At 40.4% G+C, this 144,179-nt stretch overlaps 1 protein-coding gene across 1 annotated transcript; it reads left to right on the top strand.

Annotated features, from left to right (window-relative positions):
- Nucleotides 1-57,080: 57,080 nt before the first annotated feature.
- LOC142149887 (pyroglutamylated RF-amide peptide receptor-like) lies at nucleotides 57,081-138,919 on the top strand. The gene is made up of 6 exons (XM_075205190.1): nucleotides 57,081-57,750; nucleotides 119,755-119,913; nucleotides 120,714-120,775; nucleotides 121,012-121,247; nucleotides 134,803-134,900; nucleotides 137,005-138,919. The coding sequence occupies exons 1-6, from the start codon at nucleotides 57,408-57,410 to the stop codon at nucleotides 137,391-137,393; spliced, it is 1,287 nt and encodes a 428-aa protein (XP_075061291.1). The 5' UTR covers nucleotides 57,081-57,407; the 3' UTR covers nucleotides 137,394-138,919.
- The last annotated feature ends 5,260 nt before the right edge of the window (nucleotides 138,920-144,179 follow it).

Here is a 144,179-nt window from a genome sequence, read left to right as displayed (position 1 = left end):
CAAGAAAAACCATATTGCCAGAATCGAGCCTTTACCCTTTTACCTTCTAGAGTAATTTCACACGTTAGTTTGTCTGGCTCAGCCTGTCAGCCTACAGTACAGGCTAGCGGGGCATATAAAGATACTCCGACAAACATAAGCATTATCATTCTGCATAGATTTAAAGGTACGTGGACAATTAGCAGCAATATGGCCTAAGCCACCGCATCTAAAACAGGTAATCACATTTCTATCACAGCTCATACAAGGCCGGAACCTTCTTGGCATAACTGGCCAATCCCCAGGTTCTGAGCCTACAGTCTCTATATATTTTGCCCTGGTACAGTCTTACCAGAATTCACTGGAGATTGCCGTTGCGGAACTAGGGCTGGTGGGGTGTACTCATCAGTTCCTCTGCCGTCACACATTTTGTCGGCACCACTGTTAGCGGAGCGATAGATGAGGACAAGGGCTCAGCTTCCTGATGCAGCTGAATTTTCAGCCCCTTCAACTGCTCCAGAGATAGGTTGGTAACATTCACAGTCTGCGCCCCCTTTTGGAGAATATTACTAACTGGCTCTGCTACCTGTGGTCTGCAGCACACTACAGGCGAGGTGTGAGAAACTGTCTGTGCTCTTGCACTGCCAAGAGGTTCGGCAACCTTAGTAGCTCCACGAACATGTTTCTGACTGCAGATCCTTCCTCTCCAGCTGCATAACATCCAGTTCTACCTTTGGGCTGCTTCCCGCTATTGGCAGATCTCTCCACACAGCAGGTTGCAATAGGGTCCATGTACTGAGCAATTCCACCATGCTCTTACTTGAGATTAGTTTTTCCTGGTCTTTTGCAGATACCTCTTTCTTTAACAAGTTAAGGATAGGATTAATGGCTTCCTTCGGAGCGGAGTTACATTTTCTCAGTCTCAGATCTGTTGTGCTTCACTTTATGAGCAGGGAAAGAGCTCCACAACTCTGACTGAACTTATGAGGTTTGTTCCTGTGAGATTTAACTTCATTTTCTTTTTCATCTACAGACTTTGTTGGCTTTTCAGTGCTGATATCTTTGCTTTAGCCTGGGGCCAAGAATCTCTTATCTCTTGTACTTCTTTTAGAGAAGCTCGCTCTTCTGACTGTGCCGCCTGGGCTGAGGAGGTCCCAGCACCCAGCTTATCGTGTATCTTTTTACCCTTGCAAAATCAGTTTTCCACTTTCCAATCTCTTCAGTGAGCTACTGTATTTGGGCACTCCAACTTTTTATATCTTCCTCAAGAAACTTCTTTTCCGCCTGCAGCATCTTACTTTTCTCACTGAGTTCAGAGTTTGATTCTTGCAACAGTAATATGTTTGCTTCAAGTTTCTGTATCTTAGCTTGAAGTTGCTTTAGGTCCTGATCCAGTTTCTCTTTATGTTGGTCCATTGTATTTTTGAACTTTTTCACGCTCTGTTTTCAAATGATCTTGTAGCTCATTTATTTCTCTCCCCATGTTCTCTATACGCTATTGGTATCTTAAAAATTCCACTTGTGTAGTTTCAAATCTTGTTTCAGCACTTTCTTTTTCTAGCCTGAGCATTTCTATGACTTGCTCCTGAGACTTTCCTTCTTACTGACATTGAGTTCTCCCTTTTGGACAGAGCTCACCATTGTACCGATTACTTTTTTTTTCAGGATTACTTCTTCTTATGAGCACTGCCTATGGAGCCCACGGGCACTTGCCCAGCATGCCCAGTGGGAAAGACAGCCCTGACCTTATGTCCCAGACACATAACAAACATAAAGATTTTTACTCACAGTTAGCAGAGAGTCTCTTTCAGGAGGCATCCAACCTCCTCCCCAGGTCTGAGAGAATGAGCAGAGCTGCCGCCTTTTACAGGCACCACTCAGGTGCAACTCCTGACTGCCAGCAGGTTCATAGGTAACCTGGAAGACCCAGTCTATAGGCCACCACTAATCCCGTGACTTTGTCACAATTCACACACACAGACGCACACGGGAATAATAATACATGTAGGTTTGTCTTGGAGTGCTGTCCGGGTCCCTGGGCCGCAATGTTTAATCCTATACCAGCCATGCAGAAACCAAGTCCAATGTCTTTCTGCTTTTTCAGATTCACAAAGCACCAAGGTCCTTGGAGACTTCCACGAGCAGAGCAGCAGACATGATCCTCAACAAATCCAACAGGAGCCGTGACCAGTACCCTAGTTAGCACTGTCCTACAGTGAATAGGAGAGAGAGCGCAGCCAAATATGCTCATTATTTAGCTCCACAGTCTGTCCCACCCATATCATAAATTCAAATAAGTACTTGAAATCTCCACCAACCCTGATGGGTGACTGCCCAAGACTGGCCAATCAGCCAGGGGAATTTGTTTGCTATAGCTAACGGGATATGACTGGGCCAATGTACACACCGTTGATGAACATGCGCAGCTCATTCCTTAGCTGGGGCTTAGAGGGGAAACATTTCCCTTTTGTTAAAAGCGCATAAACGTATATAATAAAGAGCTATTACCTAATATTTATCAGTAGGCAGTAGCTCTGACCTTAGGGGCAATGCCTTATATCATATTAAGACTCAATCAATATACAACATACAATATTCAGGAAAATAGTTCTTTCAGCAGTCCCCTACTATAATGGGGAATTCGATAGGAGGTTTGTATTGCACACAAGGGCAGGCTCAGAGAGGAGCCCCCACCCTTGGAATGCGATGAATCCAGATAGTATCCATTCCCCATGGCTGGCTCAGACAACAGACTGATTACCATGTTCAATTGCTGTTCTGTATTCATACTCTCCCTTAAAATATCAATATATGTTTTTACACAGCACTTCATATCTACATGTAAAACAATCCAATAAAAGCAATGGTAACTGCATTTTGGACAAGAAGGGGTATCCTGCAGGCTAAACCCCTATTTTAATTGTCCTGACATCCCCATATCATCATAGGGGCCTGTAATAACAGCAAGGTTTTGAAAACAAGTGAGCTTTATAGAAAGAGAGAGCTTGGAAAGAAAAGAGAAAACTAGGCTGAGAAAAGTGATTTTGATGACTTTTAAAGCGCACTGTGGCAGAGCAGACTGAAGCCAGAAATAAATAGGGGAAAATGTACTATTATTAAATTATTATTATTACTTATTATTATATATACTGAACCTGATGCAGAAACAAATGTCGATTTTGTGTGTGTAATCTGCACAGTTATTCTGTGCATGCCCAGAAACTGACCATTCGCCACAACACAGCAAAGTCCAATTCATCTTCAAGCGCAAAAGACACTTACTACAGCCTATGATTTCAGGGAATGGGGTGGGGAAGGGACGTTTACCAGTAGTCAATGTACAGTAAGGACGTGCCTCGACTTCACGCAGCAGCTTTCAATTCAAGCTCTGGGCATCTCAAAGGTCTTTGTATTTTAGGCGTTTCAGGGCTCCGTTACTGCTCTCCTGTCTTATGCTATTCCATCCTCCTGATCGCTCTCCAGTTTACACAGGCAGGGACTTTTCACGAAATCCCGCGATCAGCAGGAATAGGCTCCATTCGCTATTTGTCATTTGTTGTTATTAGCGACCTCCCACTGTGGGATCATTACCATTTAGTGATTATTCTCAGTCGCTATTTGCATGTCTGTTTTACATTATTTAGATCAGCATGCCTCATTTTACATGATTAGCGAGATGTCTATTGAGGCATTATAGACCTCTATTATATTGCAATACAGGAATTGCACCTTACTAATTTAATGGGCATTTATCAGTATGTTTACCCATTCAGACAGCCATAGCTTATTATAGCTCATTGTCGTCTATACGAGTGCTAATAGTTCAGTTTCGGAGTCCTTGCAACATAGATTGCATTTTATATTTTGTCTCATTGTGTGTTATATGTTTGATTTTATATTTCGCTTGCAAGTTCTACCTCTTTTTTAATGCATACCAATAAAATGTATTAATTTTTATCCTCTCATTGGAGTGCCCCATCCACACAGCTTTTTTCTCCTTGTTCATCGTCTTTGTATTTTAGCCATATCTCTTGCTCTATCTACAGGTCTAGTCTAACAGCAAATTACTAATGATGACGGCTGTGTATGCTATTGCATGTGTTTGCAATCAGGAGCAACTGTAAAAATGTATTTAAGTACAGTAGACTTTAAATATATAATATATTTCATGTAAAAAGCCACATTTTTAAATATTTTGTCATTAATGACTATCTTATTAACATGGAACATTCATTGCATAGTTTTTAAATTCTCTATGTGTTCTTTTGTGAGTTTATATTCCACATATATATTGGACGTATCCTGCAGCGTCCTGTCTAGTAGATCTACACCCGTATTCATCACTACACGTGTCTTCACATCCGCTCCTTGTCATATTTAGACCTGCGTATACCCGATCCTTGTGTGTGTGTTTTAAAAACTGATTGCTGCAAGTTTTTTCTGAAATCATGCACTTGCTACGCCTCTTTAAACCCCCCACCCCAGTTGAAATCCCTGTGAAGTAACCACCACTAGCACAAGAAAAACTTACAACCATTGAACAGAAATTGTCATAGTTAATTGTTATAGAAAACATCCATCATACTGTGGAGCAGACAGCGGGGATCTGCCCTGTGCTGTTATATGGAAGTCATTACTGAAATGTACACTGGTAATAGAATCAGAATGTGATGCAGCCGAGTGATTCAAATAATCGGCATGACATAGAGGTACATCAGTGTTCAAACACATGAAAGGATGCATCAGTTTTCTGAGGAACAAACATCAAAGAGTAAGGACTGTCAGGAAAAATAAAAGTGGTACAAAACCCAAAAGACAGTCAGGGACACATTGATGGCCACTCACCATTTGAAACGCAATTCATGAATGATACGGTTTCAGTGAGGTCTCTATGCTTTGATGCCATTAACCCAAGAACTAAATCGATGCCTATGCAACACGAAGGTGAAAACTTACTCAAGAACCAAAACAAGAAGGTGCTTCTGTTAATATAAGTAGCCAAGGACATTTATGGTTGCCAACAGCTGACTGTTAAGATTTCTAGAAAGACTAGTTCATCTTTCATGTCTCCACCTTCCACTGTCTCTCATTATTCCAACCATACAACACCCCTGTCAGCTGCACACATGTTCCAGTTGCAAAGGGCTGCTTTAATATTGGTAGCTAATAATGCTTCTGCCGTGCATTAGCCACACACAAGTTCCCCACCACCACACCTCTAAGGGGCATATTTAACAAATCACGGTAGTGCACTATTGTGCACTTAGCGTGGAATTAAAGTCCCGATGTGCCCTCCGCAAATTTATTAAAGGTGCATCGCAGCAGATATCATGGATATCTGCTGCTTTGCACTCCTGATCGTTTTTGCGAGCAGTCACCATTCAACAGAATGATGACTGCTCTGGCCGCAATCTAACAAGTCCCGAAAAAAGCTGGCGTACATTATCAGAATTGAAGAAATCCACTGCTTTCAGCTCTGCTCCGAAGAGCAGAGCTGGACAGCGCATGTGTGGAGGGATCACATGATCCCTCCCTGTCACTTAGCGCGCTCTCTCTGCAACGATAGTTGCAGAGACAGAGTGGGGACTTTGTGCGCATGTGCACTGCACATGCGCAATTGAAGGAAGAAGAGGAACGAAGAGGAGATCCCGAGACAGCGCATCCGAAGAGACGGGTAAGTGTGATTTTTTTCTATCACAGAAACAGCAGTTTTTCGGAACTGCTGTTTCTGTGTTCCCTTTTTAATAAATTTGAGAAATAGTTCAATCCTTATCCTTGCGATAAGGATTGATAACTATTTCTCACTTTTGGCGATTAATGATAAATGTGCCCCTAAGCCTGTAAGCTCTTTTGGACAGGGCAATCTTTATCTTCTGCTTCATGCCATTACATGTAATGTGTTTGTATCATGAGCCGTAAAAATGTTGCATAATATTTTCATTCTTTATAAATAAATGATAACAATAATAAAAATAATACACAACTAAACCAGTCATTTTAAACCTTCTGATCATACTCAATATGAGGCCTATATGTCCACTCTGTTATGCAATTCTGAAAGATCTTCTTAGGTTCTAGATCCACCTCTTCATCATTTCTCAAAGCTTTGTAAACCATCAGAAATTCACAGACACATTCTCCACACCACTGCTATTTACATCAATGTTTGCCATATTTGACTATAGAGCAAAGGCATATTCCAGGTCATACGCTGCCCCGATTTGTTGTAAAGGTTCTGTTTGTATCAGGTAAAGTTTTAGCCACCCAATGGACCCTTCACCACTGACAGTCTGTGAATAAAGTGGCTGGAAATAAGTACGATAGTAGGTAGAGATCAATCCTTGACTCATTAACAAAGGTAACACATATCACTTTAAATCAATACCCTGCCCATCAAGGGACTTCCTCATCTAGTTTGTTCCCACTAGGTTTGGGCTTTACTGTAAGTTGTGCCGATGGCAGGTACTCAGCTCTGGGCTTTGGCTAAAGCCCATCTCATTTCCTTTAGTACCATTGATCAAAAAAGCATTACTGGTGGATGTCATTCTTTTGGTCTGTTAGGGTCAGTTGTAGGAAATCGGACATAACTTATGCCTCTTCTGTCTCTAAACGTTGCTTAGCAGATAGGTCCTGTGGCTTGTTGAATGGAAAGCCATCTCTCAACCACACTGCAATTTTCTCCTCCAGTCCACTAGGTGACTCAAGTTTATCATTCGTACCAGATAAATAGTTCTCAAGCTGCAGGACTTGATTTGAACAATTGTAAAACCTCCAAGTCACAGTTAGGGACTAGGGGCCTGATTCATTAAGGATCTTAACTTGAGAAACTTCTTATTTCAGTCTCCTGGACAAAACCATGTTACAATGCAAGGGGTGCAAATTAGTATTCTGTTTTGCACATAAGTTAAATTCTTCTCTGAATCAAACAAATGGATAATATAGTTCTAATATTAGCAGCTTTTTAATGCAATGTGAAAAGGGAGACCAGTAGAGTTTTCCTTAAAACCACATTATGATAAAATGCTTTGCCACCACCTAGCGCATCATAGATTCCCTCTGTTCTAAGTTAACACAACACCCTTGAGGTTTAATGAGCCTAGTGCCTCCAGGAGAGTTAAATGACCTAGATTCTTCCTATACAGGAGTCAACCTTGCTAAAGAATTTATTACTTGCTGATACAGGGATGTTATCATAATATGCTTCAGTTCTGCACTGGTGACCTATTTGAGAGCTCCAAATGGAACGTCTACCAATATGAGCAGCAGATAGTGTTCACCATTTCATGTCATATTCTGAGAGCTGCTAGTATATCAGTGCTTCAAATACATACATATTTTTTTGTTCTGTATATATTATGCTGTACATGTATTATTTACCTCACCTGTTCAAGGAGGCTATGTCCCAGGAGTATAGAGACAGAGGAGAAGCCTCTGGATGGGAGCAGTCTAAAGCTTCCTCACGCACTGAAAACTACACATCCCAGCATGGTATTGCAACAGGGAAACAGGTAGTGAGGAGTTTGGCGTGTGTGAGAGAGAAATGCGGGAGTGCGGCCAGAGAAGGAGGAGGAATGGCACATTGCTGGCTGCGCCACATGTCTGAGAGGAGCCACTTGAGACTCATCCAGACCTTTGATTCATACTTCAAGACTTCACCAGGACTCCAGAACTGATCAGTGTCCACAGCAAGTGTGAGTATTCTGCCTAATACTGTGTACACTATACACGGAGCACCTGTACAGCAGCCCACCTGAGCGAGAGGTCAGGCCTTCAACTGCTTAGCACTGCTCTTCCTCTCCTCTTTTAAACATATTTGTGGCCTTAATTATTGGTGGGACTTTTTGTTGTTGTCTTTGTATTACAACTACCGTAGTGGTATTCAGCTCTACATGCTGCTACTGCATCTTTTCATACCAGTGGTTTAATTCCTTTGAACCCAATGTATTTTCAGTTCATGTTGACTTCTTCACATTCAATTACATACTGTTAGCTAGGTTAGGGTGTGTGACTGTAGATCAAGATGTGAATATTGGCCACATTAGGCTCACTCCAGGTTTGCAACTTTAATTATTATTATTATTATTATTATTATTATTATTATTATTATTAATAATAATAACCTTTATTTATAGGGCTTCACATGAGATCCACAGCACCATACAGAGGGCAAACAACAAGACAGTACATGATATAACGGTACAATACAGTAAACAAATAACACTACAACTCTCAACATAGTTACTGGGGTTATATTCAGTGCGGGCTGAAACCTGTGCCCATTAGCGTTGGTGTAACTAACAGGTTTAGAGTCACTGAAAGAGGTGGAAAGACGATGGAAGAGTGGAGTCAATGGGCAGAGAGCAAAAGGAGGAGGTGCGCAGTGTAGCTGGTGAGCAAAAGATATAGGTAATGAGAACAGGAGTGAAGAGGGCCCTGCTCACTGGAGCTTACATATGGGGGTGAGCCAATGAAAGGGGATCTGAGGACAAGAAGCAAGAGTGGGAGAGATGGAGTATGAAAGAGGGTAAGGTATACCACATGGTGAAGGCGATAAGTGGAGGACTGGTATGCTTTTCTAAACAACTTGGTTTTCAATGACTGTTTGAAGCTATACATGGTAGGGGATAGGCAACAATGGAGATTGTTCCAGTAGTGGGGGACAGCACAGCAGAAATCTTGGATAAGGGTGTGATATGTGGTTATCAGAGAGGAGGAAAGGTGACGATCAGTGGCCAACCGGAGAGGGCGGGAGGGAGTCTGTATGGAGATGAGGTTGAAAATGTAGGGAGCAGTGGAGTTGGAGAAGGCCTTGTACGTGAAGGTGAGGAATTTGAAGAGGATTCTGTAGGAAAAGGACAGTCAGTGTAAGTTTGACAGAGAGGGGAGGAAGATGTGGAGCGATGAGAGAGGAAGATAAATCTAGCTGCAGCATTAAGTATAGATCGAAGAGGAGCATTATGGGAGCAGTGGAGACCAGTAAGGAGAAGTTTGCAGTAGTCGAGACGAGAAATGATCAGTGAGTAGATAATGGTTTTCCTGGCTTCCTGGGAGAGAAAGAGAAAGAGCACAAAAGGTGGTGGCTGGAGGGAGAGGAGAGTGGAGTGGAGTGGAGAGGTAGGGGTGGCAGATGAGAAATAGGAGGAAGAGATTTTGTGCCTGATAGCCTCAATTTTGGAAGTGAAAAAGAAAAGGGGGCAAAGTCAGTGACAGTAAGGGAGGATAGAAGGGGAAGAGGGGGGAGCAAAGGATTATGTTGAAAGTGGCAAAAATGCGGCAGGTATTGGAGGACTGTGAAAAGAATAGAGACTTGAAGTGGGGTTGTTTATCAAGGGAGAGGGCGGAACTGTATGATGAGAGGATGAACTATAAATGAAGGAAGTCTGCCAATTAATGAGATTTCCTCTAGTGGCGTTTGGTGGTATGTCTGCATTTTTGAAAAAAACAGGTAAATGTCACGGGCACTAGGAGGCTTTACCCAGTATCACCCGCTGATGGTCTTATCAGAGCAGTAGAGTTGGTATATGATACTCTGATGGCAGGGTGATAATGGAACTGGAAACAGCAGATGGTTAGAGAATGCTCAGAAAGTCTATGACTAGCAGCACTGGTAAACAATAGGTAACTGAACACGAGGATCTGGATGGACAAGGGCACGTGAGGGTAGTCAGTGGTCTGCGCACGGCAAGTTGTACCACTGCTATAGTGAGAAGAATGTCCAGGAGAAATAAGGAGGTGGAAGTCAGCGGTCTGCATATAGCAAGTTGTACCGCTGTGTGTAGTGAAGGAATGGAATCCAGGTGAAGGTCACGGGGAAGTCAGTGGTCTGCGAGTAGCAAGTTGTACCACTGCTTATGTGAGAGGATATGTGCAACTGGTGACACAGGGAAACAGGAATCAGTGGTCTGCCTCTAGCAAGTTGTACCACTGAATATATATGTGAGGAAGGACACGAGGAGATAAATGCTATGCAGAGTCTACACGGGTACACTGAACTTGATCCCACGTTGAACTGCATACAATGATAATAATGAATGAACAGCACTGCACAGATAAACAAAGTCACTCAAATAGTCCAGCAAAAGGAAACACAGTCAATAATAGCAATAGTCTCAAAGGATGGAAACTCCGGAGGAGAACAACTCAGTCCAGATGGATATGCAATACACCAGCACAGTCAATGAGAAGTATGCATACCGTGGTTCAGATGAGCAGGCTGTTAGGGATAGCTGCAGGGATACCTGAGCGGCCGGGAACAGCCGAGATGCGAAGTCCTTGCAGAATGGAAGCGGCAGGTAGGTGCAGTGCACTGTAGGTAGGACAGCAAAGATGACAAATACTCAGGAAGCAGTAGAATATTGAATAGAACAGCAGGAGACCACGGGAGAGTTGAAGCGATGTAGCAAAGCTGGAAGCCGAGGAGCGTAGACTCGATGCAACAGGCGAGTTGACACTAATGGACACACTGTAGAAGCAGTAGGCAGCGGGTCAGCTGACGGCAGGTAGAATGCAGACTGGAGCGCTGAGACGAGCAGACTCTGTAGACACGCTGAAGTAGCGAACAGGAATCAGCTGGAGCAGTAGCGATGTAACTCAGGAGAGTTTGCAGTAATCTGTAGCTGTAGATACACGGAGGCAGCGGATAGGAATCAGCTGCTGGTGTCACGAAGAAACACAGGAGAGTTTGCAGAAATCTGTAGCTGAAGATACACGGAGGCAGCAGATAGGAATCAGCTGCTGAAGTCACTAGGAACATGAGGAATAGAAGTGGTCTGGAAACCACAAACGGCAAACAGGAATCAGCATTAGCTGAACACACGAGGAGGCACTGGAACACCTTTAGAGACTCATGAGGAATGAGACTCCATGAGACTCCAAGATCAGGCAACGTGGTATTGACCACAGGTGCTTAATATAGGGAGTGTTGCCTGATCAGCCATTTAAGTTAAAGGAACAGAACTGAAGGTTAAAAGGGACTGCACATGCGCAGTACCTCATAATAATGGACGGACACGGTTCCTAGCTACTTTAGAAGTAGCACTCACCGTCCGGTGAGTGACAGTAAACTTGGAGTGCCAAGGTTGGAGTTTAGAACGGCGAAGATGGACTTCTGTCTACTAGGGGAAGCAGAGTCAAGAGTGGTGTTGAGGGTGTGGTTGTAGAAGTAGACTGCTTGGTTGGGCCAATCCAGGGAGGATAGAGGTGGGAAGTGTTGCAAGTGAAGAGGCAAAAATAGCAGGATCAAGAGTATCAAGATTACATCTAGAAAGTGTAGATATGGGCATGGGGAGGGGGTGCAGGAGATGATCAAAGAGTGATTAGAGATTAGATGGTGGTCAGAGAGTGGGAAGGGAGAGTTGGAGAAGTCAGAAACAGCACATTAATGGAAGAAGACAAGGTAAAGGGAGTGACCGAGACTATGGGTGGTGAGAAGTCAAAGGAGGAAGAAATGCAAGAAGTTTGATAGACGCTGGTTCTGTGAGGCTGTCAATGGGGACCAGGGGGGTGATAGACGACTGAAACACAGAGATGAATAGAAAAAGACGGATGGAGTGGACATCAAAGGAGGAGAATGAAAAGGAGGACTCAGAGGAGGTGACATGAAAGGCACAAATGGGGAAAAGAAGGATGCCCATCCCACAGTCTGGCAGTCATCAAGTCTGAAGTAGTTAGGAGAAGAAAGGGCCCCAGGGGAGAGAGCAAGTTTCAGTGGAAGAAAGTCAGATTTCTGTGACTAAGTGAGCAGGAGATGAAGAGGTCATGAATAGAGGGCAGTTTGTTGCAGATGGATCTGGAATTCCAGAGAGCACAGGAGAAATGAAGAGAGGGAAGTTTGGAGACATGGATGACATTGGCGGGGTTGCCAGTGCTTGGGAGTGGGTTGGATTTGGGACAGATATGAGGGCAGGGGATGAGGATGGGTATGGGATAGGAGCAAGGATATATGGTGAAAGACTAAGGGAGTAGAGATGAAGGATAGAAAGAGAGAGGATAGACTAGCATCTTTATTATTTAATATTGTTATTATAATAATTATTATAAATATTATTATGCATTCCGTACATAAAATTAGTATTTCTACCAGTCACAAGGTTACATGCTAAACCCTTGCTATCATTGTGAACTGATACCATTGTCATCAATGCTTATGCTGGTACTTGCACTATGTCATTAATGAATGTCATGCATCTGTGTTCATGTTTATGCTAATCTTTGGCACTAAATTTATACTATTGTATGTTTAATATGCAACCTGTATTTCAAGGTTATAGTCATTTAAGCAACTTAGCTTATTCAAGATTCTCTTTCTTTTTTATCTAGCTCGCTAACTTTGTTAATTATCAGATGTCTGACGATTCTTCTGTCCCCTCTACTTCTTCCACTACTCCCCCGCCCCTCACTCCCCTCACTATGCCTCCCTGTTCACTTGCCATACCCATACTCTCACCTCACCCAACTTCACGCTCTTGTCCCCGCACTCCCCCGCACACAGCTAACCTTCCCAACCTTATCCCCATCTCCCCTATCCCCTCCCTCCCTTTCTCCTGTGCCCTCTGGAATGCTAGATCCGTCCGCAACAAACTCCCCTCTATCCATGACCTCTTCTTATCTAACTCTCTTAACCTTCTTGCCATTACCGAAACCTGGCTCACCGATTCCGACACTGCCTCCCCTGCCGCTCTCTCCTATGGCGGTCTCTCCTTCACCCACTCCGCCAGACCTGGAGACTGCCCAGGCGGTGGAGTGGGCATTCTCCTATCCTCCACCTGTACTTTCAGACTCATTCCTCCTGAACCCTCCCTCTCCTTCTCCTCTTTTGAAGTCCACTCTATCCGTCTCTTCTACCCCATCCATCTCCGCGTCTCTGTCATATACCGTCCCCCTGGGCCCTCCTCACTTTTTCTTGACAACTTTGCTGCCTGGCTCCCACACCACCTCTCCTCTGACATCCCCTCCATTATCCTTGGCGACTTCAATATCCCTATTGACAACCCACCGACCCTGCTTCCGTCAAACTCCTTACCCTTTCTTCCTCCCTTGGACCTCCTCTTCTACCCACTGCCTTTTTCACTCCCTTGACCTTGTCTTCTCCCACTGTTGCAGTCTGTCCGACTTTTCTATCTCCCCCTTTCCACTCTCGGACCACCATCTCCTCTTATTCTCTCTCTCCTCTACTCCTGCACCCCTCCCCCCACTCAAATCTACCTGGTCCAGGCGCGATCTCGACACCCTTGATCCTGCTATTCTATCCTCTTCTCTCAAAACTCTCCTCTCTCCCCTTTCCACCCTGTCCTGCCCTAATCAGGCGGCCTCCCTCTATAATCAAACCCTCTCCTTCGCCCTTGATGCGGTCGCCCCTGCCCAGTCCATCCACCTTTGCTGCTCCAATCCCCAACCCTGGCACTCCAAACTTACCCGCTTCCTCCAAAAATGCTCTCGTACTGCCGAACGCCACTGGAGATAATCTCGCTCCCCGGCTGATTTCCTCCACTTCAAGTTTATCCTCTCCTCCTACAGCTCTGCCCTCTCGCTCACTAAGCAATCCTTCTTTAAATCCCTCATCTCCTCCCAGTCCTCCAACCCCCGCCGCCTCTTCGCTACCTTTAACACTCTCCTGTCCCCCCCTCCCCCCTCCCTTCCTCCTTATCTGCCACTGACTTCACCTCCTTTTTCTCCTCTAAAATCGCGGCCATCAGACTTTAAATCTCCTCCTCCACCCACTCTTCCACAACTCCCCCTCTCGACCCTTCCTCCCCCCTCCACTCTCACCCCTCTCCCCCAGCCACCAATTCCTTCTCTCCTTCCGCCCCACCTCGGGTGAGGAAGTCCACTCTCTCATTTCCTCTTCCCCCCCTTCTACCTGCCCCCAGGACCCCATCCCTTCTCACCTTCTTCGCTCCCTTTTCCGCCTCCACCTGCTCCCACCTCGCTCACCTCTTTAATCTGTCCCTCTCCACCGGCATCTTCCCCTCTGCCTTTAAACATGCTCTCGTCTCACCCATTCTCAAGAAACCCAACCTTGACCCCTCCTCACTCTCTAATTATCGCCCCATTTCCCATCTCCCATTTGCCTCCAAAATACTGGAGAGACTTGTCTGCAACCGTCTCTCCACCTACCTCTCTGAACACTCCCTCCTTGACCATCTCCAATCAGGCTTCCGCCCCCTCCATTCCACTGAAACTGCCCTGGCTCAAGTTACGAACGATCTCCTCTCGGCTAAAGCCATGGGCCACTACTCCCTCCTGATTCTCCTCGACCTCTCAGCGGCCTTTGACACCGTTGACCACCCCCTCCTGCTTCACACCCTTCAGTCCATAGGCGTCTCTGGTACCGTCCTCTCCTGGTTCACCTCTTACCTTGCTGACCGTTCCTTCTCTGTTTCCACCTCTGATTCTCTCTCCCCCTCTTCCTCCCTTCCAGTCGGGGTCCCTCAGGGCTCTGTCCTTGGACCCTTACTATTCTCACTATACACCTCTTCTCTGGGTGCACTCATCAGCTCTTTCAGCCTCAAGTACCACCTTTATGCTGATGACACTCAACTCTACCTTTCCTCTCCTGATCTCTCTCTCTCCCTTCTCTCCAGGGTATCCGCATGCCTCTCTGCCATCTCCTCCTGGATGTCCTCTAGAATTCTTAAACTCAATCTTGCTAAAACTGAACTCATTGTCTTTCCTCCCTCTCGTACCTCCTTCCCCTCTGACCTCTCTATCACTGTTGACAGCTCATCTATCTCCCCTGTTCCCCAACTCCGCTGCCTAGGTGTCATCCTCGTCTCCTCTCTCTCCTTTGCCCCTCACATTCACTCTCTCACCAAATCCTGCCGTTTCCAGCTTTGCAACATTGCCCGCATTCGGCCCTTCCTATCCCAGGATGCCACCAAATCTCTCGTCCACTCTCTGATTATCTCCCGCTTGGTCTACTGCAACCTTCTCCTTATCGGCCTCCCCCTCTCTCATTTTGCTCCCCTTAGATCTGTACGTAATGCCGCTGCTAGGCTTATTTTCCTCTCTCGCCGTTCCACCTCTGTCTCCTCACTCTACCAAGCCCTTCACTGGCTCCCCTTCCCCTACAGAATCCTTTTCAAGCTCCTCACTCCGACTTACAAGGCCCTCGCCAACTCCACTGCTCCCTACATCTCTAACCTTATCTCTATTCACACTCCCTCCCGCCCTCTGCGATTGTCCAACGATCGTCGCCTCTCTTCCCCTCTGATTACCTCCTCTCACGCACGTATCCAAGACTTCTCCCGCGCCGCTCCCCTCCATTGGAACAAGCTCCCCCGCTCCATCAGAACTTCCCCTAATCTGTCCTCTTTCAAACGAACATTAAAAACCCACCTTTTCCTTAAAGCCTTCCAGTCTCATGCCTAAACTCCCACCAGTTGGCTACCTCTCTTTCTCATCCCTTCTTCCCTTCTCCCCCTTCCTCGACTCCATCTCCGTTTCTCCTGTCTCTCTGTCTCATCCATGTGTCTGTCTGTCTTCCCCTCCCTTTAGATTGTTCGCTCCTTTGAGCAGGGCTCTCCTACCTCCTGTTTCCATCACTTTTAACTGTGCTCTCCAGCTACTCAGCTCACCTCCTCTCGGTCCCTCTGCCCTCTGTCTCCTCTCGCTTCTCTCCGCTCCCCTCAGTGACTCTCAACCTGTCATCCGTGCCCACCCTCTTGGGCCATAGTTACCTGCTTATACTCACTTTTCCCCTCCCTCCCTCTCTTTCATGCTGTGCCTGAGCCCCCAGAGTTATAGTGCTTACTGTTACTTGTACTGTGCTGTTTCACCTTGTACTGTGCCATTGTTTGTCCTTGTACGGCGCTACGGATACTTTGTGGCGCCCTATAAATAAAAATTAATAATAATAATAATAATAAAATTTCTTGTCTTTGTATTATTTAGTTGTTTTTATGCATTTTGCAATCTGTTATAGGTCATTGCTTTCTGTGTATTTTATACTACTGTAAATTTCATGTACAGCAAAGCGGAGAAAATAATAATAATAATAATAATAATAATAATAATAATAATAATAAATAAGAAGAAGAAGACCAGATGTGCTGAGTATTTGTTGGGCTGCTTTGGATAGATTTTTTATTGTAAATTTTTGCAATAAAAAAATCATCCCTATTACTGTTTTTTCATAAATAAGCCCCAAAGTTTAAATTTAATCATAGAACTATTAGTACATGTTGTAACACACAGAATAGACAAATGATAGTTCAATGATCATTATTACCATGATTGAAACACATTTATAAAATGTTTTATATATGCTGACATATGATACTGAATTTGCTGCCAGTGCAACAAGTTTGCTGCAAAGTCACCTACATTAAGTGGAAGAAGCCGTTTTGTGAAATGAACCAATTTTCAGTCTTTCAACTTGCTAATAACTAGTCACATAACAAAGTCATAAGATATGAGTAAAATCCATGTCACGAGTTTCAGGTGAATTGACAGGTAGCATTCTCTTTCAATTGGCTGTTTGGCATCACAAGACCATCTAATTAATTTAATTGAACAAAGTACAAAACTTCAGCACCAACCCTCTACACTGCAGTAGCAGCAATGGAAAAAATAACCTGTTCCGATGAATCAACATTGTGTAATCTAATATTAAAAGCAACGACTATATACAGTATGTCATGCATAACATTGGTGCCAGAATTGCTATTATTTTAATCTGTCTCCCAATTGCACGACATATTAATACTTTGTCCTTATAAGACAGAAATTTCTTGAAATGCACTTTAAATGCATTTGCTTTTAAACACCCATTGCATTATGTTTTTACACAAGCAATAAAATAAAAATGAATTAAAAGGAGCACATCTTGGCCATTACAACACTTGTGTGCCGGAAAATTGTGATTCCTTTAATCTATATCTTTATCTCTTTTCTGCTCCTTGATGGAATTCTGTAATTGTACCTCCGCTGACAGCAGAGAAAAATATATGTTCTGATTCTGAGAACTCACTGATCTCTCCGATGTGATCTCTCCAGATAATGAGCGAGGACAGTGAAGAGATGATAATCTCTCTGGAAGTAGAAGGGGCTACAATTTGCAGTATTGTGCTAAGTGAGGACATGGGGAGAGTCCAGAATGAGAATTCAGCTCCTGAGCATTATCTTGGTCAGATCTCTGCTTAGTTAAAGTAAAGCCCTAAATACAAGTCATTAAACATTTTGTGGATTGGGAAGTCTCATGGGTTTATCTGTTCTACACAGCGAATGTCTGTTTTATAATGCCTGGGGTCGTCTATATAATTAGTGATGAACATATAAACTTGTCATTCACAGATCTGACCTCTGGTTGTCTCTTGGATAGGCGGCTCTATGGAGAGTGATGCCATACATGCATTCATTACATACATACATATCATATGCGGAAAAAGCTGGCTCGGGTATTGAAGAACATAAAAAATATAAAGTGGTACCGATATTACAAATGCCTTATTACTTTTGTTCAGATATAATAGGACCTGATTCATTACTGAAAATTAGGCAAAAAAATTGTAAAATTTCACCTGGTCAAAACCATTGTACAATGCAAGGGGTGCAAATTAGTTCATTATTTTGCACATAAGTTAAATACTGGCTGTTTTTTCATGTAGCCCACAAATACTTAATTTATTTTTACACTGAAATTTAAAGTTCATCTAGGACATGTCCTACCCCAACTATAAATCTGTCCCCACATTTTAAATTTACCCCCCCCTCCAATGCAACATGGTTTTGCCAAGGTGCAAAGTTATTCATTTTGGGGACTAATAAATTCTTAGTGAAATCCCTGAAAACAGAGGTTCTCGGGGATTCATCGCAAAATTCAGATTTATGATCACTGCATCGCAACAGATACCGTAGATATCTGCTGCTTTGCATCTCTCTTCATTTTACTGAGCAGTCCCCATAACAGTGTATGGGGAGTGCTCAGTAACGCTATTTACCAATGTACGAAATTGAATGTTTTCCGTTTTTACCAGTTGTTGTTTTACGCCAGCTGAAGCTGACGCACATTAACATAATTGAAACCTTTCACTGAAGACAGCTCTAGTCCGATAAGCAGAGCTGGACAGCGAATGTGTGTAGGGATCATGTGATCCCTCCCTGTCACATGACTCACCTTCTTGCAGTCCAGGTTCTCTGTGCGCATGTCCAAGGTGTTCGGTCAGCGCATGCGCACGGGGATTGAAAGGAGGAAACATCATTGCAGTCGGCATCGCATGGGAGGAGAAGAGAGAAGACACAAGTGAAAGGTGAGTTTTGCACTTAACCTTGAAGGTTTTTTTTAATGAATATGAAAGTTGGTTCAATCCTTATCTATGCAATGAGGATTGAAATCTATCTTTCATATTATGTGGTTCGTCTTAAATATGCCTCAATTACTGAACAGAAATTACAGAACGTAATAGGCCCCTTAGTTTGCTTCCCTTTCCTTAATGAATCAGGCTCTTAGTTACCAGAATTATAGAACACTGTTTGTAGGATTTGAAAAACCTCCTGATCACAGGTGAATTCTGTAATATGACTCATGTAATACATGTAACATGATACATGTGAGCTCTTGTACAGTATATGATTTTATTACATGGCAGCAGATTTGCACTTTCAGGTTGGTGTCAGATGCTAGCGCTTATCCAGCGGAAAAAGTGGCAGCATCCATCGTGCTCTATAGCTCCTGGAGTGACATATTGAAGTGAAGGGGGAACATGATAGTTATTATGCTCAGATAATTTTCACAGCTAAATAGTTTTCCCTGTGACAGGGGAGTAGCGTTCCCCCTTTGCATTAAAGTGTCTACAGAAATGATTGAGAGTTATGAAAGCTACCAATTTTCTTGCTGGAAAAGCGGCTCTCTGACACCACACTACAGAAGAATTCCATCCAAAACTGAAGATTTAGGTCCTGATGTAGGATATAAGATTCCAAGTTGCACAGATCTTCAGAATACTATGCAAATTGCACAAACACACCATTATCTGCCTTATAGGCCAGTGTGCATGATAAACATATAAATTAATAAATAAATTAACGTAAAAAAAATATCGTGCTTCTCCCCCCAAAACATCACTAGGGTTGGTTAAGCTGGTTGGGAGGGTGTGCACGCCTTATATTTTAATACAGACAAGGTCTGTTGTACCACGAGAAAACACCAGCAAAATATAAGTCTCCTAGAGATAGAGACCTATCTGCGGCTGCATTCAACTCAGCGTAGCATGTAAAGTGTGTGAACACGCTATTACATTGCTAGGCTCGCCCACTGCATCCCCTGTTCCACCTCTCTAAGCGTAGAGAGGTGCAAGGGGGAGATCCATCTCAGATGGATCCTTGGCCAAAAGTTTGTCCAACTCTTCATGAGGCTCTTAGGTGGTTGGAGTTCAAAAACCAATGTTACATCATAAATGCACATACTTGGGTCCAGTGTTTAGAACACTGCAGGGTGTATAATAGCAGCCAACCTGCGTAAGAGAGAAGTGTACTGTTAGATTATTTAAGCCCTTGAAGAACCCATCATGGGGAAGGTGATACCCCAGGAGCCTGATTCATCAAGGCTCACATACTGAGCTCATAGTGCGTTTGGGATAAAGCGTGCATAAATCGGATCTGAAGATACGCACGCTGATGAATTTGGGTGCAGTGTCATAGTACACTGCAGAACTAGTCCAATACCCATGTGGAATATAAGTTTGCAAAAGAACGCAGATACAAAAAAATAATAATATCACCAGTTAATAATATAGGCATTTACGATAAGACAGTTACAAAAAAGTGTTGTTTTTTTTAAATCATTTTTTTTTTAAAATATTTTCCACATGAAATACATTTGTTAAACATAAAATACATTTTTCAGTTGCTACTGATTGCAAACACATGTTACAGCATGCATGTGAGACTGTCATCACTAGTACTCAGTACTTAGACTAGCCATGTAGCTGGAGCAAGAGACACGGCAGACAAACAAGTAACTTTGAGACGCTCAGAGCTTGATTGGGACGTGGCTGCGTGCTCTTGAGTTTGGCACGCCCCTACTGTACATTGACAATGGTCAGATGCCCCTTCACTGCCCCTTTCTCTCCCTGAAATTGTAGGCTGTAGTAAGTGTCCTTACTACAGAGAGGACATGACTGCGTGTACTGGCGTATGTACCAGTTCTGGGTATGCACAGAGTGATTCTGCGTCCGATACGGTCAAAATTGGCAGTGCATAAAGTTCTGCATTATAACATAAATTGGTCACACTCATACAGTAAATATGATGGACATACTATGCCTTGTTATGTTAGCTTTCAGTCGCATATGAGCTGCCTTTTAAAACTGAGATTTGATTTCTGTTTTATATAATCATACATTTAGGATACATTATATGATATGTTTGTGTGATAACTTTGTGATTCGTATCTCCAAAATTCTGCTCAGGGTTAAGAAGCCCTATGACATATACAGTCGGTCTTCTGTGGCTTGTCACCCTGACTTCTTTTCACAGTAAGACAAAACTCTTTTTCTGTTTTTCACACTCATTTTCTTATTGTAGTATTCTGGGATGACTCTGTGAACTGATGTTTTGGTAGATTCTTAAATATTAGTCACCACTAGAACTCTGTGAGGGTGAAATAAGAAATTGTCATACAATCTTACAAGTCACACAACATTCTAACTGCATAAAATAATGTTCCTTTACAGGTAAAAACCCACGTAGACTTTTGTACCCTGTTAACATAAAGCTGAAGCTGATGTGTCATTTTTCCAGGATGTCCTCCTATTACTCAATGTTTCCATTGCAAAATTATTTTGGGGAATTTTATATGGCTGCCACTGCTTTCTGCTTTTTCCCACCAGTGTAACCTGATCTCTTAGTCAGTTTCAGTCAGTCATAAGGCTATTTGGGGGTCATGAGATGGCAGAGAAATAAGGTGGAGTTGTGTGTTATGCTATGAACATTTAAAAGCCTGTCTGCTCACTACATCATATGTCATGTGACTGTGGTTGCTACGGTAATCGTATGCCGCTTAGCAAACTGTATATCATTAATAGCAGCTTTAATCAAAACCTTAAGGAAAACCAGAGCAATTTATGTTAAAGATACACACCTCATTTTTCTAGGGGATTGCATCTTTTTAAGTTAGTACATTATAATTACAAAATGAGCTGGTCAGCAGAATGTCCGGTAATCTATAGATTAGCACAAATGTAAGTGCATGACGCATTTTATTTCAGAGCATATAAATACTTCAAATAAAAGAGACTTAACCACTGATTGATTACCCTACCAGATATTTCTCTAGACTAAAACATATTAAATACAGACTACAGGTCACTTTGCAGATGGAGAAGTCATTTTGTGCCTACATTATCACAACAGCATGGCAATAATCCATTTTATCTGAACAAATATGAATTAGTGGTAAGGCGTCATATTTTTATTTTACCACATAACATTTCCGTTTAATTTCATACATTACATCCATCATTTTATTTAGGTCATTTATATTTTATACACTAAAATCGTTACTATAACCACAAGATAGTTACTTAGATAGGCAAGCTTACATGAGAACATGCTGACAGCCTACTTTACTTACCAGTGTTAATGCGGGCCTGAACATTACTCATAACTAGTCTCTAGGGGCCTGATTCGTTAAGGCACACATAATTAATGGAATGTGCGCTTTTCTTTAAATGCAAGTAATTCGGCCATAAGCGCGTCTGTGTTCATCTGCAAGCGAATTGGAAGAAATGTCTGTTGTTGAATAAAGGTCTAGGGACGCTCTGCTCATAAAAGAAATCAATTATTGTCACCTGTTAATAATATAGGGCCTAATTAATTAAGGAAATTTAAGCAAAAGTAAGCAAGTAAGGCAAAACCATGTTGCATTGGAGGGGGAGGTAAATTTAAAATGTGATGGCAGATTTAGATTTGGGGTAGGGCATGTTCTAGCAGTATGTTGTTGCATTTTGTTAATAGCTTTGAATGTTAGTAGACATATTTTATATTTGATACTGTAAAGTACATGCAGCAAATATAGGGACTGGCGGAGCAGAGCTGCAATAGAAGAATAATTTGCCAATACAATTAGTTAAACAATAGACTGCAGGGGTGAAAGTCTGGTTAGGGTAAGACCCGTAAGGAGGGAATTGCGATAGTAAATATGGGAGATCATGAGTGTATGAATTAAAGTTGCTGCAGTGTATTGTGTGATATATGTGTTCTAAAGATGTTTCTTAATAATGTAACAATGTTTGGATAGAGATTGAATTTGGGGAACAAAGCACAGAACTGAATCAAGGATGACAGTTAGGCAGCAAGCTTGAGGGGTACAGTGTATTATTGTGTGGCTTACAGATGTTAGGTAGGAAGCTTCTGTTGACTGATAGATTAATAGCTCTGTATTTGAAAGACTGAGATAAGATGAAACTGCAGAAAGGCATTCAGTGACATGTGCCAACACAGTAGGTGAAACATCCACAGAGGACATTTAAATTAATATGCTACCAAACATCCCATCTCTTTGGGGGAAAAAAAACAATGTAAATATTGCTACGGAAACGGAAAAAAGTTATTTCTGGTGAAGCCAACACAGCACTAAAGTGTGGAGGTGTCTCCGGTGAAGACCCCCGCCAGCGCTGTGTCCCTGGAGGGACAGAAGATGCTGGAGCCGGTGCCGTGAAGAGGGCGAAGATGTCCGCCAGCGCTGTGCCCCTGGAGGGGCTGAAGAGGTCCCCGATGGTGCCCAGCAGGAAGAAAGAAGAGGAGAAGTACTCACCCGTCCAGCGATCCAGCGGTGAGTATCGTGGCTTCTTTCCTGCAGGTCCTGTGCGCGGGGGAAGGATGAGCCAATCAGGGCTCATCTTTCCCCGCTGGCCAATCAGCGGCCGGATGCGCAAGCCAATCGCGGCTCGCGCCCAGCCATTTAAAAGATTGGCGCCGACGCGAGCCAATCAGCGCCGGCTAATGACGTCACGCCGGCGACTATATAAGTCGCCGGGTGGCGCCATTTTGTCAGAAAGAGTCCGGCGGCGGAGCGAGAAGGACGTCGTGGGACGTCCAGAGAGGAAGAAGACTGGAAGAGGCGGAGATCGTCGGCGGGGAGCCCTTGTAAGGGCTGAGAGCGCCCCCGCCCCAGCAGCAACAGGAGATCCAGCGCCGAAGAGGAGAAGAGGCGCCGCCGGCTGGAGGGTCTAGAAGACCCGGAAAAGGAAGAAGACGGCGTGGCAAGCTGAGATTCCTGCGCAGAGCAGGTAAGTTGATTCAGCATTAAATTCGGGCACTAGGCCCGGGGCCACGGTTGGGCACAAGGCCCGTGGGACAGAGTAAATTAGGGGCACAAGGCCCAGGGACTTGGGCACTAGGCCCCTATGAGTTAGTGGGCCAGTAGGCCACAGCGTTGTTAAAAGGGCACAAGGCCCTGTTTGTTAGTGAGACAGGGGGCGTGAGAGCCCCAGGTACAAGGGCACAAGGCCCTTAGGCAGTTAGTGGCCATAGGAAGGCCATAGGGGCTGGTAACCTGTAAGCTATAAAGGGCACAAGGCCCTAGTAGGTATCTAGGGAGGCCACAGGCCTCGGTAGGCAGGGGCTAGGACCCCTAGGTAGCAGGGCACAAGGCCCTAGTTAGTGGGCTCAGAGCCCTGAGATAAAGAGGGGGCTGAGTCCTATTAACCAGAGCACAAGGCTCTGTGTGCAACTGGGCAAGAGGCCCATTGTGTGAAGGGCAGAAGGCCTTGGAGGTGGTGAGATAGAGGCGTGGGAGCCTCGTGAGTGTAGGCGCGGTCCTGTGTGAGGTGAGCACACGTAGTTAGGAGGTACAGTAGAGCGGAGGCTCCTGTGGTGCTGTAGCAACCTGCTGGTTGGCTAACAGCGGTGTGCTCTGGTAAGTAGCTTACAAAGTACTGTATATTGTATTCTGTCTGTGAGGCGGGTATTGTTGAATTACAGTATTTTGGGTGTGCTGTGTAATTGTGTCCAGGGGCAAGAAGTCAGGCCCCCATTAAAGGTAGGCTCTTGTTCCTGTGGTTTCCTGTGCTAACCCGTGCTGTGGGGGGACAAGTGTAGGTACCAGCATACACATAGTCAGGGGAGAACACACGTAGTTTTCCTGTCCCTTAGGTCCCCGGGGTCACACTGGTACCCAGAGGGGGTGGCTGAGTGAGTTGGTGGCAGTGCAGCACACCTTGAGGCAGTTCCAGGGGCGGCCGTGGTTCTGATTGAGGGTCCTCAAGGCCGGTTCCGTGCAGGTGGACCTGTGGTTCCGGACGTAGGGACACGTGTGAGATACCCGAGTACAGGCAGTCGGGCGGCTCAGTTCGATCGGCTGTTCCGTGCGGCAGTCGGCCCGCGGGTTAGTGTGCTGTTCCACTGAGCCTCAGCCGGGCTTAAAGAACCGGTCCTTAGGGTCTGTGGGTGACCCGATAGCAAGAAGGCAGCTTCTTGGTACGACCTGGGTGAGGGGGTTAGGAACCGCCCTCCGGTTAAGTCCGTGAACACCGGCTGGTGTTCCCCGTAGTGTGTAAGTGAGCAGTTCCGTTAGTGCACCACACCTAGTTAGTCATAGTGGTTTGACTTAGTTGCGTTGCCGACCATTAGAGTGTTGTTAGGGTCGGGTCGCTGTTGTAGTCAGTCCAGTTCTGTGGGTGCCATCTTAGTCTCACTGACAGTGCAGAGGGAGGCTGTGTGTCCTTGTCATCCGCAGGTGTCGGGAAGGTGCAGGAGAACCGGATCGGAAGTGGGAGTGTCCCGGTGAGTATTAAGCTCGATTCCCCCTTTCGGTTAGGCCCTCACCGGCAGGTGTGTGAGGTACTTGAGGCGGGATTAGTCCTCAGACTAGTCTTGGTCTTAAGTGCCTGTAGTCCCCCGCGTCTTGGCAAGAACAAAGTGAGGAGGCGGCAAGTGAGCTTGGACTGACCATGTCCTCGTTCTTTGCCGTAGTCTCGGACAGCCCTTACCTGGTAGGCACGGCCGTAATCTCTGTCTCTATCTTAGAGGGACGTGATTGGAGGTGACAGGGGTTGCGGCTGCGGATCTGCTGGGATTGGATCGCAGCTGGGATATCGGAGGCGGACTGGAGGTGACCATCGTTTTTAAGGTAAGTTCTTTTGTGTTGCGTCTGTCCCTGTCTTTCCCCGCAGGGGGCGTTACAAAAGCACAAAAATTGTTCAGGTTGTTAAGGTGAAAACTATCCTTGGCCAGAAAAGGGTTAAACTACAAATACATGAGACCCTTTTGCCACTTAACCTGTCAGAGATGAGTGAAATCGTGGGCAATTGAATTTCACAGTAGAACGGGCCGTTCCATACAGGTGTGCAGGTCTGTGGAATGCCATTTAACACTGTGTTGCTTCATTCACATTTCACTGCATTTGTTGAAGTGTTATTATAATCATGACAAATTAATTCTGCTGTGTGAGTGGTTGGGATAGGACTGTGAACACTTAAGGACAAATTTCATGGCTGAATGCAGAGTGAGGTTAACAGTTTGAACTTTAAATTGTTTTGATGTGATCTCTTTTAAATAAATATGTCCAGTACTCAGGGGCAAATGTATTGTTTCTAGAGGGGGGTTTCCATGTGATGCTGTCAAAGTGGATATGACACACAGAAGATTCCCCCACCACACTGCTATGGCCAGCAAGAGACCTCTCTCTAAACAATGACAGTCCCATATATTTGGGCCATACATATGTGTTTTTAAATTGAGAGTTAACTTATCAAAGAGGTACCCCAGAAGCCTCCAAAGAGCAATTCAGCGCCAGTACCCCCCTCTCAGCTACTGACACCAACATGCCTCTCAGACAAATTCAGAAGTGGAGGTTGCTCAATCAATTTATAGGCTCAGAGGTGCTTGAAAGGGTGGGGTTATCCTAAAAGGAACAAACACACAGAAGATTCCCCAAACACACTGCTATATCCAGCAAGAGACCTGCCATTTCTACTGTAGATAAAAATGCAAAAGTCTTAGTTGCACACATTTGCAAATGTATGTTAAAGCCACCCGCCACACCAAGGTGCTTTTGCTAATAGGGTGGTCCTAACTCTAAACAATGAGAGTCCCATATATTTGGGCCATACATATGTGTTTTTAAATTGAGAGCTAACTTACCAAAGAGGTACTGGTGGTAATTGATAGCTTATTTGTACACTGAAATTCAAAGTTGATATTTGTGTGCTACATGAAAAAAGAGTCAGTATTTAACTTATGTGCAAAACAGAATACTAATTTGCACCCTTTGCATTGTAACATGGTTTTGTCTAGGAGACTGAAATAAGAAGTTTCTCAAGTTAAGATCCTTAATGAATCATTCCGCAGATCTTTTTCCCACTAACCAGCCCAACATTAAATTATTAGTGTTCACATTTCATAAATAAACGTATTTTCTTTCAAAGAGCCAAGACATTAAATAATCAGCATTCACATTTAATAACATGACATGCTGGCAGCAGGGCAGAGAGTGGCGGGCGATGAGGGATAAAGGGTAGGAATGGATCAGGATGATCTGTGGCCATATGATGACCAGCCACCAGGAAACATACTGTGTTCCGGCCTGGATACTCAAACACCCCATTGGGAGTTGGTTTCCAGGCAACTGATTACTACAGAATTCTAATGCATGTAATATAAATATATTTTCTATGTGTACTGTACTTGCTATTTTTGAATTTAAGGATTAGCAGATAATATAGAGTCCATAGGGCTTTTGTGTATGGACAGACTCATTTTGTTATTCTGTTTGGGATATGTGATTTTGGATTCAATTGGTACTTACAAATAAAATTATAATTCTTTATTAATAATTCCAAATGTTAAAATCAATTTTCTGTGAAATTAGGAAAAAAGTGTAAATGTCAGTGTGGTGTATTAAAATAGACCCTGAGAACCAGATAAAAAGGATTGTTTATATGAAAAAAAAAAGTGTACAATTTAATAAGTCCTCATACAAATAATGTTCTTGTCAGATGTAATATTCATTTATTATCTTGTGCTTGTTTGTTAATATACTTCTAATGCACAGTTAGTATGGTCAGAGCTAATTTGTGATCTAGTATTATAGCTGGAAGTGATGGTTTCTTCATTATGTTCTCATGATTATAACACGGTCAATGGCTGTGCTATTGTGCTCATTTGTATATGGCTGAGGGTGCTTAGTGTAGAGAAGACTAGCGTTTGATATTTGCTTGGCACATTGATGATTAAGTCACTGCTATATTGTTATACCTCAATACAACAATATACAAATGAGCACTATAGCACAGCCATTGACAGTGGTATAATCCCAAGAGTATAATGTATAAACCTTACACTAAGCCCCACATAATTCGTAAGTGAACAATTAATATACAATAAAGACGTGCTCATTCTAAACATTATTTAGAAGTACACCCTTTTATTTTAAAAACTCTACAGGAATTGGGCCGATTGGCCGATTTCAAGATGGCGCCCATGTTTGGTACATACCGTAAAAGATAGACCACGTCACCCATACCTTACTGGAATATTCAGGTTTCCCAATTTCCTGTAGAGTTTTTGAAATAAAAGGGTGTACTGCGACTTTTGAATCACCCTGTACATTAACAAACAAGCACAAAGTAATAAATGAAAAATGTTACATCTGACAAGAATATTATTTAAATAAGAGGACTTATTATATCGCATACCTTTTTTTCCATATAAACAATCCTTTTATCCAGCTCCCAGAGCTGAAAATTGTTTTAAACATTTGGAAATATTAATAAAGATTTATAATTTTATTTTTAAATACCTTGAATCCAAAATCAAAGTGTCAGATATCCTAAACATAATAATATTTAGACATTTGCCAGACAAGGGCACCATTCTAGAACATATTCTTTATTTTCGTTTTTCCTTCATGTATCCTCAATGTTTTATGGTAACACCTCCCAGCAGCAAATATTGAACAGACAATGATTTCACTGGTTCAAAGGAGAGAAGTTATGGAACAACCAATACAAACCAAGTTTAATCTAGTGCGACAACATCTCCTATTTCCCTATTATTCAGACTGTTTTTATGTACTTTACATTAGTACTTTTTATACTGGAATTGTGTACAACTGGTGCTTGTTTTGTGTTGATTGTTTAGTGGCGATTTCTCGTGGTGCTACAGACTGCACCATAGGATCTAGGTATTTGTATTTACTTTCTACTTACTCTATACTTATACAAATATATATATTTTTGGTATAGACAACATACAGAATACACTTTAACCATAATTCCACTTTCAGACAACAGGGCTCCATTAAATATAATAGGCCCTAAACATACATTTGCTAATACATTATGGTACCATTACACATAAAGAAGCAGAAGTTTGTTAAGAAGGTGCACTAGATATCCCTTTGAATTTCAGTTATAGATATCAAGGAGCGTCCATTTAATAAAACTTAACTTTTATCCATTAGTTATAAATCTGAAATAAGATTGACCTGTGAAATATTAAAATTATATTGCATGTGAAAAACAGAATAATGTGACTTAAAAGAGCTGGGTGCACTAAATCCGGTCTCCTGGATTGATTGGGGTTTAAAGGATATAGTAGGCCCAATATTTTCAGTAATAAACTTCCCTTAAATATATTCCAGTTAAGTCTCTAGTCAGTATTCACTTGTTTTATGTTGGATCATTGCTAGGCTAGTTGACATTTATGATTCCAAAACAAGTTAGAGCACTGACAAATACAGGACATGAATAAATTTGCTGGAGTACTGTTTCTGGCTCATCCCCAAATGCATAAACGGTATTGAGGCATCTATATCAGTATGCAGACATACATAGTCTATGGGGAGTGAATTGCTGCCTGCATCCTAAGTGTTCCGTGCTCACTCTCGGTTTAATGGAGCTGTCCTGCATAAATAACCCCCTCCGTATTAAAGAGAACCAAGTGCACCCAAGGAATACACCGATGCGCGTTTCTCTAGGTAGTGCTTATTCAAAGACAAAATGCAATATGGTACCAGTTAGCTTTAGTTTAGAAGATGCAGCAATACCTGGCCTCCTCTGGAGTAATGTTGTTTATTTTGGTTGTTCACTGTTTGGTAGACACTGTTGTTTATTTTGGTTGTTCACTGTTTGGTAGACACTGTTGTTTAGTTTGGTTGTTCACTGTTTGGTAGACACTGTTGTTTAGTTTGGTTGTTCACTGTTTGGTAGACACTGTTGTTTAATTTGGTTGTTCACTGTTTGGTAGACACTGTTGTTTAGTTTGGTTGTTCACTGTTTGGTAGACACTGTTGTTTAGTTTGGTTGTTCACTGTTGGTAGACACTGTTGTTTAGTTTGGTTGTTCACTGTTGGTAGACACTGTTGTTTAGTTTGGTTGTTCACTGTTGGTAGACACTGTTTTACAGCTTTTAGCCTGTCTGGGCCTTTCCTTCCCAATTCAAACTCAATGTTGTGTTTCCTTCTATAGAAATGTTTGTTCTCAGACTAAAGACACTAACTGATGCATCCATGTTGCAGACAGCTAGGTGATGATTTCACAGTTGAGAGATAGTGTTCAGTATAGATTATCAGATTATTCTAACTTGTTTGATATTCAATCAAATTTGGCTGGATTGAGGGCTTTACCAATTCAGCCAAATGTCATGGTAAATTGGGATCCTTGGGCCAGTTTCATTTGGGTTCAACAGATAGAGTTCAAAGTTCTATCCACAAATAAAACAAGAAACTTTAATGCAAACTATAAAATGTGGCATATTCAAGCTTAAATAGCTACATTTTATAGTATTTTTGATGGCTTTCTTTTTTACTTCAAACAGCAACCTTTACTATGTTAGAGCTGGCAGTTCATCTGGGATATTGATAAAAAAGGCTATGCAATATATCCATGTAAGCTTGAATATGACTGAACCTGTTTGCCTTGTTCAAACTTAAATTACATTTTTTAGTCTATCTAAAATGTTCAAACTTTTACGGCCTATTTTATGAGCCAGTTTGAAAACCACTTTAAAACAAATTTCTGGATCTCTCTTATTCAGTTCTGCTATTGAATGCATTTTTTGCAATAAATTCTGTTGTAGTTAGGATTGGTAGCTGGCCAATAAAATGGGACATAGAGCCAATGCTATTAATAGGGCAGGAGCACAGGAGAGATATAAAGGACGGTCATTTTTTCCAGAAATAGTTGTAGTTTACTCCTACAATCATTACAGGATTATTTGCCTCTCATGTAATCTCCCATAAACCACTGCAACCAATTTAATAGCTATTGACTTAGTGTACACTTATTTAATCCTATTTTCTGACTCTCCCATGTATTTGACATGCTGTATTTATTGCTCTCCGCATGTTTTGAATTGAATCACATCACTATTTGATCAGGAGAGTAGAAAAGTTCACATGAATCTGCTCTAATTTTCCCATCGAACTCCCCGGAGACAATTGTGCTTTTATTGATTCTACTACTGGTTCTTTTATGTCCATGTCTGTAGCTGTGTCATGAGTCTGCTGTAACAGTGTGTTCGGTTCTATAGGGCATTTATTATACTGTCAGATTCCAAAGCTGTACCTAGCCGAAATTTGCAGAAAATTATATTCTTGCAACCGGTCTGTAATAGTAGTAGCAGCCACCCGCCTTGGAGTGGTGGGTGGCTTTAACATACATTTGCAAATGTGTGCAACTAAGACTTTTGCATTTTTATCTACAGTAGAAATGTCAGGTCTTTTGCTGGCTATAGCAGTGTGCTGGGGGGAAAAAAGTGTGTGTTTGTTCCTTTTAGATTAACCCCACCCATTCAAGCACCTGCTATGGCCTATAAATTGATTGAGCAGCTTCCACTTCTGTAAAGATTTACTTGTAGCCTGATAAAGAAAGACATTTGAATTTAGTGCATGTTTATGTATAGTATAGTGCTCGTTATACCTCCAGTTTAAAATAAAATAAAGTACATCTGAGAGGACATGGACTTTATATGAATTTATAGGCAAATTATAAATTCTACTAGCAATTATTTTTTTTTTAGAAAAAAATCACCTCAACCTAGTGTTTGTCTGGAGAGGGCATCTGGTAGGAAGCTCTCACCATATGATAATGTACTAGCAGGACATGTACTTTGACCCACCTCTCTTCTGTGATTTAAATCACCGTACTATCTAGGCAGGCCTCTGTCTGACACACCCCTGTCTGCTCCCCACTAATTAAGTAGTGGGAGAGGAGGGATGATACCTTAGGGGCAGTGCCTGATTAATGGTTCAGACCGCCATAAGCTAATGCGTTCAGTGCACCATCATATTTGTGGTAGGTAAATCTAGTTTCTTTCACATGTAGTGGTAAAGAGACAGGGGGTAAATGTATGAACCTCCGGATTCTTCAACTCTGGCGAGTTCAGCGTTTTCAGCGCTTAAATTTAAAGCGGCGCTGCCTTGTAAAGGGAAGTTTCCCTTTACAAGGCAGCGCCACTTTAAATTTAAGCGCTGAAGACGCTGAACTCGCCAGAGTTGAAGATTCCGGAGGTTCATACATTTACCCCCAGGAGTGGATCTGCTGCTGTAGGGAATAGGCTCTACTAATAACAACTGCACAAGTCATGTTGGGCTGAGCGTGGTTGACGAGTGCTAGCTCCGCTAATCTATATTCGTGCTAATAGAGTTCTCACTGGTCTAGTGTTTTGGAAGCGCTGATGTGGAGGGCGGTGCTGGACATAGCACTAACAGGTTCAGGTATTATCATACAGGGTGCACTATTTACTGAACTTTGACCTTAGCAGGAGATTTGTCTCTCCCCAGCATTTCTCTCAACTTCTACTTTCTCATAAATTAATAAAACCCCATTTTCTCTTTAATGACAGGTCCTCTCTATGTCATTTCGTATAAGTGTAAATATATTCTACCCATGACCCTTGGAACATTAATAACATATAATTGTAAACCAGTTAAACATGCTGAGAGCTGATTGGCTGTAGTTAGTAATATATTGATCAGAATTGCTGGCTAGCCAACCTGAAATGATGACCTCTCTTACAAGACTGTTCAATCCTGTGCCATTGTTGTGTGATCTGTCTATTGATTCATGATTAGTCCTGCTTCGCCAATGGTATGTAGGGCTCGTGCCAGGATTGTCAATTGTTCCTCCTAAGTCTGATTAAGGATAGAGTGGACCTTATTTACAAAGTGCACTGGTTGGGCATGTGTCTATGTAATTCTCCCAGCATACTGCCTTTCCGATTTTGGGAGAGGTTTCCGCAAATACTTAATTCAAAAATATGTCCATAAAATCATATATAATATATGCAAGATCAATGACGAAAGACCTATCAGCTTCAGAGATGTATTCACAATCAGCCAATCAGAAGGGGCTAGCTAGTGCTATGGACCGTCATTAACATCATCATGATCATCAGTGTGTATTAGCACCAGCACACAGGGACTCGCTAGTGATACAGCTACTGACAGGCGAGTGGGTGTGCCTCAGTTGGCAATTACGTGAACACACCCCTACTATACTCATTGGTATGCCCCTTCCCTCGACTTTTCTGCTTCTCCAATCGCAAGAAGGTGCAGGTACCAAATCTGCATAGAGATAGGCGTAAGCTTTGTCTTGTGGGCATGGCGAGCACAAATTTGCATATTTAAGGCTAAGTAAACAGGCATAAGTTCCCCAATGTCTGTATTATTGTCTCCAGAATTGTATATGATCAGACTGGTTTGAAGTGTCACTTTTACTAAAATTTTACTCTGCAAAATCATAAATTGTAACTTAGAAGTGTTAATCTATTTTCAGTGTTCTATTCCAGCATGTGCAAGACAAGGTCATCACATCCCAGACAGATAATTAATGCCATATACAATGCTGTGTGTCTATCTTATGAAGTAGATTACAAGGTCATCTCTGTGCAAGGAATTCATAAAGTGAAGTCGAGCTGCCCCTTTGCTGCACAAGACAAATCTACTTTAGTGTAGAGATTTGTTGAAATGGAGTAAGGGTAATACTGCATCTATGAAACTAATGCATGTATAATGCAATTTACACTCATGTGAAGCACGACGGATGTTCCATTGTTGAAAACTGTCCCTGGGATTTTTACTGTTTTCTAAAAATTTAACTGTTGAAGGTTTCAGACATATATCTGTTCTTACAGCCGACCAACGGCCATGTCAAAATGTGGAACGGGTGAAAAGTAAATTGAGAATAGGTCAATAAGAGTCAACAGTGCCATTTACACAATTGCGTTCTAAAATCTAAAAATGCCACATTTAAAATTTTGCATAACCTATTTCTGATGCATTAGCAATGCACTTCCAGTACAGTAGATGTCATGAGAAGCGCAGGCAAAACATATAAAAAAAGTCTCACCAAAAAGTGTTCATTTTCCATCAGATCACAATCAAAGTTTGGGATGCTCAAGGAATTCCTCAAGACGGTAACATACAAATACGATGAACAAGACTCTCCATTCTAACATTGAATTCAGGGTCTGCAATAATTATTTATGATGGAGCAACACTTATTATTTCATGATGCAGGTACCATGTATATGCACATGTGGTATTACAAGTACCATATAATAAATGTTGCCCCATCATAAATAATTATTGCACCGGTTAGCAATTAAATATTATTGCCCCTTAATATAATTATATATTCATATTGCCCCCTTAATGTAATAAACAGTAAAAATTGCCCCATAAGTTAATTATTAATAACTGTGGGCCCCATAATAATTAAATAACGGTTTCCACAATAATTTACAAGTCAATGGTGCCTCCTCTCATGTTATAAATGGCAAGATAGCTCAAGCAGCATCAATTTGGTAATCAATGCAGTCTCTTCTAGAGAATACCAAAGTACATGTAAAAAAAAAAGAAGTTAAGAACCAATTAAATTCATCATGGCATAATCAGAGTCTATAATCAAGAGGATTTGGTCACTTTCAGGATATAGAAGAGAAAGAAGTTGCTTAAAAGTGCACTGCCAGCTTTAGTTAATTATATTGAAATGATCTGATTAAAATATAACTATTATTTAGAAATTAAAATAAGCGAAATATAAAAAAAATTAAAATAAAGTGCTATCTGCACAAGAGAATCTTTTCTATTAATGGATGGACTTATGCTGTAGGCAGAGATATGAGTCTATTTCAATATAGCCTCCTTAACACATATATGTCTGAATATAGAGTATATTTGCAGCATTAGAATCAATATTGCTTCACTAAAGTAAACGAATAACCTCTGATATTAACTATACTTTCTCAATAATGAGCATAGTTGGGTTTGTTACAATGTGAAAAGGAGGACCCGTTTAGATCCAAAACACTCTCTATTTCATTCCAATATCTTATTATAGTAAAGCAATTAATCGCATACAATATGGGGAGTATTTTGCTATCTACCTCAATAATAACTCCAAACTACATGTGGGTCTATCGGAGTATTACTGTCATAATTGAATTAGCTGCCAAGTAAATAAGATTAGAGTGCAGATTGCGAGGACACCGACGCGCGTTTCGCTTAGGTCTACTTTTTCCTTGTCTAGGAAAAAGCAGACCTAAGTGAAACGAATTTCGGATTTCGATATTTGCTACCTTATTATTGTGATTAGTTTAGTTTGTACATATATATATATATAAATATATATATTAACAAAAATACAAACAAACAGATACAACGCGTGTAACCTAATACTGAACAAATGAGGATAGATTTCCCAAAAGTAGTCTTCAAAACACTGGCCTAATTACAGACGGCTGCCGATTCCCACAAACAGGAGGTGAAGCTGGAATCAATGTAGGAACAAGAGCACATGAGACAAGGCGCCTTAATAGTGTAGTATTGCTATGTAAAATGATAACAAGAGACAGAGTAGTGCAAAGGAATCACAAATGTATTGGAATTGGATTTCTGGGGATTGCATGAAGCCTCCACTCACGATTTGCTGCTGTATATTCACAATGTGCACATTATTAATGTGGGTCTTTCACGTTTATTATAATACATTTGTGATTCCTTTGCACTACTCTGTCTCTTGTTATCATTTTGCATAGCAATACTACACTATTATAACACCTTGTCCCATGTGCTCTTGTTCCTATATATATATATATATATATATAGTGACCAGTTCCTTTTGATTATAAAGTCTGCCATGATGAATTTAATTGCTTCTTAACGTCTTCTTTTTTCTTTCTTTGGTATTTACTAGAAGAGATTACCAAAGTAATTTATTATCATTAGCTATTCCGCAGCCCTGTTTGTGTATATAGTTTTGGTCTTTGTAAAATATGAGTATATAAAGCAAAGAAAACATTTTACTTTGCTTTTACTTTGCTCATTTCGTATTGTCAGGTTATTTTTCCAGCTATAGAACCTTATGTCCATCATATAAACCACCAGATGTGGACAAGCTGGAAGGTACAATGAAGCACGTCTTGTTCTTATTCTTAGTCTTATTACTAGTCTGCAGTATCATGACTTTGTCAGACAATGCTACAGCACGGTTTACAATGTACCTCCATATAAGGAATTGACACTGTGCCTTATATATTTTCAGATTGCACACAGCTGCCTTTATATTTGATCAATTCCTTTCATTATGGATGGGATCAACAGCATTCAAATAATGAGAAAAGTTTTATTTTTTAAATTTCTGGTTTGAAAAATATCTTCAATAATAATAATAACAATATTACAAAGTTGAGCAACAATTATGTTGGGGGCATTATGTGCAATGCATTTAGGCTGTTCTTATCTAGACACAACCAACCTGAGTCATTAAGGAGAGAAAAGCATAAAAAACGGAGTAACTTTGCACCTGGGCAAAACCATGTTGCATTGGAGGGGGAGGTAAATTTAAGATGTGTGGACAGATTTATAGTTGGGGTAGGGCATGTCCTAGATCAACTTTACATTTTAGTGTAAAAATAAAGTTATCAAGAATTTGTGTGCTATATGAAAAAACGCAAGGACCTGATTCATTAAGGATCTTAACTTAAGAAACTTCTTATTTAAGTCTCCTGGACAAATCCATGTTACATTGCAAGGGGTGCAAATTAGTATTCTGTTTTACACATAAGTTAAATACTGACTGTTTTTTCATGTAGTACACAAATATCAACTTTAAATTTCAGTGTACAAATAAGCTATCAAGTATATGTGTGCTACATGAAAAAACAGTCAGTATTTAACTTATGTGCAAAACAGGATACTAATTTGCACCCCTTGAATTGTAACATGGTTTTGTCCAGGAGACTTAAATAAGAAGTGTCTTAAGTTAAGATCCTTAATGAATCAGGCCCCAAGTGTTTAACTTATGTGTAAAATAATAAACTAATTTTCACCCCCTTAAATGTTCTCCCTGAGAACATTTACTTCTTTTTTTTTTGCCTTACTTTGCTTAATGACTCAGGCCCAACATGATCAACTTATTTTGAGTAGCAAGCTGGATATAAATAACTTTGTTATGTGTAGAGGTGCGTTTGACATTGTTCTGTGAGAGATGATTGAGACCGCCCTGAAAGTGAAAGATTAATCTTATACTGTATGAAAAACAAAATGCAAGATGCTATAACTGTTTTCAGCTTTTGGTACACATATAACTAGGATATTGCAAATGTGGCAATTGCTAGCCACCTGTTAGACCTGGTGACTCCTAACCTAATTATATATGTTGTGTTAAAGGTCATAATCTAATCATGTATATATGAATTAAACTCAAACCTTTTAAGCTGTCAAACTTCATTTAAGCTGTTACTTTACAGAACTGATGTATAGAACCAAAGTTATATCTATAATCTATTACGTAAGTTAACCTAACTGTATTAACCTTAAATTGTATTGTGAAGATTATGGACCTGATTCATTACGGAAGTCATAAACAACATAACCTGGATGCCTTTATCCTTACCTTTCCTATACCTTGTATTACCATACTTAACTTAACCAAGATAAAGACACGGAGACTATATACGTGGCAAAAAATAGGTCACACTTTATTATATATAAAGAACTTGGTGGCGGAGAAAGTGCACTGCGGGACAGCTAACGAACTGATAACTGGAACCAAGTGTGGATGGCAAACTGGCCCTGAATCCACTTAACAAACTGGGGCTACTCCCTAACTGCTTGGCCGCCACTAAATCTGGCGTCAAGTGACCACACCCCCTCTCGACTCACAATGACCTGCTTCTAAGCAGGCTAAGGGATCCCATACACTAAAGGGACCAAGAGTCACTTTACCTCGAAGTGGGCAGTGACCTGAGGCCAATCAGCGTTAGCGCCATATTTATAAGCTGCTGTTTGCAGTGCCCGTCCTACCAACTGTGCCTGCTCTGAGACACGGGAATAAACTTTGACTAAAACACGTGCAACAAAAGACAGGCAAAACTTTTATTATAGGGAGGGTGGGCAGGATCTGGTGAAGCCGAATGGGCCTGATCAACCATTAGGCTGTCTACCATCGGGGCCCCCCCTTTGGGGCTGCCTGTCTCCACTATGGAGACAGGCAGCCTGACAGCAAGTCCCATGCTGTTAGCTACACAACAACCAACAGCGCTGATAACTGATGTACACAATCAATACATAACCAATCCGTGTGTTACAAATGATACAAACACTTTATTAAAATAAACCATAAAATATGAAACACTGGCCAGTGAATTACAGCTGATTATAAAAGGTCAGATGAACCAACCACATAGACCAACAATAAACAATTGAACCAATTTATCGGTCACTCCTAAAGAGATAACCGGCTGTAAATCTCACATGGAATCAATAATAACGTCCAATGATCCAGTATAAGAACATGAAGTGGAGTAGTAGTGTAGTAAAATGAGTGTGGCCACACTGTTGATAAAAGGTAATTGGCACCGTGATTGTAATAAACACCACTTCAATTCTTTCTTTCACATGTAGTGCGGAGGTAATTATGCCATGAATGCCACGATGAAAAACATGCTGTTAGCTGCCTGTCAGTGCAGCCACGGAGCTCCTAATCAAGTCTTGCGAGATTTCCACAACTCACGAGACTTGACTAAGCAAGGGGATTTCCTGCAAGCTGCCTGTGGTGGAAGAGGATGACTGCTGTAATGAGGTAGGTGAGTTGAGGAGGAGTGGTGGGGAAAATAGCTGCAGGAGGGGGTGTGTGTGTGAGAAAAAAAATAAAAAATAGCTGCAGGGAGGTGTATGTGTGTGTGAGGAAAAAATAGCTGCAGGAGGCTGTGTGTGCGTGTGTGTGTGTGTGTGTGTGTGTGTGTGTGTGTGTGTGTGTGTGTGCAAAAATAGCTGCAGGGGGCTGTGTCTGTGTGTGCAAAAATAGCTGCAGGGGGGGAAATAGCTGTAGGGTGGGAGGTAAGTAAAATTTCTATGGGGCAATGGCTGCAGGGGGTTTAAATAAAATGGCTTAAGGTGGGTGAGGACAATAGCTGCAGGGGAAGAAATGGATGCAGGGTGGGAGGTAAAGAAAATTGCTGCAGGGGGAGGCAATGGCTGAAGGGGGGGGTGAGGAAAATAGCTGCAGGGGGGGCGGAATGGCTGCAGGGGGAGGTAAGGAAAATGGCTGTAGGGGGATGAGGAAAATAACTGCAAGCGGGAAGGTAAGGAAAATAGCTGCTGGGGGGAATGGATACAAGTTGGGAGGTAAGGAATGACTGATGGGGGTATTTAACAAAATAGAGCAGCTTTGGTGGGCGTGATCTCTTTATTGTGTGGTGGCGGTTACATGGATACTCTCTGTGGTCTCAGTGATCACTAACATACTAAATATTAGTGAGATAGGGCTGGTAGAGGTTTGTGTTTGATTGATCACAAATATTCAGATATTGTTTATATGTGCCTGTAGTACAATGGGGTAGTTTTATCTGGCATAATGGAGTATTTTGGGCCTAATCATTAAGGGTTTGTTAACATTTCGCATTATAATACAATGTTTGCATTTTCAAAACAGGACCCCGACTTTCCAGAAGCCAGCGAGAGGATAACAAAGCTGCAAGGACAAGCAAGAGAGAAGAGCAAGTACAGGTAAGTGACAACGGCACAATCTGTCTAAATTTGAATGCTGGAGAATACTCCTAAACATTCAAATTCAGGAGTATTCGCATCTGCCAATACATTGGGGGGGCTACAGGTATATTAGCCTAGGGCGGCCAGAACCCTTAATCAGTTCCTGATAATAGGGAGGGTGAAGCTGACTGGTACAGAAAATTTTTCCCTGGGGACTTATAGAAGATGCCATGGCACTCCCACTTTCCTCCTATTGGTCGACTTGGCACAGGGAATTATTTAACAGTTACTGGTAAGTGTAAAGTTAAAGAAATGTAGACATGTCCGTTGTTTAAGTGCTTTCGTCTTTATAGACTCTCTTGTCTGTTCAGGCGTGAAACCTAAACATACGCAAAAAGAACACCATTCATGCCCGCATGTAAATGACCCTTCCGTAAGCCACTGATTTGAAAGGTGAAGCAGAGAGGGGAATGGGTGTATGCATGTACTTGATGTACTATAAGGGCGTGCCGAGCTCATACGCATACATCAGCCACCGATTCCAGCTCTGGGCATCTCTAAGGTACATGTTTTTCTGTAGTATCACTTGCACCAGCTACAGGGCAGGTGTAAGGGTCGAGTGATAATAATGATAGTCACATATGCATGATAGTGTGCTGTAATCAAAGGCAACTGTAAAAATTTATTTTTAAGTACAGTAGAAAAAAAGAAAAAATATATTTTCTTTTTGTTTTTTTCATTAATGACTATAATATGAACAGGTGACCATAATTGAATACTTTTTTTTCTGTGCATTCTGCTGGGACTTTATATTGCACATATGTATTGTATGTATCCTGCCATGTGTTGTATCTAGAGATGGGCGGGCTCAGTTTCCTTAAAACCGAACCCACCCGAACTTTGGGGTTCCGAGTACCGAGTCGAGTCTCTCGCGCCTATTCGGATTCCAAAACGAGTCAAAAAGTTATTGCGACGTCATTTTGATCTCCGATCTTGCGAGTTTTGGAATCAATAAATACCCGCCTCCACGGCGATTTAACGCCATTTCAGAGAGGGACAGAGAAGGGTTAGGTCACAGTATAGAGCAGGCATAGTGATAGAGTAGAAATAGAAGGGTGCTATTTTTTCTGAATTTGCACTACAAAGTGTTTGGGGTCTCATATACACCCCTATAAAAGATCTTAATTTCTGAGTGCTGAAATCCTAATATAGCAGTCATTGCACTGTATTTTTCTGAATTTTCACTAATAAGTGTAGAGTCTAATATACACCCAAAGAGAAGATGTGCTTTGGTGATTTTTATTAATCTACAAGTCCTTCCAGGCCTTGTTTTTGAATTTGCACTACAAAGTGTAGGGTCTAATATACACCCAAAGACAACTGCTCAATTGCTAAGAGTCATTGATGAAGAGGAAGACAAGCAGACTTGTCTGTAGAATTTGCAGGCAAATTCTACAGTGTTTTATAGATAACACCCAAAGAAGAGCTCCATTGCTCCATTGCTAATTGTAATTGCTGATAGAGAAATTATAGGCCTGCTTGGCTTGGTCTAAATCTACAGTTACATTTTATTGTACCATAGCTAATACAGAAATAGGAGGGGTGGCATTGTTCTTGTCACTCTCCAGTCTCAGTCATGATGATACTAATCCTTCTACCACATATACTAAAGTCTATGTTGAAGTGCATACTGTTTTTAAGTCAGGGAAACAAAAATGTAAATAAAAATCTTGTACCTTTTTAAAGAAAAAAAACCTCTCTAAAATAGGTGAAAGTTTACTGTAGAAAAACATAAAATTGCCAACATGCCATTCTACCCAAAATATTACCAGGCATACCAGCATCAGGTAGCTCCCTTCTCTTAGCTAGATTTCAGCCCCTGCTGCAATCTACACTGTCATCATAATCACCCTCATCATTGTGTACATCTTCCTCAAACTATAGTAATTCATCCCCGCTGGAATCCACCATCATAGAAGTCTGTGTACATTGATTTAATTGCCGATAATGGCCATCCTCATGGAATTTGTAGTTCATTTTATGGCAGAGCTGTCATGATTTTTGGGCAATTCTTTTAGAGCAGAGCAAATATCAAAATGTTGTGCTGACTCATCTGCATCACCACTGGGTGTCTTGGGAAACCTAAGTTTTTTACCGAGAAGCAGTTGCCAGAGAAACTGAAGGAGTAGATGTTATTACAAGATGTTAATAGCTCTTGGATCCTGGTAAAAGTGAATTAAGTACTTAATCTACAATTACAATATAGTTAGCAGATTTACTTACCGTATATACTCTTGTATAAGCTGACTTTTTCAGCACATTTTTTATGCTGAAAAAGCCCCCCTCGGCTTATACACGAGTGAGGGTCCCACTTACCTGTTCTCCGGTCTCCGGTCTCTACCGCTTATCTGTGGGCGCCTGCAGCCTATGTGGGTGGTCCGATGACTGCCCGCTTAGCATGTCACTGTCAGTCACCATTTTATTGTAGTCCTGTTTATGTGTGTTCATTGCACATGGAATAATAAAGTTAAATGAAAAGGAGCCTGTCAGTCACAGCTAAATTCTGGGTGTAGGAACCAGGAAGGAGGAACCCAAGAAGAGTGAGTGTAAGCTGTGTGGCTATATGGTACTAGCTGTATATGTATTTATCTAATGCATAGAAGCCACTCCCCAATATTTTTATTTTTGAAATTTACCAGTAGCTGCTGCATTTCCCACCCTAGGCTTATACTCGAGTCAATAAGTTTTCCCAGTTTTTTTTGTGGTAAAATTAGGTGCCTCGGCTAATATTCGGGTCGGCTCATACTCGAGTATATACGGTAGTTTTATTTCATCCGTAAAATTTATCTAGCTGTTTCTTAAAAAGTATAATTGAGGCAATCACTTGACTCAAGCTAACCGTGTCTGTACTCTCTTCACAGGTGACTACTTCGCTGGACTAAAGTACATTCCCCTCAAATGCTTTTCTTCTTGCAGCTGCTGCAATCTCCTACATGCTGTTGCAGAATCCCGAAAATGACCCTAACTTTTTCGGGACACAAACAGCATCTCCTGCATGTCATTGTCATTTTTAAAAAGTTCTGTAACACCAAGTTGATTGTGTGAGCAAAACAAGAAATGTGATGGAATTCTTCCCCTCTGCAATGCACTAACAATATTGGTGTCGTTATCAGAAATCACATATCCTCAGGAGAGTCCAAGCAGGATTAGCTATGTTGCAATGACATCCCTTAGTTTTTGTAACAGATCGTCAGCTGTAGGCCTCTTAGTGAAGCCGCTGATACACAGAGTAGCCTACTTTGGAAAAATGTGACGTACTTGGGTACATGCTGCTGCAATCTCCTACATGCTGTTGGAGAATGGTGGTGCAGTCCAGAAAATTTTCCAGACACAGACAGCATCTCCTGCACGTCCCTGTCATCATCCTCATCTGCAGCAGCTAATTATATAGCACCAGTAATTGTGCTGCGCTGTACAGAGCAGATGAGAACTAAGCAGGAACCATTATAAGTTATGTTAGTTATGTAGATAGTTATAAGATATAGTTATAAGTTATGTTAGCTCACATCAGTCCCTACCCCCATTTAACTTTGCCTTGATTACAGGTGTTTTTTAATTTACCAAGGAAAATTGTGTTTTTTTTACATTTTGGTTTCCCTCACTTTAAAAACACTACGCACCTCAGTCTTTAACATAGGCTTTAGCAGATGACGTACAGGTATTCCTATCATTAGGACTGGTTCCATTAGGCCATTATCATTATCATTAGGACTGGTTCCATTAGGCCTCATTCTCTCTTTGCAGTGGCAAAGAGAGAATGAGGCCTTCACCTTTGTCTATTAGTGGCAGATCAAAAAATGTTGCCGAACTTACAAGTGGTGCACAACTACTGTTACGCATCAAAGCCGAGCTGCAAGATAACAGTAAGGCATTAGAGGATAATGTTTGCTCTGAATCAGAAATGACACCAATCCCTGTGGAGAGTCCATCCACCAGTGGGATGTCTAATCGTGAGCATTCTGTTAGTGTACCCATAAAGAAGGGCCCTTTCAGCAGTTCTGCTGATGTGTGCCTGAACAGCCCGAGTGTAGCCGGTGAGGATGACACTTTGGAATTAGAAGAGGATGAGGGGGAGATTTGGGTAGCCCACGAGGGCGCTGATGAGGATGCGGTTGATTGTGTAAGTCCTGCGCCAGTGGCAGTAGGGTGGCACCAGTGGCAGCAGTTCTGGCACGTGAGGTTCTGGCACCAGTTTGCACTTTCCAAACACAAGCAGAGATGACACAGGTGGCAGACCACAAGAGTTTGACATCTGGGCTGGTTTGAATTTTTTGTATCTTCTACGACTGGAGGGGGGCATAGAGAGCCAGAAACCAAACTGCCTTTGTCCATTTCTTTACATATTTAAGTATATGTGTAGGGTGTAATATACATCCAAAGATGATGGCTGCATTGCCAATATTCATATATGGAGAGGAAGACAATCTGGTTTGTGTGTGGAATTAATGAAGGCCTACCAGGAATTATACTGTTTTTTGGACAATTTATAAGCTTTACAATTACATTACTTATCCAAGAAACAGGTGGAGCACTAAATTTGGTTATTTTAGGCCCAAAAACAATAATTTTTAATCAAAATAGCAAAACAAAACCAAACAAAACCAAAACCAAAACCAAAACATGCAATGACGGTTTGGCAAAACCAAAACCAAAACACGACAGTAATCAAGATCCAAAAGCAAATCCAAAAGACGGGGGTCAGTGAGCAACTCTACTGTATATACAGGTCGTACCTAGACCCATAATCAACAAGATCCACTTGAAGTTGAATAGGGACTTACATGTGCCAAATTACGCGCTTTTTTAAATAAAAGTACAATACATTTATTTTGCATGTCTTAATGAATGAGGCCCTATATAAACCTGTGTGTGACTCTCATTGATATAACACTTCTTGCACCAGTTGACAGGAGTCTCATATACATAGTTGCCTGCTCTCCTGGAATGTCTGGGATATTCCTGAATTAGGTATCGACCACCTGGACTCCTGAGATAGCAAGAAATTCTCCTGCAGTGGCATTTACCTGCCAGCAAAGTGGGCAGCGATATAACATGAAGATACAGCTTACATCTTCAAACACCGCCTACCTCAAGGACCACAGAGTGGGTAGGGGCTTGATGATGCAAATAGAATCATCATACTACTTGTCCAGCCCACTTGATGCAATGCCGCCATCAAGTCCCAACCAGCTCTTCTTTTCATACTTCCCTCTGCATCTCCTGGACAGAAGGTATAAAAAGTAGGCAAGTATGCTGTGAGGAAACAGGGTGCTACTGGACTGAGAACTTTGTGTTCATCACCCGTTTCTCATGGTTTAATGTACTTTTTAATCCTTAGCCCAGTCTAATTATATACATCAGAGCATCGGTGTATCATCATCATCACCATTTATTTATATAGCGCCACTGATTCCGCAGCACTGTATTATGTATATTATTATTTCATGTAATTTTGCCCTTGATATTACCTGCAATATTGTATGTAGTATAAATATAAAGAATATTGCCATACTGTGTGAAAATAACAGGACAGCAACAGTCATTTTGCTTGTGTTAGCTAATGCAATTACCATTTGTCTTAAATGTCCATTGTTATGAGGTGTGGCTTAGATTTGGTTTGCAATCAGAACAGTGTCTGCATTAGCTAGCTGGCAGTCCATGTTAGTTAGCTAGGTCAACAGGTAATCTGAGAGGTAATGAAGTTAGAACTTCTAAATGATATGCAATGTGCCTCCAGTGTAATATATTGGCTGAAATGGCCTTGGGAAATCATGTATCAATATAAATGTTATTGTATCAAAATGTATCATTCTGATGGTGTAACACTGCTGATACAATGTGTCAAAAGTCTTATTGTTTCATGTAAGCGTGCAGTGTCATTCCCAGGTGTAATATTGTAACCCCATGTTTAATGTATCCAGTCAAAACAGCTAATTGAGTCCAGCCATTCCATTGTATAATCAAGGTAACAGGGACAGTATGTCTAGCAGCTAAAGTGTCCCTGCTGTAAGGGGGGAGGTTTGAGACATTTGACCCTACTTCCTGTGTATACAGCAAAGAATATAGGTAGAGGAGAATGCCAGGGGAGCGATTCTAGCTTGGAGGATCCTGGTGTACAAGACATCAGCGAAAAGGATTCTGGGCCAAGCATTGTGGTGCTGCTGGAGGAAATCCTACCAGGACAGGGTCATTGTGAGCCAGTAACCCAGGCTGGGTAACTACGTAACTGTTTTGCTAATCGGTAGTGGTAATATTGCGGGAGGATAAGACTCTGAAAGAGACCAAGGTTATTACTTTGGAGTGCTGACTGCAAAAGGCTGCTGGCGTCTGTGAAAGTTTCCTGTTTTTCTGCCGTAACTCTTACACCAGCTAAGGGGCTAGTCTAAGTCCTGAGTTAGTATCGTATGCATGCTATAACATGTGTCTGCCATCAGGAGCAACTGTGAAAATGTATTTTATGTAGAGTAGACATTAAGGACAGCCTAACCCTAATAGTTTTCAATGGGAAAAAAATGATAAAAATATTTTTTTAGACAATTTCCATTTCTAATCATAAATGACTATATTATTGACAGGTAAACATTAATTGATTAATATTTTTTTTTCTGTGCGTTATTTTGAGATTTCATATTCCACATATGTATTGTACGAATCCTGCAGTGTCTGGTCTAGTACAGCAGAGTGAGCCTACACCTATAGTCATCACCACACGTATCTTGAGATCCGTTCCTTGTTGACTCCGGGAGTATGTAAAGCCGATTTACATGCCGTTGAGAACAACTGCACGATGTGCTCAGTATGCTGCCTTAACGACTCCGGCCCTCAGTGTCTAGGGCTATAAGAAATAATAACCTTGGCAATATAATTTTTTTTATATATAGGAACCTTGTTTATTGCCTGTTCCACTTTTTTTCTACCATCCACATCAATATTGTCCAGTGTGATCTTATTCCAGTGGTAATGGTATATATATGGTAATTGCTGCAGGAATGTCTGTCCATTGGAGTTTGCAATCTCAGCAATAAATCAGGAGAAGTGTATAGTGATAGTGTATGACAGCTTTAAATGCAAATGAACCAAAGCCTCCTGAGCAGGAAATGAAACGTACCTTTGGGGCAGGTTCAGTGACTATAACATGTGTAAACAGTCCTCAAGAATAACTGATAGCGTTTTTATTATATCTGAACAGAAGCTGTCAGCACTGCGCACCATAGTGTAATATCGTCATCCCACGCTTCACTTTGCAGAATTCCTGGTTCAAAGAGAAACAAACAAAGACAAAAAGAAAGGTTCAAAATAAATTAAATTTTTTACATCTGTAGTTTATTATTTCAATGATTTTGCTAGAACATGTTTAAAAATGTCATTTTAAACTACAATTGTTACCAGTTATCTTAATAATCCCATTGTAACAGGGGTATCACTTGGTTCTCATGAAACTGGGGAACCAGCCACAAAATCCATCCAACCACATTTATATTTTTGTCCTACCATTAACACAGACACATTATAAAATCATATTTGACACTATTAAAATAGGACAGGATGCTTATGTTTACTATAGCCACAGCAATAGCTACACAGTAGTTTAAGTGTATCGGATAAATTGATAAAACAACACAGTTTTAAGAATGTCCTAGGACCCTTGACCTTGGTCCCTGGTGCAGACATCTAGCTATACCCAGGCTTTTTGGTTTACAAGCTAATTCAATAGCCATGAAATGGACATGATGAATGTCAAAATATGACAAATCCTTCAATTTATCTCTAAGGATGTTGTCAGAGACTAATATCATTATTGTTCATCTATATAGCGCAACCACGGAGTGCTGTGCAAAGAATCTTATGGATCTTTATTACATAGCTAAAAAATACTTTTTTTCCTGCTCATTTTATAAAATACATTACTGACAGTCACTGTTACATACACCTATGTACATTACATCAAAACCTATTGAAAAGCGGATGTCGCAAAAGAAAGCTAGACAAGGACTGGTGATATTTCTGGTATATTGCATTTGTGCTAGACCCTGGCAATTTGATCTAATCTTTACTGTGTGTCAGGGAGAGAGGGTTTAATGCCTGATGACTACCCAAGAACTTCAATGGGCATATAGCTCACTGAGGTATGGATTTAGAAATATATCATATTGCTAGATATAGATCTATTCACATAACCTAAGTATTACTATTATTTTTATTATTCATTTATCATAAACTGCAAATATATTCCAGTCATTGGGTGATCTGTTTCTTGGAGATGTGCAGTCTCTAAGGGAATTCCTATAATCTATAAGTCTTGATGAAGCACAGATATCATTCTTGTGCACTGTAATCCTCTCTTGGACAGTGTATTAATGGCATAATTGTGAGTCACCAGTCAGAATCTCCATGGATTATCATACAATAAAGGTTATCACCAGACCTGGGTTAAGGCTTTGGGAGACCGGGGCATGGACATTTTTATTATTATTATTTATATATTTTTTTCTATATTAAAACAAGTTGATGATGATGATGATGATAATGACTGACTTCTTAACAGTATGATGATATGCTTATTAGCGTATTATGCTTTATGCATTGACATGAAATTATGTGTATATGATGATATGATGATTCGCATTGATCTTAAGTTCCATGGAAAAAAACTTTCTATCAAAAGTTGAATTCACAGTTATGTGTTTTGCATTGCTAGTAGTAAGGAGCTACAAAAACCCCCATGCCCGTTTTAAGTAACACCACTATGAACACTGACTCACTGACAGCCTTTGTGCCTTTTTAAACTCATATTAACAAAGATGTACCAACCACATTTGATAATAAATTTGAATATTTACTACCCATGGTCATCTCCCTTCTATAGTTATTTTATAATTATATTTATGGCATTTTCACAATGAGGGAGGTGCTACCCCCTTAAACCCAAAGTTCCTCTCCTTCTACCATGTCCCTTCATGACCACACATGAGCCTTCATAAAGCGTACAGAGTAACTCTTGTTGGGGTTTTCGCTGTATACCAGAACTTATCATAATTGAAAGTTATAATTACACATAGGGTTAGAATTTAGATGCCAACTTCATTAATGATGTTAGGCACAGCGGCCGTTACCGTTATGTGTGACCGTGGCCATCTCATTAGAGGATACGGAGATACAATTAAGGACTGGAGACAAGAGAGAGAATCATTCTACCCAGGATACATTAGCAACACTAATCTACATATATGTTTATGTCAATATGTACAGCATAAAACAACACGCTACCTTTAAAGATATACACAGGAATAGTTTACAGTTACATATCTGGACAGGATAGAGTCATCAGATGCAAATCAATCAGTATGTTTGAATAATAACAAAGACAAGAATTTGACCACATCATTACAAATCTACCTAAAAGTGTTAACTTCAATTACTTGGAGACACATGCTGGGTAAATATGTGAGAAAAATGTTCTTAATAACCTCGTAATGCATTATTAGTAGGGACAATATACCCAGGATATGCGAGATCCATGTTTTATGTAAGCCCCAATGAAGTGGATTAAGCATTTAATTAACGATGCTCGCTGAGAGTATTTAATCATGAGCGGTGGAGATTGAATATGCTCACCTTATCACAACTTATTTAATTGCAATACTTATTATTAGTGGAAAACTTTAAAAGACGTACTTCTCTATCAGTTTGTATCTTCTCTTTTGTTTCAATACTTACACTGGACTGAGAACACCAGACAAATTAACTGAAAAGGAACAGAAGAACCAATAGGAAGGAATTACAGAAAGGAACACCCCCAAGAACTCTATCTACTGAACTGTAAGATACCATTTACTAAAATTAATATATATCAAGTAGATTAACACGGGACAGCCAGCAGCACAGGCTGTCATCCAGTAGGGATAGCATACAAGCATTCACTATTCTAAACACAATGTTTACATCATACACAGAAAAAAATCTCTGAACCCACATTTCATCACTGTATATTTTGAAGAGAGAGGACAACCCTCATATTTTGGGGTTTCGGCAAGCAACCAGATTTAATGTTGCATACCCCAGAGCGCCTATCTTTCACATTTATCTATTACATTAGAATAGTATTCTGTCTCTTTCATGTTAGTCCATTATATACTGTAACATCTGCAGTCAAGCGGAGATTGAAAATAAATATAGAAGCTGGCACTGACTGGGTCTACATATCCCAGAGTCACTGGCGGACAGAAAGATATTTCGCAAATGCACCAGAACTGACAAAGGAGTGTGTCAGTTACAGTGGCGAGAGGAAGAATAAGGGTTTTACTGGGCACCAGGATGAGGAAGCGAGGACACAGACCTATGTGTGGAGAAAACTAATTGAGACAGATCTGAGAGAAGACAGATATATATTAATGAGATTACTCTATTAAGAGATGTAAATGTAAAAGCTGTATTTGTAGTGATCAGCATTTATGAGAAAAAGCATCTGATGATAGGAATATGTGTAAAGAGAATAATCTATAAAGCCAAAGTGTCTGTTAAAAGAAACATCATTTTAAAAAAACAACCTTCTGGGAGGTTGTTGTGAGTAAACCTGAGAAACTATTATATCCTTATATTAGATAAACCTGAAGTGAAAGGGAGATGTAGTGTTATCACTTGCATCACTATAAATATTCATTTCTAAGACTGTGATATAAATACATTTAAGATATCATCTGCATCAGTATAAATGTTTATTTAAGACACTGTGATATAGGTCCATTCAATATATTATCTGAGTCATCATAAATAGTTATTTCAGAGACTGAATTATATATCAATTTATTATATCATCTGCATCATTAATGATATAGAATTCAAAAACATATCTGGAGAAAATAAAATGTACATATAACTAAGTAAGAAGTAGCTGCCAACGGTATTATAAGTGCACCAAAGACAGCCTGGCCTGGAACTGAGGGATATTCCAATAATATGAACTATGAAGTTTTAAGTGTGTTATACTATTAATTAGTTAATGCTTATTCAAAGTATTGGGTGTAAATTTGTATTACTTTCAGACTATTATAAAATAATTTAGTGTGATATGATATATACATAGGTGTTAGACATAGTGATATTTTATATTGAGTTAGGATTAGTTTATAAAGGGAATGTTGTAGTCTACTAGAAATAGCATAATATAAAAATTACATAGATACTATAACATTCAAATATATTAATATATCTATAGTGAGTCTAATACTCAGTCTCATAAAAATGTTTGTAATTTAATTATTATTTATTCCCTAATTGTACATCTATTTAAAATATATATTTTCAAAGTAAATATTTTTAGATAAAAGAACAATTGTATCGTGTGTCAGAGTTGTGTGAAGTGTGTGCGATTACATGGGGTCCCCAAGTGGTCCTTGGTGGTCATTACATCCACGTCCGTACATACCCAGACTTGGTGGAGGCACTGCGCATGAAGAAGTATGTGATTCACATATGACGATTGTACATGTACACCCCCTAGAAGGAGTAAGGGGGAGTTACAATATATTCAAGTTATTAGCTACAGGAGACTAATTTAGAAATTAATTACTTAATCAGTAATAGTAACATTGTTGCTCTCCTAAGGGAGGGGAGACTGCACAACATACCATTGTTTTGAGTCCAGCACTAAAAATCGAGAATTGCTCAAACTTCCAATAGTCTCAATGTAATTTGTGTCCCAACCAGTTCTACCTCTACTAACAATCCAATTTGAGTAGAACCCTTATATTACATCATTACTATTACAAATAGGCAGTTACATAATAGAATGATATTATAGGGTACACAGCAGCTTCTATTTCACAGATTTTCTTTATCATCATATATCTTTTATTTGTCTTGTATGACAGGATGCAGAAAAAATAAAATGTTAATGTATATTTATAGAGATTACATTTTAGATAGTTTAGTAATCTTTTTGTGACCTTTCTAAACCCACTTTGAACCAATAGTTCTCCTAGATAACCTACTTCTCCTACATCTTCTGACAGCTCTCCTGTTTTGTTTTTCGCTTGCTATGTCTCTTGTCTTATGTATACAGTTTTCTTTTTTTTCCCCTTTCAATCTGTTTTTAATGAATGCAGAGGGAATCAGTACAACAAGAAAGAAAAGCTGGGCATCCAATTTAGATCACAAAATACATATGCTACATTTTCCCATTTATTATTGTGGTTTACAGTCAAGATATCATCTTTAAACATGGTTTGGTACTAGGGATGAGCGAGCTCGGATTCTCTCAATCCGAATACCCCCGAACAGTTCCGATCCGAGCCTAATCCGAGCACTGTTCGGGTATTCCCGCCGATCGCAAAACTGAAAACGAGGCTTAACGTCATAATCCCGGCGTCGGATCTCGCGAGATCCGGATTAATATTAGTCCCCGCTGCCCGCCGCCATCTTCACTCGGGCATTGGAGCTTGGATTGAAAATAGCTTTCAGACTTTTTCCTTGAAAAAGCCAAGAAGCGTTGGCGTTTTGTTTCACCTATCCTCATTGCCTCTTATTTCAATCAAGAATCGCTCCCCAGTTTTTACTAGGTAGGGTATTTCACATAACCCCAGCGATTCTTGTTACTCAGTTTCCTCCAATAAGTCCATTGGTACTGCTATATAACAAAGTTCACTGATCCTGCAGTATAAGTCCATTGGTACTGCTATATAACAAAGTTCACTGATCCTGCAGTAAAAGTCCATTGGTACTGCTATATAACAAAGTTCACTGATCCTGCAGTATAAGTCCATTGGTACTGCTATATAACAAAGTTCACTGATCCTGCAGTATAAGTCCATTGGTACTGCTATATAACTCCAGTCCAGTGGTACTGTCCTCTGCCGCATATAACTTTTAAAGCCTTTGCCGGGTGTGTGTGGTTTAGGGGTACCACTCTCTTGTGCTGCATATAATGGAGTACAAAAATTTAGAGGATAAAGTAGGGAAAGATCAAGAACCACTTCCTCCTAATGCTGAAGCTGCTGCCACTAGTCATGACATAGGTTAATAATAGCGTAGGAGTGAAAAAAAAACAAAAATCAGGATTTTAGCAGTTTTTATGCTTTTTAAAAAAAAAATCAGAACCCAAAACCCAAAACCTTGAGGGGGGTGTTTTGGCAAAACCCATTAGAACCCAAAACATGAAGGTAATCAGAACCCAAAACCCAAAACGTGGCCGGTGCACATCCCTATTTGGTACATTGTGGCTATCACTGAAACCCATGCTTGGCTAAGCATACAACTAGGTATACAAACAGGGAAGCTAGAGGGTGCTGAAGTTAGAGAGGTTATTGTTATGTAAGGGACAGGAAATGGCTGGGCATTGGCTTGTGGTACCAGTTCTCTCCTATTCATAGAAAACATATGTGTGATTATCACATAAAACTCCTATACAATTTACAAAGAAAAAGTGCTTTCTTCATGCCCCAATAAAAGATGTTTTTGGGGTAGTGGTTTTGTAGGGGAGGTGTTGAGGAGTCAAACTTAATGGTAAGTTACTTAGATATGTTATATTTATTTTATCAGTGCTAAGGGCATAGCATTGGCACTCGGGCTCTGCCTTAATCAAAATTGTAAATAACTATGTAACTATATAAGTCACATGATGCATCCCATCAATGCCTTCTGTCTGCCCATTGAAGAGAGATCACATCTCAATGCAGAAAGGCCGTGTTAGGGGAAGAATAATGGGGAGGGGGGAACAAGTGAATAGGAAAGCATTGGGTTGGGGATACATTGGAAATAATATTCAATATCAAACTGTAGCCCTTGGTAGAGCCTTTGTAGATCCCTTAATAACATAAACCCCTCCTAATAAACATGGGAGCAACATGCAGACCCATGTCTGGGAAGCTTTGCTTGCAGTCTAGGATGTCACTGGGAAGTAGTGACATCAGCAACTCAAAACCAAGCATTAAATATGAAGCAAAGAACTGGTGTTGGAAGGATTTTAAGCACAATACTCAGCTTTCACAAACCATGTTGACAGAGTTTACTTATGACCCAGTTCTGGTTTAATGCAAAGACTATATGGTATATATTAACAACAACTTAGTCTAAGGGAAGGTAAGGAGTAGAAAGAACACTTAGGTTCTAAGGCCTGTCGTGAACAAATAACCTTTTAGAGTAAACAGTGTGGGTTATATAATAAAGCTAATAAGATGAAGAAAGAAAATCCACCTCGACTGTGGGATAACAAGCAGAAAAACACAATAACCAATGTCCCCCAGGTCCAGATTGTCTCTGACACCTCTTAATGGGGGTCGCCCTAGGACAATTCTCTTGGATCTATTTAATGAGTAACAAAAGATTATACAACAGAGAGAAAACATATAAAGAGCATCAATTAACTCCAAGGATTCTCTTAGCTATTTTCATGTCTCCTCTGGGGTCTCGAAATTCTTTGGTGTTTTGTTCTCTACTGTTTTTCTTTTAGATGTTGAAAGATCTGCCATTTCTGTTTTATGTTGAGGATTGCCAGAGGTTACAGCTAAAGGAAAGACTTTTGCCATCCCGAAAGTGTTGGTTTCTGTATACTCAGTGACACGTAAAAAGTCTTTTGATCTGCAGGAGGGTGTAATGTGATTACCTTCCCATTGTGAGCCACACAATACCACCCATAGTGGTATTTCAAACTATTCTTGTGCAGTTCCTCCATAAGGTGTTTGTTTCAGTAGTCTGTGCAATTTTAGAGTGTACCACAACAAATCTTGGAATATCTCCAGCTTGTGTCCTTCATAATCAATATTGTTGATATGCTGTGTTGTTTTGAGTATTTCTTCCTCTTGCCTGATATAGTGTAGCCTGCAAATTATATCAGGCAATTTTCTGTCTGCAGGCCTCTCAGCTTGAGGGCCCTATGAACCCTAACAAAGGTGATCTGATCATTGGAGTCCTAGTTAAGGATTCCATTAAAGAACCAGGTTAAGGGCTTGTGGAGGTATGTCTCCATGCAGACCTCTAACAGAGATATTGTTTAAATGTCCTCTGTTATCGAGGTCATACAATCTGAATTGAAGTGATCTGAGCTGTTTGGCTTACACAGAAATTATCTGATTTAGCTTCTTGCTGAGGTTATCAGAAGTCTCTATATCCTTTTCCAAATTAGTGAGTAGATGTTGTTAGATGCAACGTTAGCCTGGATTGAGGCAATTTAATTTCTCATTGTTTCCTGAAGTCCTCTTTCTTTAACCTGTCAATTGTGCTTTATAGGTAATGTGTTGATGTGCGTGAGGATCTCACTGATCTCATTTTTAATATATGAGGTCAGGAAGTCATCTGACTTTTCCAACTGCGACAGTCTCTCTTGTAAATCTAAGTGACCTGGGGAGTTTGGTGGAGTTTCCTCATTCGCAGGCCTAGTGCTCAATATTTATTTTAAATTGTCTCAACATGGGAGAGTGTTCCCTTGTTTTCCCTGCTCCTTTCTTTTTGTCTTTTCCCATAGCACTTAAGGCTCATTTTTTATAAGAAGTAAGTCGTTATTATTGATGAACTGGGGATAGTGTAAGCCATGTGGAGCCCTGATTCAGAATAGGAATAGCCATAATATATGAGTCAGCTCACCTAGAGTAGGTTTTGCCGCAGAAGACCTATGATTAGGTTCAAAGCTAGTCTGGTGTATCTTTATACTTTGCTCTGGTTCTGCTGCTTTCAGTTCATACAGAGCATCGGCAGAGCTGAGCATCTTGTTGATAGTTTGTTAGTGTACACATTATACTGGACTTTGTTTGCATTTAGAACAAAGAACCGTTGTTTCCTTAAAAACAGCCACTTGGGTGCCTTTGCATATTGAAAGGTAATTACATTTTAGGGGCACCCACTAGCCCTTTTCATTGACATGTACTGTTTGATGGAGGATAAAAAGAGTAATGTGGGAGCAATGGGGCATGGTAGACTGAACAGGAGCTACGGTTCCATCAGCCTGCAGAATAATCTGCCATGAGAGCTTGTACCCTATGCAAGAGACATGGAACTATTCCCTGCAATAGAACTTTCACCATTAGAGGCTGCTACCAACATTGTTTTCCCCTAAATATGGAAAGTATATTGTGAGCACTGGTGCCAAACACTAATCTGGCTGTAAAATTGCTGCCATCCTACGCAACTCTTTAAACTACTATAATAAATTGCATTTGCTTGCACCATTTCCATTTGCCCAAGTGCACCCACTAGAGTATACCAATCATGGTGTCTTCACATCTACTTATATACTGGTCTAAATACCTGAGGGGGGGTTCCGCCCTGTAAACTAGTAGTGTCAGAAAGAGCTGAGAAACAGAATAAAGTGACCCAGGAAGCAAAGACAGAGCAGCAGAGTAGGGAAGTATGAGTGGGTATGGGGGAACTTCGGAGCCGCGTCAGGACTCCCGTTGGGGTTATAAAAAAATATATATAAGATCCAACAGCGCTCCGCTTCTAACTGCTGCCTAATTGGTTTAAATTTGGGCTATACACCAATCCCAATACACAGACATAAACTATTTATAACAATCTGAAACCCTTCAAGCGCTGTTCAATGTCTTTACAAATTTCATAAAATAATAGATTATACTTATAGAATATCGTGCCCTCAACTCAGAGAGTGTCGTTACAAGCAATATAAGTGTAATCTATTATTTTATGAAATTTGCAAAGACATTGAACAGTGCTTGAAGGGTTTCAGATTATTATAAATAGTTTATCCCGGTGGCTTTAGTTTGGCCCCTGTATTGGGTATTGGATATAGAAACTGCTATTGGAGCACTTAAGATGTATTTTGCTGCATGAACCATACGGTCTTCTGATGGGAAATCCTGACAAGTTAGTTCAATTACCACAGGATGTTCCGCTACTCAGCCTTCTGATCAGAGGGCTCCAGGGTGGCACCAAGAACGTTCCCCCTTCCAAGTATTTTACCATGATCAGATTGTAATGGTGTTGCCTGAGCCACAGTGGTTTGCAGCTGCCATATGGTGGGCTCATGAGCTTCCACAGCAGGTAGGCTAAATGGAGCCGATCTGAACTAATGTGCATGGATGAAGTAGGACTTTATTTGGCTGGGACAGAGCTATCTCCAAAGTGTCCATCTTGTTAGGCTGCTTAACAGCTCCCTTGTTTACGATATTTTTTTTTTTTCTCACACTTGCATTTTTACTTTGCTTTACTTTAATTGGTTTAAATGTTGTCCTGAATCCTGACGCAAAGGGTTTGTTCCAGGAGTGAATAATTAAACATAACAGGCAAGAAAATGTTTCTTCGGGACCAATTTGCACAAAGGAAGGCTAGTCCTCTCACAGCTTATATTTAGGAGCTACGCTTGTTAAACTTGACAGGTTATGGGCATTTCAAAAGTAATTTTATTAAGTAACAATCTTCTCTCAGAGGCATTTATGTAAATCCTCAGCTAGCGTCTCACACAAGTTCTCTTTGTCTATTTTAATGAAGTGCCACCATTATTCAAACTAATCTATTTTTTTTTTAATTATTATTTTTACCCGGGCTGGTCCTAAAAATAAACCTTTTTACTGAGTGTACCCACTCAGTCGATTAAATAAGTAATAATAAATACAAGCTAAATGCATATTTGCCTGCTATGGTTTACTGGGGAATTTGCACATAAATACTATTAAAAAATGTTAGTAAATGAGCCCTCTTATGTTAGTTGTTTGTCACTATGTCACTGTGACTACAATACTTTTGCTACACCATTTAGCTACAGAAGGGTTAATGTTTTCTTCTCATTCCAAGACTGTTTGAAACTATAATCTCATGAACTGACTCTGTGGGGAATTGTGCTTGTATCCAGCAATTGTGCTTCCAAACACATTTTAATTCTCTTTTAACCACCTAAATGCACACCCATGATACATTGCCTCTTTTTGAGCCACACATTCTGATCAGCGTGTAAACGAGATTTCCGGACACAAAAGGCAAGGATGTGTGCCATCAGCTAGAAACCCATTGTGTCTTTTAATATAAGCAGCAATGCAGTAGCCAGACAGCGTTTCTTCTGCCAACAAAACTGGTCTGCACCACAACGCAGACATCATTTCATGTGCTGCTGCTAAGCATCAGCAGAGAGAAATAGGACTGGGAATTTATAATCTCCCCTCCTTCTAAGAGGCAGGAGGAGGGACATGTGTAGAGCTGCCCTGTAGAAAGAGCAGACATGCAATCCATCACTATATGGATATCACTCTGTAAAAGTGTGGGGTATGTTATACCAGGGAAATATTTCTGAAATTTCTTCATGGAACATTTAGTCTACTGTCAGGCAAAGGATTGATGGCCGGAGGAACTGTGTTACTATGCCATTTAAACTTTTGAAGCCTGTACTGTTATCCATCTATGCTCTGGTCACATGGGCTAATGAGACTGCTCAGTTGAGCAGGTGGGCTCCTCTCATTGTTTCCAGTTGGCTTCATCAAGGAACTTCAGCACCATGGACAGAAGACTCAATATCACTCCAGAAGCCTTGAACCAATTGTTGAAAGAGCACAACATGAGCAGACTGGAGTTCATTGCAGCTTATGGTCTTAAACCCTTGGTTTATATCCCAGAGCTACCCCTCAATGCCAAGGTGATATTCTTGGTTCTGTACATCATCATCTTCATCCTAGCTCTGTTTGGCAACAGCCTGGTGGTTTACATCATTATCAGGAAGAAGACAATGAGGACAGCCACCAATATCTTTATTTGTTCTCTGGCTTGTAGTGACTTGCTGGTAACTTTCTTTTGCATCCCTTTCACTCTTCTGCAGAACATCTCATCTGAGTGGTTGGGAGGTAAGAATCTTTGCCCTTTTTCACTTAGTTTGCATAAACTTTCCACCTTCTCCACATCTGCAATTAGTTTCCAGAAATGTGTTTATCAAGTACCCAGCAGGAGATGAGTTAAACCTGCACGCTGAACGTGTCTGTAATTCTTGCTTACAGCATTTTTCCCATGCAATCTGTCCTCTCTCTACAGCACACAATGTACAGTTACAGACACAATGTAAAGCTCTGGTGGATGTATGCAGTGTTAAACACTGACACTTGCAGTTGTCTCATCTCTTATTTATGAGACATCAGAGTATTGATGTTGTGCAGTTACTTTTGTTAAAAAAAATAACAAAAAGGAGATTCTATGTTTGTTCTAGTAAATGCATTAATATAAACCTGTCCATGTAAGATGCATTTAAAGTAGTGGTGCCTTGTAGCAGATATAGAATTTTCATATATAAGCATCATTGTGTCATTGAAACAAAGAGAGCAGGGGACAGCATGCGGAGGCACTTCAGAACATTACTTTATGGCACAGTTTTTATTTGTTACCTTCAGATTCTCTCTGTCTGATGTGAGACCATTTTTATGGAGTAAAAGAGAGTTAAAACATCAGCTGCTGCAGAACCTCTTCATGACAACATGGTGAACAGTGTGGGCTTAATGCTTGTCTGTCAAACTCTCTGTTTAATCAACATAATGTCTGGCTATTTAACATATAATAGTTGTCTGTGAGTGTGTGTGGCTTTATAAAACTTAATAATGCTATTATTTAACTACAACTCACAGCATGTATTATGAGGCTCACAATGAGGGTTGTTGATGTGTCATAGTCTTTCTAGGAAAATTCTATTTCTTTAGTTGAGAATATGTTTCCCCTTAATTGAGATTTCTGATGTACCTGGATTAACAGAATTATTTGGGATAGTATCTTTTAACGAAAAGGCATCATTTCAAAATGCTAACACTTCTTATTACACAGATGTACACGCTTTGCACGCACAGTTTTATTGTGTATATCAGTGGATCCCAAACATTCTCAGTTCGAGGCACCCTTAGGGTCTCCATAATTTTTTCAAGGCACCCCTAAGTCAAAATAATTTCCACTGGCCCTGGCGCCGGCACCCCTGTGAAATCGGTGCACAGTTTGGGAACCACTGGTGTATACACTGTATATACTTATTTATGTTACCAGGAACTGGGTATAGGCATCCTGTGATTTTCCAGCTGCTGTGGAACTACAAGTCCCTCCATTGCATATCTATAGTAGGCATATAGGGCATGTTGGGACTTGTAGTTCCACAACAGCTGTGGAGTCTCTGCTATAGACTGATAAGTAATCATGCATGTCACTCAAGTCAGCTACTTGGGGTCACAAATGAGATCTTTTTCCTGTGCCTAACACTCTGCATGTGTGTAAACTGGGCTTTGTTCTGTCTCTATTATTTCATTTTACAGTAATCCGAGGAATCCTGCAGAATTAATTAGACGCTCAGACTTTATCCTGGCAATGTATGTAGAACAATCTCACTCCCATGTCACAGCTAGGAGCTCATGCAAAGCAAACACAATGACAAGTCTGCTATCTGTCTACAGATCTCCCCCTCCTCCTTCTCTCCTGGATATTCATTAACCCTCTCCCTTCCAGGGGTCGAACATGTATCTGGTCTTCATTGATCCTTTTTCATCTGCATGCTTATCTCTGACTGTAGAGAGCTGTTCCCTGGCCTATTGATCTCTGCCCCTAGCACCTTATCGTCTTCCTGTGTGATTGAACAATTGAATGTTTGATTCTTCTATTTCTAGTATGCAGAATTTACATTTTTTTCATATTGTTTGAATAATTCCCTGGAATCAGCTCTTTTGTCTTGTTTTTGCCCTGTATCTCAATTGACTGTTGCTGCTACATTATTGAGCTGCTGAGAGACTTCCTAACCTTCTGTAACCCACGTGAACCTCTCTTCTGTGGTTCTTGCTCACAATGCTCAAGGAAAACTATTCTCATAAAGATAGTAAATGACCTACTCATGGCCAAATCCTATTCAGGGCACTATTCCATACTTATTCTCTTGGACCACCTTTTGGTGGCATCTGATGCAGCTGACAGCTTGGTGTTCTGTCAGAAACTTTGTACACTTGGCATCTGTGGCACTGCCCCTTCTTGGATATCTCTCAAACAATGCACTAAGAGACTCTGTTGGCAACTCCTCTCAGGCAGTTATGGTTCTGCCAGTTGATATACCTCAAAGAACAGTTCTAGGACTTTTCTCTCACTATACTGTTTGTTAAATAGTACTTAGTATTCGTTTGCTGGTGATTCTGAATTTGAAATGGATTGAAGTTAGATATTTTGACTTAACCACAAAGTATCATGTAGGGATGGACAGTTTAACAGGGGATAAAGCAATAGTGCTGTAATAAGAAATGACAATATGGTGATATATCTAATTTTTTATAACTGCATTATTTCTGGACTATTCAAAACCATATAAGTATGTCTGTTTTTAGCATCACGGTCATCCCGTGATGTAATGATGCCCCAACACTGCTTTAGGAAATAGAAGCTAATAAATTAGATAAAGTGTTACCACAGAGTTTCCAGTCCCCTGGAAGTGTTTATTTATTGTTAGCATTGGTCCCTGTTGGAGTTAACCTGGCAGCCAACGGGATGGCCAGACAGTGTGGCCATGGGGTGCCGATGTGTAATTGCAGCTTCTTGACTCCAAGTCACACATATACAGTGCATCCTGACTATATCTTATTGCTATACCTGGGAGGCATTCACCCAGGACTCTGAGGAGTTCTAGTAAGCCAAACCTATGAAGGTGAGCCCTAAAGACCTGCACTATGTGGCCAGAGTTGGACTGGGAACTGAAATAAGCCCTGGAAAAAAATCTCACATGTTCAGGACCAAATTAATTGTAAGCTTGACCAACTTACAAGCAGGCGGGGATAGCACACCATGACCGGTGCTAGACGAGGCTAATGTCATACGCAATGGTAGGTGAAGTCACAGCAATACAAGGAGGTGCCAGTCACAGTAGGCAGATCTAATACACAAGTAGGCAAAGCTTTGCACTAGTAGGGGGAACAAGCACAAATTGGCAGAGGCAGCACTGTACAACTTCAAAATTATCAATAAAATACAATCTCCTCTCCTGGTCCTCATGGAGGATAGATAATTATCCTGCTCATCCCACCCCACTGTGGAGAGAAGGTAAGACTGGAGTAGATGAGGAGAAGTGAAGAGGGGCAGGGTAAAATGACAGGGCGGATGTGAGTATGATGGAAGATAGAAACACAGCAGAGGATGGACAGGACATTGAGGAAGGTGAGTGATAGAGGACAACAAGGTAGAGGGGAAGAAATAGAGAGGGAATTAGAAAGGTTAGAAAAACAAACTTTGGAGGGCTATAGGAAGGGGTTCTTAGTGGACTGTGTTGTTCTCTCCTACATGTAATTGCAGCTTGCACAACTTTGCTGCTTGTTTCTTGTCTTGATACTGGAAAGTTGGGGCCAGTTTTGATAATGTATGGTGCATTACATATAGAAAGCAAAGCAAGACGTGAACACAGAGAATGCAGTGAATAAAGAGAGCACCCTTGTGACCACCACACAATATACACCACCCTTGTGACCGTCACACAATACATAGAGCACCCTTGTGACTGCCAAACAATACATATTGCACCCTTGTGACTGCCAAACAGCACCCTTGTGCCACCACACAATTCAGAGCACCCTTATGACCGCTAAACAATACATAGTGCACTCTTGTGATCGTCACACAAAATAGAGCAACACTTGGACCACCACACAATACACAGAACCTTTGTGACCACCACATAATACAGAGCACCCTTATGATTGCTACACAATACATAGTGCACTCTTGTGATCGTCACACAAAATAGAGCAACCCTTGGACCACCACACAATACACAGAACCTTTGTGACCACCACATAATACAGAGCACCCTTATGATTGCTACACAATACAGATGGCAACCTTGTCACTGCCACACAATACAGAGGGAAACTTTGTTACTGTCATAAAATACAGTGGGCAACCTTGTCACTGCCAAAAAATACAGTGGGCAAGCTTGTCACCACCACACAATACAGAGGGCAAACTTGTCATCACCACAAAATACAGATGGCAGCCTTGTCACCACCACACAGTACAGAGGGCAACCTTGTGACTGCCACACAATACAGAGGGCAACCTTGTGACCGCCTCACAATACAGAGGGCAAACTTGTGACCACCACACAATGCATAGGGCAACCTTATGACACACACAATACAAAATACATACTTACACAATGCCATATACATGCGTGATGCCCTATACATGCATACACAATGAGATATACACACTGAAAACTCTTTCATGGCCCTGTATATTATTTACCTTAGCTCCATCACCTATTGCTTTCAATTCAGTTGCCTCCACATATGCTGATGATAGCTTCATTTGTATTAAATATAGATCTTGAGAGTACAGGTTAAGTGAATGGATCTCCAAATTCAGAGGCTTAACATGAACAAAATAAAAACATTGCTAGCATACAACCTTTCTAAAAGAAGACTTAATGAATGTCCTGTCTTTTGCTTTACCATTGTAACCACCTTATATCTATTTCTCATCTACAACATACAGACACAGAAGTTCATGGCAGATAAGACTCATGCGGCCCATTTAGTCTACACATTTTATTCTTGTGAATTGTTGGATTTGAGATAGTTTTCTTTCTTCTAGAAATGTTTCTTTTCATTTCCTCACAACTGATGTAAGACTCAAAGGAATATAATTGCCTTCTTCTCTATGTCCACTATAAATCCTATAGGATTACCCTTGTTAATAGTGTCTGGTTGAATAACACAGTTCATTGCATAACCAGCAATATTTTAGACTTTTTTAGTATTCTAGGACGTATCCCATCTGGCCTCATTGACCTATCTACTTACAGTCTTAAGAATTCCGTCAGGATCCTTTCCTCTGTAAATGGACTGGAAACAAAGGGCTAGATTTACTAAACTGCAGGTTTGAAAAAGTGGAGATGTTGCCTATAGCAACTAATCAGATTCTAGCTGTAATTTATTTAGAGCAGTATACAGAATGACAGCTTGAATCTGATTGGTTGCTATAGGCAACATCTCCACTTTTTCAAACCCGCAGTTTAGTAAAATTACCCCAAAGGGTTGATTCAGCTCAGGACAAGGTCCCGTTGGAGCCTCGTATGATGTGCGCCTGCAAACACTTCCTGGTATTATAGTAAATATAACACCTGACAAGCAAATATCAGTAATATTTTACTGCCCGAACATCCTCAAGGCTCCCACAGGACTTTGCAGTAAATTGAATTCCCCCTCAAAGGGTCTTAACTCCAGCATATGACAAAAAAAAGGCTTTTTATAGGATCCTCACTGAATTATCACATACTTGTCAACTCTCCCTGAATGTCAGGGAGACTCCCTGAAATAGGGGTGATCTCCCTCACTCCCTGAAGAGTCTGGCATTCTCCCTGATGCTGAGCCAGTACAAGATGTGGTTGGCTTCGCCATCTGTGTCATGGTGACACAGTTCAGGAATTGTGTCCTATGTCCATGTATTGATGCCTATGAATCATTTTCATGGAGACCAAGATTTAATCAAAGAACGACAGGTAAGACAACATGACTTCAGTAATGAAGAAAGAAATGTAAAAGACTTCAGTCTCTTGAGATTCATTAGCTGCTTTTCTTTAACGCATAGTTGCCTAGTTTCCAGCAATGTCTGGGAGAGCAGGGCAACCTCCCCGTTCTCACCCCCGCAATAGATAAGTGGTGGGGCGGGACATAATGATGCAAATATCGCGTCATCTTAACCCCTCCCCCTGCAGTAATTGGCCAAAATTGTGACAATCGTTTAGGGGACATGGTCAAAATTATGCGATTCATCAAGCCCCGCCCCCACATACCCAACTCTCCGGGATCTCCCTGAAGCCAACGATGAAAAGTTGGCAAGTATGAATTACCAATCTCGGGACCTCCCAGGCATTGTGAGTAGACCTTAACATGATAAAATTTGTGCATATCACTAAATTATCTATGTTACATTCAGAAGAGAGGCTGCCATTATGATATGACACTATTTTTTACATTATGATTCAAAAACACAAAACGTAATAAAATTGCAAAATGTTAATAAAACACATTGTATATGGCAAAATGTACCCTCTAGTATAAATTACAAGGATATTATATGTCTCGATCACCATATAAAGCACAAAGCCTTAGGCAGAGTGCTTTTATACAGGTAAAGGATCTTTAGAGTGACTTGTAATATCTATTATAATTTACGGTATGAGGTGCATTATTCTTTATAATATGCAAGTTATTTTTAATGAACACTGGAGTAATGACATCAGAACTCACTAATTATAAACAATGTCATCAGAACGCATTATTTACACAGGTATTGTTTAGAGACATTTATTATCTTCATTGCTGTATTATATATCTAGATTACTATCTTATTAGATTACTTTTTGGATACTTGATTAACTATGTTGTTAGAGACGAGAGTGAACTATACTATCTTTCCTTCCCTTGAATTCTAGAACAGCTCAGATAACCATGAAAATGTTGTTCCCGGAAGCTGTGAAAGTTAGTCCCATATGTCAAGTCACTGACTTCACTCACCAAATACTTTGCAATGTCAACAGGCTTGTTTTTACCTCTTTACATGTTCTACTTTTAATCAAAATAAAACCAGAGAAATAGATATAGATCTGCTTTTTTTTTGCTCTGAGATTTTAGAACTGTTATAAATCAGGTTATAATTCCCATAATACAGCCCCACATATAATTTACAAATATGTAAAAATGTTTTCGCATAGAGCATTTATTTTTTTCGTATGTAGATCCACTTTGAATAGTATACACACTTTATGTAGCAAGGGAGTCTCCTGGGGACTATAAAATTAGATTAAATTACATACATCAGTTACACACGAATAGTAGATGCGTCCTTTATTGTTGGCTGGACTAATATTCATTAGAATGTAGATAGTATACGAGTTAATGAAGTTCAACCGACAATACATTCTAGCTGTACTGATACAGTGGAAAGATGTAACCTTACAGGTGGGGAGGGACGGGGAGTCCTTCCTGACCCCATACTTGACAATTAGCAATGGACCAAGCCTGCCCTATTAATTCAGTCAGCCGCGGTAATTCCAGCTCCAATAGCGTATATTAAAGTTGCTGCAGTTAAAAAGCTCGTAGTTGGATCTCGGGATCCAATTAATTAATTAATTAATTCACAATCAGCTTAATTCCCTGGATCAATCACCCCAACTGCTTAATTAGTTCATTATAACTATTGATACCATATCTTGTAAGAAAGGCGCCCAATCCATTTTTAAATCAATCTGGTGATTGTAGCATTATTTTATCCTCACATACCACTACCCTGGAAAATCCTTTCCTGTGCTGGTATTGAAAACATTCTTCCTATAGTCACAGTGGATTTCCTATTATAACATGTACAGTACTGATGATATAAAGAGCTTTGCATTGTCCCTGAATATGTCCCAAACATCAAGTTGCATCTAAGTCACCTTTTTCCCCCAGCGCAAACAACAGTTTGGCAGCCTATCATTACAATTTAACCCCTCCATTCCTTTTATTAGTATGGAAGCCTGACGTTACCTCAAGTTCTAATCAGAGATGCTCAGGCACGGTTCCCAGACAACCGAACCTACCTGAACTTAGCATATCCGATTACCGAACTGTGCCGGCTCGGTACTTTCACACTTTTTCGGAATTGAAAACGAGGCAAAACATCATTGTTACATCGTCGGATCTCACCCTCCAGGGCGATCCAGCGCCATTTCACAGAGGGACACTGAAGGGGGAGCACAGTCTGTAGAGCAGTTGGGCAGCAACATAGGTAGAATAGAAAGAGGAGGGGTAGCAGTGTTTTTCAAAGTCTACAGTGACATTCAGGAGAGCTCCATTGCTCCATTGCTAATTGTCATTGCTGAAATACAAATACTAGGCCTGGCAGGCTTTTCTTCTGAATTTGCAGTCAAATTGTACGGTGCTATATATGTTACACACAAAGAAGAGAGCTCCATTGCTCCATTGCTAATTGCCATTGCTGAAATAGCATTAATAGGGCAGACTTGGTCTTATAAATCTGCAGTTCCATAATGTACAGTGTTATATAGGTAACTCACAAGGAGGAGAGCTCCATTGTTAATTGTCATTGCTGAAATACAAATACTTGGGCTGGCAGGCTTTTCTTCTGACTGTACAGTCAAATTGAACGGTATTATATAGGTTGCACACAAAGAGAAGAGCTCCAGGGTCCATTGCTAATTGTCTTTGCTGAAATACAAATACTAGTCCTTGCAGGCTTTTCTTCTGAATTTGCAGTCAAAGTGTACGGTATTATCAAAATGGATTCACAGCAGTACACAGAAGAGCAGGAGCACCAAGCAGCTGCTGATACCAGTCATGATGATAGCAATCCCTCTACGTCATCTGGTAAAGCCTATGTAAAAGTGAATAGTGCTTTTAAGTCAGGGAAACAAAAATGTAAAAAAACACCTTTTACCTTGGTCAAGAAAAAAAGACCTGTAATCCAGGCAATGTTATCTGCAGAAAAAAATAAAATAACCAACATGCCATTCTACACACGCAGTGGCAAATAAAGAATGAGGCCTTTGCCTTTCTCTATGAGTGCGAGTTCTGCAATTGACACTGAGGCATCTTCCTGTAAGGTCAGTTGTGACCAAGCAAGACCTCTTCATTCGGACTCAAAAAGTGGTGTCCAAATACTTTTACGTGTAAAAGCTGAGCTGGAAGAAAACAGTAAGGCATTAGATTCAGAAATGACAGAAATCCCTGAGGAGAGTCCATCCACGAGTGGTATGTGTAATTGTGACTATTCTGATAGTGTACCCATAAAGAAGGACCCTTTCAGCATTTCTGCAGATGTGTGCCTGAACAGCCCAAGTGTAGCCGGTGATACACCAATTGAGGATGCCACTTTGGAATTGCAACAGGATGAGGTGGATATTTTTGTAGCCGACGAGGGCGCTAATGCCTGGACATAACACCAAAAAATCCACATCTTATGTGTGGAATTATTTTTACCCAAATCCTGACAACAGTTGTCTAGCCATTTGTAGCATATGTAAAGCCACAGTCAGTCGAGGTAAAGACCTTAACCATCTAGGAACCTCACCCATGTTACACCATTTGAAGGGAATTCATGACAATCTGTTGGGAAAATCAGAAACTAATGCTAAAAAAAAATAACAACAAGCAGTCCATCATCAGCTAGGACCCTTTGCTCACCTACATCCCAATGCCTGCAATCTACACCCACAGACACTGTCCTCATCAATATCCTCAGTAGCGATCGGAGTTAGTCCTGCATCCAATTTGCTAAGGCTAGATGACTCCTCCACTTTCCTGGACTCATCAGTAGAATTCTTGAGCGTTAGTCCCACTGCTGCTGCTGCTGGGGGTGAATCTTCATCTCAGAAGCAGACCAAGAAGAAGACTACTAGTAGTTTACAACAATTGACTGTTAAACAATCCTTTGCAAGAGGAAGCAAGTATGAAAGCTGTCACCCAGTCACAAAGTGGATCACAGATGCCATTGCAACTATGCTAGTATTAGATCTGCATCCAATATCCACTATTAATGCAGCTGGTTTTCGACAGTTATTTGAGGTCTTGTGTCCCGGTTACCAAACTCCATCACGGCACCATTTCAGTAGAAAAGCTATTCTTCACCTCTACCAGAAGGTTCGTAAAAATGTAATTATTGGGCTACAAAATGTCATTCTACCCACTGTACACATTAACCACAGATATGTGGACAAGCAGAACTGGGCAAACTAAAGATTATATGACTGTGATAGCCCACTGGGTTGGTGATTCGCCTTCACCAGCAGCAACAGCAGCAGCTTGTACCCAAGTACGTCACATTTGTCAGAGACAGGCTACTCTGTGTATCACCAGCTTCACTAAGACACAATCTGTTACAAAAATTAAGGGATGTCATTGTAACATGGCTTATCCTGCTTGGACTCTCCTCAGGATATGTCATTTCAGATAACGCCACCAATATTGAGAGAGCATTACAGCTGGGTGAGTTCCATAACATTCCCTGTTTTGCTCACACAATAAACTTGGTGGTGCAGAGCTTTTTAAAAAATGACAGGGATGTGCAGAAGATGCTGTCTGCGGCCCGTAAAATATCTGGACATTTCCGGCATTCGGCAACAGCATCTAGGAGATTGCAGCAGCTGCAACAGCAATTTAATTTGCCCTGCCACCAACTGAAGCAAGAGGTGGTGACAAGGTGGAATTCCACCCTGTATATGCTTCTGCAGAGGGAGGAACAGCGAAAAGCCATCCATGCTTACTCCACAAGCCATGACATTGGGAAAGGAGAGGGAATGTATTTTAGTCAAACGCAGTGGAGAATACTTTCAATGTTGTGCAAGGTGCTAAAACCATTCAAAGTAGTCACCTGTGAAGTGAGATCAGACACTGCTAGCTTGAGTCAAGTGATTCCCTTAATTAGACTTTTGGAAAAGCAGCTTGAGAAACTGAAGGAGGAGATGAAACAAAGCAATTACGCTAAGTATGTCGGACTTGTAGATCAAGTACTTTTTTCGCTACGCCAGGATCCAAGAGTTATTAAAATCTTGAAATCGGATCATTACATTTTGGCGTCTGTGCTTGATCCTCAGTTTTAGAGCTAAGTCTTGTCTTTGTTTCCAACTGACCCAGAACTGAAGAGATGCAAAGAGCTTCTGGTGAGCAAGATAACATCTCAAGTGTTACGTGACAGGACGGCGTTTCTTCCTTTAGTTTCTCACTCAATTGCTGCTAGGAATAAACCTAGCTTTCCCAAGAGACCCAAGTATGATGCAGATGACGGAGCACCAAATTTTGACATCTGAGGGTAAATGTATGAAGCCCTGGGTTCTTCAACACCCACGAGTTCAGCGTCTTCAGCGCTTAAATTTAAAGTGGCGCTGCCTTGTAAAGGGAAGTTTCCCTTTACAAGGCGGCGCCGCTTTAAATTTAAGCGCTGAAGATGCCGAACTCGCGGGTGTTGAAGAACCCGGAGCTTCATACATTTATCCCCTGGTCTGGTTTAAAAAAAATTACCAAAAAACGTGACACTTTTTCCGCAACTCCACCTGATCCTACTATCAGCATCCAAAGGGTGATGGAGGATTATTTTCACGACAGCATAGAAATAGACACATCAGACAGTCCCTTTACATACTGGGAGGAAAAAAGGGGAATTTGGAGACCCATGTACTAACTCGCTTTGCACTGCCTAAGCTGCCCACCCTCCTGTACAGCTGGGAACTTTGTCAGCGATCAGCGTAGGAGGCTACTTCCTCAAAATGTGGAAAAGATGATGTTCATATAAATGAACTTCAAGTACCACGAGGAAGACCTTTCCAGCCAACTACATCAAAATACTGAGACTTCTGTAATGGTGGATTCCAGTGGTGATGAATTAATAATGTGTGAGGATGATGTACACACTGATGAGGGTGAGGCTGAGGATGATGGCAACAACATCTTGCCACAGTAGAGTTCATTAACAGCACTGTTACCTTAGGTGCCTTAAGCCCATTGTTAGCTTGTTTTGTGGGGGTCCAAACAAACCAAGCCCTTCAACCACAAGGAGAAGCACTTTTGTGGCTGAAGTGCTTGGTTTATTAAAGTGTGCATGTCCTTTTTAATATCTAACATAAGGGTGGGTGGGAGGACCCGAGTACCCAAGGACAGTTCCATCTTACACCACTTTTCTTTTCTGCCACTGCTGTGTGCCAATGTGTCCTAGATGTGTTAGGAACTGCCGTGTGTTTGAGTCATTGCTCTGTTGCTTAGCATCAAGCCAGGTTGCTGCAGTGTTTGTCTGAAAGTGTATGAAAATAATATTGTGACCTGTGATGTGGTGAAAATTGACTGCAAATGACTTGAAATTAGAGCAAAATTATGTAATTTTAGCATATTTTAGGAATTTTTCTAAAAAATACAGATCCAAATCCAAACCCAAAACCAAAACACACAAGGGCGGTTTTGCCAAAACCAAAACACGAAGCTAATCCAGATCCAAAATCAAAACTAAATCCAGTTCACGAGGTTCAGTGAGCATCTCTAGTTCTAATACAACTGTTATACACAGCTGTATCCCATGTTCAAAATTCAGTCTAACAAATGACTTACACAATGTAAAAACAGAAATATTTGCTTCTCATGCATCTTTGACCCATTATATACAGTACATCCCAGAATTTGATTAGCTCTTGCGGCAGCTGACTGACACTGGGTGCTTCTTCTCAGTTATTGTCTACTAGTAACCTCTGTCTTTTTCCATATCACATCAATTGTATTCAATTAAATGTACAAGTAACACAAATATTATCATCTGCTTCTAATTAATTGATTTTATACAATGACATCAGAATTCACTACAAGAACAAGCTGGAATTATTTAGGCGTAAACAAAGATTGCAGCCCTTCACACCTAGGACCTCATCCACATAAAAAGTCAATTAACAATCCACAAATAAAAACAAAGCAGGTGGAAAATGGCGCTTGTGTGTTTGGTCAATGTTACTTCACACATAAATCACCCTGTGTAAATAAATGTAAAATTGAAAATGTTTTCAGTCCTCACAGTTTCTGTTGTAAGATAAATATCTTGTGATTCTTTCAGAATGTTCTCCGTTCAGAAGTGTTCTTCCAATTTTTTCGAATTCATGTGTTATATAAACATAAAAAAACACATCACAGTGCAATATGTTCCATATGATTAGCTTAATCACAACGTGAGTTACTCAACATAAGTGTACATTTCTTAGTGTCATTAGTCATTTCATTTTTGTTCCTTTAACCGCAATGTTCATGCCTTCTACCATTCAAGGAATGTTATAATAAAAATGTAAAAACGTAATCTTGCTTTATTACCAATAATTTTACTGGATAAAATTTACATCCAACACGATTCTTTTACAAAATCCAACACAATTACAGATGGGTTCTTACCACAATAAAACGGTAAATGAGCGTGAATACACAATCCCTTCAAGATGGGTATTCAGGGTGCCGACACTGGGTAAGAAGACAACTGCCTGACATGTCTGCTCTCCACCTCCAACGCGTTTCAGTTAAGATGATCTTTGTCAAGGGTTAGTGAGAGTATTCCTGATCTAGTTTAAAAACAGTTCTAAACCAATTTAAAAAACACCTAAGTTCCGTCTTTTTAAGAAAATAAGCTGCATTGACCTCTTTACATGATCTCCTTTTCATGTAATAGAAACAGAGCAAAACACTCTGTGCCTCAGTCATTTTAGTAGTTCCTAGTGAACCGAAAACCTCAATATTGGTTTAACCAATGACTCCCTCATCTCTGTGTAGACAATAAGAACAACTAAAGCTATAGGTAAAGCAAAACATTGTTTTAATTTGAATACATTTTCAAGAAATTGATTGAATTTGATCAAAGTCATTAGAATATTTTTCAGATGTTTTGGATTATAGATTGATTTAATTATCTTGGCGATGGAAATCTAAAGTGCCCAAGAGGTTAGTTCAATCTATAAAGTGCAATACAACAAAATAGGAACACAATATAAAATTGTGGTTTAGGTTTGTTACAGCATGAGTTTTAAATGACTAAATGATTAAACCAATGTATAATACTGTATAATATAACAAGAAAGCACCCTACAGTGACACTGTTCTAAGGAGACAGAAATGATCTGAAGTTCTTAAGAAATATAAATAAATGACATACGCTTTGATCCAAATGTTCAGATTATATTAGCCACAATCCCATATCCCATAAAAGCTCTGACCCGTATCTTATATAATAGCTGCCAATATTCATTCAGAGCACTGACTGTTAGAGTAACATACTTGATGATATGTTGAGAACATGGAAAGGTCACATTTATTATCACTATGATATGTTGTCTAAGGGTTTGTATCTATTCCAACTCCATACAATTCATTCCACCCAGCCTTTCCCAGAGATGTATTATATTACATAGACTTACATTTTGGAACTTGGAACTCTGTGGGCCTGATTCATTATGGAAAGTAAAGCAAAAAAAATAAATAGTAACTTTGCACCTTGGCAAAACCCTGTTGCATTGGAGGGGGAGGCAAATTCAAAATATCAGGACAGATTAATAGTTGGGCTAAGGCATGTCCTAGAACAACTTTACATTTCAGAGTAAAAATAAAGTCTATCAAGTATTTGTGTGCTACCTGAAAAAGCAGCCAGTATTTAGTTTATGTGCAAAATAAAACTCATTTGCACCCCTTTCCATGGTTTTGTCCAGGAGAAATCTTACTCATTTTTTGCCTTATTTTCCTTAATGAATCAGGCCCTATATATATATATATATATATATATATATATATATAAACGTTTAATTTGCCAAAGCACTTATCTGTGTTGTCCCCCATATTGTATCCATCTTTTGCCTGTAGGGGGAGCCGCATCCTTAAATGTTGACGATACTTTAGTTGCAGACTGCAATTCTGTAAGGAAACACAACTTACTCCATAAAACAAGCAAATGAAACCTCTTCTTTATTTATTGTTTAATAAACTACTGATCAATAGTATGTTAAGTACAGTATATTCATAAGACTAAATGTTTATAAAAGCTACTTTATATTTAAACCATTAGTCTACTACATTTTTCATAATGTGGCAACACTAATCCAGAGTGCAAAATAATTTTTATTGCCGTTATGCTCACTATGCTCTAACATGATATCAGACCGCTGTGTCCACATTGCTTCAATGCTGTTTCCTTGGGGTCTTATAGTAGGTCGATTGGTCTTCACTTTGCTTTGAGGATCTGTAACAGGATTATCTCTATTGATTGTTATTAAACTTGAGTGGGAATTTAGGAGTTACCCATTATTCTACCTTTGGAAAGTGTGTTACCATATTTATAGTTCTGATTTATGAAGTAATGAAGCTACCTTAATGACTACGGTATTGGGCCATTTAATAACTTATCCCCATCTCAGTTCTTTGTAATAGTTTGTTGTCTCACTTATTTTATTTGTTGTCTTCATTTATCACTTGCTGTCATTTTAACCACATAGACGGACTGAGAAAACAGGAGTAGTTAACAAATACTTTTATTTTGTAACTGTCGATATATAACATATGTACTGTTTGTTTTCATTCTTTAATAAGTGTCATCAATGCTTAGGTGTTTATTGCATGAGTACTTATTATATGTTTAACCACAGAAAAAGTACGCTTATTTACACATGATGGGCGTGATTCATTAATGAACATAAATGCCAATAGTTATTTTGTGTAAATCACTCTGAGCAAACCCAGGAACAAAACCATACACCAGAGAACACAGAAACATCCAATTCATCTTTGACTGCGTAGGAGCCTTACTACAGCCTACGACTTCAGGTGCGGAATGGGGAAGCGAATGGGTGTATGTACGTAGTCAATGTACAGTAAAGGTCGTGCCAAGCGTGAGCACAAGCAGCAATGTCCGATTCAAACTTTGGGCATCTCTAAGGTACGTGTCTTTCTGTCATATCATTTGCACCAGCTACAGGTCTGGTGTAAGCGCCAATTACTAGTGATGACAATCGCGGGTACAAACTAGAATATTGCAATCAGGAGCAACAGTAAAAATGTGTTTGATGTACAGAAGATAATACCCTAATAAATGTATTTTATGGGGGAAAAATAACTTTTTTTATTTTTTAATGTTTTGTCATTATTAACTATATTATTAACAAGTAACATTAATTTAATGCTTAAGTGCTATGGAGCATGATATAGCCCAAAAAAACTACAAGGGGTTAAAACTTAAGGTGTCTCCATATTCACTGACATCAGAGTGATCATGTGCCTTCGCATGTACATGTGGGAACCTAACAGAGCAGAACACTGCAAGGATGCTGATGCCCACATTAGGGAGGGAGAGAGGTAGTGCCTGCGCCGACCCCTCCGATAAGTAGGTACCAATTCTTCTATGGGTAGTTATCTATTACCCTCCCCATTGCAAGCCACATTACTGTAGACATCTGATTGGCCATAAAAGGATGCATCTCCCTTGTCTCGAGACTTAACTCTGACAGCAATGACTATGGGTTACAGCTCCTGTTGGTCTGGTCAGGATCAACAGTAAGGATATCTGAATTTGACTCTGATATCTTCAAGACTTTGAGGACTTTACTCTCTGTGTGTGCCTCACAAAGCGGGATGACATTGGACTTGGTCCCTGCCTTGCCAGCAGAGGAATGAAGAACCAGGTGAGCTACTTGACTGGTACAGCACTCCAGGAATAGTGATTATATCTCTTCGTCAGAGTAATAGATGGCTGAACTCCTTGGCACATTGTCACAAAAGTGTTAGTCTTTCAGTGCTGTGTGTATTTTATTTAATTAAAAGTTGATTTTCTCGAGATACTTGCCGATCTGGTTTCTTATCCACTAAGGTTAGCGGGTGTGTTTGGCTGGTATATGAGGCATTTCTTTAGGCATTTCTTACGAGTCAGCACAGCACCAGAGCAAGTAATAACCCTAGTATCCTGACAATGTCCTTATAGCAGTTGTTTGTAATACAATGTTTTGTTCATAACCATGCTAAATTTCAGTACCTGTACAATCCTTAGACATGATTATTTATTTGAATCCATTTTTTTTGTCTTCTTTCTCTGGCGCTAAAGTGCTAGCAACTTTGTTTTAGTTTTTCTTTAAATCATGACATCATAGTCTCTCTTTATTATTTAACATAATTACTTTTTCTTCTAATTACAGACTGATTATCTCCCCATGTACATCGTATCTGTAGGTTGATTAGCATTATAAGATCACAGAAAAGTGTGTCAATTAGGGTAATTTGTTACCAAGAAGAAGTTTATTGTAAGGTTTGTAAGTCTTGGTTTTACTTCTGCTATGGTAAGGCTTGATGGAGGTCCCACCAGGGACAAAACAATGAATTCATTTTTTTCTAATAAATGAATCTTTGTATTTAACAAGCATTGTGAAGGCCAGTCTATCTCTGTGTCAATACAATATTTAACACATATTGTATTATATATTTTATCTCATAATGACAGAACAAGTTTAGGTAAAAAGTTAAGCAAGGATCTCCTTACTCCTAAAGCAATCACAAGTTTTAGACTTGCCACATTCAAGCAACAATGTGATAGATTATCCTCTGTCAACTTCATAATATTTTATGCACAAGTGTTCAAACATTTTCCATCTGCCAACAAATCCGCTCTAGTGCATCATATGTTTTTTCGGCTTATAAAGGATATCTAGGTAATTATACTAGATACTCAACCCACATTAATTAAACCTTCACAGTACATTTCCTTAAGAAAATTTATCGTAGATAATTCCTGTAAATACTAATACAATCAGGTTTTCTTAAGCAGATAAATCATCTAATTCAATTAGATTGTCTGAATGTTCATCATTACAGCGACAAGCAGCAGGAGAGGAGCTATACATTATCATGCCATTGTGTACTCTTGGAATTACTTGGCAACAGTGTAGATTAACGGTTGGTAACAGGTGGCCGTGGGGGTGTACTTGGCATATTGTACTGAACACAGCTGCCCCCATACTGGAACATTGCAAGTAAGAAAAAAAGTTTATTCTATCCTATCATCAATGCACCAACACATGTCCTTCCCCCACAGGACCAATACCACAAAAAACATGCTACCCTTTACATCTGTTGAATTATGATCGGAAGGGATGACATGTGTCTGTATATATATATATATATATATATATATATATATATATATATATATATATATTATAAACATACATTTCCTTCCTATCTGAATACAAGCAGGTCTATCCAACAGCCCAGCCAACAGTTGGATATGCTGTGCTCTGCTGATCTGCCTAGTGCTGGCTATAGCAAATTACCCTAACCCCTTGTACACATTGGATAAATGGTTGTGTTTGGGACTTATAATTTGGGAACACTGCAGACTTCAGGTTCAGGACGACTTGTTCCACCTGAGTTGCTCCGTTATTTTTTATTTTTTGTGATCCCTGGCTTTTCCTTGAAAGGAAGTGTATTTGCACATCAGTCACACGTATTTCTGAAATCCCTTACTCTATTAGCCTCTGTCACCCCTGCAGGGAAGCTATTGTTTGATTCCATGACCCTATCTGAAGGATAATAATCTGCCCTAAACACAATTCATTCTCTGAGAATGTAGGTTAGATGCTGTTCATTCTATAAAATGTGATTACCTTCTGTACTTTGCCACACACTATTCTCTTCTGAAAAAACAATATATATGATACTTGCAAATATAAATAGAGTGAGTGTTTTAAAGCTGCTGTGGTCAATGAGGATTTACATGTAGCTGTAAGTTTTTCCAACAGGTCACACTAAATACTTTGTGCATACATATAACATGCAAACATCAGACGTGCCTACTTTTTGGTCTCCCCTCCGCAGGACTCCGAAGGGGAGGTCTAAGGGCCAATGACGTGTTTTGCCTTGTTCCACAGCTGATGGCAGAGTCATGATCAGACTCCACCCACAAGAGAAGTGGGATTCAGGAGGGTAGCCTACTCTTCTGGGAGACCAGGAGGACTCCCCAAAATTCAACAATGTATGGAACCCACAGTAAACATATGCATTATGGTTACCGTGTGTGACTTGACTATATGCACTTACATTGACCATCTCATGTTTTTTTCATTGTAGTCTAGACTTTTAGACCATGAAACCATCTGAGTTTTCAGCAGTTCTAAAATACAGACTTTATTCTGCTAACCGCAGAGTCCCAGCTCAAAAGTCCCTCTGGTGAGAGGTGTTATAGATCCTCTGCTCTGTCTGAGCAACTGAAACAGTGATCCTTTTAGCTTTTGCAAAACCATATCGGTATATTGTTTCTTGAGCTGGTTCATCTAATTGGTATAAAATTGAAAACAGATCTGACTGTGTTAGAGCACGTGATGAAGAGTACATAAATAATCTATTATTTATGTTTCATTTTAAAATTGAATTAGAAGGTGACTGGGCACAATACCCCCCCCCCCTCCCCCACTCACTGGAAACATATGGCTTGTGAATATCAGAGAAACAAGTTTTGAGCAGTTGGTCAAATCAGCATATGAAAGGCTGCGGCCTGGTTCCCTTGTTAGGTAGCAAAGAGCACACAACTTCCTTTTGGTGAGCTGCTCCCAGCCTGACCAGTCATGCAGACAGAGCTACTAGCTGGACATGCAGGAACGTGGGTTGCCTGAGGGCCTTGGGCCTTGGGCCCTGGCTAGCAGGATAGATGTTAGAATGTTATTTTTGAATGGAATGAATTAAAGGTGAGTGAGTCTGGAAATATAAATGTTGTAATGTGTTTTTGAATGGAAGATGGTCAAATCTGGATGCATATGTGTAGAGTTTATGAGACTGAATGATCATTTGTTATAAGTGATATGGAAGTTTGAATACAGATGGTAAATGTGAATGGAATGCCTGGGCTTAGTGCAATGGTTATTTGGAGCTTGTGTTGTTTTTAAATGTGAAGACTTTGGTTTGGTATGGATAGTGTTACATAAATGCATGCCTTGTAATAATGTTACAATGCTGTGTAGATATAACATAGGTAATGGTATGTTGTTAGTTTGATTTGTATGTGATTATGTAGTCTAATAAGAACTGGGCCCTGTTGCTATGAAAGTTGCATTGGTAGTAAATTAGGCCATTATAAGCACATGTGCTTAAGATGGCTGACAAAGTGTTGATTCCTGTAATTCTATACAATTCCTGCTATATTTAGGATGGATTGTTGGTTCACATGGAAGCTTTTGTGGTTTTGGCAAAGGTTATTCTTGGAAGGCTGATGGAAAGTGCAAATGTTGTGTAATAGTAAGTGCACGGAAATGGTTGTGCATAGTTTGTTTGTTAGATAGAATTGTGGTGTTGGAAAAGTATTTCATGGGAAAGTGAAGAAACCAATGCAGATGGTATTTGAAAGTCTGTTATGCTGCTGTTGAATAGATGCATAGTAAGTGATTGGATTTGTTCAGGAAGTGATCAGATTGTTTAATATAACGTTTTGTTATAATGTTGGTTTAAAGGGTCGTTTGTAACTCTGAATCTCTGAAATAATGTGGTTTATTGCTGGAAATGTTGATGTACTTGGCAGTAAAGTTAAATACCATGTGTTTTACTGAATGAGTTCAGACTATAGAGAACATGGATCTAGTATCTGGCATGCTTATAAAATGGCTGCCATCTAGAAACTCTCATGTGAAGGAAATGTGGATAGTGAATAATGGCTGTTGGACTTTGTGGAAGGTTAAGATGTGTGCATGATTGTCTGTTTGGTCTTCCTCTCCCACAGGTCTCCCCTCTCCTCCCCCTGCACACACACAATGCATTCACACATCTAGAACAATAGGTAGGTTTCACACACACACACACACACACACACACACACACACACACACACACACACACACACACACACACACACACATTCACACACCTTTAGACATTAGTTAGTCAAAACACACACACAATACAATGACCTGTATATTTATAAAACAGGCAATAAATGTAATATATGCCACCAAAATCTATACTTTGTGTAAAATATTGTTATGCTGTTTACTGTTTTATAATATATACATAAGTTTTACAATTAGAATGTTAATAATACAATGCATTTTAAATGAAACTATATTTTGTGCGTAGTTTTTCTTGAAGATATGAGCATAAACTATTATATGAATATTGGTCCTGTGGATTTAAGGGAAAATATGAATTATATTTCTCAGGTTGAATCACAAGTACCTTTGAGAGGAGTTGGTTGCATAATTAACTGTATTAAATGGTCATCCATACATTTGCCAGATTAGTAAGGAGATTAAAACACCATAATCAAACTAGGAAATCCTTTTACAGCACGTTAAAAACACAAATTTACTGTGAGCCGTGAATGTGCATCTTGAACGGTGAAACTGGAATGAGAACAGAGAGCCTCAAATGCGATCACCGAAATGTGAATGCCAAACCCCAACACGCAATGTGAGCTGCAAATATTGAACCACTGACATTCTATCAAATTTTGCAGTGGTTTGACATTTTCAAGCATCTGTACTGGTCACTATGAGCTTTTGTTGCCCTCTAAATCTTGCTAGCTTTTCTCCCTAGCAGGCACACCCTGGACTACTGCAGCCATGCAACACATTCTGTATTAATTTGCAGAAATGTTATCAATAAAGTTATTGTTAGCCAGAGAACTATAAAGATATTAGTGACTTTCTTTAGCGTATTCACAGCCAAAATCCACCACTGTATAGCACTCGTTAAATCACTGGGTAATGGGCACTGATAAATTAATGGCAAGGTGGAATGTTGTAAACTCTGTGAAGCATGCTAAATCTCTGCTCATTAAATGATACATTTATGGAACATTAACTGGTAATCTGAATAATTAGGGCCATTGCACCCATAACTAATAGTGAGAGACTATGAATTTTCATAAAACAGAAATGTTTAATGTAATGTTGTTGAATCGTATACTTAATATGCATTGGATTAAAAAAGAGGCACAAACCATGATGTGGTTAGGGGCAACAGTTTTTAGGTTGCCGATGGTGGTATTCAGGATTCAAGTAACCATTAATAGTTACTGTATTTTGATTATATGTTACATTACTGATAGTTGTATAGGAATGTAACCAGAGGCCAGAGTGCTCTCCTCCAGACTACCACCAAAATGGATACTTCTTTTTCAGGTGTCAGAATATTTCACAGAAAAGATTGACTTGTGACTGGTTCTACCAGTAAATCTAAGATTTGGATTAAGTACAGTATTTGTAAATGGGAATAGTGACATTCCACCTCCTTCAACCTAGCAGTCCCAATGAAGAAAAAGTGGTTATCCCCACTTGCTGCTGCCAAGCAGAACACCTGTAAACTTAACATGTCACTTAGAATTCAAGTGACATGTGTCACCTGAATGTCCCCGCTACCAGGAGTATAGAAACCCGAGAAACCCGGGGGGGGGGGTGCTATTTGTCACCCCATGATTTCTGTTGGGTGGGCAAGGACTGTGTTTTAATCCCCCCACCCATGAACTTCTACACAAAAGCCTTATTTCTGAAGTCATGGGTATCTGTTCTAAACTTGTGATACTGAAATGATAGATTGTCTTATTATAACTACCACCTGTTCTTTAGTATAGATTGCCTTAGTATAGATTTAATACAGATTGATTCATTTGATTTTTTTTAAGAACTCTTAAGTGTTCCGTTCATAAACATTTAATAAATAATCTGTATTGATAAAAAACAACTATTCACTTTACTTTTACCCTGAAGTAAGTGCAGTGCACCCAGTAACTGACATGAGATATAGCAATTTGAATTTATAGCACATAACATAACCAGTGATGCAGTGACTATAGATTTATAAATACTCTCAATCAAATGACATTAGGCTGCCAACCAAATCTAAATTGACTATTGACAGTGGGCAGCACAGTGGTTTAGTGGTTAACACCTCAGCCTCACAGCACTGGGGTCACGAGTTCGATTTCCGACCATGGCTTTATCTGTGAGGAGTTTGTATGTCCCTGTGTTTGCGTGGGTTTCCTCCGGGTGCTCCGGTTTCCTCCCACACTCCAAAAACATACTGGTAGGTTAATTGGCTGCTATTAAATTGCCCTTAGTCTCTCTCGGTGTGTGTGTAAGTTAGGGGATTTAGATTGTAAGCTCCAATGCTACAGGGACTGATGGGAATAGTTCTCTGTACAGCGCTGCGGAATTAGTGGCACTATATAAATAAAGAGATGATGACGATGATTGACTATGAGAAATGTAAATTTCTAAGATAAACTATAGAATTTATCTATCTTTCTAACATCTATTTTACTAAGTGGTAGTTAATAATAATATTAATGTATAAATACATTTTTAGAGTAAAATAAACAATGAAACTGGGGTTGGCCAACCCTTGAAACACTGACAAAAATGATATGATTGGGAGTCTTTGTAAATCTGCAGTCACTGTTACAAATGTGGTAAAGCGAGATACCAAACAAAGAAAAAGGCTCCAGGCCCTATAGTAGTCCTTGGCCTTTCCCTCCCCCCCCCCACCCCATGAAAATCTTCGTTTCTACGCCCCTGCCCGCTACCACCACGAAGCTCCAACAAAACAGCACTGCTAGGGCAGCACTGCTGCATAGATCTTCCAGCAGCTACTGCAGTGGGGAGGAGAGAAGTAACAAAGAGATGCCCAAGGAGGGCCTAACTATCAAGCAGAGCCCATCGGCATGAACCTGGCAAGAAGAGGACTTAAGGAGAGGGTGGGATGCAGTGGAGGAGAGGAGCCATCTAGGGAGGCAGTGAGAGAGACCAGGAGAGAAAGGAAGTGTCTCCCTAGTTAGAAATGTGATTGATAACTTGCTAGTTTGAGCCTTTTAACTGATTTGCATTGCTTTATGGGAGATTAAACTATATATTGCATTCAGTATATTTCAAACCATTTATATTCTGTCAATGGGTACATTTAAATCTGTCTTTCCATTACCTTTCACGTTTAGTAAACAAACCACAATGGTTTTTATTTATATACAGTGTCGTGTTATTCCTGAAAGGTCTGTTGGGGCCTCTCAAGTCATCCCCTGGTAAGATACCCACATGTGTTGCAGAGAAGACCTGGATGGAGGTACTGCACCATCCAGAGAGAGATTAACACATGAACAGCATATCTGCAGCACTGCTCACAGTGCCAGAGTGAGGAGGAGTTATAATTACAATGAAAGGTCATTTTAGACCATTACTAGTCAGTCACGACTCAAAAATCACTGAATTTATGCAATCCCGATTTTCATCTGAAAGGGATGAATGCTAGGAGCTTGTGGACAAGGCCATATCCAACTGCCTCTGCATTCATTGTCCAATCAGGTTAATAGATTTACAGAAGATTCAAGTGCCAGATGTCCAGATCTTTAAAGTTTGGCCATGTACGTTTAGCTAAGTGTATGGCCATATCTGATGGAAAAAACGGCCATCCAACAGTCGGACCTAGCAGACAGATCATCCAGTATGGCCAGCTCATAGAAACTGCAGACAGACTATATTTTCTGAAAGACAAAACTCTGCCACATAGCATAGCCCATTACTGGCCCTGTACATTTAGATCTTATCCTATCAGAGTCCTTTGTGTGTAAGGTTGAGATTATTTCTCCTTTAGAGACACCTGCACAAGACAAAATATTAGCCTGTAGTGTGAGCTACAGAGAGGTTAAAATAATCAATGTCTCTGCTCAGTTCCCCCAAATGATCGGTCTCTTCTCTACTGTATCTGCATGTGTTATCTCATGTAATGAATTATTGTCATAGAAATAAATTACAACAACTGGAGCAGTTTCACCCTCATTAGTTAGTGATATCCAGTCATTCTGTTTATACGGTTAAAAGCTTTGTTTGTCTTTTTCCAACACTTCATCATCTCAAAGACTGATGTGGGACATGGTGACAGTAATTTAGCAGGTAAACCACAACCTTGCTGTCATTGTGTCAATGAAAGAGCTCCTCTTTCTGGCTTATTCTGACAAGGGCAGTGTTCATCTGCTGCTGCAGGCTTGGTACTTTTACTTGTACTAATTACACATTTAATTAGGGAGCGCATAATCTCAGTGCTGGGATACTAAAATTCTTCCCTGTAGCTCGGCATTCTCAGACATTTAATGCAATGTACCTAGCAACACAATGACATATTAAAGGAGAGATCATACCAGTTATGTATTACCCAGTATTTGTGTAAAGATAGTGAAACAGAGAAGCTCTTCAAGGTGACTTCCCGCATCCTATCCAAGATAGCTCACAAAGGAAGCACAGAAGAGCAGGTGAATGTCAACCGGGCAGCACGGTGGCTTAGTGGTTAGCAGTTCTGCCTCACCGCGCTGGGGTCATGAGTTCAATTCCCGACCATGGCCTTATCTGTGTGGAGTTTGTATGTTCTCCCTGTGTTTGTGTGGGTTTCCTCCGGGTGCTCCGTTTTCCTCCCACACTCCAAAAAACATACTGGTAGGTTAATTGGCTGCTATAAAAAAAAAAATAAAAAAAAAATGACCCTAGTCTCTATCTGTCTGTGTGTGTATATTAGGGAATTTAGAGTGTAAGCTCCAATAGGGCAGGGACTGATGTTCTCTGTACAGCGCTGCGGAATCAGTGGCGCTATATAAATAAATGGTGATGATGATGAACTGCTATCACACAAGTGAAAAGAAGTAGCTCAGTTGTACAGTTTCTACACAAAAACATCAAGGGGCAGACTTATCAAAGGATGTTATGCTGGCAGTAGATTTATTTTCTCTTTGCTCAATATGTGAGGAAGCGCTGAGGTATAGTGGTTAGCATTGCTGCCCAACAGCACTGGGACCATGGTTTTAAATCCAACCAGAGGCCTATCTGAGTGTCATTTGTGTATTATTATTATTATTATTATTTTTAATTACCATCTTTTATTTATATTTTCACCACGTTTGTGAGGGTTTCCTTCAAGTGCTCTGGTTTCTGTCCCCCAGTCCAAAATCATGCTGATAGGTTAATTGGCTGCTGGCAAAAATGGCAACTTAGACTGTAAGCTCCAATGGGGCAGGGACTGATGTAAATGATATAGGGGTCTATCTATCATTGGTGGGCAATGTGTAGCAGTATTTAAGGTTCTGCATCACTGATCATCGCCGTGATGCAGAAATATGTACCGCTGCTTTTCAAGAACACTTACCTGCTGGGCGATCCTTGGTGGAAAAACCCTCTCAGCGACATTGAAGAAACCGAACTGACATACTGCACATGTGCCAAGGTTTTGTCGTGCATGCACAGTAAAATCCACTCTGGCCCTTAGGGGAGTAGCATGCAGCCTCTGAAGAGGTTCCTCTTCAGCGGGACCGCACTTCATCAGAAAAGGTAAGTAACACCACCCTGAGATGGCGTTAAGCTTTCAGTACTTGCGGGGAAAAGGAAAGAAAAGCCTCTTAAGTAATTGATTTAGTTCACCGTCCCCATAGAGGTCTAGCTGAAGGCCGCTTAAGGATGGAGAAATCTCTGATTTCTCCGGTGTGTTAGGCCTTAAATGGGACGGAGTGGTAAAATAGCCCTTTTCCAGCACTTTTTTTCTGGATTTTAGGCTCTTTATTACTTCATAAAGAGACCCCATAATGTGACATGGGTAATATATATATAGAGTGTTATCACCGGTGATAAATATTACCATCATTATTAAGTATGGCCACGATACCTCAGGGGCAGACCTAAACTTTATTTTTAGGGGCTAGCGATTTAGCATAGTCACGCCCCTCCTTCATTCTGAATAGTTGACCCCACCCTGCCTGTGATTGGTCCCGTTCCCTTCCCCATTTTGATTAGCGTCTTGGATACAAATTAAAGATAGGCTTGTGCTGCTGGGGGTAAAGGGGGGTGGCGATTGCCCTGATCACACCCCCTGGATCTGCCACTGCGATACCTGTTCTGGTAACGCCATCTCTCGACAGTGATAAAAACAACAGCTCAGAATGCTTGCATGTAACACTACTTCACCGAGTTACACAGTTTTATTATTGGGGAATTGCTTATATTTTTTTATATTCCTGTACAGGTATATATTCTGTCAAATAACAGCCTGACATTTCTCTGTGATGTCTTGTATTTAAGAAGTATGATTGGTGCTCCGTGCAGGTCCAGGGTCAAATAAATACCTGCAAATATTATACATTAAGTTATAAGTTATATAAATTAAACAGACTGTAAATTTAGAATAAGATTTTTGTGTAAAATTAAATATGTTTGGACTTTGTAACATATTTTAATACTTTTTTGATGATACCTGTTTTATATCACTCCAGTATGGTTTGTTTGTTTTGTTTCTCAGTTGTATCTTTGAGCCTGCAGATTTCACAGTTGCAGTTGATGTCTATACAAAGTAGAGATGCTCACTGACCACCGTGTTTTGGTTTTGGTTTTGTTTGGTTTTGCAATTTGTTAAAAAAATTAATTTTTTTTGGCCTAAAATAACACAATTTAGGTATTATTTTGTAGCTACATTATTATTAACCTCACTAACACTAATTTCCAGTTATTTCCATTCAATTTTGACCACCTCCTAGGTCACAATATGATTTTCATACACTTTCAAAGAAAAATTGCTGCAGTTCTTGCCAGTGATAAGAAAAAGGCCATTGTCATGCCTGGGCATAAGACCAAAAATTCACCTGTTAGGTGTGGAATTATTTTTACAGAAATCCTGACAACAGTTGTCTAGCCATTTGTAGCGTTTTTAAAGCCACACTCAGTAGAGGTAGGGACCTTAACCATCTGGGATCCCCATCCATGTTACGTCATTTTTCAGAAAGTTCTTGGAAAGCTGTTGGGAAAATCAGAAACTTAGGTTAAAAAAAATAACAACATGCAGTCCAGTATCATCTGCCTCCCTTCTCTCATCTACATCCCAGCACCTGCAATCTACCCCCCCCCAACACCTTCATCATCAATATCCCCAGAACCAATAATTTACAGTTAAACAAGCCTTTGCAAGAGGAAGCAAGTATGAAATCTGTCACCCAGTCGCAAAGCGGATCACAGACGCCATAAGGACTATGCTAGTATTAGATCTGCGTCCAATGTCCATTATTAATGCAGCTGGTTTTAGACAGTTACTTGAGGTCTTCTGTCCCTATTACCAAATTCCATCACGACACCATTTTACTAGAAAAGCTATTCCTCACCTCTACCAGAAAGTTCTTAAAAATGTAATCATTGGGCTACAAAATGCCATTCTACCCACTGTACACTTAACCACAGATATGTGGGCAAGCGGAACTGGGCAAAGTAAAGATTATATGACTGTGACAGCCCACTGGGTTGGTCATTTGCCTTCACCAGCAGGGACAGCAGCAGCATGTACCCAAGTACGTCACATTTTTCAGAACTAGGCTATTCTGTGTATCACCAGCTTCACTAAGAGGCATACTGCTGACAATCAATTCCAAAAACTAAGGGATATCATTGAAAGATGGCTAATCCTGCTTGGACTCTCCTGAGGATATGTCATTTCTGATGACGACTCCAATATTGTTCAAGCATTACAGCGGGGTTGAGTTCCATCACATATCCTGTTTTGCACACACAATCAACTTGGTGTTACAGAACTTTTAAAAAATGATATGCAGGAGATGCTGTTTGTGTCCGGAAAAATTTAGGGGCAATTTCTGTTTTCTGCAAGAGCATGTAGGAGAATGCAGCAGCTGCAAGAAGACTAGCATTTGAGGGGAATGTACTTTAGTCCAGCAAAGTAGTCACCTGTGAAGAGAGTGCAGACACGGTTAGCTTGAGTCAAGTGATTGCCTTAATAATACATTTTGACAAGGAGCTACAGAAATTTAACGTGTGACATAAAACAAAGTAAATATGCTAACTATACTTTAATTGTAGACAAAATACTTAATTTTCTTCGCAAGGATCCAAGACCTATCAACATCTTGTTTAGACGTCTTCTCCTTCAGTTTCTCTGGCAACTGCTTGTTGTACAAAAAATTGCTTTCCCAAGGCACCCAGTGGTGATGCAGATGATTCCGCACAACATTTTGATATTTGCTTTGCTGTAAAAGAATTGGCCAAAAATCGTGACAGCTCTGCCCTAAAATGAACTACTAATTCCATTTTGAAGGCCATTATAGGCAATTACATCATAGTACACAGACTTCTATGATGGTGGGATGAATTAGTATTGTTTGAGGAAGATTAGCACTGAACCCTGCCACCTCTCCTGTTTCTGAGTGAGCTATGGTACAATAAAATGTAACTGCAGATTTAGACCAAGAGTGTCAGACCTATTATTTCTATTTCAGCAATTACAATTAGCAATGGAGCAATGGAGCTCTTCTCTTTGGGTGTTACCTATATATCGCAGTAGGATTTGCCTGCAAATTCTACAGACACGCCTGCTTGTCTTCCTCTTCATCAATAACTCTTAGCAATTGAGCACTGGACTTTGGGTGTATATTACACCCAAACCGTATTAGTGCAAATTAGGAAAAATACAGTTTAATCCCTGCTAGGCCCTCCACCATCCTTTGCATGTTAATAGTAGGAATGGTTGCAGTTATGGGCAAGGTCACACATTTTTTTGTCAAATCCTTCAAACCAGCCCAGATGTCAAACTGTTGTGGTCTGCTACCTGCGTCATTTCTGCTTGTGTTTGGAAAGTGCAAATTGGTGCCAGAACCTCACGTGCCAGAACTGCTGCCACTGGCGCAGGACTTACACAATCAACCGCATCCTCATCAGCGCCCTCGTCGGCCACCCAAATCTCCCCCTCATCCTCTTCTAATTCCAAAGTGTCATCCTCACTTGGTGTATCACCAGCTACACTCGGGCTGTTCAGGCACACATCAGCAGAACTGCTGAAAGGGCCCTTCTTTATGGGTACATTATCAGAATGCTCACGATTAGACATACCACTGGTGGATGGACTCTCCGCAGAGATTGGTGTCATTTCTGATTCTGAGCATACATTATCCTCTAATGCCTTACTGTTTTCTTGCAGCTCGGCTTTGACGCGTAACAGTAGTTGTGCACCACTTTTAGACTCCAAATTACTTGGTCTTGCTTGGTCACGAGTGACCGTACAAGAAGAAGGCTCGTTATCATTTTTGGATCTGCCACTAGTAGAGGAAGGCGAAGGCCTCATTCTTTCTTTGCCACTGCGTGTGTAGAATGGCATGTTGGCAATTTTTTTTTTATCGGCACTTAACTTTTCCTCAGTTACACTTCTTTTTCGCTTCAACACTGTAAAAAAATTTTTGGTGTGTGTTTTCTTTCCTGATTTAAAAAGACTATGTACTTTGACATCGCCTTTCCAGGTGACGTACTGGGAACACTACCATCAGGACTGGTGACAGAACCTGGTTGCTGATTCTGCTCATATGTGGACTGCTTTGAATCCATTTTAATGAGACCAAAGCACTTGTAGTGCTAAATATTGTTTTAGATACTGTTGACAAATATGACTTTTGACAGCCAGAAAAATTACAGGAACACACTGGGCAATATGGGACACCCCAAAAGCACTTGCAGTGCTAAAAATTGTTTTAAATACTGCTGACAAATATCACTTTTGACAGCCAGAAAAAGTACAGTAAAACACTAGGGAATATGGGAAACCCCAAAAGCACTTGTAGTGCCAAAAATATTTTTTTTTACTGCTGACAAATATGACTTTTGACAACAAGAAAAATTACAGTAAAACACTGGGGAATATGGGACACCCCAAAAGCACTTGCAGTGCTAAAAATTGTTTTTTATACTGCTGACAGATATTACTTTTGACAGCCAGAAAAATTACTGCAAAATAATGGGTAATAAGGGACACCCTAAAAGCACTTGGAGTGCCAGAAATGGGAAAAAAAACCCTCCTCTATCCTCCTCTTACTGCTGTAACAATTGTTATTAAGATTAGAATGGTATTGAATAGAAACAATAATGTGTCCAATTACTGCTCTGTCCCTGCTCTGATCTAGCCAGTGTGACCTAACCCTGCTTTCTCCCTCTGTCAAATGGTGATGGATTGCTGTGGAGGCTGCTATTTATGCTTTTCAAATCTCGCGAGAACCAAGCTCAGAAATACGAATACGTCACGATGACGTTTTGCCTCGATTTCGATTCCGAATGGGCGGGAGAGTACCGAGCGTGGTCGGCTCGGTGCTCGGATAGGCTCAATTCGGATGAATTCGGATCTCGGGGAACCGAACCCGCCCATCTCTAATACAAAGAATTTGATCAAATAAATTCACAATTTTTGGTGTTGATTGCTTTGAATATGAAGCACTTGTGCTCTGAATTTGCACTATAGGATTCCTCCATATTCCAAAACAAGTATTCAATAATGAAAAAAATGGCTGATCATTCAACACACCTTTATTAGGCATACGGATGGAGATGGTTTATTGGAAGGTGAATATTGTGACACACAACTTTTGTTTGTTTGTTTTTTTGTGGGGGGGGTGGTGCAATCAGGTGTCATTTTTTCATTGTTGTATACAAAGCATTTGGGCTAGATATCTCCATATACCACAGTGACTATTCTACCACAGACTATAAAGTAGAAATATATTTTACAAATGTATTAATTCATTATTGAATGTTGCATACATTGACAATGTCAAGACCCTTCTTATTAGTCACTGGAACTAGCTCTCTGTATACAAGTCCCAACAGTGATGCAACCCATTTTAAATGTCTTATCCTGTATCTGTATTTTTTGATAAAGAAAAAAAAAAATCATATATAGCAGACCCCCTGCAGTAAATTCTGAGGCTATATTATAAATTCTGTGTGATGGATGGTTCCAGCACAGCATGATGATATAAACACTTACTGATCTTACATCTCTGACTAAGTTCATGGATAGCTGACAATATCTTTAACAAACACCCAATGGACTTGTAAAAGAAGAACCTAATGAGCTGTGCTGCCTTTATTGCTGGCTGATTTCACAATGTAAAAAAAGAAAAGTGTTTTCTACTAATGCAATGTTATTCAGAAAAAAAGTTCCATAATTAAATTATTTTATGTGGTTTTTTTCCTGCCAACATCAAACCTAATAGCCCGGTTGTAAAAAGTTTTTGTGACTTTGGGTTCTTTGTAAATGAAGACACAGGGGAGAAGAATTCTGCCCTTTCTGGACACACAGTGATAAACATATCAGAATAAATTAGGGGCAATGGTCGAAGTGGAAATTTAGAAGCGCTGTTATGGAACTTCCACTCTGAAATGAATGGCCGGGCGTTTAGGGATTTTGATAGAGTGAAGTTAATTTTAGATGCATTTTAACACTATATAGTATATTATAAAACATATTAAATGATGCAATACTATCCACCCTGTGTCCCTACCTCTCCTGCATCAAATTACCGTTCCTCTGTGTTCCGCCACCTCTCCCTCCACTCTTCTTTGTGTACTTACATTTTCCCTCATATCTCCATATTACAATAAAACTGTCCAAAATATCTCCCCTATATCTTCCATAATACCATTTATCTTTCCCTTATCTGTTTCCTTTGTCTGTTGCTATGTGCCCATATCTTCATTGCTCTTCCCTGCTTGTCTCACTCCTAACTTGATCCTCTCTATCTATCCCCATTCCTGCTCCTATTATTCCCTTTCACTGGTTAATTCACCCTTTGCCCCTTCATCATCACACTGCAGCCACCTTCATTAGAATGCATCCACCTCCATCACACTGTGCCCCCTCCTTCATCGTACAGTGCCCCCTCCTCCATTATCACACTGTGCCCTCATTCATCACACTGTGCCCTCATTCATCACACTGTAGCCTCATTCATCACACTGTGTCCCTTCCATATCATACTGTGTCCTCACTCATCACACTGTGTCCCTTCCATATCATACTGTGTCCTCACTCATCACACTGTGTCCCCTCTATTACCCTGTGCCTCCTCCATCACACTGTGCCCATTCCATCACATTGTGCCTCCCCATCATACTGTGCCCACATTCATGACACTGTGCCCCATCCATATCACACTATGCATCCTCCATTGCACTGTGCTCTCATTCAAAACTCTGTGCACCCTCCATATATCATACTGTGCCCTCATTCATGACACAGTGCCCCCTCCATATCACACAGTACCCCTTCCAGCACACTGTGCCCCCCCCCCCTTCGTCATACAGTGCCCCATCCTCCATTATGACACTGATTCATCACACTGTGCCCCTCCATCACACTGTGCCCTCATTCATCACACTGTGGCCTCATTCATCACACTGTACCCCTTCCATATCACACTGTGTCCCCTCTATTACCCTGTGCCTCCTACATCTCACTGTGCCCATTCCATCACATTGTGCCTCCCCATCATACTGTGCCCATATGCATGACACTGTGCCCCATCCATATCACATTGTGCTTCTTCCATTGCACTGTGTTCTCATTCAAAACTCTGTGCCCCCTCCATATCACACTGTTTCCCCTCTATATATCACACTGTGCCCTCATTCATGAAACAGTGACCCTTCCATATCACACAGTACCCCGTCCAGCACACTGTGCCTCCTCCATTACACTGTGCCTCCTCCATCACACTGTGCTCCCTCCATCACACTGTGCCTCCCCATCACACTATGCCCTCATTCATGACACTGTGCCACCTCCATATCACACTGTGCCTTCATTCATCACACTGTGCCTCCTCCTTATCACACTGTGCCCCCTCCATATATCACACTTTGTTCCCTCCATCATTACCCTGTGCACCCTTCATCATTACCCTGTGCCCTCATTCCTCACTCTGTCCCCCTCCGTTTTATACTTACTTTTCTATGACCTTCTTTCTTCTATCTTCTTCTCTTCCTCTTCTTCTATTCTTCTGTGTTCTGACTTCTCTCTGTTTCTTGCTTCATTCTTCAGGCGTGACATCATCACGTCATGACAATCAGTTACAATGGAGCAGAGAGCAAAGAGAGGCAGGGAGCCGTCACAGCCGGATGCAGCACTGGTGGACAAGCGGGGAAGGCAGCCAGAGCAGAGTGCCTCTTAGGCATAGCACTCCCCTGCCTTGCTCCCCTGCCTTGCCTACCCCGTTTACTGAAGGCAAAGAAAAGCCACAAAGCAAAGGATTCTATTATTGTATAAATTGTCAGGCTTGTAAAAGTATGGGCACCAAGAATACAAAACCCGTTATTGAGTTTAAATCAAATACAAATGGAAAAATCTTTAGAGTACAAAATAGGATTACTTGTAACTCTGAAGGAATCATATACATGATGAAATGTACATGCGGCCTACAGTATAAAGGCATGACAAAGAGGAAGTTAAAAGAACGTCTTGCGGAACATGTGTATAATATAAAAAGAGGCCTACAGATCATAGTGTCTCGGAACATTTTGCAATCACACACAACAGAGATCCCAGGCATCTGAAATTTATAGGAATAGACCAAATTGTAAGATTCTGGAGAGGAGGGCATTATATAGAAACAATTACAAAAGCAGAAGCAAATTGGATTTATAATATGAAGACTCCTTCCCCACATGGAATGAACATTGAGTTTGATTTAGGACTTTTCATTCAAGTTTAAATTATTATATTATTATACTATTAATAAGAATAGTGGACAGATGAATGAAGCAGAGTTTGAGTGCCCCCACACACATCCAATACCCTTTTATAAATGTACTTTTAAAATATTTTGTATATATATGTAATCTTTTTTTTACATTTTATCAGCTGCATTACAATTAAAAAATCGTAAAACTGTTTAATTCATTCTGTAACAATACATATATGCATCTCATATTTGTATTTTTAATTTCATTTTTTAATTCCTAGTGATTTTACTAAAAAAAATAAAGTGGGGAACACGCTATAAAAGGCCGCCCCCTACATGATACAGCATCCTTGAAAGAGTCCTATTGGACGAAACATGTTGGAGGATTTGACACAGTATACACAGATACACGATTCTCGAACTAGGAAGGGCACCGTAAGATACCAAGTGATGTACGCGATTCACCTGCATGTCAGCTGATCCGCACGCTTGGATGGAAGAAGATGCCGAAAGAAGACCCAATATAATCGTGTGGAAGAAAAAGAAGATAGAACGGACGCCATCAGGAAGATCCTGATGGAAAGCCTAGCTACCAGATTTAGTAACAGGGTCCGTGGTTTCCCAAAAGAGCCCTGCTGCACAAATACTCAGCAAAAGAGGTTATAACATCGGTGTATACAAACCATCAGCAGATTCTATACCCTGTCCTCATTAATCCTCTACATTGCCATTTATACGTGCCATTTTCATATTACATGTGCTGTTATATCATTCCTTCTCATTTTCTATCACTTATAATACCCTATCGCAGTGCCGATTGCGCTCCTCAATTTACTCTATCCATACAATACGCTAGCACGGCTAGTAAGAGCGCTTACTGCTGACACTTATACCCTGCTTACTGCCAGCCCTGGCTGTGAAGAAGTGCGGGGGAGAAGTAACGGTATTTCATACCAGCACATACCGCCTCACTTCGAGCACTGCTTAGGGGAATTTAGGGTTTCTCCCTATTTACTAAAGCCCCCCTGAGGGCTTTGAAAACACTCGCCAGCTATCGCAGGCTGTAGACATTGCTGCGGCCTTCTGCAATGCTTCCCGGCGCAAAGCAATGGTGAAGTCTATTTACCAAGGATCTTAGGATGGTGGTAACTGGGGATGCCCACAGGAAAAAAGAGCTTTATCATTAAAATAAAGCATTTTTCTGCTTTTCTCTTCAATTAAGTTTAGTTTTCTATTTTTTATTCTTTTGTAACTTTAATTTTTCTTTTTGGTAAAATCTGGACCTGAAAGACCAAGTTCAGTTCCAAGTTCCAGTTTGCATGCCGGAGCCAGTATGCCATCTCAAGCATGCACAGAGGGTGCCAGGACTGGCCTGGGGAGCAGTAAGACTCCTTTTACCAATGACAGCACAGGCAAACCGAAGGGGGAGAGGGGGGGGGGGGCTCTAGTGCCTGGAAACCCCCCTCCAAGCCTGGGGCACTGTATAATTGAGGTGGCTGAACCCTGCTCCCACTTCACACAGCTCTGCTTGAAAAGGGAGAGCTGCGTCCACCTAACAGTAGTGCACGCAGCATTGGCCTTGTATATTATGGGGATAGGAAGAGTTGGAGAGCAGCCAAGCACTGTCTAATATTATAGCCACGCCCCCATGCATGCTGGTCACGCCCACTGGCGGCATGGTGTGGAAACCCCCCCTCTACAAATCCTGCGTTTGCCCCTGGACAGCCATTATCACAGCATAGGTCAGCAGCCCCAGTGACATTTTCTAAATAAATTGTCCAAACTTTTTTCTTTCTGATGAGCAGTGATCGAAAATCTTATTAAAGTGGGTTTCTTAATAAATAGACCCATAATTCAGCCCCACGCAAAACTAATTTGGGTGGGGTTATACTTTAACTGTATCCCATACAAAAAGCAATACTATATATTGATGAATTGTTCTATCATTATTAGCTCAGCTTAGCACTCTCTCCCAGAGGGCAGTTGTATTACTTCCTCTTATAAATATAAATTATACATGAGTTTAATTTCTTCATACAAAAATCGATATCTTGGTCCAGACTGTGGTCTGACTTGGCCACGATTCAGTTTGTTACGTGCAATGTTGAGATATATATTAATAGCAATTACATTTTGTACAAATTAAATCAGGTCCTCAAGCACGTCAAATCTGTCGTTTATACAAATGCCTTGACTTTAATTTCACTGAGATGTAATTGAAAACCATGTTCCCTCTCTATTTCAATAAAATAAAAATAATTAATAATTGACCCAGACATTGCTTTCAAGAACACAATCTAATCTATGTTTTATTAAAAAGTCACGTGAATAGTCCTAACTACAAAATAACTAATGCATAGTTAATCTTTGGTAAGAAGCAATGCAGCCTATTGGGTCGCGAGTCCAAAAAAATAGCATTAAAAATAACTGTATAAAATAAAAGAAGAGAGCGTATAGTAACACTCACAATTATATTTGTCAACTTTCAGGAATTTGCCAGAACTTAAGATTTAGGCCTGAATTGGAAGCATTTTTTTTAGTGAATGTTGTGTCAAATTATGTAAATCAATACTTCTGGTGTTTATTAAAACCAGAGAAAAGAAAAGAAATATATAAATGATTCCACCAGAAAAGGGTAAATATATATATTTTTTTTCAAACTAAATATATAATATAATATCTGTATGTCTTCTAGACGAGTCTCTCATATTATTGTAAGCCATAGATGTCACTATAACAGAATACTGTTGTTATATATGTTTAATATTGCTACAACTTGTTGAAGGGAATGGGTTACAATGGGTTGTCAGTCATGTCTGACGTCTGTTGTTCAGTATGGTAGAATACAGCAGGCATGTTTACTGTGTCATCCGGAATAAGTCAAACCTCACAGAATGCATACACAATATAAAGATACACTACTTGATGTCAGAAACTGGACGGTTTGCAGTCATTGGAACTGTGAATACAAAGGTATAGCCCATGGCATTTAACAGATATCATGGAGTTTGTAAGCATGCAGTTTCCAGAAGGTCCAGGACAACATCAATCAGGTTTCAACACTATGCTGAATTCATCTTCAAAGGTCCTCTCCAGGCGATAGGAGTGGAGCTATTTATCAGTATGGTTTAGAAAAAGGGAGGGACACTCAAAACAAATGGAGAGATATTAGCGGAGAGCAAGTATAGCAGAGCTCACTATAAAATATACAATGGCTGAGGGACTCCAAAAGCAAACCTCCTATTTGTAAGATATAAATTCTACAATAGGGTGCAAATTGTATATGTAAACCAATAGGACAATTTGTGATAGACCTGGAAGTATAGCCGCAGATTGTGCCTTTGCTAACGCTGATGAATTTTTCGTAACATGGTTGTATTTGGGACAAAGAGGCAAATTTATCGATAGTGTGAAGAGACATTTTTTCCCCCAAATATGTGCCTTCAGTACAACTGCACATACACACATTTGGAAGCCTGGTCCTAAACGTCTATTGATGATTGCAATCGTCAATAGACCCAGATTCAAACCAAGGGTTCGAAATGTACCACTTCTGTTCTCAATACCAGGTTTACTGTCCGCATTGAAATGAGTGTTTACCTTTTTTTTCAATACACTATTTAAATAATATTTTTAATTTAATACAATTTTTTCGTAAAAAAAAAAATCACACTACGAATACTACAAATACTACTGTGTTCAAAGTTCGCCACTCGAGGTATCATTTTCACCAGCTACAGGGCAGGTGTAAGGGCCGAGTGATAGTGATGACGGTTGCATATTCATGCTAGAACATGTGTTTGCTATTAAGATCAACTGTAAAAATAATTTTATATACAGTACGCATTGTGAACATCTTGATAAATGTATTTCATGTAAATGACAAAAAAAAATTTTTTTTCTTAATGAATATAGTATCATTAGGTGACAATAATTACATTTTTTTTCTGCACTTTCTGCTAAGACTTTAAACTGCACATACACATTGTTTGTATCCTGCAGTTGTGTCTGTCTGCAAATGGCAAATGCCATATAGGCAGAGCGTACTTATACCTGTATTCAACCGGAGGTGTTTCTTCAGATCCGGTTGTAGTGTGTGTTTGTTTTTAAACGCAATTTGTGTTCAGATTGAGTTCCTTAATGAATCAGCCCATTATGTATTTTTCAAAAGTACATTCAACCACAAACTAATAGATTATTTATGTATGCATATTAGATTTTGCTTTTTTCCCTACAGAGCAACAGGTCACAGTCTCACTTTGTGGTGAAGACCCTATCTTTGCTCACCTGTCCTAATCAAAATTAGCTATACAACAAGTAAAGTGACATGTTTAATTTGCATTTTTTTACTGTCAACGGCTAATAAAACCCAATTTCACTCCTGGGAGACTACCAGAAAAGGCAGGCGCTGGTCTACATTGAAAACATTTGCACTAATAGCAATTGAACATAGTTTCACCACTAGCAGATATTCAGTATCTATACTACAAGAAAATGGCCACCACTCTCATAAAGGGGACAGATGTTGTTATGCATTAATTATAAAATATATTTGGTGTTTCCTCTAGATAAGTGACCTTTGAAATTGACTGATTGATTGTTTGATTGACTACTTGGTCCAAGGGGAGGGAGGGCAATAAGAACCCACACTAAGTGTACACCTGTGAATGATCACCTACGATATTGTAGCAATATGGAGGAAAATTACCCCAGCTTGAAAGTCATGCTTTCAAGTATAATATATATATATATATATATATATATATATATATATATATCTAAAGTCCATAAATATTGGGACATCATCACAATTCTCATATTTTGGGCTCTATACACCACCACAATGGATTTGAAATGAAACAAACAAGATGTGTTTTAACTGCAGACTTTCAGCTTTAATTTGAGGGTATTTAGATCCAAATCAGGTGAACAGTGTAGGAATTACAACGGTTTCTATATGTGCCTCACATTTTTTAAGCGATCAAAAGTAATGGGGCAAACTAAACAATCCTACATCACACTTTTACTTTTTAATACTTTGTTGCAAATCCTTTGCAGTCAATTACAGCCTGAAGCCTGGAACGCATAGACATCACCAGACGTTGGGTTTCATCCCTGGTGATGCTCTGCCAGGCCTCTACTGCAAATGTCTTCAGTTCCTGCTTGTTCTTGGGGCATTCTCCCTTCAGTTTTGTCTTCATCAAGTGAAATGCATGCTCAATTGGATTCAGGTCAGGTGATTGATTTGGCCATTGCATAACATTCCACTTGTTAGCCTTAAAAAACTCTTTGGTTGCTTTTGCAGTATGCTTCGGGTCATTGTCCATCTGCACTGTGAAGCGCCATCCAATGAGTTCTGAAGCATTTGACTGAATATGAGCAGATAATATTGCCCCAAAAACTTCAGAATTCATCCTGCTGCTTTTGTCAGCAGTCACATCATCAATAAATACAAAGGAACCAGTTCCATTGGCAGCCATACATGTTCACGCCATGACACTACCACCATCATGCTTCACTGATGAGGTGGTAAGTTTTGGATCATGAGCAGTTCCTTTCCTTCTCCATACTCTTCTCTTCCTATCACTCTGGTACAAGTTGATCTTTGTCTCATCTGTCCATAGGATGTTGTTCCAGAACTGTAATGGCTTTTTTAGATGTTGTTTGCCAAACTCTAATCTGGTCTTCCTGTTTTTGTGGCTCACAAATGGTTTACATCTTATGGTGAACCCTCTATATTCACTCTTGTGAAGTCCTCTCTTGATTGTTGACTTTGACACATATATATCTACCTCCTGGAGAGTGTTCTTTATTTTGGCCAACTGTTGTGAAGGGGTTTTTCTTCAACAGGGAAAAAAATCTTCTGTCATCCACCACAGTTGTTTTCCGTGGTCTTCCGGGTCTTTTGGTGTTGCTGAGCTCTCCGGTGCGTTCTTTCTTTTTAAGATTGTTCCAAACAGTTGATTTGGCCACACCTAATGTTTTTGCTATCTCTCTGATGGGTTTGTTTTGATTTTTCAGCCTAATGATTGCTTGCTTCACTGATAGTGACAGCTCTTTGGATCTCATATTGAGAGTTGACAGCAACAGATTCCAAATGCAAATGTCACACCTAGAATCAACTCCAGACCTTTTACCTGCTTAATTGATGATGAAATAACGAGGGAATAGCCCACACATGTCCATGAAATAGGTTTTGAGTCGATTGTCCCATTACTTTTGGTCCCTTAAAAAGTGGGAGGCACATATAGAAACCATTGTAATTCCTACATCGTTCACCTGATTTGGATGTAAATACCCTTAATTTAAAGCTGAAAGTCTGCAGTTAAAGCACATCTTGTTAATTTCATTTCAAATCCATTGTGGTGGTGTATAGAGCTCAAAATATGAGAATTGTGTTGATGTCCCAATATTTATGGATTTGACTGTATAAGATCATTTTTTTCTTTGTTGGCGAATGTCTTCCACAGCTCTCCAGGTAAAGCTGACAAAACTTACATAGTTATGTCGTGTTGAAAAAAGCAAACTATTACACCACAATGCAATAAAGCGACAGAGAGACAAATATCAAATATTGAAAACATAATTTTTTGGTTGTAAACAATTGTTTGACAGCTGGAGGGAAACCTCAGCACAACACAAGATAACGACAACGCGACAAAGCAACAAATCTTATTTTCTAAATAGCATTTTTGGTCTATTTACCAAATAATTTGCTAATATCTAAAAACTGATACACATAACAACGCCGGATGACCCTGCTTGGATTTTATATATAAAAATCATTGGTCTGTTTGTTTGTTTGTCTGTGCTGTTATGCATTCAGACACATAACCCATTAGGGGGTTAAGGTTCCGGTCAGACCTCCCGTTGCTGTATGCTGGGCAGAAATTGGACCCAGGAAGCCTGTTCTGAGCCTTCCACTGGATGGATTTAGGTGAAAACTTTACAGATGGGTGGCAATTGGTTTGTGGTGTCTATTGGAGTAGTTGGGTTCCCGGTGAGACCTCCCATTGGTGTATGCTGGGCAGAACTTTGACACAGGGACCCTCTTCTGGGCCTTGGATGGATTTGGAAGACATCTTAGCTGCTAATTATTTTTAAAATGTTGATTGTTACATCCAACTCATTGATAACTTAATAACTTGAAGATTTAAACCCGGGCAATGCCGGGAACTTCATCTAGTATATTCTATATACTAGTTTTGGAGGTATAGTCCTTTTTTTGGAACTTTTAAAAATGTTTTGACTTCCAAAGTAACTTATAAGCTAAAAGCAATATTTTCTGGAATTCCAGAAATGTTTGTAAAAGACAGTGAGTGACCCTCAATATTCTTCGAGGAAAATCAGTCTTGTTACAGCATTTAAAATGGATTGAAGCCAGGTAGGAGGAGGTTGCAGTAGTGAATGTGGGAGATGATGAGAATGAATTAGAGTTTTGGCATCGTGTTGGGTAAGAAAAGGGCTTATTTTGTCAATATTTTGAAAGCTGAGGTGACAAAACTGGAGGGAGACTATGTGAGAAGCCTAAAGAGGAATAGTCTTGTGTGCAACCAAGTCAGTGAGTTTGGGAGACTCAGGTAATAGTGGTGATTTTGTCAGGGGGGAGTTGGTGACTCTGGGAGGAGGCAAGGCGATAAGCTCTGGATATGTTGACATGTTGAGCTTCAGAAACCCAATTAAGAGCCTTGTACATCTTTAATATACTGAGTGAGTGGAGACGGTTCTCCCATAGCGATCAGGACGCATGAGAGCCAACAGTGGCTGGGGACCACCTCAAGATTCTCCCATATATCAAAATAATAAAATAATGTATATTAATAAAAAATTTAAAACAGTGTCTCTGCAAAGTACTGGCACCACTCCTCGAAACCATCTCAAATCGCACCCAGCATTGAGATAGTTGGTTACACAAGGTAGAATAGAAGGGGAAGGTCTTGGGAGTAGAAGGTAGATTTGGGTGTCTTCAGTGTAGAGATGGTACTGGAGGCCAAATGAGCAAACTAGTTCTCCAAGAGAAGAGGTGTAGATGGCAAAATCATGGACTGTGAGAAAAGAAGGGGAGGATGTGCAGGTGGGCAGATAAGAATTTTAAAGGTGGTAAAGTGGCATTGGGGTATATTAGAGAAGTGAAGAATGTTTGCTTGGCAAGTGAGAGGGCAGTGTTTTAAGATGAAAGGATGAATTTATAGTGGAGGAAATCTGATTTCCTTCATTGGCATTCAGCAGGTGGCTGGTCTGTTTGGTGTGCCACTGTTGTATAGTGAGTCAAGAGTATTTAGATGTCCTGTTTGTGTGTGGATTTAGGTGCAGGGATGAGGTAAGGAGCTGGTGGTCAGAGCACAGGAACGCCAAGTTGGAGAAACTAGAGATGACTCAGGAGCAGACAAGATCAAAGGAATGTCCATCACAATGAGCAGGAGATGAAGTCCATTGGGAGAGACTGAACGAGCAAGTAAGTGAAAGAAATGTTGTGGCAGCAGAGTCAGTGGGGTTGTCAATGGTATTGCTGAAATCCCCTAGAATAGGTCGGTCAAGGAATAAGAAACAAGTGAGCCAGGCAGCAAAGTTGTCAGGGAATTGGGAAAATGCATTTGTTCAGAAAAAAACAGAAAAGTCAGCTTTGATAGGCAGCTGCTGACGAACAGACCGTATTCCATTTCATATCAGAAATTCAACCCTGGTGCAGATCGGCCAAATCACTCAATGCAGGGAACTTATTAAAAGAAATTGCTCATGAAAAAAGAGATTTGTTGTTGTCAATGGATGATAATAAGACTGAAAATGAAGGATACATGCCAGTCACATACAAAATGCCTGCAGGGTTGTGTTTTATTCTTCAATGAAGTTGTAGAGCTCTGGAAATGCAATGTCTGCTGGAGTCGGGCTATTAATCCTTTTTTCCAGCTTTAAAATACCCTTTCTCCTGAAACAATATTATCCCTGAGTCCAGCTGACAAATGGATTTTAAATCAGAGGATGATGTATTTCGGGTTAATTTCTTCTTGTGCTCCTTTTTGTCTTTTTTCCTTGGGTAAATTTAATATCAATGTTATGATACAACTCCTGATGTTAGAATGTGTGAGGATTTGTTTACAGTAAGCTTTATAACACTGATTTAAAAAAGTAATCCAACAACTCTTACTATCTGTACCTTTATTTTGGTGGCACCTCCCCAAGGGCCCCCTTCCACATCACTGTTGGAGTCCCTGATAACATCAAACATAAAGGAAGGTACAATTTAACAGTAGGCCGCAGAATGCTGTGTCACCTCTTGCTGCTTGAAGCCTGTCTGGTATAGAATAAGGACAGATTTCAGGTACGGAAGCTCTTATCTGAAAACCTATTATCAAGAAAGTTTGAAAAACTGGAAAGAAGAACAAGATAAATTATTGCAGACATAATCTCCAAATGCAGTCACTGAGAGGAGCACTGCTAGACAATTTAATCAGGAGGAGAATGCCATGGGCAGTGCAAGGAAATGGGTCAGATCTAATTTTCTTTAATTGTTTACTGTAGGAATGCTGCTCCAAATTAAAGAAAAATACTTTTAGAAATGACCTATGCCTTTAATGAAGTGGGCAGCTAATGAAGATTATAGTAACCATACCATCAATGTTGAAATAAAACAATCATAGTCACAGGAAAGTCACCACCAATGCAGATAATTCCAGTGGATAGATAAGGAACATAGGAGCCATCTTTGTAAAATGATTGGGGGTGCTCATGTTACTTCCCTCCCATAAGACTGAAGAATGCCTTGCGTAGACATGGTGGCTGGCTGCAGCAACTCAGTCACCCACTTTGCCCACAGAGTTGGCTCCTATGCTGTGGAGGGTTTATCAGGTATCATCTGTTACAGGTTTTGCGTGCAGTAAACAGTTTATGAGAATATAGAAATTATTATTTAAGTAAAATGTCACTTGTTTCTAGAGATGGTCACTGACCCCGTGTTTTGTTTTTGGATTCGGTTTTGGATCTGGATTACCGTCGTGTTTTGGTTTTGGTTTTGCAAAACCGCCATTGCGTGTTTTGGTTTTGGTTTTGGTTTTGGTTTTGGTTGGTTTTGTTTTGCTATTTTGTTGGAAAATCAATGTTTTTGGGCCTAAAATAACCCAATTTAGTGCTCCAACTGTTTTAGAGATAAGTAATCTAATTGTAGAGGTAATAAATCATCCAAAAAACAGTTTCATTCTTCGTTGGTAGGCCTTCATTTATTCTACACACAAAACAGATTGTCTTCCTCTCCATCTATGCATATTGGCAATGCAGCCATCGTCTTTGGATGTATATTACACCCTACACTTATAGTTAAATATGTAAAGAAATGGACAAAGCCAGTTTGGTTTCTGGATCTATAGGCCCCCCTCCACTTGTATAAAATACCAAAAAATTCAGCCGTTATAGACTGTACAATATTAATTGACATGGAGAAAGCTAGTTTGGTTTCTGTCTCTCTAGGCCCCCCTCCACTTGTATAAAATACCAAAAAATTCAGCCGTTATAGACTGTACAATATTAAGAGAAATGGACAAAGGCATTTTGGGGTCACTCTGTCTATGACACCCTACCCTTAAAGATAAATTGCCCAAACAGTAGCCTTTCAAGATGGTACGTGATATGGAAATGCCACAAGTCCCTTTCCTCTTTGGGGGTAGATTGCACCCTACACTTACATAGAAAGTTTTAAAAAGATGTAATCGTCATCATCTTCAGCTTCATCCTCACCCTCATCAGTGTGTACGTCATCATCACAGACTATCAATTCATCGCCGCTTGAATCCGCCATAAGAGAACAGTCAGTGCTTGGATGTCTTGGATGGTGAAGGCCTTCCTCGTGGAAGATGTAGTTCATTTTTATAAACATCATTTTCTCCACATTTTTGGGAAGTAACCTTCTACGGTGATCACTGACTAAGTTCCCTGCTGTGCTGAACACACGTTCAGCGTACACACTGGAGGGTGGGCAGCTTAGGTATTGCAAAGCAAGTTTGTACATGGGTTTCCAAATGGCCTGCTTTTCTTCCCAGTAAGGAAAGGGACTGTCTGACATTTCCATGTCAACTACCTCTTGAAAGTAATCCTCCACCATCCTTTGCATGTTTATACTCGTATTGGATGGAGTTATGGGCAAAGTGACAATTTTTTTTGAAAAATCCTTCAAACCAGCCCAGATGTTAAATTGTTCTGGTCTGCCCCCTGTGTCTTCCCTGCTTCTTGTTTGGAAATTTAATTTTAATTTAATCAGCAGCTTGAGAAAGTGAAGGAGGACACGTTGTCAAGCCAAGGCCTGGTTCAGCGGACAACTTGCTGAGCAATACCTCCTTGCAAAAGTTCACATCTCGCTCATTTACAAGTAAAGACTCAATGTAGGTTTTAAACCTCAAGCACAGTGGCCAAAACGTACTGATCCGAGTTCAAGATCTTAATAACTCGAGGATCATTGTGAAGCGAATTAAGTACTTGATCAACAAGGCCAACGTACTTTGCTGAATTGCTTGCTTTTAGCACCTCCTTCATTATCTCAAGCCTCTTTTCCAATAGTCTAATTAAAAGGAATGACTTGGCTCAAACTAGCAGAATCTGCACTCACCTCACACGTCACAACTTCAAATGGTTTCAGCACCTTGCACAGGACTGAAAGGATTCCCTACTGTGCAAGAGTGAAATACATCCCCCCTCCTTTCCCAATGTCATGGCTTGTGCAATATGCTTGGATGGCTTTGCGCTGTTCCTCCATCCTCTGAAGCATGTACAGGGTGGAATTCCACCTAGTTACCACCTCTTGCTTAAGTTGGTGGCAGGGCAAGTTAAACTGCTCTTGGAGCTGCTGAAACCTCCTACATGCTGTGGCTGAATACCTGAAATGGCCTGAAATTTTAGGGGCCACCAAAAGCATCTCCTGCACCTCACGGTTATTTCGTAGGAAGCTCTGCACCACCAAGTTGATGGTGTGAGCAAAACAGGGAATATGTTGGAAATCACCCAGCTGTAATGCTCGCACTATATTGTTGGCGTTATCAGAAATGACATACCCTGGAGAGAGTCCGAGTGGTATAAGCCATGCATCAATCACATCTCTCAGTTTGCGCAACAAATTATCAGCCGTATGCCTGTTAGTGAAGCCGGTGATACAAAGAGTGGCCTGCCTGTGACAAATGTTACGTAGTGGTGTACATGCTGCTGCTGTTCCTGCTGGTGAAGGTGAATGACCAACCCAGTGGGCTGTCACAGTCATATAGTCTTTGGTTTGGCCACTTCCACTTGTCCACATATCTGTGGTTAAGTGGACAGTGGGCAGAATGGCATTTTTCAGCGCAATCTCTACATTTTTACACACTTTTTGATATAGTTGTGGAATTGCTTTACGGGAGAAATGGTGTCGCGATGGAATTCTGTAACGCGGACACAAAACCTCAATTAACTGTAAAAAACCAGCTGCGTTTATTGTGGAGATTGGACGCAGATCTAACACTAACTTTGCAGCCATGGCGTCTGTGATTCGCTTGGTGACTGGGTGACTGCTTTCATATTTGCTTCCCCTCGCAAATGATTGTTTTACAGTTAATTGCTGAAATGTAGGACTGCTCTTTTTATTAACCTGCCTCTGGGATGACGATTCACCCCCAGCAGCAGCAACAGCAGCAGCAGGACTAACGCTTTCTTCAGAGGAATCAATAATAGTGCAGGAGTCATCCAGCCTTAAGTGGGATGCCGGGCTAACTCCGAGCGCTACTGAGGATATTGATGAGGATGGTGTAGTGGGTGTATTTTGTAGCCGTCGGGATGTCGGTGAGCGGAGGGTCTTAGCTGATGATGGAGTGCTTGTATTTTTTTGGGAAGAACTTTCAGCTTTTCCCAACACTTTGCCAAGAACTCTCGTTAAATGGCGTAACATAAACGAGGTTCCAAGATTGTTAAGGTCCCTCCCTCGACTGACTGTGGCTTGACATACACTACAAATGGCTATACAATTGTTGTCTGGATTTGGTTAGAAATAATTCCACACATAAGAAGTGGATTTTTTTGTTTTATGCCCAGGCATGACAATGGCCTTTTTCTTGTCACGTGCCAGAACTGCTGAACTGCTGCCACTGGTGCAGGACTGACACAAACAACCTCATCCTCATCAACATCCTCATTAGCGCCCTCGTTGCCTCCACAAATCTCCCCCTCATCCTCTTCTAATTCCAAAGTGGCATCCTCAATTTGGGTATCACCGGCTATACTCGGGCTATTAAAGCACACATCAGCAGAATGCTCACGATTAGACATCCCATTTTGGATGGACTCTCCACAGGGATTGTTGTCATTTGTGAATCAGAGCAAACATTCTCCTCTAATGCCTTGCTGTTATCTTGCAGCTCGGCTTTGACGCGTAACAGTAGTTGTGCACCAATTGTAGGCTGGGTAACTTTTTGGGATCTGCCACTAATAGCCAAAGGTGAAGGCCTCATTCTCTCTTTGCCACTGCGTGTGTAGAATGGCATGTTTGTAATTTTTTTTTTATCGGCACTTAACTTTTGCTCAGTTACACTTCTTTTTTTCGCTTCAATACAGTAAATTTCTTTTGCTTTTTGTTTTTTGCACTGATTTGGAAACACTCTGTTGTTTGACATCGCCTTGGCCAGATGACGTACTGGGAACACTAACATCAGGACTAGTGACAGAACCTGGTTGCTCATTCTGATCATATGTGGACTGCTTTGAATCCATTCTGAGCGCAAAGCACTGGGGAGTGCTAAAAATTAGTTGGTAGATACTGCTGACAGATATGACTTTTGACAGCCAGAAATATTTATGCACAATTAGGGAGGACACCCCAAAAGCACTGAGGAGTGCTAAAAATTAGTTGGTAGATACTGCTGACAGATATGACTTTTGACAGCCAGAAATATTTATGCACAATTAGGGAGGATACCCCAAAAGCACTGGGGAGTGCTAAAAATTAGTTGGTAGATACTGCTGACAGACATGACTTTTGACAGCCAGAAATATGTATGCACAATTATGGGGGACACCCCAAAAGCACTGAGGAGTGCTACAAATTATTTGGTAGATACTGCTGACAGATATGACTTTTGACAGCCAGAAATATTTATGCACAATTATGGGGGACACCCCAAAAGCACTGAGGAGTGCTAACAATTAGTTGGTAGATACTGCTGACAGATATGACTTTTGACAGCCAGAAATATTTATGCACAATTATGGGGGACACCCCAAAAGCACTGGGGAGTGCCAAATATTAACAAAAAATAATAAACCTCTATCCTCCTCTCTTCTCTAGCGATTTTTGTTAGAGCAATTGCAAGAAGAATATTGTATTCTCTGTCCCTGCTCTAATCAGCCTGTGACTACACCCTGCTCTCTCCCTCTGTCAAATGGCGATGGATTGCTGTGGAGACGTGTATTTATAATCTTGAAGTATCGCGAGAACCGAGCCCCGAGATCCAACGACGTCACAATGACGTTCGGCCTCGATTTGGATTCGGAACGGGCGGGAGAGTACCGAGCTACTCAGCTCGGTACTCGGATACCCAAAGTTCGGGTGGGTTCGGTTCTCGGGGAATCGGACCCGCCCATCTCTACTTGTTTCACATATAAACAGGAGACCTAATATATTGTACTGTACGGTGATAATAAGATGAAAGGAGCAACTCTCATAAAGACCGATAATTTCCAAAGTCACTTTAAAGACCCCTAAAAGCAATATAATTAAGAATATTAATATTGGTGTCCCTGGTAGAACTGGCAACAAGAATATTGGTGGATTATTGTAATGTTGGAGGTAGGGGATTAGAACTACTATTCTGAGTAGTGCAGGTATGTCCTTGTGTTCTAATGAAAGGCAGAACTTGGATCCCTGATTCAATTTGTGATGATCTTTACTGAAGTGACAGCATCTCATCACATCACATCTCCAGATAGAGAAGGTCACTTTGTCAAACCTGTAAAAGCTACAGCTCCAGCAGTGAGATCTGCAGATGCCAATTAATGTTGTTGGTCTGTGTGGTTGACTTTGTTACATCTCCTCTGATCCAGTCTGCCAGTTTACATGCACCTCCGTGTACTCGTGCCTGCAGACTGTTACGCCACCTGTGTGCTAGGTCCTGTGCTGCAGACTATTGCATCTCCAGGTATCCAGTTCCTATGCCTGCAGTCTATTGCATCTTCTGTTATCCAGTTCCTGTACTACAGGCTACTGCATCTCCAGCTATCCAGCATCTGTAACTGCAGACACTAACCCTGTTTAACCTGGACATTCAGTCGTTCTCTCCCTACTGATCCTCCCACCTGCTGGATACTGTAGTCCTCAGCTCGGTCTGACAATCCAGCCATCTGACCTCCAGTACTTGTGTTTTTCTGCTGTTTTCATTTGCCTGACTTCAGTCCAATGTGCATGTTCTGTGCTTAATAAACCACTGTGCTTCATCTTACATTGCTCTCCGTGGAATTCTTGCTAGGAATCCTGACAATCGGTACAAGGGTACACACTGCTACTCCAACTGCCTATGTTTTTTTGGATATTATGTGGAGTTAAAAAGTTGCACTTTTTATACCAAAGGACCCAATGTGTGTTATGGAAACAACCCCTTAACAGTTACAAAACCCGGTTTGGCAGCGTGAAACAGAAGGAACCTGGATTCATCAATGATCTGTTTCCGACCACATGGCTGCTGTGGGCTGGATTTTATTTGGCTGTTGGTCCATTCTTGATATATGTGCATGAAAATATCTGCAATGTTAAGACTAATCTGCCAGGTTCAAATTCACTTCTTTGTCTTATCTATTCTTCCTCTGCTTTCTGTGTACACACAGTATGATGCTATCATTGATTCGCCAGTGAATTACATGGAAGTGCTGATCTGCCTAATGACCTGGTCACTCAGGGTCTGATTCAAGTCTGGATCTGACACTTACGACTCTTTCTGAATTGAGAGGCAGAACAGGGGAGGAAAGGGAGGACTAACGTAGACAGTAATAGGAAGGACATGTTAATGCAGATGTGGACAATCCAAATCTGGTGTTTATCGCAAGAACTCTTTTTTTTTCAGCTGTATCTTTTATACCTGCTACAGGGCATTATGGTCATGACCGACCAGGCAAAGTCTTTGATTAAAAAACATACATGCTGGTGTCTCAGTAGCTATCTCAGAACAACCGTGTGCATTTAAGATTTATTTTCTAAATGCATTGCATGCACTGTATGCATTGAAGGGTTAATTATTTAGTTAGTTCATTTAAAATAATTTGTGAAACAAAATAATTATGGAATATATTTGAAAAACGTATGTTTTTATTTATTATATTGTTAGCAGTTGTTATTGTAATTTATGATCAAATAAAAGTTATGTGCGTTGTGATGTGAAAATATTGTAAATATACGCATGTACATATTTGCGTGCATGGAAAGTACCGTTAAACAGAGGGTATTTCCACCCATAGTCAAATAGTAAAGTTTCCTAAGAAACACTATTCACCAAAGTAGAGACTTTTTTATACACTAGCCACCAGATCAGACGTTTTACAATATACAAAATATTGTGTACGTTAGCCATCTAAATGAGCTCTGCATTGTACATTTGCAACCATCTGCTTTGTAGTCAAGCCACCAGGTTACAGATTTGTGTTACTTACTAGCAACCAGATTGATGTCTGTGTTGTATACTATTCACCAAAATAAGTTCTGGTTTTTATTCTAGCCCCCATAGATGACTGTGTTGGCAGTAACCAAACATAATTCATTGACTTGACAAACAAAGATTAATTTGATCAAAAACAAACATCTTTCAACTCTAGCTATGAATTTTTAGCTGGCGGCAACTGTTTTTATTTGGCTCTAAATCTGTCAATAGCGATATATTTTGCCAAAATAAAGAGTAGAGATCTAAACATTTTTACTACTTTATTCTGGTTTTATCTCTGCATTCCAAAACCTATCAAATTGCTGAATGTTTTTCTGTCAGAATTTTGTTTTTTATTTTATATTTTCTGTCCCTTTATGAGTGATTACAAAGCAAATCCCTGTATATTGAAGTACACTACGTGATTTTGTGGAAATGAGTTTTCTTATAATAGCTTATTCAGCACTGTGTGTGCTTTGGCAGCAATCCTAACATGTGTGTTTTTGTTTTGTTTTTATACTGCACTCTCCCACAGCTGTATTTGCTACAAACTAAGGCAGCACCTTTCTTTTTTTGCTGCTTGTCTTTTATGTTCTACACCTTCTCCCATGCTCTGGGAATGGTGTATATATAGACATACAGCAGACTTTTTTTACTTTTTCCGTACCTGATAGTGCTTCCATCTGAGTCTTAACACGTGAGTAATTAGGGAATGTCCAGGGCCATGAACACCAGGGGGAGACTCAGAGAACCCCCTGATTATCACTAACCTATGAGCAGAGTCACAAGATGGTGTAATAGCCACAGGGCACATATATGGAGCGCAGCAAAATGGAACGCTACTACTTTTTTCTAATTTTGCATGGAAATATATATACATATCAATAAACAGAAATACCAGACAGGATGAATTTAATGGAACAATGCACTAGCATATTATTAGCTTAAGCAGGGTGTATATCTTTACCAGTGTGCACACATTTACACTAACACACTGAAGAATTAATAAATGCAAATAAACAGTCTAACCTGTAAGCAAGAATCTACCTACTGTGATGTCTCTATATCATTACATTAAACAGTGCTGAAATCACAACTTACCTAAACAGCATGCTACTAAACCAAATTAACTTTCTTGTGTTGGAGCTCCGTGGGCTTTTGTATCTTGTCCTTTCCAAATGAATGTTAAAGAGACTGTATATTGACTTTCTAAATGTTCACAAACTGTATGCAATTACTTGTTCCTCACTGCCTCTACCAAGATGGCCGCCTGCAATATCTCTCTCTCTCTCCCTCTCTCTCCCTCTTTCTCTCCACTGTTAGGTTGTTTTTGCACCTGTAGTGCCACAAGCAAGTTGTACTAGAACACCAAATTCAAGGCTACAAATACAATTATCTTCAGTGCTATTACCCTCAATCTATAACTTTTCATCCTATTGGTAATATCTCAGTCCATAACAATTATTTTGACACATAGCAACATAGGTTTCAATGTGCTAATCTCTCTATCCTCATAATCTTCACCCTGCAATATCGTAATCTGTAACTCATAAAAGTAGTAAAATAACAAGTGATACTCATGTGATGTCTTTCCAACTTTTCTCCTGACTCCACTGAAGTAAATAACGTTTACCTCCTTTTGGCTGGCTGGCCTGCTCCCTCCTACCTGTTCTTGCAGCTTTCACTACCTGCTGCTGCTGGTGTCTTAATCTCAGTAGCTGCTTGCCTGGATCCTGGAATGTTGGTGCCCTATTTGGAAAAAAGACAGGTACTTAAAAATTAGGAAGTTAAATCAATAGCACCCATGTTTAATAATTAGGCCTCCTTCCCTGCAAGCAACCCCAGCTATTAAATTATTTAATAAGCATATTTATTTCCCTCCAATCAACCTTGAAAAGAAAATTAATAGCATACACATTTAATGAATAGACCAAGTTCCTCCCAACCAGCCCCAATATTAAGTTAATAGTATTCTCATTTAATAAATAAACCTATTTCCCTCCCTGGCAATAAACTAATAGCATTTATATTTAATAAATATACTTATTTCCCACAACCATCCCCAACAATAAATAATTCACATTCACATTTAATAAATAACCCTCATTTTTCTCAAATTCTCAAAACGCAGGCCTTCTGTACATGTGCGCATGGCAAAACCGAAAGTGCATCCCATTGATAGGCAATGGGACGCACTGGGCCACGAGAGGCAGGCGTCCGTCCCCAGCACCTATGCACAGTGCGGGGACGTCGCCTGATACCCCCCTTCTCACATTACATTAAGACGCCCCCACCTCTTTCCTTATTACATTGAGACACCCCCACCTCTTCCCTCATAATATTAAGACACCTCCCATCACTTCCCTCAGTATTTTAAGATAACCCCCTCACACCTTACCTCATTACATTAAGACAAATTCCCCCACCCCTTCCCTCATTATATTAAGACACCTCTCATCACTTCCCTCAGTACATTAAGACAAAACCCCCCTCGCCCCTTACCTCATGATGTTAAGACAAATTCCCGTCACCACTTTCCTCATTACATTAAGACAACCCCATCACTTCTCTCATTATATTAAAAAAAAAAACCTTCCTACCCTTATTACATTAAGACACCCCCCTCCCCTTCCCTCATTGCATTAACACCCCCCCATCCCTTCTTTCTTTATATTAAGACACCCCCTGCCCTACTCTTATTACATCCAGACACTACCCATTCCTTCCCTCTTTATATTAAGACAAACCCCCACCACTTCCCTCATTACATTAAGATAACCCTCCACCCCTTCCATCATTACATTAAGACAAATCCCCCCCCACACCACTCCCTTAATTATATTAAGACAAATCCTTCCCCCACATTTCCCTCCCACATTCTTCCTGCCAAGCTGTGTTTGAGAGGCAGACTCTTCTGTCTGCCTCTCTTGCAGTCTGCACACATGGTTTCATGTGAGGTCTCAGTGATGGACAGATATAGGGGAGGGAGAGAGGGAGGAGGAGGACACACATAGGAGAGTGGGAATGGGGGAACAGATTTTAGATCTGCAGCTGCACATATGTGACTGATCCCGATGGAGGGGTCAGCCACCAGGAATCATACATGCCCCTGTCCCCCCTTAAGGAAAAATCCCATGTTCTAAAGGGGGTGTGCCCATTCTAGTGTGCATGGACAGCCTCTAGAAGGAAGCAGGAACAGCATGGAGTCCAAAGAACATTATTTTGAATTGGAATAAGCCAAATGGGGCTTCACTGCACATGCTCAGAAGACATGCCTACAGAAAGGATGGAGAAGCATTGCCAAAACCCTGAATGTTTTTGCATATTACACCACTGATTAAACATGTAGGACCACTACCAATTGATGGAACCTCCTAAGTATCTGTATAAGTTGGGGAGGAATATGCTCTGTGACTCTTGCTAAACAGAGAATGCACCCTAAATGCATTTTCTCCATCTCGTCCTGCAAAACCAAATGTTGCTTTTGCATGTGGATGTTTAACTAGGCATATTTAGGAAACATTCCTGATCTGTCATTTTCTCTCCTTGATTGTGCCCAGCATTGGGAAATGTATATGTTAAACATAATTTAATGTAATATTTTCACTCCAACCCTCACCACACCACCAATGATGTTATATCCTGCCCCTAGTGACATTACACATAACCCTTGCTACTAGGCCACATTCACAAGTAAGGCTACTATGATCCTAGTGAAATGCACAAAAATTATGTTACTGGAGCAGTTATAACTTAAACAGCTGTAAGGCAAGTGACATGACTGATCCAAACTTGACCATTTCCTATGTCCCCCTGTCTCAATGTTTCACATCCCCTCTGACCTCCAAAATAGGACCTTCTGTGAGGTATTATTGTTATTAATATTATCCTTTATTTACAAGGTTTCCGCAGCGCCGTACACAATACAAACAATGGACAATAAAGGAAAAACAGTACAGAACAATAAACGAGTAATACCATGACTTCAGAGGCTCCAGACAAAGCAATTATATTGAAGTTGGAGCAGAAGAGAAGGTAGAGAGACAGGAGGAAAAGGGGCCCTGCTCATAAGAACTTACATCCTAAAGGGAGGGCAAACAGACGGCTGGCACAAAGGGAGTCAGAAGAGGGGAGCAAGCACTCCCGTCTTCTGAGGAGGAGTGAGGTGATAAGAGCGAGCATGGAGAGAGGGTTAAGTGGAAGGCTGGTAGGCTTTGAGGAAGAGATGAGTTTTGAGTGCCCGTTTTAAGAAGCACAAGTTAGGGGATAAACGGATGGAGCGTGGGAGGTCATTCCAGTGCAGGGGGGCAGCTCGGGAGAAGTCTTGAATTCTGGAGCGGGATGAGGTGATCAAAGTGGAGGAGAGGCGACGGTCATTGGCTGATCGCAGGGACCGGGTGGGAGTGTGGATGGAGAGGAGAGAGGAGATATAAGGGGCAGTAGAGTGGGAGAGAGCCTTGTAGGTGACGGTAAGAAGTTTAAAAAGGATTCTGTAGCGGAAAGGAAGATAAGCCTCGGAGCCGCATTGAGTATAGAAAGAAGGGGGGCGAGGTGAGAGCAGGGGAGGCCGGTGAAGATAAGGTTTCAGATGCATATTGTATAAGTATAGTGACTGGCTATTTCCTAGTGTGCAGTTGTTTTTGAAAGAAATGTAAAGGTAATTTCCTAACCGCAAAATATGTGGCCCACATATTTTTATTTAAATGGGCCTGTCATATGCAAGCCTCTTACAAGTCATATACAACTGAAAATAGGTGTTTGTGATTGAATTCATAGTATTAGCTTGGTGTGGCTTACAGGAACTCTGTTCACAATCTAAAACCAGAGGGTGAGAGACAAAATTACATTATGTTATATATTTGATTGTCTCTAAATTCTGCTGCTCTACCCATAAGGTATTTATGTATTGCGATATCCAGAAGTGTAACTACAGGTGGGTGTCCAATAACAATTTATGTCACTGGTCATAAAAGCTGAAACCTCTTGGAAACTCTTTTTAAGGTTATATCAATATCATCAATAATATCCAAAAACAGACCCATCACATTGTTTGTGGTTCTGTGATACCTCAGGACATCTCAAATGGGTGACAGGGGGCTGAACAGTTGGGATAAGTTTGAATAAAGGGAAAGAAGGACACAGGAATAAGTCATGTCTGCAATATAAATAAAGGAAAACTTATGACCTGTAATGTGGAGGTAATATCATCTTTGTAGGGCATTCTGGTAAGAAGATAGACCAGTCTAAAGAAATCCTGATGTGAAAAGTGTTTGAAAAGAGGTAAAAAAATAATTTGCATTTAAACAGACTTTCTAGTTCATTCTGACATCACAGGAATGAGGCATGTGGTCATGTTTAAAATGTTTTTATTCACTTTGGGAGTCAAGTTCATGTTGAGAAGTGTTCCAGTATTCATGCTCTCCCAGCAGACAGAAATCCGATCATTCGTGAGTTTACTATTTCTCTGTTGTTTTCCCCCTTTAATTTTATAAGAATCTATTGTGAATTAACTTTGTATGTCATTTCTGTTAATAGTTATTATCATTGTGGATTTAATTTTTGAATTGTGGATTTATTTTCCATATTAAATTACACTTAATAGCTTAAGGTCTCTGTGTTCTTACGGAATTCATGTGTTAGATTTAGCTTGCTATTAGAACGCTACATATCTGAAACAGAGGAGATCATTTTGCTTATGATAACTCTGGCTCAGGGGAGATCATATGGTTTATAATAACTCTGATAAACGCAAGTTGTGAGAGATTAGTCTAGATAAAGGGGATCCTAAAGGCTTCCCGAGTAAGAGTGTTAGCTCATCATGCAAAACTTTGATGGTAGCATACTTAGTAAGACAAATGTAGTGTGTGGGATAGACAAGGGGATTTAATCATTTTTAAACAGACTAGGTGGTTAGTTTAGATCAACCTTTTGTCACACACAAGTCATGCAGGTTCAGGTGAATGCTGGATTGTGACAGGGCCTATTTGGTCCCCTAGCACATATATATGTACCCACCCACAGTCATGGTAACTGCTCTTGTAGAGTGGGGATCGCCTGCTTACTACCACTTTAAGACCAACCCTTTCTTTTATTTAATCCAGGTAATACTTCCTTAGTTGGTACAAGTGCCATCCTTTTAAGGGTATAGGATGACTCCCTGAGCACTAGTAAAACAACAGTCCTTTTGTGGTTAGCAGGGCTGATCATAAAAGGCCCCAATGGAAATTAACGAGGGAGGGGTACTGACACCTGCTTGGCTGAGTGATAAGTTTACAGTACAGAGGCAGCGTGGGACTGGCACAAATATCAGGGATGCAGGCATATCAGGCTAATGGTACATGCCAGGTTTATATTTTGTCTCATTGATCTCTACTCAATACTATTGTTTGAGTTTTTAGTTTAGTGTTGTTGGAACTATCGGCAATGACGAAAGGAGCGGCTGAACAGAAGCAGATAGTCTGACAGACTAGGTTTTCGAGCTCTTGGGACATTACGCAGAGCAGCACATTATTTTAGACATATGATATTCTGGTTGGGGAAAGCATAGCTTCTCAGGCTATAGTAAAAGTGTAATGGAATATGTCACAAACAGGCTCCCAGATTTCATGACTTTGGGGTCTTTGCTGTATGAGGTTACACACGATTTCAGCCCGTAGTCTCTACTTATCACACAGATTATAGACCTACTAAATTGCTCGCACACAGCGCTCTCACCTCCCCCAGGCACTTCAGGTTTGGCACCACCTATTGAAAATAGGCAATAGGACCCCAATATACTGTCCAGCACTGGCACAGAAAGGCTTCTAGCTACCCACAGGCTAGCAAAGTCCACTCCAGCAATCAAAGGGTTAACCCTTCACACCTCCAGACTGTTACACAAATGTAAATGCAAGCACACACTAGGCTTGTTAGTGAAATGTATTAACAAATCACACACCGTCATTCAAAGGGTTAACTTGGTCAAGCTATATTCTTCTTAACAGGCTAATGGATTCGTTAGAGTATCAAGGACGCAACTTACTAAATTTATAGATTTAATATACAAAGGTACAGGACATTCAGATATAAAAAAAAAATAAACAATTGACATAACATAATAATAATAATAATAATAGAATAAAAAGAGTTACATTCAGAGTATAACTTACAAGAGTTGTATAATCTGTGCCATGGGAAATTGGCTAGGAAGATGGACAGCTTATCAATGTGGATTGATTTTCCCAAAATACTGACAATTTGTCCCTTCACAATACAGATTTATAAGCAAACTCAAATGGGACGGCATTCACGGGGGCAGTGTGGATGCTAATGTGGTGGCGTAAATGTCCCTTTGGTGTCACCTAAGGCTTGTTCAAAATTATTCTATTATTATAAGTTTTGACCAGTCTTAGCTTTTCTCACATATATCCTAGAAACATAACTCCCCCATCAATAAACCAGTCATAATCTCCAGCACATTTAAATACCAAACATGACGGAATCATAGCAATATGAAATACCTTTCTCAAAGACATGTGATTATAGCTGATCCCGGGTAACGCTAGTAAGTATAATTCACAACCCAGGTGTGATTTTGCCCAGCAGTATGAAGTGGCACCCAGATTTCCCACAATATGAAATATGAAGACATTTTCCTTTAGAAGTTCCTATTTCTATATACCTGTATAGGTAGCCTTCAAATGCGGCCTTTGTCTGCAAGGATGTCAAGCTGTGAACGGCCACACAGACTATTCAGGTGTCCAAAAACTAACTTGTGTCAGGATATAGCTTACAGCCTTTGAAGCTCCTACAGGTGACACTACTATCTTCTAACAGTGAGATGTGCAGAGTCACCGAATACATATACAACAGATTTTATGACTTCACATTTTACACTTTAGTAGCTCAATTTATCAATGTATTCATTTGATATACCATATTTACACTACAGTTATGATTTAAGCCATATTCCAAACAATTATGTGATGGATTAACCCTTATAAATAACTGTAAGTTCTCTATGTTCACGACAGAATGCTAAAAGACAACTGTGTAGGGGGATTGATGCAGTTGTGTTATTTTACGTGGGGGGATTAGTTAATGGACAAATTTATCTATATTTAGTCTATAATAGGTTTATATGAGTGAGACAGTGAGAGTCAGCTTTGTCTGTGTGGGTGGTTTGGTGCAGTGTGTAAGAGTTGTGTGTAGGAGGACTTTACCTAGAGCTGACCTTGCTTCTTTGGAGTTTGTTTAGTATTATTGATATATCAATTTGTCCCCTCTGGTAAATGTTTTAGAATGTTTTTTTTTCTGGTCCTGAGCTGGTTCTATTAGGGCAGCCATTACAGGACTATGGGGCATATTTAATAAAGCACGATAGTGCTTTTAATGGGTCATTAAGGTCCCACAGTGTCCTCCGCAAATTTATTAAGGGGGCATCGCAGCAGATATCATGGATATCTGCTGCTTTGCATTCCTCTTCGTTTTTGGGAGCAGTCACCATTCAACAGAATGGTGACTGCTCCTGGCCGCAATCTAACTGGTCCCGAAAAAACATTTTTTTCGAGAACTTGTCAGCTGAAGCTGGCGTACATCATCCGAATTGAGGAAATCTAATGCTGTCAGCTCTGCTCCGGAGAGCAGAGCTGGACAGCGCATGTGTGGAGGGATCACATGATCCCTCCCTGTCACTCAGCAAGCTCTCTCTGCAACTATCGTTGCAGAGACAGAGAGGGGATCTGTGTGCGCATGTCCAGTTCTTGGAACTGGACATGCGCAATTGAAGAGTGAAGAGAAGACCCGAAGACAGCGCTTCCGAAGAGGGGGGTAAGTATGATTTTTTTTATCACTGAAACAGCAGTTTTTCGGAACTGCTGTTTCTGTGCAGGGCTGTACATAAATGTGAGAAGTAGTTCAATCCTTATCATTGCGATAAGGATTGAAAACTACTTTTCACTTTATGTGAATATTGATAAATGTGCCCCTATGTCTGACAAATGACAGAGTTGCTGGATAAGGGATAATATGTTTATTTTAATTGTTTGTGAAGCCAATAGAATAAGCAAGTGGTGTTAGTGTGTTCTAACCTGTTAGAGCCAAGGTCAGCGGAAATACCTTATATCTTATGCAGCAAACAAAGCTACTGTGTCTTCTTTGAGTGGCAGTATTTAGCAATTAATTATACTCCCTTTATTCAAAGGAAACTTCTTGGTCGTTTTACATTACCTTCTAAAGCTAGGTACACACTACACAGTTTTCATCCAATAATCGGCTAAATCAGCCGACATACGGCCGCTCGTTCAAAAGTCGGGTCAGTGTGTGCAGTGACACGATGGTCGAAAGTCTGCCCAAATGGACGATTGTCGCCTCATTTGGTTGGTCGTACCGTTTAATATTTTGTTCCAATATCGTTTCCATTGTGTAGTGTGTATAAACCAATCCACAACAGTGAGTACGAAATTACAGTCATTGCTCACGACAACATGGCTGTAAAAAGTCGCTAAAGGGACGTCCGCTCTTCCCTTAATCGTCCTAAACAAGGCTAGTGTGTATGCAGTCCATGGACCGAGCGATCGGAACATCGATCGCATGTAAAATCGATCAGCATAAAAGGTTGGTGGAAAATTCTGTAGTGTGTACCTAGCTTTAGAGATGAGAAACAAGCTTTCTGCACACTCCTGAATCAGACGTAGGTCTCCCAACAGCTCTATATTTTTATTGAGTACATATACATTTAGCGCCCAAAGCGTACATGTAAATTGTGTGCTGCAAAAATGGTGCAGGTATCTTAAGATGTGTACAACACAGCATATTGTGTTACACATGTCAGCATGAAGATAGGTTTAAAGGTTAAAGCTTATTAAAATGTGGTTGTATAATAGAGACACCTGTCATTATCATCCGCTTGAGTATGATGACTGGCATTTTAATGTATTTAAAAAAAAAGAAAATTAATTAATTAATGAGGCATGTCCCTGCCCCCCAAAAAAGGAACTAAGGTCCAGTGCTCATAGCCAGGGCTGGTTGCTATTATTGTTGGGGAACAAATAGTATGGCGCTGCTCCCAAAACCTCTAGCTGCTGGGTGTTGGGGTAATAATTTCTTTAAATCAACATATAGCATGTATGGGATAACCCAGGAAAAGAAGAAAGAAGATGAAGAGTACAGAATTCCTTTGAATATAGTAATTTAATGAAGGGGAAAGGAGAGAATGGGTGAGGCTTATAAATAATTAAATAAATAAAATGAAAGGACTTTATCTTTGATGTGTGTATTTTACAGTATTTTCCTATGCGGCACTACCGGTCCCAGCAGGCCCTGGCACTTTTTGGTTCTACAAACACGGGTATTATGTGGCAGTCATGGGTATAGTGGCACTTGAAGGGCTACAGACACAGGTGCTTGAATGCAGGTGCTTGAATTGAACAAGGCTGGGCATGTGTGGCATGAATGTGTGCCTCTTGTCAAATGATGGTCTTTATGATGTGGGGTTCAAGCTGCACATGTTTATTTTGGTTCTATTGCCGAGTTATGGGGTGTTAAGGCTCTGCAGCAGTATGATAGGGGCACCGATCTCCCGTGTTAATTTGAGAGGGGGCATTCCCCCTCCTCTACAGGCCCTGTTGCAGCTGCACCCAATTTAATTCATCCACTGCACGTGGACTCTTCAGTTGGTTCTCTCTTTAGTGTGAGACCAAACAGGCCACCAATCTTGTCAGTGGGTGAAGAAGCTCCGTCTACACTCACTTCACAATTCGCTTCACAGACTATGTCCACTTGTGTCCCAAGCCATAAATAATTTTGTAAGTAATATATAACAATTAGTGAAAACAAAACACACCTGATAATCATTTCATGTAAAAACTTTCTTAACGTTTGTGTTCAGTGTATGGAAATTAGTACTTCTTTTATAACAAAACAATGCTGCTTGATATGTTTCTAACAAAAGACATACGATATCTTTAAAATTGCTTCAACAAATGCAGAAGTTATCCTTCTATGTATACTACTAAAAATCCTTGCAGCAGGTCTGTATGTTGTCTAACTTTAGAAGAGAATGATAGTGACATTAGTGAGAGAGAAGTAAGCTATGCAGAGAAAATGGAAAGTATGATACATACAGTACATACAGCAGGTAACTTTTGATGTGCGATTGGATCACAATACATAAGTTTACAGACAGAAGTCAATACTAATATGCAAAATCATATTTAGCAATACATCTAATTATGTACATCTCTATTTTCCTCCCAGGGCCTTTCGTCTGTAAGATGGTCCCTTTTATTCAGACTACGGCAGTGGTGGCCAGTACATTAACTATGACATGCATTGCAGTGGAAAGATACCAAGGGATTGTCCATCCGCTGAAGATGAAGAGGCAGTACACAAATCGGAGGGCCTACAAGATGCTTGGTAAGAATGCCTCTTGATTCACATATTGTAAATGGGTATTAGGGCTAAACAGATGTTTAACGGAGGGCTCTATGAGTTATTATCCATAAATTTGGAGCTTTAATCTTATGATCAGTCTCCATTACTGCCGAATCAGTCAGACATTTTAAATCTTTTGGGGCTGGGCTGTACTTTTGCTTTTCATTGTTATTTTCCACATCAAAGCCCATGTTATATAATAGATTCATTGCCAGGCAATGAGCGCCCTGGGAGCCACAACATGATAATGATGTTCAGCAAGAATCTTGCCCGCCTGTAAAAATAATAATAAATAAATGAAAAATAAAGCAAGCGCCCCATCCCTAATTAGTACAACGCTAGTAATGCAACCAAAATATAGTCATCTATGTATGTTGATGTATAAGAAGTATTCCTCTAAGGGGGCTGATCAGTTTCCCGCAGACACCAATATGTCCACTTTGCCGTAATAGCGATATTAAGGGTTTCCCTGTGAACCTTTATTTTTATTGATCTGCAGAATTTTAAATGAAATGTACTGACAGCTAGCATTAACATGCCGTATGAAAATATGTCCAAAACCGAAAGGAGAAATAAGGATTGCAAGTAAGGAGGTCTCAACCCAACACAGTCTCCAAATCAGTTGTGTATTATTGCACTGCAATGTTCAGTTAATTTGAAGGATGATTGACTTCCTTACTTATCATTCCACGTCATGAGACCAAAGTGCATATAGTCAACACAGTCTGTTCTGCTCATATAAAATGAATTTGTGATGTAGGCCGCTTTCTTCTCTCTTGCAGGGTTTGTGTGGACTATCGCTATTGTTGTAGGTTCCCCAATGCTGCATGTACAGACATTAGAGGTAAGAAACAGGCTTATTAATCCTCAACACCTTACAAGTGTCACCCCTGTCTGGTACAAGTGCCAACCACTGCCTGCTACCGCTGCCAACCAAGTTCTGAGACCAATAGAAATATTTTGGCCTTTTGTCCTTGTTCCCTTACGAGTTTGCCCATCTCTTCTGACTTCTAATACCTTTATGATTCTCACATTACCCTATTTAGCACTGACTCAGTAACATTGAACTTTGTCTTGCAGGTGAAATATGACTTGCTGTATAACTTGTACCACGTTTGTTGCCTTGAATCCTGGAGCGATGCCGGCCTGCGCAGAGCCTACGCCATATTCATCCTTGTTGCCCTGTTCCTAGTACCCCTCGCTGCCATGCTGCTCCTCTACACCCGCATCGGGTACGAGCTATGGATTAAAAAACGCATTGGGGACTGCTCAGTACTGAACACTTTGAGCCGTAATGAGATGGCAAAGATTACCAGGTACAATGACTCATACATCGTGTCATTTAATAATGCAGAACAGTCCTATTCAGATAATATTCTTATAACAAACAAGTGTTGTTAATTATATGTATAGTGTCCTCTAAATAAAATGTAAATGTTTGTTATTGCTTAGAACTGCTGCACTACAAACAGTGGTTATTAGAAAACCTTGTGTATTAAATGGAATAACACACTCTGTACTGTAAGTAAATACCGCTACTGAATGTCATCTTTGAGATCTGTATAAAAGCTGCAGCCTTGAGCTTATATGTGGTTGCAACACTACCCAGTGACTTACAATATTTATTTTCTTTATTGTCATTTATTCATATAGCTCCAATCAATCATATTACTCAGCAATGTACAGAGAATATATAATCATTCAAATCAGTCCGTGCCCCTTTGAAGCTTACAATCTAAATTCCATATCTCTCTCTCTCACCTACACACAATAGGGGACTTTTTGTCAGAAGCTAATTAAACTAGCAGAATTTATTTTATAATGCCAGCCTATAACACAGGCCAAACTGGTGTTATAGACGGTGACATACAATGGATTTGTAAATGTATATTTGTATGCATTATTGATTTCCATCCAGGGGCAGAACCTGCGATGTCACAGAGGGTTCAGCGACTATGGAGACTCTGATCTTCTAGGAAGAGCAGTCCGGGGTCCTATGGAGGATACAGAGACGCATCCCCCCAAGCCCAAATTTTGCTATGAGTCCCTTTAACTGCTTTATTATGCGTTATCATCTGAGCAACTAATCAGAATGATTTTAATAAGTGTGTCACCCTCAGATTACTTTAATGTATTCACTCATGCTGTGACTTTTACTAAGTACAGTGCTTATCTGGTTTCTTCTAAACTTGTCAGCAACATATATATATATATATATATATATATATATATATATATATATAATAAACCATATTTGGTCATTTCGATTGGAGTAGACACAAATCTGCTCTGTGGATACAATTGTATGCAATGAAATGAGCAGAGCTGAGCTCTGTATTACCAAAGAGTAATGGATATAAACAACACTGCCTATTTGATAAAAACAACCTAAAAGTCAAAGCAACATATTTTGCAAAAGTTGTGGAATCTCCCTCTGTGTAAAATCTGACCAAACAGCATATTTAGCCCATGTTGTCTATACAAGTTTTGCCTACCTTTTTCTTTTTATCATCTGATCAGAAAACCTGCATCTCCCAGCAAATGACTGATTAGCATTTAGATGTATAGTGTAGCAGTAGAGGACCTTATCACCCAGGAGACAGAATTTCCATATATGGCTTTATTTTAATACCTTATGGGATTATTAATGGACATTCTATTAGAACTTGAGATTTTAGGTGCTTCTCTTGAGTTTCTACAAACATGACTGCACATACGTACATATTGTTCCATTTAGTAGTTGAGTATTGTTCCTTTGAAATTATTAAGAAAAATTATTTATGAAGCTTTAATTAAATCACTGGGCTGTATATGACAATAGTGTTTCACCAAAGACATGCTAAGACATACCTCTTTCAGAGATCAATGTCAAGAGCAACCGAGGAGAGTGACCTAAGACTGATCATGACAGAAGACGTGAACAGTGTAGCAAAGCACTAGGAAAAGCTTATGGAATACTATGGACTAATACAAAGGATATTATATTGCATCTTGGTTTGTTATCATCTCACTTTTCACACGAAAATAGTAAGGAAAAAAACCACAGATAAAAATATAAATACAATACTATGTAAAGATATACACAGAACTCATAAAAACATGCAAAAGTCCAAGAAACAAATACTGAAATAAGCATTACAATACTTTTTCTTTTGAGAGCAAAGCAGCGGACTTCATGGGGAACGACCATGCACCCCCTATTGTTACGCACCTGCTTGTACAGTAAGGGACCCACACCTGAGTCACCCTTATATGCTTTGTGGGTCCACTGGAGTAGTGAGTCATCTACAATGGAGTATCCGATGTGTAGAGCTGGCCACAGTATTCCATACCTGTCCCCGCCATGTCATTTTATCAGTGTAATTATATATGAAAGTCATAGTGCCAAGATATACAGCTAAAGGCTGAACAGGGGCAGCACTGGCTACATGGCCCGGACTATTCGCAACGGCAGTATTCCCTGTCATTATTATTTAAGTGCAAGCTTATGGAGGCAAGAGCAGGGCGATGTAGTAGTCCGCACTCGCTCTGGGATGGCTCCTAATACCAACTTGGCAGCTTCTGTCTGAGATCTAGACATGCGCAACTATTGATGCTATTAAATGTGATACATTTTTTAATAGCTCATACTTGCCAACTTTTATATTCTCCCTTCTGAGAGATGCTGAAGGGGAGATCAAGTAGCAAGAGCATGGGAGACATAAAGCACCAAATCTCATCATTTTGGCCCCGGGAATACGGTGATGTGATTGCTGGGCCAAAATGATGGGAAAATCGCATCATTGAGGCCACTGTTCCACACACTTCCTCTTGAACTGATCCAGGAGAAATACCAGATCTCCCGGGGGTCTGGGAGAGCTACTCAAGATTCCAGAGTCTCCTGGACATTCCGGGAGGGTTTGCAAGTATGTGAGCCTGCATTACCCCCACCAATACTACTAACCTATACTACATACACTGGTACACCTTTGCTGCTGTATAAACCCAACAGATTCATATAAATATGTTTTCATAGAAACATAGAATTTGACAGCACATAAGAACTGCTTAGCCCATCTAGTCTGCCCATTTTTTTATTAGCCTATAGTAACCTCAAACCATATTTGGTCCTTTAATCTATGTAAGGATATCCTTATATCTATCCCAAGCATGTTTAAATTGCTCTACTCTATCAGCCTGTACCACCTCTGATGGGAGGCTATTCCACTTATCCACTACCCCACTATGTAGTTTATAATTAAAATTTTCTCTGAACCTACTTCCCTCCAGTTTCAGTGCATGTCCTCGTGTTCTAATATTTCTCTTCCTTTGAAGAATGTTTCCTTTGTGCCTTGTTAAAACCCTTGATGTATTTGAAAGTTTCTGTAATGTCCCCCCTTTCCCTTCTCTGCTCCAAACTATATATATTAAGATCTTTCCCTCCCGTGAATGCACCCCATTTACTATAACACTCTGTTTTCTATCTTAAAACCAAGATCTTATCCATTCAACCATCTTAAAATCCAATCCCAATTTTTTCAAGTTTATGTAACAGTCTGCAATGTGGGACAGTGTCAAAATCCTTACTAAAGTCTACATCTACGCCCCCCCCCCCCCTCATCTATTACTTTAGTCACCCAGTCAAATAAGTCAATAAGATTTGTTTGACATGATCTCCCCCCAGTAAATCCATGTTGTTTGGGATTCTGTAAATTACTGGATGTGAGATTTTCTACAACTCTTTCTTTTAAGAGTGTTTTCATCAGTTTCCTACTACTGGCTCACTGGTCTGTAGTTGCTCATCTCTTCCTTGCTTCCACTTTTGTGCAGTGGGACTACATCCGCTCTTTTCCAGTCCTCTGGAATTATTACTCCTGTAGCTAGTGACTGAGTGAATAATTCTGATAACGGTCTTACCAGCAGCTCTTTAAGCTCTTTTAGTACCCTTGGATGTATCCCATCTGGCCCCATTCAATTATCCACTTTCAGTTTTGAGAGCTCTGTTAGGACTTTCTCTTCTGTAAATGTATTTGTATGAGTATACTTGCAACTTAACTGTGGCCACTTCCACACTGTTTTTGTAGTGAACACTGAACAAAAATAATTATTAAGAAGATCTGCTTGTAATCTTTCTTCAGATATGGCATTATACATATAATATATATATTCACAAACTGCTAAATTGTGTTTTTTTTAGGTATTGTAACTCTTTATACAACAATTGCTGTTCGTTACAAGCTGTCGTGTCTGGTGGCAATATAACTCTGGCATTTGATGTATAAATGGAATATAGAGATGAAGGATAATCATCTTCATTCTGTGGCCTCATCAATTTGCATTTTTAGGACACAATCTTCACATTAACAACTGTTTTTCTGCAACCAGGATGTAGAAACTGAATCAATTAGTTTCTGATTTCTGGTTTGTTTGTCTTCGTGATACCAATGACTGGGTTGATGTGGAACCCTGGGACACACATTCGTCATTGTTGCTTATCTACATCATGTTATGCTGACGAATATATACTGTGGCCATATTAATAGTAATTTAAGTTGCAAATTTATTTCATGCAATAACTTATTTTTTTAAATGCCTTAGGGGTCTATTTAAATTTGCCTGCAATTTTGCTTAGCTAATTAGCGTCCAGTTTCAACGCATTTCACAGCATTAATGGATGCATATTCAAAGCTATTTAACATAAAAGTCAAGTTAGGACAACGCATGCGATAATAGGCTTTACCAGCAATAACTGCATTCCACTGACGGTTATTTCACAGCTTGCTGACTGCAATGGTGAAAGAATGAACTTACAGGTTCAGACCTGGTGCCTTTACTGCGCACAGACAGAGTAGACAGAGGAGGGAGGGGATGAATGTCCAACCAGTCACAGAGGGATCAGAAGATCTCTCTACATCAGTGTTTTAGTTATAGGCATAGCCCTAACAACACCATCTCAGCATTTGGGTACAAGCTTACACAAGTTAAGCTTTTTAAAGTTTGATAAATGCCTCCACATCACAGTCCCCGTTCAGAATTATGGAGACTGCAGTATTTTCTGATATAAGCTGCGTTAGGCTGTTCTTTAATAGCCCTGATGCTTAAACTTGCCTAAATCATGCGGAAACTAGGGATGTGCACCGGCGACTTTTGAGGTCTCGTGTTTTGTGTTTTGGATCCGGATTTTCATTATTTTTGGGGTTCGGATTTGTCTCGCAAAACACTTGACGAAAGGTCTCGGTTCGGATTTAAGGTTTTAGATTCGGATTTTTTTTGGAAAAAACATAAAAAGTTTAAAAATCAAGTTTTTGGGCTTATTTTCACTCCTATGCTATTAGTAACCTCAATAACATTCAATAACAAGCATTTCCACTAATTTACAGTGTATTCTGAACACCTCACAATATAGTTATTAGTCCAAAACGTTGCAACGAGGTATCTTTCTGGACTGCGTAGAGGAGTGGGTCACCACAATATATATAATAAGAAAACCATCAACTTGTATGATTCGCACCAATAAATGTACCTGGACTGCGTAGAGGAGTGGGTCACCACAATATATATTAAAAACCCTGAACTTGTATGATTCGCACCAATAAATGTACCTGGACTGCGTAGAGGAGTGGGTCACCACAATATATATTAAAAACCCTGAACTTTTATGATTCGCACCAATAAATGTATCTGGACTGCGTAGAGGAGTGGGTCACCACAATATATATAATAAGAAAACCATCCACTTGTATGATTCGCACCAATAAATGTACCTGGACTGCGTAGAGGAGTGGGTCACCACAATATATATTAAAAACCCTGAACTTTTATGATTCGCACCAATAAATGTATCTGGACTGCGTAGAGGAGTGGGTCACCACAATATATATAATAAGAAAACCATCAACTTGTATGATTCGCACCAATAAATGTACCTGGACTGCGTAGAGGAGTGGGTCACCACAATATATATAATAAGAAAACCATCAACTTGTATGATTCGCACCAATAAATGTACCTGGACTGCGTAGAGGAGTGGGTCACCACAATATATATTAAAAACCCTGAACTTGTATGATTCGCACCAATAAATGTACCTGGACTGCGTAGAGGAGTGGGTCACCACAATATATATTAAAAACCCTGAACTTGTATGATTCGCACCAATAAATGTACCTGGACTGCGTAGAGGAGTGGGTCACCACAATATATATTAAAAACCCTGAACTTTTATGATTCGCACCAATAAATGTATCTGGACTGCGTAGAGGAGTGGGTCACCACAATATATATAATAAGAAAACCATCAACTTGTATGATTCGCACCAATAAATGTACCTGGACTGCGTAGAGGAGTGGGTCACCACAATATATATTAAAAACCCTGAACTTTTATGATTCGCACTAATAAATGTACCTGGACTGCGTAGAGGAGTGGGTCACCACAATATATATTAAAAACCCTGAACTTGTATGATTCGCACCAATAAATGTACCTGGACTGCGTAGAGGAGTGGGTCACCACAATATATATTAAAAACCCTGAACTTTTATGATTCGCACCAATAAATGTATCTGGACTGCGTAGAGGAGTGGGTCACCACAATATATATAATAAGAAAACCATCAACTTGTATGATTCGCACCAATAAATGTACCTGGACTGCGTAGAGGAGTGGGTCACCACAATATATATTAAAAACCCTGAACTTTTATGATTCGCACTAATAAATGTACCTGGACTGCGTAGAGGAGTGGGTCACCACAATATATATTAAAAACCCTGAACTTTTATGATTCGCACCAATAAATGTATCTGGACTGCGTAGAGGAGTGGGTCACCACAATATATATAATAAGAAAACCATCAACTTGTATGATTAGCACCAATAAATGTACCTGGACTGCGCAGAGGAGTGGCTCACCACAATATATATTAAAAACCCTGAACTTTTATGATTCGCACCAATAAATGTATCTGGACTGCGTAGAGGAGTGGGTCACCACGATATATATAATAAGAAAACCATCAACTTGTATGATTCGCACCAATAAATGTACCTGGACTGCGTAGAGGAGTGGGTCACCACAATATATATTAAAAACCCTGAACTTTTATGATTCGCACCAATAAATGTATCTGGACTGCGTAGAGGAGTGGGTCACCACAATATATATAATAAGAAAACCATCAACTTGTATGATTCGCACCAATAAATGTACCTGGACTGCGTAGAGGAGTGGGTCACCACAATATATATTAAAAACCCTGAACTTTTATGATTCGCACCAATAAATGTATCTGGACTGCGTAGAGGAGTGGGCACTGGGCACCACAATAAAATATACAAAAAACCTTCAACAGGTCTGCATTACACTGCACATACGGCTGCTCCTCCATCCTCTCCATCATATACATGTTGGAGTTTTAGCGTGTGACAACCTCTTGTTTTTGATAATGTCAGTGCATTTTGAATATTTTTCAATTTGCCCCACACCACTGAATGTACTTTATCTATGATACACATCTATCTATCTTGACTGCGTAGTGTGGTGGCCCCGGTACACAATTTGGTACCCAGGCCACAATATAATTAAAAAACCCTCCACGGTTCAGAATTCCACCAAAAAAGGGTATGGACTGCGTAATGTGGTGGCCCCGGTACACAATTTGGTACCGAGGCCACAATATAATTAAAAAATTGGGCATCAACTGTCACCATTGTTTAATATCTGATACACCTAAATATGGACTGCACAGTGGAGTGGCCCCGGTAGTAAATTTGGTGCCGGGGCCACAATACCTCCTCCAACTTCCAAGTGTAGTGTTTATAAAGACAGACAGCGTCGAAGTGTTATTAGTTGACTTTCTTAACCCTAAAATTGTCCCTGTTGCAAATATTCGTGCAATGGACAGTTACTTTTTTATTGAAAGACTCAAGCTTTCAAGTGTAGTGTTTATAAAATATAAACAACAATACAGTAGTTTTAGAGCACGTCAATACCTCTTGTTTTAAATTATGACAGGGCATTTTACTTTTGGTTTAATTTCTTGAATTTGTTTAAATTTGGTTTTACTTTTTGAACATGGCAAACGACTGTTGATTGGTCATATAATGCAAAAAAAAAAGTTCCAAGATGGAATTGTCCTTGGGCCCTCACACCCACCCTTATGTTGTTGAAATAGGACATGCACACTTTAACAAACCAATCATTTCAGCGACAGGGCCTACCAAACAACTTTGGCTGAAATGATTGGTTTGTTTGGGCCCCCACACCAAAAAAGCTATTCATCTCTCCCTGTACAGACTAAACAGGCTCTACTGAGGCAAGATGTCGTCCTCATCCTCAACCTCTGATTCCTCTCCCCCTACAGTGTGTACTTCCTCCTCATCACACATTATCAATTCGTCCCCGCTGGACTCCACAACCACAGGTCCCTCTGTAGTATCTGGAGGGCAGTGCTGTACTTCATTGAGGAATTGATTATTCATTTTTATAAACATCATTTTTTCAACGTTATGAGGAAGCAACCTCCTTCGCCGCTCACTGACCAGGTTCCCCGCTGCACTAAAAACTCTTTCCGAGTACACACTGGAGGGGGGACAACTCAGGTAAAATAGAGCCAGTTTGTACAGGGGCTTCCAAACTGCCTTTTTTTCCTGCCAGTAACAATATGGACTGTCTGACATGTCTACTTGGATGGTGTCAGCAAAGTAATCATCCACAATTTTTTCTATTGTGACAGCATCCAATGCAGCGAGAGTAGACATGTCTGCAATGGTTGGCAGGTCCTTCAGTCCGGACCAGATGTTATCAGCATCCCCGCCAGTGCCTCTTTTGGGAAAACTGAGCTTTTTCCTCGCAGCCATAGATGTGGAAGAAAATGAGGGTGGAGCTGTTGGCATGTCACGGTCCTCTTCAGAGGACAATCTCCTGACCAGCAGGTCTTTGCACCGCTGTAGACTTGTGTCCGCCGGAAACAGAGACACAACATACGCTTTAAACCGAGGATCGAGCACGGTGGCCAGAATGTATTCCTCTGACTTTAAAAGAGTGACCACCCTCGGATCCTGGCAAAGCGTACGAAGGGCTACATCCACAAGAGCTACATGCTTGGTGTAATCGCAATGGCTTACCAGCTCCTCCCTCACTTTCTCCAGCTGCTTCTGCAACAGCCTGATCAGAGGAATGACCTGACTCAAGCTGGCAGTGTCGGAACTGACTTCTCGTGTGGCAAGTTCAAATGGCTGCAGAACCTTGCACAACACGGAAATCAGTCTCCACTGCGCTTGACTGAGGCGCATCCCCACTCCTTTGCCTATGTCGTAGGTGGCTGTGTAGGCCTGAATGGCCTTCTGCTGCTCCTCCATCCTCTGCAGCATATAGAGGGTGGAGTTCCAGCGCGTCACAACCTCTTGTTTGAGGTGATGGCAGGGCAGGTTCATGCTTTTTTGATGTGCCTCTAGTCTGCGGTAGGCACTGGCTGAATGCCGAAAGTGTCCAGCAATTTTGCGCGCCACCGCAAGCATCTCCTGCACACCCCTGTCACTCTTGAGGTAATGCTGCACCACCAAATTAATGGTGTGGGAAAAACATGGGACGTGCTGGAAATTGCCCATATTTAATGCCCGCACAATGTTACTGGCATTGTCTGACACCACAAATCCCCATGAGAGTCTAAGTGGGGTAAGCCACTGGGAGATAATTTCCCTCATTTTCTCTAATATGTTGTCAGCGTTGTGCCTCTTATTAAAGCCTGTAATACACAATGTTGCCTGCCTTTGCACGAGCAGCCATTTTGTAGTTGCTGCTACTGATGCAGCTGTTGCTGTTGCTGCGGAAGGGGATGCATCTACCCAGTGGGCTGTCACAGTCATATAGCCCTTCGTTTGCCCAGAACCACTTGTCCACATGTCTGTGGTTAAGTGGACAGTGGGTACAACCGCATTTTTTAGAGCACTGAGGACACTTGATCGTACTTCTCTGTACATTTTTGGTATCGCCTGCCTAGTGAAGTGGAATCTCGACGGGATTTGGTACCGGGGACACAATACCTCCATCAACCCTCTAAATCCCACTCCACTGATGGCGGACACCGGGCGCACGTCTAACACCAACATTGCAGTTACAGCCGCAGTTATACGCTTTGCAATAGGGTGACTACTATCGTATTTTGTGGTCATGGCAAACGACTGTTGGACGGTCAATTGTTTTGTGATAGACTTAGCGGTCTTACGACTTCCCCTCTGGGAAGATGACCGACTAACAGCAGCAACAGCAGCAGTGGCAGTAGTAGGCGTACCGCTGCAGGATTCCTCGGATGAATCCCGTATTGAGGAGGACTCAGTCTGGCTGCTGACTTGGGCTGCAGGACTGAATCTGATGGAGATTGTGGAGGAAGTTGACGAGGAGGGTGTTGCTGGTGTGTATCCAACTGGACCACGGGATTTAGGTGTCCCTGTACCGATGAGGGTCCTAGCCCCAGTTCCTGAACTAACCACTGAACTATGAAGGTTATTCAGGTGACGTATAAGGGAGGATGTTCCTAGGTGGGCAAGATCCTTACCCCTGCTTATTTGAGCTTTACATAAGCTACATATGGCCATACATTGGTTGTCTGGATTTGGATAAAAATAACTCCAGACCGAAGAGGTGCATTTTTTGGTCTTCTGACCAGGTATGACGATGGGCTTTTTCATCCCATGGACATCAGCTGTTTCCCCCCCTGGTGCCTCATTTACAATAACCACATCACCATCCTCATCATCAAGTTCCTCCACAGCGCCAGCTACATCATCAATAGCCTCCTCCGGAGCCACCTCTTCCCGTACAGTGATGGGAAGGTCAGGCTTGACAACCACCAACATCCTTGGACTCGCCTTGTGGATTTGTGATAATTTCTCTTTAGAAGGCAGAGTTGTTTGCTGTTTTGTTGCTGACAGCATAACTCTCTTCAATTTTTTGTAGGGGGGGGAGGAGGAGGAGGGCTAAGATCCGTGGGTGAAGCTGAACCACTAGTCATGAACACGGGCCAGGGCCTAAGCCGTTCCTTGCCACTCCGTGTCGTAAATGGCAGATGATTTTAAGTTTCTCTTTTTGCTACTTTTTCTTAACTTGGGCTTTTTGGATTTTACATGCCCGGTACTACGAGATTGGGCATCGGGCTTGGAAGACGACGTTGATGGCATTTCATCATCTATGTCATGACTAGTGGCAGCAGCTTCAGCATTAGGAGGAAGTGGGTCTTGATCTTTCCCTACTTTATCCTCCAAATTTTTAGTCTCCATTACATGTAGCACAAGATACTGCAGAATGTGTGAACTTGGTAATATTGCAGTACCAATGGACTTATACTGCTGGATTGGTTTTGCAAATTTGGTTATAATTATATATTTTTTTTTTAATTTTTAATTTTTTATTTTTTTTTACTTTTTTTTTATTTTTTAAAAACTTGGGAATAATGGGGAAATAACTATGCCCTTAGAAGCACAGAGCACAGGACACAGCACCACTGGACTGAACAGGACACGACACAGGACCCAGCAGCACTACGGAACTCAGCAGGACAGAGCACAGGACACAGCACCACTGGACTGATACTGCAGAATGTGTGAACTTTGTAATATTGCAGTACCACTGGACTTTTACTGCTGAATGTGTGAACTTGGTAATATTGCAGTACCAATGGGCTTATACTGCAGGATTGGTTGTGCAAATTTTGTGGTAATTAAAAAAAATTAAATTAGTTTTTGGTATTTTTTTAAATAACTTTTTTTATTTTTTTAAACACAGGGGAATATTGGGGAAATAACTATGCCCTTAGAAGCACAGAGCACAGGACACAGCACCACTGGACTGAACAGGACACAGCACAGGACCCAGCAGCACCACTGACCTCAGAAGGACAGAGCACAGCACACAGCACCACTGGACTGATACTGCAGAACACAGCACAGCACAGGACAGCACAGAACTAAACAGCACAGCACAGAACTAAACAGCACAGCACGAGATCTACCAGGACAGAGGACCACCTAACACACCCTCCCTCTACCCTGATCAATGCCCGAGTGAAGATGGCGGCGACTAGCGGGGAATTTATAGGATCCGAGTATCGCGAGATCCGACAACGGGATTATGAGTCAGAGCCTCAGTTTCAGATTTGAATTTGGCGCCAATACCCGGATCTGTCTCGGATCCGACTCGGATCGGCAACGTTCGGGTGGGCTCGGATTTCAGAAATCCGAGTGCGCTCATCTCTAGCGGAAACATACATTTCCGCATGACTTAAGGCTTGATAAATACGCTGCTTAGTCACACAACTGTATCACTATCTCTAATGATACCGTTGTCATAAATACTTCATCGCTAGTAACAGCATCATCTACAGCCTGTGGAAATGTGCCATCCACCATAATGGATAGGGAGGAACGTCATGTCACAATAAAAATAAATTTGTCATTTAATACTAAGGAAGCAAATTACTGGCAGACACATATCATTTTACATAACATACATAGAAATCATATTTTGAAAACAGTTTTCCATATAACACTGCACATTAAATGCTTCAGCAGGGGCAAATGTGAGAATATAAAAGTAGATTAGTGGCTACCATTTACCTTTGGCAAGCAAAACAACAGTCCCAATAATGTATTTATTTTAAGCATTGCACTGTACATGAGGACTGTTTTATTACAGATGGCTAATGCGCTTAATTGGGGTAGTTAGAAGCATATTTCTAGGAGTTCTGTAAGCAATGTAATAAAAGGCTTCACACAAAAATTAATAACACCAGCAAAAAAAGCAGTCTCCAAAAGAAAAAGTATATTTAATTAAATGGCGGTAGAAATGGGGTAATAGGATGGACTATGATGGGATTTTTACACTTGCTTTTTCTGCATAGAGAGACCATGATACAGCAGCACGGTGGTTTAGTGGTTAGCACTTCTGCCTCACAGCGCTGGGGTCATGAGTTTGATTCCTGACCATGGCCTTATCTGTGTGGAATTTGTATGTTCTCCCTGTGTTTGCGTGGGTTTCCTCCCACACTCCAAAAGCATACTAGTAGGTTAATTGGCTGCTAATTGAAAATTTACCTTAGTCTGTCTGTCCGTGTGTGTATGTTAGGGAATTTAGACTGTAAGCTCCAATGGGGCAGGGACTGATGTGAGTGAGTTCTCTGTACAGCGCTGCAAAATTAGTGGCGCTATATAAATAATTGGTGATGATGATAATATTCACTGGACTGGCCATATTAGTGCTTCACTGCAAAACCATGTTGGTTTTATGGTGCAATTCATAAATAGCCAACACTGTGTGTAGATAACGGTCCACTTTTTTTAAAAAAAAATAAAAGCATCTAAAATACAAAAGAAGAGATTCTAGTAATGTTTTGTGAACAAGCCATGATGAGAAATGCATTGCACAGAGCCTGACATGTATACACAGAAGCACAATATAGTCAGTAGGAAGCTCAGGAGCAGAGCATTCTGCAATAGAAGAAAACGTTGCACTGGAGGTTCTGGCAAACTTGTAATGATACTCTTGGTAGAATAGGGGAAAGTGAAATAAAGTGTCAGAACTTCATTTAGAAAATAACAAAGACATCATTCAGCAAATACTCTAATTCCTTTATAAATATACGTTTGTCATTTTTACTAGTATAAATAAATGCCTATTCATACTGTGTTTTACATTTTTCAAACTTAAAAAAAATTGACTTTTTCAGCTTTAGCGCCAGGATCCTAAAGAGTTTTGACCTCTGTGCTACCTGTTATCATGGTATTTATATTTACCATTTTAATTGCACAGCCCGGCTACGCATTGTTTTTTGTTGCTGGTAATATTTTGGCGAACGGTCATTTCATCCAAATATGTATCTTGTATCTCTCTCAGGAAAAAAAAGCGAGCTGTGATGATGATGGTCATCGTGGTCCTCTTCTTCACGGCCTGCTGGGCCCCTTTTCACGTGGTCCACATCCTGTTTGAATACAGTAAGTTGTGTCCATGAAATGCTCATATATGACAGAAAGGGAACAGATTTGTAGACACACACACACACACACACATGTACGTAGAGAAGACACGAACACGAACACTAATTTTCGTCAAAGGCCATAAATAAATGTCTTTGGCATATGGGAGGAAAGAGGAGAACCCTTATGAAACCCAGGCTAACTCAGGGAGAACATACCAACCCAAGATAATGATCTGTTTGGCATCAAACACATGGGGGCATATTTACTAAACTGAGAGTTTGAAAAAGTGGAGATGTTGTCTATAGCAAGCAATCAGGTTCTAGCTGTCATTTTGTAGAATGTACTAAATAAATGACAGCTAGAATCTGATTGGTTGCTATAGGCAACATCTCCACTTTTTCAAACCCTCAGCTTAATAAATTTACCCCCATGTGGTCTCACTGCTGTAAAGCAGCAATGCTTCGATGATGAACAAAATAGCTTTCCTACCTGATATGCATGTACGTACCTCACAGTGACAAAAAATTGACCAATCATTGATAATGGCACATGAAATTTAATACTTAGCCCATAATAGTTATTATTCTCATTGCTGATATTCCTACTCTAAGCATCACTATGCCTGAGTCTAATGGGAAATTGCATCTCAGACACAGAATATCCTTGAGCTGTCATCATATGATGTGTGCAGTTGAAGACATGTATGTGCACATGCAGCATGAATCTCTGCTTTCTCTCATGTTACAGTACCAAGTGTCAGTGACTCCAAAAGGAGCAATCTAGGCAATGCTATGGGGAGCAGCTAGCAAATTTTATTAGACTAGCTTAATTATGTTTTGAATAGTCAAAGACAAATTTATCATTATTTTGTAAAGATGTCAGTGTTGCTTTATGTGGGCATGGCAGGCTGATATTAATTGATAGATATGAGCTTATTTAATAATTTGGTGAAAAGACCAATTATGCAAAATTACCCATAGCAAACAAGCTGATTTATGCACTCTAGTTTAGTCAGATTAATGAAAGTTCATATCGGATTGGTTGCTATAGGTACGTGTGTTCTGCATAATTAAACTGCAAATGTTGATATTATTTATAAAGTATACTATATTATTTATTTATAATGGTTTCCAGAATACTTTTTTCAGAACACTATGAGGGGGGGGGGGGATTGGGGGGGGGGGTATTCAATTGTAAGCGAGATTTTTTTTTTCCCCGCCGTGTTAAAAGAAAAAAAATCTCCCGCGGGTTTTTGACGGCAATAGCGACCGTTTGGAAGAGGGAAAACTCGTGCAATTCAATTGAAAAAGAGGGAACGGGAGTTTTAACGCTGTCATGTATAACACAAAAAAAAAAAGATTTTGCATACATTTCCATACATTAGATTGCATTACACATTGATACACATTGATAATATCTACATTACAGTACTTTCTTCTAGCATATTTTTTTATTGAACTATTTTTTACCATACAATAATCCATACCATGTCAAAACACATTACTACATTCATATTTGTACCAAAAACATACATAAATATAATTAATTAGTGATTTTATTTTATTTTTTATTTTTTTATTTTTTTTTATTTCAATATTTTTTCACAAGAAAAAAATGCCTCTCGCACACCCTATACTTTCAATAGACCTTCTACTGGAGCGCGAGAGGACCGTTTCATGAAAAACAAACTGAGAGTTACAAATGGAATTGAATTGCGGGTAAAGTTAACCCACTCGAAAATGATAAAAAACAGAGTTAAAATGACTTAACACACTCAAGAAAACAACTCGCTAACATTTGAATACCCGCCTATATGTACCAGTATAGATGAGCTAATCTTTCCTGTCTGTTACCATACTGAATGGACAATACAAGTTCTGTATAGGCTGAACTCAATACAGCTTTAGGGCATCACTTGGTGACAGGTTAAGAGCAGAAATTATGTAAGTGATCAGAATAATCTTCACCAAACAGTACGGTCCATATTTTAAATTTCAGCTCATCATGTAATAAATGTAAAAGAAACATAGATTTATAAAGACAGATACCACCAGTGTTTTTTTGTGTTCATTCAAAGTATTTTATTTTGCACTTATGGCATCCCTATTACTTTCCACAGATGACCTGGAAGAGGAGTATGACGATGTCACCGTGAAAATGATTGTGGCCATTGTTCAAGCCGTTGGCTTTTTTAACTCTTTCAACAATCCTGTAGTTTATACCTTCATGAATGAAAATTTCAAGAAGAGCTTAGTGGCCATTCTGTTCTGTCACTTTCGAACACAAGAACCAGCTGACAAGAGGGACAGTCAACACCTTGAGAAGCCGAAAGTAGGGACATCCGCCTTTCCTCATAGGAGAGACGGACGTAGCGCCCACAGCCACCTCAGCGCAGAAAACCTGGAGCTCCGGCTGTATGAGCAGTTTCCAGCTGCCAAACTGGAGTCTGTCACTTATCCTCTAGTGAACACGCACAAGGACCTTCTACCGAATGGACAGTCAGCATAATGATTGCGGACTCTGAACAGGGCTTTTATTCAATAATGTTTTAATGAAACATGATTCTGTGAAAGACAAATCCAGATTGTATTAATGTGTTACCACAAGGCCAGGGAATGGAGGAATGTGGCGGCTTTTTAGGAAAGCTCTGTCCTTAACCACCAGTGGGCAGCTATAATATTAGCTCATTTAGTATCAAATCTAATATAGATTTCACTCTGCGGACATCCCAGGATGAGGCAGTACATGAAGAGCCATTGAAATAAGAGGGTGTACATAGCAAGCGGGGACTCACCAGTACCAGTCTGGCTTCATGAGCCTTACACCGATGCTTCATCAAGCTTTGAGCCCTGGTTTATCTACAAAACATTTGGTCAGAAGGAAGATCTCAGGCATGCTAACTATCGAACATTGAATTGTATGTCTGTCTTGATACTTTGCTGAAAATCTCTGTTTTCCTGACTGTGAACACTTTGCCTAATAGATTATGTATTTAATTTTATCCAAAATACCTCAAACTAAAAAGTTGACCAAAACTGTTTTTGTTAACTGTAAGGGGACTCTGTCCTACATTGTGGCTGTTTTCCTGCCTCTCTACTACACCAAAATGCTCTTATTAACTATTATGGGAAAATGATGTACATTCTTCTTATTAAAATAGAATTCTTCAACCTATGGGTAAAATAACCACTTCTCAATGTAACCACCTGAATGACTTCATCATTACATGGCTGTCATGGATCCAATAACAGAGCAAGTTTTGATAAGTTGATGGCTTAGAGACAAACTAACATTATGTAGGATGTTTTACTGCTCTAAGACCGTTTTCTGGGAGGCATTGATCTTTTTAATTTAATTTACTTTTCCTTCTAAAAATTGCATTCCATATGTCACAGCAATCTTTATTTTATACTTTAAAGACAACTAAACCTGGTACCTAGTATCCCACTCAATACATCAAATACATTACTATTTAAATATAATGGCAAATGTTATTTTTCAATACACAAATCAATTAAGGTTCCCTATTCCCAGCACTATCCATACTGCCTGCTAGCAGCCTTATTTTGAGAAGAGTCTGAATAATACAGAACTATGGGAATAAATTGTCCCATTTTCCCCTGTACTACATAATCTGCAGTTCCTCCCAGTAACCACCAGGCTGCTAAGCATGCTCTCAGTTGTCTAGTTCAGTACAATTTCTCAGGGTTCTCAGTTGAGATGAGATGAGATCAGTTATATTATGGCAGAGATCTGATGGACAAGAAACGTTTATCCAACACGTCTTTGAGTGTCAGTTTTATCTTAGTATATTCATTTTTTTAAAGATATATTAAGCCTCACATGTAGATGGATTCAGTATGAAAATTCTTCTTATAATATTTTCAAATACTTTCCTAAAAGTTCCATATTGTGATATTTGACATAGCAACTGTTTTATTATATCTTAAAGCAGCTGGTTTGCATGCAAGTCCATGTCTTCTGTTCTGCATATGGGGCTTTCTGCTTTGAAAAATACATATTTTTTAATGAAAACCATAACAACAATACAATACATTGTTTGTTTATTACTTTTATGTGTCAATTTAATTGTGGGGATATCGGTTCCATGGTAATCTAAATTGTAGAATTCTAGCATTCTAGATCAAAAATTTGGACCCACCATGTCCTTGATTGGCACAAGCATTTCTAGATTTCCAGCAAGGTGCATAGGTTTATAAACCAGGATGACTTGACGAGTAAACATGTACCTTGAAGCATGCTGGGTGGATTACCCAGACACACTGGTGCAAAATTAAGATGTTTTGCTGCTCTCATTGGGTGCACTAGGTAAGCAAACCTCCTATGAGTTTTTCATTTGTAAAAACAGGCCTCAAAGATACCCAAAAGCTCCCACTTTCACTTAGAATTCCTACACTGTAGGACAGGACACAGAAAAATTGCTAGTTGACAGCTTATCGCATGTAACACCCCCTTTTTCACCGTCCCCAAACAAGTGGGTGTATTTAAAAACAAATGAATTAAAAATGGTGTGCCTGGCAGAGTAGAATATCCTCTCACCTTGAATATCTATTAGCGCAGTCCCTCTACCTTGGTCAAATTTAGTAGGCTCTTCGTCGGGTAATGTCCTTTGTCAGTGACACCAAAGAGAGAGCAAGAAGCCCCTGCCACCTGCTTCAATACCACAGACACACGATAAAAGCAATGGCAATACTGCATGGTGGGCTTTGAAAGTCATGCCAGCAGACCTTCAAAACTGGGTTTTGTGTCGTTTAACTTTTATTCCAAAAAATAAAAGCTATATTAGGAATATCTACTATAATCTATTCCTAAGAGTTACTCTAACCAGCAGACTAGCATAAAATAAGATTCTCTATAAACACATCACAAATTAAACTTAAACAATGCAGTATACTTATAATCTTTCTCTCCTCTTTAAGAAGTATTTACCTTATATAGTAGCTGAATACTTCGAGTACAGCAGCATCAATACACAGGTTTTGAATAATCTAAACTTCTCCAATTTACATTTTAACATTAGATATATGCATAAATATTTCAACACATGAACATCAGGATATGCAAAATGAAGGGTCCTCCACTTAATAATAGTCCCACCAGATTCCTGTTAGTTCAACTGTAAATCCAACAGTAAAGTTCAGTTTGCACAATATGACATCACTCAAATTAGCCGTTGTTTGAAGCGGAGTAATATCAAGCAATACTCTCCTCGCTCAATTCAGCGATATCTAGCCGAAATACTTTCTTAACTGTGGTTCATTATTTGCTTTCTCTGAGGTGCAATTTTACTCACTTTCTATTTCTTTTCAATAGTATAATGCTATTAAAAATCACTGACTGACAGTCGATACATCCTTTAGGTATGGCTCAGCACAGGTTCCAGTAATATAGGGTAAACTGGGTCCTTTTTAATTAACACAGTCTCATCCCCTAATTCTACCTATCCCTACTTCTAGCCCTCGTCACTAAGTCTGGAAAAAGGGCTTACGCACTATTTTCGGGTATCCCTGCTCCCTCACTAACTTTTATAGAAATATATATTAAACTCAGTCCAGTACAATAAATAGGAAATACAGATTACTAAACACTTCCAGGTCTGTCACCAGCTTCAGGATGCTCTTCTCCTCAAAAATATTCTGGTTCTGTTCTCCACACAGACACTGGATCCACAAAATGGCATTAAACTGTCATCACTCCCTCTCTAAACTTCAGCCATGCTGTCTTCCGCAGGGGATGTTGTTTCCACCTCTGCCTAATATTGTAGCCAATTTTATGCCCTGACTCCCTCAGCTGGAGTCATATAGCATAATTTATATTCTTGCCAATGCTGTCTCTCACTGCCACAGCCCTGTCCTCTCCTCTCCTCCCTGGTCAGTTTTTTTCCTCCCCCCACCCCAGTGCTTACTGGGACTTGTAGGGTTTTTTTTTCTCCCTTCTTGAATACATTGCGCATGTGCGGACACTCGCATCCGCCAGCGCTACACGCAAATATCTTAATTTCTGCAGAGCTTCAGAAACATTTACATATTTGGTTTCTAGGAACATTACTTGATGGCTTGTTGTGCATATTTGTTGCCTAAAGTTCATAATGAAGTTATGGCCTTTCATCTGATTGATAAAACATGGACAACTGCTAGATAATGAATGCACAAAGAAATAAAAGGCAAGTTATTCAATCAAGTTATGACTAGCAGAAGGTGGAAACAAAGGGAATAAAACTTCCCTAGCAGTGCACATACAACTGGATCCACTAATCTAAACTTAAATCAAAGGGAATCCAAACCGATATCCAAACCAATAAGAAAGTGTTATCTTAAGGTCTTGTTCTAATTATTCTGAGGTCGGTGTTGTAGGGCGTAGGGGGGTCAGGACAATTAACACTGTGGGGTGGTAATGTGGAACGCCGACTGTCAGCTTCCCTGGTTGCCACGGGGCGGTCCCATTGTTGTAGAGCAACAGACAACCAATGGCGAAGCTGAGTGGGGTAGGGGCTGCCCCTTTGGAGGCTCTCTTGATAGTGTGACTCGTTCTGTACCAACTTCCACCCAGTCCCAGACAGAGGCCAGAGGAGGTCAACACAACGGGTAGGAAAATTTTGTATTTGACATGGACCATGTGGTAATGGGATATGTGATTTATGTAACAGGGGATATGTGAAAACAGGTCCAACAGGGCATATGTGATATATGTGAGAACGGGATATGTGAAGGGCCTATGTGTATTGGCATGTGGATCCATTCCTTTTCTTACGACAAAATTCCCTACTTTTTCAATGGAGATTATACACTGGTGCCACTGACAGGTAATTGTGTTGACTATTTGTATTTTGAAGTCTACTCAGATCTATGAACAATTGAAAAAAGAATAGTTATATAAAACAAAACTTTCCCCTTTTGCCATTTTAAAGTATGAAAATGACCAACAATCCAGCTGATAATCACTCTCTCACACATTAACTGTACAGTTTGTTTGTATCAATAATAATCATATATTGCTCTCTGTATTGTGTGGCGGTCTCATGGCTGCCTCTTATAATGTGTGGCGGTGACCAGAACTGTAACTTAAACTTTTAGCACCTGGGGTGGAAATGAAAACTGCCACTCCTCTAGCCCTCAATCTCAATCAACCAAATTAACCTAAATTATTCATAAACTGCGCCATCCTTAAGCGTTGCTCCCTGTGCAGTTGCCCCTCTCGCACAGCCCTAGTTACAGCTCTGGCAGTTACAGCAGTCCTCAGTATTGTGTGGCGAACACAAGGGTGCTATGTATTATGTGGAAAACACAAGAGTGCTATGTATTGTATGGCGGTCACAAGGGAGCTATGTATTGTGTCACTGTCACAAGGGTGCTGTGTATTGTGTGGCGGTCACAAGGGAGCTATGTATTGTGTCGCTGTCACAAGGGTGCTGTGTATTGTGTGGCAGTCACAAGGGTGCTGTGTGGTCTTCTGCTGCTCTAGCATATCCACTTGAATGTTGGATGTGCTGTGCATTAAGAGATGCTCTTCTGCAGATCACCCATGATTAATTGAGTTACTGTCACCTTTATCTTCTGATGTCTCTCTCTAACAAGTCGTTTCTATCGACAGAACTGACATAAACTCTCTGCAAACTCTAAAGACTGCTGTGTGAAAAAATTCCCAGCAGATCAGCAGTTTCTGAGATACTCAAACAACCTGCTTGGCACCAACAATCATTCCATAGTAAAAATCACTTAGATCACATTTCTTCTACATCCTGGTGTTTGGTCTGAACAACAACTGCAATTTTGACCATGTCTGCATGAGTTTCTGCCACATGAGGCTTGATTGAATAGCTGGAAAAGGGTCCTGAGGTTTATGGATGGAGAGAGAGGGTGGGCTCCATCCATTAGGCCTATATACAGGTTACCTGTGATCCTGCTGGTAGTCATTAGTTGTACCTGAGTGGTGCAGGTAAAAGGCTGCAAGACAGCTCAGTCAGTCTCTCACTGGCTTGGGACAGGTGCTGCAGAGTCTCTGTGAGAGAAAGCCTGATATCTGCCTGTAAGTTATTGTGCTGAAACCTTATTTTTTTTGTCTTAGTTTAGTCAGGTTTCACCTATGTTTAGTTAGGTGTTTATTTTGAAGTTTCTTTTGTTTTCTTACTGAATAAAATGAAACCTGTGGACTTGTTTGCAATCTCTCGGCTGCTATAAACACCATCTACCCCAGGAGATGGTACGGGCCCTACCCGGTCACAACATATATATTTATTCACCAATTCAAGTTTTATTTTTTTTAATTTAATAATCAAATATTGTTTGCATATTTGTTTTCAATGGTCAATAAAATAATATTTGCCTCTCAATAGTCCCAATTCCACCAGGATAGTCTATTCTGATTAGCCAGGAGCTTGTCCAGGTACGAGGGACAGCTGGAACATACTGTATTTCCACTCTTCACTTTACATGTATTCTGTGTGAACCAGTTAGTGGTGCACAGGGGTGGATTGGGAACTTAAAGTGGCCCTGGAAAAATTCTGAAAGTGGCCTCATGTAGGTGGGACCAAATAAATTGTAGGTGCAGCTAATACTAGTGAAGTTAGCACTCCATTAGACCTAGTCACATCGGTTTTAGGCAAGACAAATGCATTATGCAGTGGTAGGCAGAGTCCGCCTGTCACAGTTAATGGAGCTAACACACAAGTAGGCAAAGCAAACACAAGCAGGCAGAGGCAGCACACCAGTGAGTGGAGTACATGCATCGATTATGTGAGTGAAGCTGCTTAGTCAATTAGCAGGCAGATCCCAGGGTAAGCATTAATTTAATAGTAGTTGGATCTCCCACTGGTTCAAAAACTCTAGCTAACAATATAAATTAAAGAAAAAACACATTGTCTCTGCCCACATTTACGCAAAACCTTAGTGTGTCCCAACCATGGTTATGTGTACCCTAACACCAAGAAGAGGTTCTACCCTCCCAATGCCCTCTATTCCTGCCAATACCCTCTTCTTGAGGTTAGGGGTGGGATTTCAAATATAAAAAAACACATACCTTTAAATAAAACTGTGATTACTTGTACATACTAGCATGAACATTTAAAAAAAACAAAAATGTGTTGAATTAAATGAAAATACTCCCATGGATGCATCATGCAAATTGTATTGCAAGGTTTATACTGTTCTGCATGATAATTTGGCCAGTATTAGGGATACATAGTGTGACAGAAGCACTGGGAAAGTACTGAATGGCAGAGGTATATATCCCAAGCTTTCTGCCTTGTGTACATTAAAAACCAGGGAGATAATGTGT

Source organism: Mixophyes fleayi, chromosome 4 (assembly GCF_038048845.1).
Source record: "Mixophyes fleayi isolate aMixFle1 chromosome 4, aMixFle1.hap1, whole genome shotgun sequence".
NCBI lineage: Eukaryota > Metazoa > Chordata > Amphibia > Anura > Limnodynastidae > Mixophyes > Mixophyes fleayi.
This window is presented reverse-complemented; position numbering and strand designations above follow the sequence as displayed.

Coding starts and splice junctions, on each gene's coding strand:
- LOC142149887 (XM_075205190.1), top strand. CDS start 57,408: ATGGACAGAAGACTCAATATCACTCCAGAAGCCTTGAACCAATTGTTG. Junction 57,751..119,754: donor CTCATCTGAGTGGTTGGGAG/GTAAGAATCTTT, acceptor TTTTCCTCCCAG/GGCCTTTCGTCTGTAAGATG. Junction 121,248..134,802: donor GAGATGGCAAAGATTACCAG/GTACAATGACTC, acceptor TATCTCTCTCAG/GAAAAAAAAGCGAGCTGTGA.